Genomic DNA, 144,179 nt, shown 5'->3' with positions numbered 1-144,179 from the left:
TGCCTCAACTGCTTGAAAAAAAAATTGACGGAATTCCAAGAAATTTACACTGATTCTTCTTTAGGTGGTACATGAAGTTGTGCATCTGCTACTTCAACTTTTAGTATGATTTTTTGTGTGTGTATTGTATGGGAAGGGGGGTCACATACCACAAAGAATATCACTCAGTGTGTCTGTAAATCGTTTCATATCAATAGAATTATTTTAAGGACTCAAACGCATATTCATTTATGAACTGTTTCGATATGACATATAATTTCTTCATTTAACACACTTAAAAAGTAAAATAATTCATACGAGAAAACTAACTTTCTGATGTCATCGAGGAGTTGTCTTTTATTATTGCTTTTGTTTCCTTACTTATATTTTGATAAAAATGTAGAGCATTAATTACTATAAATAGAAATTCATTATCTTATCTCGGACTGTATCTTATCTTCCCTCAGTCTCTATAAAAGACATTCGTTATTTCATCTCTGATCCTGTATAAGTATTTCACCACTGCTATTGCATATGCATAATATCCGACATCGCAGACCTCACGTTCAAACATTTAATTATACTTACAGAATCGTCATCATACCGCAGAAAATATTTTTATAGCTTAAAAAATAAAATGTTTTGTTGTATCATTCTGCATTTTAAACATTTCAATGATTCTAAGGTTCAGTTTGTTTTTCTTTAATTCATTTTCTATCTAATTTAATTTGTTTTTTTATAACGATAAAGGAAAGTTTGTTCCGACATTTTACCAATTAAAGTAATGGACTTCTAATAATAATTCCATTTTTTGCTATTTTAATTAATATAGCTAGAAAATGTTTTAGAAACTCCTTGTTTGTTCGCATCTTTCCTGGATGTAGAATTTTAATTGCTGCTGACTTATTTTTTAGCACTTTTTTTATAACGCTAAAATGGCTCAGTTTTAAAACGCCTTATCCATTGACGGTCACTTAATCACCAATGTGAACCCAGCTTGTAATTTAGAAACCTCAACATATGCGACTCGAATTTAATTAACTACTGATGTAAGATATTAATCAGCCTCGATTAATACTTATCTCGATAGCAACTGTAAAACTCTAATACATATTCATTAGATCAATAAATTACCTATTACGCAGGCGGCCATAGAAAAGAACAGATGTATTCCGAAAAGACAGTTGGCATTTCCGGTATTTCGAAAGACTACAAAATCAACCAAACAACACGTACAGGGACCATCTCAAAACATATGTAATTGCGTTATCATTATACTTGATATTTAATAAACATTAACATCATAACGCATATCTTCTGTCAAAAGGCAAATAAGTTGAAATATATGAAAGATTTTTTTACTGCAATCTAGTCTATTCTTTTTCTGACACAGTCAGTAGTAAATTTGGTTTTTGACCTAAGGACGCTTAACTATGGTAACACCATGCATGACGTCACCAATCTTTACTCTGATTGGACGAAATTCTGGAAATGAATAAAAAAAAAACTGCCAAAAAAGATATATGCTACAATAAAAAGAAAACATTACGGACGTAAATTCAAACTAAAAAAATGAAATTATCCAGATAAATAAAATAAATGCAGGTAAAGAAGGTGTCATTATCAACACTGTCAAACTATTTGGATTGTGTAGGCTTAGCCTTTAATATACCAGCAGGTGAATATCACTGACAGGTTTATTAGATCTACCATCGAAGGTAATGCAGATCAATTAGGCTATTAATAGCTCGAGTGCTATAATTATGTTCTAATTCACTTATTCAAACGAACATAAAGTATTTATGTGCACATTGCTACTTAATTTCTGAAACCTACTTCAAACCCAAACTGCATACTATATCATTCTTGGTATAAAATAAGAAACATTTCTGATTTTGTCCAGCACGGTGACCATGTCATTTTATTAAACATTATACAAGCTAAATCATCATTTCACTGTCCACAAAAACATTGGATTCACTGAATGCAAATACGTAACGTCCACTAAATAAAATTTTTTATGGTACACTGGCCTTACAGAATATCTAAAATTAAACAAATATCATAATTAGTACACATCCAATTGATCTCTGAATTACATTACAATTCTACACTACTGTAAATATGTCTACACTGTAGTAGTAATCAACGTGGTCACCGCCTAACCTCGATAACTGAAAAAACGTGATCCTTTTCTTATATACAACCCGCGAAATCCAAACCGGTTCTTATCCTAGGTACTACGCGACTAAAAATAACTACGCGTAGAGCACATAAATATATTTATGTTCTAATTCACTTGTTCAAACGAACATAAAGTATTTATGTGCACATCGCTACTTAATTTCTGAAACCTTCTTCAAACCCAAACTGTATATCATATCATTCTTGGTATAAAATAAGAAACACATTTCTGATTTTGTCCAGCACGGTGACCATGTCGATGCACAAAGAAAGCAGTGGTTATAAACCAAGATTTTTTGTAACAGATAAACGCTTTGTCATATCTTCAGACACATTACCATCTTTTGCCAAGTCTGATTTCCAGCGGCCGTGTATCTTAAAAAGTCTATCTGATATACCATTTCTAGCTGCCATGGTAGCCCCGACTGAACGAAAGCTATGTAAGCCGAACTCTTTTTCGGAACATCCGATACTATGAAGAGCCTCTTTTATCACTTCTCTTGCTCGTGTATATGATAATTTCTCATTCTTAGAGCGTAAGATAAATATATTGGATTTTCTAAAAAATGTTAATGACCTAAAAATGTACATATCAGAATTCATCTCTATTTTAGCTTCCGCCAAATAGGACTTTAAAAGTTTTACAGGACACAGAGGACTATCTAATTTAGCAATATAAACATTCTTTCCTTTTCTATAACAATCAGTTTTACTCTTTTCTATAAAAAATGTCTGCATATTCGACAGTAAAAGAAATATTTGGCCTTAATATTACATAGTTCATTATATCTGAAAAACCCAGTGTAAGCTAAATCACACATGCACAGTAAACGCAAATCTTTAAGTGATCTCGACTTCTTGTTATAAAAATTAAAAAGTTTTTTCATAATATCTGGATCTACTGGTGTCTTTTTCTGAATCGGTCTAGATAACATACGTTTAGATGCATCGAGTATACTTCTTACAAAATCTGAATCACAAAGTTTCTTTACGCCTGCAATACGATGCGCCCACTTAATACCGTAAAATGCGGCCTCAACGACACTGCAATGGCTACTGGTATCTATTAGATGTTGCAAATATAAACTGACATGTAATTCATTACACGGAAGTATCGAAGTTATCTCTTGAATATTTTCGTGTCCATAGTACAAATCTTTTGAAATACCCAATGTACTTTGATACTGTATTTTAAGCCCTTGAATCTAGTACTGTTGATGAAAGTTTTTGAAAAAGTATTTTCAACTGTGGGTGAGAAATAATGTGACTCTGTTTCCAAAAACCAGTTGTAAAAATTTTCTGTAATGAAATAGTAATTAAACAGTAATAATACAATAAATCTATATTTACCTTGTAAATTCCTAATCCATTTAAACGGTCCAGTGACCTTAACTGCGTAGTCCAGTGACTACAATACTCTTCGTCCAGTGACCATAACAAATCATATGTCCAGTGACAAACATAAAACAACAAACAAGTGCGAGTCCAGTGACGTTCCTATGCCGAATCAGTAACAGTCCAGTGACCATCATTACCAAGTAAAAAACGGTTGTCTAGTGACCAACATGGATAATCTGTAAAATATATATATATATAATATTACATATCTGAAGCATTTAATCTCACTGCTAAAACAGCTCCTTTAAAATTACCTTGAGCAAAAATAGAATTTACATTATGTCCGGCAACAAATATTCTATTTGCCTAAAAAAACTCAATATCTTCTTCAACATATGGTTTGTAATGTAAACCTTCCTCTAACAGTAACGACCAAAACGGCGATGAGGACCACTTTGGAACTATCAGAGTTCCAACAGCTCTACATTTGACTAAATGATAAATGACTTTAGCTGCCAGTGTTTCTGGTGGTACTAACCAGTTATTTTCTTCATGCCAGTTACATGTAAATGAATCTATACTTTCTGAACCCGGATTCCAATATAAAGAATTAAATCTAGACAGTTTTCTATTTTCCATATTGGCAAACCTGTCAATGGAGTGAGGACCCCATAAATTATCTACAAACTCAAAAAATTCATCTGATGTCCCCCAATCGTCGATATCAACGATTCGACTTAAATAATCTGCTTGCTCGTTTTCTTCTCGTGGAATCCATTTTACATTTTATAGAAATACAATTCACAATACAAGTATTAAAAATTGAAAGAGTCAAGTTTTGAAGTTCTAATATCTTGCTACCTTTTTCAATAACGCTCACTGCGTTCTGATTGTCTGTTTAAAAAATACCGAACTGTTGCATACTAAATGTGCAGATGATACTAAGTACAGCTCGATTGCTTTTACCTCTCTCTATGTGGAGCTTTTGACTTTTTCTGAATTCGTCCAGGATTTGTACATTACATACGTTGAGTTTTGTATAAAACCTCCTGCACCTATATCGCTAGCATCACTATAAATACTAAACTCATTTGCCTTTGGTAATAAAGAGACAGGCATTAGCAGTTGGACGTTATTTTTCCAAAACATGAATTCAAAAATTAAATCACTATTGAAATTAATGTCCATGCACTGATCCCAATCATCTCGTTCGTTAATCACAGCAAATGTAGCTCTTGTCATTATCTGAGTAACATTGCCGATTGCTGGAGTAAGAGATATAACCTTGCCACAGATTTTTGCAAGCGTTCTAATTTTAACTTTAACAAGGATTACTTAAAGCAATGCCTATGCATTCTTGCAAGTCCAATATTTTGGACTCGGGAATTTGCAAAACACATTTTTGTAAATCCCATATAAACCCCAACCATTTCAATGAATAAGAAGGGGACCAGATACTCTTCTCCTTGTTTGGAACAAAACCCGACATAATTAAATCTGATTTAACGATGTCTGCATGTTATTTACATACTTCACTATCATCAGCTAACCCCAATCCGTCGTCTAAATATACGACAATTTTAATACCTTTTCTCCTCCAGTGCGCGACTAATGGTCGTAATACCTTTGTAAATACATAACTACTCGATTTCAATCCAAAAGGTAAAACTGTAAATACGTAATATTTTTCAATCCCCTCAAACTTCCACGAAAAACCTAAATACTTCTGATGTGGAGCAAATATATCAATATGATGATACCCTGCTTTTAAATCAAAAAGGAATCCAACGGAATTGTTTGTAATGTATTGTTTAGCAACTTTCACATCTTCGAATTTAACTTTGTATACTAACACCATTTTGTTTACATGTCTTAAATCTAGTACAAGTCTATGTTTACCTTTTGCGCTGATTGCTACGGTCAGCGGGTTCACAACGTGCGGTCTGTTTGATACCTCTTTAACTAAACCGCCTTTGAGCAAATATAAAATAGCTTCATGTACAAAAATTCTATTTTTTAAAGCAGACATATTATTTTTCAAAAATACAGAAGTAGGTTCTTATAAAAAAGGAATTTTATAACCTTCTTTGATTATATTATAAACAAAATCTGTTGTACAAATCTTAACCCAAAAATTTAGAGAAGCACTTAATCTGCCCTTTACAGTTATATCAGAAACATCTGTTTCATATTCAAAGTAAGTGTCAATACTAAATTGTTCATGTACCTTAAAAATTTCTTGGTTGTTTTCTTTAAGAAGGATGTGCTCTGGGTACTCTGTTCTTGCTTTGTCTGCGACATTCTCTCGCCCAATGCCCGTAGAATCCACACTTATAACACACGTCGGAAGGTTTTGCTGGGCTCTGCTGGCCCTGAGCTCCGCCGTCAGATGCCCCTGCACGAAAGGGCTGCAAACCATTACCGCCAGAATTTCCACCACTGTGTGCCTGTTGATACGACGAACCAGCCGCTTCTGCGGGTCTTTTTCTACCATGCTGTTGTTTATCCGTCTTAGCTGCCTTGATTTTCATGACTGCCCTGCTATCCGCGGCCCTAATGCGTTTCTCATCTTCCGAATCACTCGCTAGCTCATCAGATAAGTATTCACTGACCGTCTGCCAACCCCCTTCGGACTTATCCGCGATCCTTATATGCTTATTCCGTTTGTTCAGTAGCTCTTTGGAATCTTCTAAGTACGAAATGGCTTTATTAGGACGTTTCTTCTCAATACAAGATATAGCGGAATCTAAATTGTCCAGCACATCTACGTTAAGGTCAAACTGGACCTTGTTACCTTTGAATTTAAAGTTGTTTTCTGACTTCTTTACCTTTTTCGCTAAACTATGGGTCGAATCGTTTAGATTATTCTCGAACCCGGCGATTTTGTTGTTCATGTAGGTCTTCATTAGTGACAAAAGATCAGCATTAGACACATCTTCTCTCACCGTATCTTCAACCGTATCTTCCTCCATATCTTCATTAGGATTCTTTTCGTTGTCGGACATGTCTACACTGTAGTAGTAATCAACGTGGTCACCGCCTAACCTCGATAACTGAAAAAACGTGATCCTTTTCTTATATACTACCCGCGAAATCCAAACCGGTTCTTACCCTAGGTACTACGCGACTAAAAATAACTACGCATAGAGCACATAAATATATATATATATATTATCGACTTTTTGTACTTTCAAGTACAGTATTAAACTTCCAAGGCGTAATAATAATCTTAAAGAGTACAGGATATTATACTTTTTTTAAATATAGCAAATAAAAGTGTATTATATAGATCATTTCCTTTTGGCGTTCGTCCGTCCCCGATATACACACCGAAATAGGTTTCATCTCTAATTGTTAAAGTTATGCTTAATATATAGTTATAATTATCATTTGAGCTGCGTCAGATAGAAATCGACCTTATGCAAATGAATATCAATACATCTGTTAACCATTTATCGGGTTGAAAAAAATCTCTATGCAAAGTCTGTAACTGTTATAAAAATTAGTTGATATAATAACCCTACAAAACAGACCAAACTAATCTTTTATTTCGTATTTGAATGTTCCAAAATCAATCAAATTCTTACACATGTACATGTATACGTGCTCTTGCATTAAGTCGATTTCTATCCGACGCAGCTCAAATTTTCTTCGTGGGTCTAAACTGTTCCAAGTTTGTTATTAATTACAGATTGTAACCTAATAATATCTTATGTTTATGTCTATTTCACAACTAGGTACTTCTTTATCTCTGAAAAAATACCTATAATCTAATTTCGGACTCGGACTTTTTTTTAAACTGAATTTTACTGTGCGTATTGCTGTGTGTTTGTTTATTGCACATTGGCTAAAGGTATAGGGGAGGGATGAGATCACAAAACATGTTTGATTGTTGGATTATACAATATAATGTGATAGCCTATCCATAGAGGGGCCGTATCAAAGACATAGATAACTACCTGTATAAGTGATCGAAAATTTTCGAGACGTTCCGCGAATCTTGTTTCATAGGATATCTGAATGGCCTGTAGAAGGTACAAAAACTCACCGAAAAGAATTATGTCTGTCAAAATGGTTCAACATCCTGTATAAATCTGTGCCTGAGGTAAATAAAAATGCAGGACTCGTATCATTCATTGTTTCCACCGCCGCTATTAAGTCTTTTCTTTTCATGCATTTTAACGATTATTCCAAAAATGACTGCCAACGGACAATTTTTGGCACCCGAAATCACTTCTGAATTGCAAATAATACCTGTGTTTCAAATTTCGTTAAAGGGGCATTAGTTGACCGATTTGACTCATATTTGATTTATAACATTCTAAAACGTATTTCGAAATTTCAAAAAATCTGAAATAAACAGATTCGATAAAATTTATCAACATTTCGTGTGTATTTTACGTCTAGAAAAAAAGTAAAATAACAAAAATACCGAACTTCAAGGGAAATTCAAAACAGAAGGTCCTTTATGAAATGGCAAAATCAAAAGCTCAAACACATCTAACGAATGGAAAACAACTGTCATATTCCTGACTTTGTACAACATCCTGAATAATTCTAGGCGACATATAATTAACAATCGCGATTACGTCCGAAAACTGCCGACGGTTATATAACCCGATATAAACATAGATATACATATAAATAGATGGCGAGCACGTGCAATTGGATTTTTCTAGGTCAGTTTGATTTCATATTATAGGTTAATATGTTTATCATCGTTTTTACCTGTATTAGAATGATTTTTATGGATCGAATCAGACAACCAAATGGTTCACCCTTGTTTCACTTTCAATGTTGATATTCTTTTCCTTTTCATAACAGAACACGCCTAGTACATGCGTAACCCATCTCTAGCTAAGGGGTTAAATTGAAGGTCACATGAATACGAATTCATGAGATTAAATTATTGACCATCAAGTCAATAATACATCAGCGATGTTTTTTTTTTAGCTTATTTTGACAAATTTAGGCCAAATTGACTGCTTATAACGAAATATCATTTCAAAATTACGTTTTTATTAATTCTTGAAACAAAACAAAATGTTTTTTTTAAATTTCTGTCTAGATCGTAGCTAATGAATGCCCTTTAAAAATCATGACACAAAAAGTTGATGCTCAATTTTTGTTTTTTTTTTTTTTTTTTATAAAAGCTCATTTTTTACCGCAAATTGGACACTGCTTATCAATTGAACTAGCATAATACATTTACCTAATTTATTGTCGAGCCTTCGACTTTAGTCGAAAAAGCGAGACATAGCGATCCTACATTCCGTCGGCGTCGTCGTCGTCGTCGTCGTCGTCGGCGGCGTCCACAAATATTCACTCTGTGGTTAAAGTTTTTGAAATTTTAATAACTTTCTTAAACTATACTTGATTTCTACCAAACTTGGACAGAAGCTTGTTTATGATCATAAGATAGTATCCAGAGGTAAATTTTGTAAAAATAAAATTCCATTTTTTCCGTATTTTACTTATAAATGGACTTAGTTTTTCTGCCGGGAAATATTACATTCACTCTGTGGTTAAAGTTTTTAAAATTTTAATAACTTTCTTAAACTATCCTGGGTTTGTACCAAACTTGGACAGAAGCTTGTTTATGATCATAAGATAGTATCCAGAAGTAAATTTTGTAAAAAAATAAATCCATTTTTTCCTTATTTTACTTTTAAATGGACTTAGATTTTCTGCCAGGAAACAACACATTCACTCTGTGGTTAAAGTTTTTAAAATTTTAATAACTTTCTTATACTATTTTGGATTTGTACCAAACTTGGACAGAAGCTTGTTTATGATCAAAAGCTAGTATCTAGAAGGAAATTTTGTAAAAAAAATAAATCCATTTTTTCCATTTTTGTCGAGCCTGCGACTTTTGTCGCAGAAAGCTCGACATAGGGATAGCGATCCGGCGGCGGCGGCGGCGGCGGCTACGGCGGCGGCGGCGGCGGCGGCGGCGTTAGCTAACTTCTTAAAAGCTTTATATTTTAGAAGATGGAAGACCTGGATGCTTCATACTTTGTATATGGATGCCTCATGTTACGAAGTTTCCGTCAGTCACATGTCCAATGTCCTTGACCTCATTTTCATGGTTCAGTGACTACTTGAAAAAAAAGTTAAGATTTTTTGTAATGTTAAATTCTCTCTTATTATAAGTAATAGGATAACTATATTTGGTATGTGCGTACCTTGCAAGGTCCTCATGCCCGTCAGACAGTTTTCACTTGACCTCGACCTCATTTCATGGATCAGTGAACAAGGTTAAGTTTTCGTGGTCAAGTCCATATCTCAGATACTATAAGCAATAGGTCTAGTATATTCGGTGTATGGAAGGACTGTAAGGTGTACATGTCCAACTGGCAGGTGTCATCTGACCTTGACCTCATTTTCATGGTTCAGTGGTTATAGTTAAGTTTTTGTGTTTTGGTCTGATTTTCTTATACTGTATGCAATAGGTCTACTATATTTGGTGTATGGAATGATTGTAAGGTGTACATGTCTAGCTGGCAGGTGTCATCTGACCTTGACCTCATTTTCATGGTTCAGTGGTCAAAGTTAAGTTTTTGAGTTTTGGTCTTTCTTTCTAATACTGCATGCAATAGGTCAGCTATATTTGGTGTATGGAATGATTGTAAGGTGTACATGTCTAGCTGGCAGGTGTCATCTTACCTTGACCTCATTTTCATGGTTCAGTGGTCAAAGTTAAGTTTTTGAGTTTTGGTCTTTTTTTCTAATACTATATGCAATAGTTCAACTATATTTGGTGTATGGAAATATTTTATGATCTATATGTCAGTCACGCAGGTTTTATTTGACCTTGACCTCATTTTCAAGGTTCATTGCTCAGTGTTAAGTTTTTGTGTTTTCGTCTGTTTTTCTTAAACTATAAGCAATAGGTCAACTATATTTGTTGTATGGAAGAATTGTTAGCTGTACATGCCTGCCTAGCATGGTTCATCTGACCTTGTCCTCATTTTCATGGTTCATTGGTCAATGTTTAGTTTACTTGGTTAATGTTAAGTTTATGTGACAGTTGTAATAAAGCTTTATATTTAGGACTATCAACATAATATCAATGATTAGTAAAGAAGGCGAGACATTTCAGCGTGTGCACTCTTGTTTACTTTTAAATGGACTTAGATTTTCTGCCAGGAAACAACACATTCACTCTGTGGTTAAAGTTTTTAAAATTTTAATAACTTTCTTATACTATTTTGGATTTGTACCAAACTTGGACAGAAGCTTGTTTATGATCAAATGCTAGTATCTAGAAGGAAATTTTGTTTTCTTCCAGTTAACATTACATTCAGTCTGCAGTTAAAGTTTTTAAACATTTATTAGATTCATAAACTATCCTGGATTTTTACCAAACTTGGACAGAAACTTCTTACAATCAAAAGATAGTATCAAGAGGAATATTTTTATTGATTAACTACCTCATTTTTGTTGAGCCTGCGATTAACAGAAAAAGTAGGCGAGACACTGGGTTCCGCGGAACCCTTACGAATTTTTTTATCTCGTTTAAGTCCTTGCCTTGAAACAGAAGGAATTTTCGTAAAAAATGTTTTTCTTTTTTTGGAACCCCCCATTTTTTGGACGATCAATGCATTTGAATGGGGTCATATGGTTGGAACCCCCCCCCCCCCCCTTTTTAATCCTGGGTTGGGAACCCCCCTTTTAAAAACAGCTGGATCAGCCCCTGCCTTACACATAGATGAAAATCATAATTTGTTAATTTATAAATTAAAACTAATTTTTTGTACAAAATTTTGCATCAATTTTCACATCCCGCAAATTTAAAATTCCCGGGAATCAGTTATAATTTACCTTTGAAATACTAGTTAAAATACAATTTCCTCCAAATTTGTGAGTTTTTCATAAACAAGATTGAGTTTTCACCAAAATTGTCCCTTCTTTTCTTAACAAAAAAAAAAAAAAAAAAGACAAGGAGCTTCCTCGATAGATATAAATACTGTTTATAAAAATGAATGATATCAAATAAGGCAGTCTTGATCGACTTGTGATACGACATAAATAAGTTGACGGACGGACAGACATACTATAATTGCTAGAGGGCACATTGACTAGTCTGCTTTGTTTCAAAAACCAGACCAAAATGGCAGTGAACCATCATAGCCTAACATTTTAATTCCCCAACAAAGGTGAATCGGAAAAAGTGATGCCGGAAGTCTTTTGCTGTACCAATTACAATGATAAAATCGTATTTAATAACAAAAAAATTTAAACGCTTTCAATTATTTTCGCAATTACAAATAAGTGACACCGGATCTTTCACGACCCTTTTCACGATCACAAAAAAGTGGTACCCGATCTTTGGCGATCATAAATATCAAATTTATATAAATATTCCAATTTTGCCCTTCCTTCTGATTAAAGTCATATGAAACGAGTTTCTATAAATTTTAATGCAATCGAAATTATTGAACTCATGCATGCATAATATACTTAACTAAGTCTTGCAAGCACGTTTTTGTCGAGCCTGCGACTTTTGTCGCAGAAAGCTCGACATAGGGATAGTTATCCGGCGGCGGCGGCGTTAGCTAACTTCTTAAAAGCTTTATATTTTTCAAGGTGGAAGACCTGGCTGCTTCATACTTTGTATATAGATGCCTTATGTAGTTTCCGTCTGTCATATGTCCATTGTCCTTGACCTCATTTTCATGGTTCAGTGACTACTTGAAAAAAAAAGTTAAGATTTTTTGTAATGTTAATTTCTCTCTTATTATGAGTAATAGGGTAACTATATGTAATATGTGCGTACCTTACAAGGTCCTCATGCCTGTCAGACAGTTTTCATCTGACCTAGACCCCATTTCATGGATCAGTGAACAAGGTTAAGTTTTCGTGGTCAAGTCCATATATCAGATACTATAAGCAATAGGTGTTCTTTATTTGGTGTATGCAATGATTGTAAGGTGTACATGTCCAACTGGCAGGTTTCATCTGACCTTGACCTCATTTTCATGGTTCAGTGGTTAAAGTTAAGTTTTTGTGTTTTGGTCTTTTTTTCTAATACTATATATAATAGGTCAACTATATTTGGTGTATGGAAATATTTTATAGAGTACATGTCAGTCTGACAGGTTTTATTTGACCTTGACCTCATTTTCATGGTTGATTGCTCAGTGTTAAGTTTTTGTGTTTTGGTCTTTTTTTCTAATACTATATGCAATAGGTCAGCTATATTTGGTGTATGGAAATATTTTACAAAATACATATCAGTCTGGAAGAGCCTGGCAGATAAGTGAATTGAAAGAAGTATGACATTTGTTTTTTTTTATATTTTTCATGTGTTCCCAGTTGTTAATTAAACTATTCTTTAACAGTTGATAAATGATTTGTTGTATTAAATCTGTTCTTTAAGAATCTGTTATTTCTATTTACCGCCAAGAGCACGTGTGTTTACATTCTTTCATCACGGTTTTCCCCTCGCACTTGAGGTCTCGTAGTTAAGGTCACTGCATACGGGAAAATATCGGCGAATTAGTGTCTGGGAAGTCAAAAATTCAATATCGGTACATTTATGAAGATTTTGATAATATAAAGAATTTTCTTTTAAAAAAAAGTTCACGTTCACTTCTGTTAGAGTAAAACTTAGCCATTCAAATATATATAAAACATGTTCAACTTTTTTGCGTGAACCCCCTGAGGGGTTCACGCTTATATATTGGCGAGTTTTGGAAGTGTCTATGGGCCACTCGATATCCTCGGAATCACGATTCTCGGAACGTCTCGAAAATTTTCCATCATTTATACAGGTAGTTATTTATGTCTTTGATACGGTTCCTCTATGGATAGGCTACAACGTGACAATGTATAGCTATATTTCAACAATCCGGCAAACGGTTCATTTGTAGATTTGAAAGTAAAACAATAAAGACTAGGTTGCATTCTAAAAATCATTTATATGTTAGAACCTATTTACCTTTTAACAAAATAATGTGAATGTTTATTAAATATCAAGTATAGTGATAACGCAATTATATAATTCATGCTTTGAGACGGTCCCTCCACGCGTTGTGTTTGTTGTATTTAATAAACATGGGAATAGTTTATTGATATACAATGACCCAGGATAAACTGATTATTTCTGAACGTTTATCATTTCAATCATAGCATGAGAAAATGTCGGAAAGAATGAAGAAAATTAAGAAAACGATATTTCTGTTAAATTTTTTTATCTAAGGTCGGAAACACAGTGGTCGGAAAGCAGAAAGATAATCAAACAAAAGGATTTTTCTGTAAAAAATATATAATTTCATTAATAGATACTACCAGACTAAGAGAATATTCATTGTTAAGGTAAAACTGAGACTGATTTTATTCCTAATAATTATAGAATATAATTGAAATTGAAATGTATACGTCCATTATGTCTCACAGGTTTGATCAGTCATTACATTTATGAAAATTATATGTAACGTATGAGCACCAATGAGCAGGGATGCGTACTCAAAGTTAGCTAAATATCTAAATTTTAAACGGTCGTGAATGAAAAAATACTTGCGTGGTTTCAATTCACAAGGATTTTAAATCCTTGCATCTCACAAAAAACGTAATTAATATTTTACAATATTCATAACAAAATTTATTTAAATTATCATAATGTTAATTTTTTTTTCTTTTATTAGTTCAACCATCTTATAGCATCTAAATATTTGTACTATGGTACGGTTTTGAAAATTGTATATTCATTGTGTTTGTCAACTATCTTACACGTCTTGATTCATTCACATTATACATCACCCTGTTCACACGCACACTGTCGGTTTGCGTTCACAAAAATTCCGGATAAAATATCAATGAATCCGGAGTCAAAACACTTGAGGTAGGTAGTTTGACATCCGAATTCAACTATTAGATTAATATATGCGATGACTCAAATGCGTATTCTTATCCAGAGTATCAGTGCGTATGCTTTCAATTTACTATTTCTTGCGCAAAAATACCACGTTCATGCATAAATATTAATTTCACTCGCGAATGCGAATTTTCGCTTTTCTTATTTAAATTCAGGACACGGCAATAAGAGCTTGTCATGTGACTGTCAAGCACGGTCATCATTGCTTACGGTGTTCTGACCTCTAGCTGTTTCTCTTTTGTTTTCTTTTTTGAGTCACTGTCCTTTTATAAACTTTGACATTTTCGAAATGCCAAGGATTTTCTACCCAAGGAATAGATTACTTAACTTCGTACTTTATTTGGCCTTTTTAACTATTTTTATCCGAGCGTCACTGATGATTCTTTGTAGACTAAACTTGCGTCTGACGTACAACATGTTAATCCTGGTATCTTTTTATATCTACATGTCTTTTTATATAAATTGGTTCTTTTGAGAGTATGTTCAGGTATTTATAAAACTTCTGAATATAAGATATTCTTCAAAACCAAGTTTCCCTGTAGAATATTTGGATTGATTTAAGTAAAATCAGGAAATCCTTGAAATTTGAGATATTTTATGAGACCAAAATAAGTCTCTATATAAGAGGTCCAAATGCAGCTGGTGTGTTACTCTCAAGAAAAATATACGAAACCTTCTTATAAGTTGCATGCCACAGGGTTTCACTTAACATGGAAAATGGACTTTAAATTTATGTGTACAACATCTACCATGAGTACAGACAACTTCAATAACGAGTTGAGAATATGAAGGCATCCATGCAGGAAACAAAATATAAAGATGTGATAGATAAGATGAATGCATCCAGATTATAAAGCAAACTGAATGCTTAAATTTATATTGCGATTGGTTTGTGCAATTTGCATTATACATCCGGTTTGTAGAAACTGGGATTTGCAATAGGATTATTAAAAAATTATGTACAATCCCAAATTATAAATGAAATAGTCGAGCTTTAAAATGTATATTCAAATAGTAGCTGTATATACACTTTTCTATTCACACCTATCCAACATTGATTTCAACTGAATTGTGCAAGAACGTACTCTATTACATATTTTTAATAAAGGTAGTTTAACTTCATCATTATCTTCTTCTATTCACAGTCAATTATTTCAATTCAAAAGCAAACAAAAATTCAGCAACAATCTTTTGGTGACCAGTCAGCGGTCTTAGGTTCACGTTTTGCTTTTCTTTTTTTAAAGAAAGCAACTTGTTTTTAAATTTGAAGTTTCATATGACTTTAAGCTACTACAAAATAATTTTAAGAGCCATTTGGAACATTAATGGAGAACGAATTTAATCAGAGATTAGTAATTTAGTCATTCATATTATAGAAAAATCATGTTTGTTTACATTTTTTATGTCATTGAAATGTTGAAGAGCAATCTGCCTTTTGTAGTTTTGTAAAAACGGTGATCTTTTAAACGCTGAATTTCTTAGATACTGATCATAATGATGAACAATTTTGACAGACAATTTGTTTTTCTTAAAAACTTGTCCTTATAACTTAATAAATTTGATTATCTATTGACCTTGCATGTGTTTTCTCGATAAGATTTTCTTCACGATCATATACACCAGACCTTTCACGATCATATCACTATGCTTGACAAATGCTACTTATTTATTAACGATCATCTTACCGATATACCGAATAACAGTCGTGAGCGGCGCTCGAATCGAATACAGAAGGCCAAATCAATAACAAAGTTGAAGAGCACTGAAAAAAATCTGAAAAGTTGTGCCAAATCTGTCTTAGCCATCTATACTCGGGGGTAGAAAAAAACGTAGTGTTTCGAGTGAATTTAAAGTTTAGAAGTCTGTGGAGAGAGAATGTAATTCATTATTCCTATGAGTTAAAAAAAAATAAGCCTTGCGGTATATTAAAGTGTAGACTATTAAAATTTGGCAAATCAGTTAAGGGAACTGCTTCTATCGGCAATTTTACTCGTCAATGGAACTTAATGAAAAATGTGGAAACTAACTTCCGGCAACCACATCCCCCTGAAGTGAAAACAATAAAGAGAGATGCATAAAAGTCATCCATTCATTATTTCATATAAGTTGGATCAATTTGACTTGGTAGTTTTATAGGATACGATGGAAAAGAAAAGTAGGGAATAGATGGCAAGTAGAGACAACAGTTTACACTAGCCCTCTATATTACGATACCGAAATAAGTCCTTCTTTATTTTGTGTACGGTAATCTTGCAACTCAAATATAATTCATTCGAAAAAGATGTATCCGTTTCAAATTTATGCGAAAATAAGCAAGGAAAGTATTTGACTTGTAATTATAATTAATAGCCGAGGCACATAATAATTTCCTTCGAAATCACCGAAGGAGACTAATCACCGGGTTTGTACTTACAGTGAGCAACACGGCGGGTGCCGTATGTGCAGGAGGGACTGCTTTCCCTTCCAGAGCACTTGAGTTCAACCCCGGTTTTTAGTTGGTTCGTGTTGCTCAATCTTTATTTTTCTATGTAGAATTTTGTGTTCTGTTCGTTTTCTTTGTTTTCTTTGTGTTTTGTCTGTCTTTTCGTCGTTAGTTGTATTTTTGTCGTTTTTCGCCGTGGCGTTGTCATTTTCTTCCAATTCGTGAGTTTGGAATGTCTCCTAGTATCTTCCTCTTCTTTTTGTCAACTGTGCGTGATATGGTAATGGCCTTTGTCCGTCCGTCTGAAACACACCAACACTCAGAGCCCATTTAAAATAAAGCTTTCATACCCTGTAGTATTATTTGTCGTCGTATTTTCTTGACCGTGTTAAACCGTCAGTTTGATTTGACAAGTTTAACGGGAGTAATTGGAATTTGACAATTTAAAAAAAAATCAGTATTGTAATAATGACACCTTCTGAACGAAACTCTGAGTCCGTTTCAACAGAAAACTTTCGTACTTAGTTGTTTTATAAACCATTATGTGTAGTTGACCATAATTCCCATTTTGAATCGATTATTTATGAGGGCCTCATTTATGCAGGAGTTATGGGACTTTGACCATTTTTAAGATTTTTTACACGAACGACTTGTGAACGTTATTCGCCGAAGACCGTTTTACAGTGGTAGAATTATTTGCCATCACGTGCAGTTGACCTTTTATACCGTCATTTTGATTTCACATTTTATTCAGGAGATGCGAGTGTTATGTGACTTTGGTTATTTTTCGGAGTATTGTGACAATAACAGCTTTTGAAAGCAACTTTTCTGATACCATTAAACAGAAAGCTCTCATAATTGATAGGAATGGTTGCCATCATGTATAATTGACCAAATTATACATTTCATCCATTATTTTAACGGGAGTTGGCAATATATTTTTAGTAATGCGACAACAACAACTCCTTAAAGACCATTCGACAGAAATTAAGCTCTTATGATTGGTACTGTTGTTTGTCATTATGTGTAGTTGATCATAAGACACCGCCATTTTGATTTGGCCATTTCTACAGGTGTTTATGGTACTTCGACCATTTGTTGGAAATTTTTTTGCAACAACTTGTTGTACCACTCTTATGGGACCATTTAACAGATAGCTTTCATAATTAATTGTATGCCGCCAATGTGTGGCTGACCATAGTATAATTCATTTTGTTTTGACCGATTTAACGGGAGTAAGGGACTTTTACCATATTTTGACTATCGTACCACAATGAGGAATTGTGACACACATTTTATTTCATCATCTGTACAGCGCGGGAACATTTAGCTACGGCGTAGCAATTTTTTTTAATCACTATCATCACGCGTACATCTGTATTTACTTTGTTTACTGGTAGTGTCTGCATTTTAGTTAGAACATTCATACTTGGCCCCTGAGAGGTCTTTAAATTGAAAAAAAATCAGCTAATTGACATAAAATTGAGAATGGAAATGGGGAATGTGTCAAAGAGACAACAACCCGACCATAGAACAGACAACAGCAGAAGGTCACCAACAGGTCTTCAATGCAGTGAGAAATTCCCGCACCCGGAGGCGTCCTTCAGCTGGCCCCTAAACAAATATATATACTAGTTCAGTGATAATGAACGCCATACTAAACTCCAAATTGTACACAAGAAACTAAAATTAAAAATAATACCAGACTAACAAAGGCTAGAGGCTCCTGACTTGGGACAGGCGCAAAAATGCGGCGGGGTTAAACATGTTTATGAGATCTCAACCCTCCCCCTATACCTCTAGCCAATGTAGAAAAGTAAACGCATAACAATACGCACATTAAAATTCAGTTCAAGAGAAGTCCGAGTCTGATGTCAGAAAATTGACAACATATATAAGTGTAATAACAAGGAATTTTCTTTTTACTAGTGACGTGGGAAACAGTTACTAAACCTATTGAGTTTGGAAAAATGGTAACTTTGATGTGTTTTATTCCACAAGAACATTGTAGAACTGGAGTAAGAACGTGGAAAGGTGGACACAATAATGAATTGTTGACGTATAACGAGGGATTATTTGATGTACACCAAAATAAATATAGTTCTAAATGCGTGAACGATGGCTTTACGTTGACTATCAACAAATTCGGACCAGGAGATTTTAACCAAAACTATACGTGCAGATATGGGTTTGAAGAACATACAGATAACTTAACTACAGACAACTATGAATGTAAATATATAGTTTATTATATAATGCAATAAAGTTTGTCTTCTTGGTAATTGATAACAAAAGTAATTTGATAATGGAAACCGCGTGTGTACAGTTTCAAGTATAGTTTTTAAAATATTTACTTGGAAGTCTATTTAATTAGCTAAATTCTAAGTAATAAATACAAAAAATATCCAAATGTAATTTATTTTACCAGCTATGCAGTGTTTAATCACTAGTTTAAAAAATATGACCGATGATGACCCCGCCTGCCAACCAACATGGCCGACATGGCAAAAAATTGAACATTAGGCTAAAATGCAAGTTGTCAATTATCTTGAAAACCGCTATAAATAGAGAAAATTTGACAAGGACACTCAGACATTTTCTGAATGTTGAGATCTACATACTGTTGAATACTTCAATTGGCGTAAATGGCGAACCACCGGAATATCTACGGGAATTAGTTCCTCCATGTATACAAAACTCGTCAATTTATCAATTTAATTCCTTTTTGAAGACCATCTTTTTTCATTTCAACAATCAGAGAATGGAATAAATTGAACCATTCGATTCCTTCTATAGAATCGCTATCTAAATTAAAGAATGATCTACGTGCAAAAGCCATTCTGATAAAATATTTTCTTATGGCTTAGGAATTAAAATATCAGTCTATGGAATGTGCGAATCGAGAAAACCATTTCTTAGGTGAAGTCACAATGTTTTCTAATATGAAATGGTAAATATGCAGACATTCCATGAAGAAAAAGAAGTTTTCTGCAATAAAAAAAAATAATATTAAAATATATGAATACGTTCAGTCCGAAATCAATTCACGCGACAAACAGAAGAGTTTAATGTATTACCATTAATCAGTAGAGTGTGAAATCGATTATTATCAGCCTTTCAATGTCGTTTTAAAGAAAAAAAAAGTCAGATAGACCAGTAAAACGAGCAACAAAGTAAGATTTCTTCATGGACATGTCAACTGTCAACCTATCACTAAAATATAAACGAAAATTAAGTCTTTAAAAATGCCCAATATCAAAGTAATAGCAAAAGTAAATGTCCTTGCAAAAATTGTACTGCTACGTTTTTCTTTTGTAGATAAATAACTAAATGCTATTTATTTTATTGTAGATGCGATATTTTTTAATGTAGTTGCGGTATGTTTTCATTGTTACTATACGTTTGGTGTTATTTGAGGTAGCAGTTTTAGCCCACTGCTTACAGTCAAAACGAACTTTTGAGACATCTTTCGAAATTTTTAATTGTTCTCCAAACATAATTTTATTAGGATAAAAAAAATCCGTTGATTTAAAGCGTTTGATTTTGTCAGTTTTTATGGATTTCCCTTTTTGAATTTGCCTTGGAGTTCGGTATTTTTGTTATACTTTTTTATATGTGAAGAAGAAAATCAAATCATGTAGCATAGACCGACCCGTTCAAATTGGTGACATCGACATTACATCTATTAAATTTCTATATGAACACGTCCTAAAATGCATTTTCGATTACCTCACTACACGTTAACTGTATAAATGGTGATTAAATCCTAAACACAATTCTTAATACATTTTTGTACATTGTTTGCGCACTTTTTTTTCAACATGGTAAATTTCTTACCATGTTTAGATTGAAGAAAGTGTTTAGGATTGTGTTTAGGATCATGATTAACCGTTCATGATTAGCTTAGAAATTAGTTTTTAAGTCCTTAAAACTTTGAATTCTAAAACACATTTAAAAGTAATTATATTCAAGACATGTGTACATTAAATATGTTTACTTGTAAATGTTTGTTTAGATAATATCATAATTCTAAACACGAGTTTTCAGGCATGTCAAATAGATGATCGCTGGAAAAGAAAACTTACTTGAAGTAAGGAGAAGAAATAACGATTTCGAGTTAACAACTACACAATTATCTTCTGACTTTCCAAATTTTAGCCTATCGAATGCAGTTCTTTGCCTTTTAATCTTCATGCATAATTAGGTAAAATTGCAAAAACATTACACCAAATATAGGTTTTCCAGATATAAGAGGGCGAAAAAATGTTAGTGTAGATATTTTTTGTCTCGCCTCTACGAAGTAATGGAGGCGTGAGGTTTCTGGTGGTGTCGGCGGCGTCAACATTTTATGTTTTGAATTTGTGATAAGTTCAGTTAATAGCATTATCATATCTCATTTCCAGGGAGATTATTTGGCCCTTTGACTTCAGTCATGTTTCACTGACTTTGAATGTTTTGCATAATAAATGCATGATAACGTATTTTCATTTTAATTTCAAAAATTGCATTTATCTATCAAAATTACATATAGACATGACAGATGATACATTGTACATTTATCTGTGTCAACTCTTTATTATTATAGACTGACACTAGCAAGATATTTTTTTCAGCGGAAGTTGGAAGGTGGTAAATACCGTGCAATAATGGATTGAAAACCCAAAATTGTTCGACGCGCAGGGGATATTTAACATCGTGTCTACTTTTTTATAAGCGTATAATTGGTTTATTACATACGTAAATCATCTTTACGAAATTACAGTGTTATTTTGGCTGTATCATTGAACCTGTCATGAATAATTGTCGATGTTTCTACTTTGTTTGAATGTATTGTGCCATATTATCGTATTTTTTTCATATGAAAAAAGTATCGTATTTCTATTAGAAAAATATCGCATTGGAAAAGTTTTTCATAATAAAAGCATTTCGCTATTCTATTAGAAAAATGTCGCACTCATATAAGAAAAAATAGCATTATTATCCTATGTAATAGTTATCCCATGAGGACGCGGTGTGTCAGTGTAAGATCACCCCGACGGCCGGAGGCCGGAGGGTGATCTTACACTGACACACCAAGTACGAGTGGGATAACTATTTTACATCCCAGCTCTTCTACACTATATGAAAAAACATTTAAGCTTCATAACATCTAGTTCAGAATGCCATACAATAAATATAATATACTTTATATATTACTATATAGTATATACCCTTTATGAGCCCCGGATACAACGTTTATATATGTTAAATTAACATTAAGTTTGAATCCAGTCGTCCTGGTGTAGGGGTATGAGTCGTGGCTTCATCTGCTAAAGGTCTTGTGTTCGATTCCCGCTTAGACACTGGAAATTTAGTGATTTTTTTCTTCATAATTTTGAATGTTAGTCTTTATTCCGCTTAAATATAGTTTTATTGTGTGTTCGACATTCCCGCCAAAACGTTACAGATCAAAAGAAAGCATGCAGAACAAAGAAACTCATGGTAGGGTGATCCGACTCAGATTAAAACTGTTAGAACAAAGGAGTTAGGATGTAATGCAAGTGATTATGGGGAAGAATGCAATCGAATAAATAAAACCTCAAAATTAAAGATCGTGCAAATAGGTTTTAATTAATGCAAATGCATTTTTACTAGTATAAATACAACATACTTTGGGTAAAATGTTCAAAATACATGGTAAGTTGTATAACAAGTTCTTTCCGGCGAATTTTCTTTTATTCATACAAATGTCAACATTCGTCTGAAATTTTACCACAATGCATCTCATTTACAAAAGAAAATATCGCTACTCCACATAAGAAACGGATTTCTCGATTCGCACTTTCCATAGACTGAATATCATCTTGACGCAATTAAGATGCGGTGCTTCATTTCTTAATAACGATTTGTTCAAGAAAATGTATAGTATCTCCGGTGTGTGTTTGGGGAGCTGGACAAGAAGATGCTCGCCATTTCTTTTTTTGTTGTTATTGTACCAAATGCAACAACATACGAACAGATTTGAAAGCTTGTTTGGAAATTTAGTCACATGATGTCAATATTTCACCAATCACCTCAGGATGTGGTTACATGAGTTATGTAGAAAAGTGTCTCATTTGTTTTTTCTAGTCACAGTTAAATTAAAGGTTTAAGCAATTTCTAATAATGACAGGGTCACATGCCGATCGACAGTTTTCGTAGGTTATGTAAATAATTAATTAGATGGCGTCCAGTCAAGAATACACACGAAATGTAGTTATTATATGTTTATACACAGATTTCGACATTCTGTACTGGTTTCTTCAGAACTTTTGTAATTCTTAATCGTGCTTGAGTATATATTAAATCAAATTGTCGCAGTAAGACCGGCAGATGATGCCTCTTTAACTTGACACAAGTTAGAAGTGAATCATTTGTTACCGTTTAATAATAATTTAACCTTAAAATCAAGTACAGTTGTATATGCAACGACTTCAAGTAAAATAATTAAGTGATATAAATACAAAATTATTCAAAAATTGTCAGTGAAATGTACTTCAAAAATGTAATTTAAATCATATCTTTTGCAGTACATCCAATGAATGATAGTATTGACATATCATCTCATAATGTATCTGCCAACCGTATTTCCATTGATGTAATTTTTTGGAAGATATTTCCACTGCCTCATTGTATCATGAAACTTGAGGTGAGTATGCCTTAGATTTTGTTTTGAAAGTTGATTATTATTTTTGTGATAACTGCTATTTAATTGTGTAAAATTGGGGACGGTCGGAAGGTTTAATAATAGGATCCTGCAACAGAAGAATAACACCATTTTATACCTTGTTATTTCACTTGAATGCTTTCAACAAGTAATAGCTTTTCTAAAAAGCTAGCCGTCTCATAGCGTATAAAATTTGAAAAATGTTTTTCCATGCAGAATAGCATTGTATAGTGAACGAACAATTTGTTAATTTTCTGAATACATATGATATAGTATTTTTAAGTGAATGTTGGGTCAAAAAACAATTCAATTTTACTATGAACCACTTCTGTTGTCCAGTCACCAGGCTGAAGCTAGCGAACAATAACTAGCGAAAAATAAGCCAGCGAACAATAAGGCGATATATCTACCAACCGAAAAAATGAATAAGACAGCAACGGCCGTTAAATGAAAAATATTTAAAAAAGCAGACATTCCGTCCAAATATTGCAATTTCAACTCTATCTTGAAATGGTATTTATCCCATCCATTGATAAAACAAGTCACATCTCTTTTTAGGCTAATATTCAGTACCACAGTAAATCTGCATCTGTCAAGGGATTATTTGTAGGTGTAAGACCACTAATGCACCCACTTCAATTTAGAACGTATGTAAAAGTAGTCCTTCCCTGTAAAATACAGCACCTTTGATGTCATTGTTAAATTGAACTAAGATACACATTTGCAGAAATGGGGGTTGGCCTATTCCATGGCTTCTAGAGAAAAATAATGAGGGGTGTCACGGAGTATGACTATAAAGGTCTTGTAGAGGAGAAACAGGCGCATCTTTTGCGCAAGGTATCGACGGGCGCTATGTTCAAAAATCTGAAACTAGAGCTCATAATATAAAAAAAATATTGTTAAAAACAGGGGGGTTGGTCTATTCCATGGCTTCTAGAGAAAAATAATGAGGGGTGTCACGGGGTATGACTATATAGATCTTGTAGAGGAGAAACAGACGCATCTTTTGCGCAAGGCATCGAAGGGCGCTATGTTAAAAAATCTGAAACTAGAGCTCAAAATTAAAAAAAAAAAATGTTAAAAACAGGGGGTTGGTCTATTCCATGGCTTCTAGAGAAAAATAATGAGGGGTGTCACGGGGTATGACTATATAGGTCTTGAAGAGGAGAAACAGGCGCATCTTTTGCGCAAGGTATCGAATGGCGCTATGTTCAAAAATCTGAAACTAGAGCTCAAAATTAAAAAAAAAAATGTTAAAAACAGGGGGGTTGGTCTATTCCATGGCTTCTAGAGAAAAATAATGAGGGGTGTCACGGGGTATGACTATATAATTCTTGTAGAAGAGAAACAGGCGCATCTTTTGCGCAAGGTATCGAATGGCGCTATGTTCAAAAATCTGAAACTAGAGCTCAAAATTAAAAAAAAAAATTGTTAAAAACAGGGGGATTACCTTATTCCATGGCTTCTACAGAAAAATAAGGAGGGGTGTCACGGGGTATGACTATATAGGTCTTGTAGAGGAGAAACAGGCGCATCTTTTGCGCAAGGTATCGAAGGGCGCTATGTTAAAAAATCTGAAACTAGAGCTCAAAATTTTGAAAAAAAAAATGTTAAAAACAGGGGGGTTGGCCTATTCCATGGCTTCTAGAGAAAAACAATGAGGGGTGTCACGGGGTATGACTATATAGGTCTTGTAGAGGAGAAACAGGCGCATCTTTTGCGCAAGGTATCGAAGGTCGCTATGTTCAAAAATCTGAAACTGGAGCTAAAAATTTTGAAAAACAAATGTTAAAAACAGGGGGGTTGGCCTATTCCATGGCTTCTAGAGAAAAATAATGAGGGGTGTCACGGGGTATGCCTATATAGGTCTTGTAGAAGAGAAACAGGCGCATCTTTTGCGCAAGGTATCGAAGGGCGCTATGTTAAAAAATCTGAAACTGGAGCTAAAAATTTTGAAAAACAAATGTTAAAAACAGGGGGGTTGGCCTATTCCATGGCTTCTAGAGAAAAATAATGAGGGGTGTCAAGGGGTATGACTATATAGGTCTTGTAGAGGAGAAACAGGCGCATCTTTTGCGCAAGGTATCGAAGGTCGCTATGTTCAAAAATCTGAAACTGGAGCTAAAAATTTTGAAAAACAAATGTTAAAAACAGGGGGATTTCCTTATTCCATGGCTTCTACAGAAAAATAATGAGGGGTGTCATGGGGTATGACTATATAGTTCTTTTAGAGGAGAAACAGGCGCATCTTTTAAGCAAGGTATCGAAGGTCGCTATGTTCAAAAATCTGAAACTGGAGCTAAAAATTTTGAAAAACAAATGTTAAAAAACAGGGGGGTTGGCCTATTCCATGGCTTCTAAAGGAAAATAATGAGGGGTGTCAAGGGGTATGACTATATAGGTCTTGTAGAGGAGAAACAGGCGCATCTTTTGCGCAAGGTATCGATGGGCGCTATGTTCAAAAATCTGAAACTAGAGCTCAAAATTAAAAAAAAAATTGTTAAAAAAAACAGGGGGGTTGGTCTATTCCATGGCTTCTAGAGAAAAATAATGAGGGGTGTCACGGGGTATGACTATATAGGTCTTGTAGAGGAGAAACAGGCGCATCTTTTGCGCAAGGTATCGAAGGGCGCTATGTTCAAAAATCTGAAACTAGAGCTCAAAATTAAAAATAAAAATGTTAAAAACAAGGGGGTTGGTCTATTCCATGGCTTCTAGAAAAAAATAATGGGGGGTGTCACGGGGTATGACTATATAGGTCTTGTAGAGGAGAAACAGGCGCATCTTTTGCGCAACGTATCGAAGGGCGCTATGTTCAAAAATCTAAAACTATAGCTCAAAATAAAAAAAAAAAATGTGAAGAACAGGGGGGTTGGTCTATTCCATGGCTTCTAGAGAAAAATAATGGGGGGTGTCACGGGGTATGACTATATAGGTCTTGAAGAGGAGAAACAGGCGCATCTTTTGCGCAAGATAACGAAGGGCGCTATGTTCAAAAATCTGAAACTAGAGCTCAAAATGTAAAAAAAAATTGTTAAAAACAGGGGGGTTGGTCTATTCCATGGCTTCTAGAGAAAAATAATGAGGGGTGTCACGTGGTATGCATTATAGGTCTATGGAGGAGAAACAGGCGCATCTTTTGCGCAAGGTATCGAAGGGCGCTATGTTCAAAAATCTGAAACTAGAGCTCAAAATTTAAAAAACAAATGTTAATAAAATGCTTCGCTGGGGCGCAGCTTGATACGACCGCAGAGGTCGAACCCTGAACAGTTGGGGCAAGTATGGACACAACATTCAAGCTTGATACAGCTCTGAATTTGGATTGTTATTAAATATTTGACACAGCATAGGTTTCTGACACAGAAAGAATGTGGTCTAAGAACTTGAATTTTTTTAATTTACCTATTATGGTCCAATGTCCAAAATCAAAATACATGGTTAGATTCAGCATATCAAAGAACCCCATATATTCAATTTTTGTTAAAATCAAACAAAGTTTAATTTTGGACCCCAACTTGGACAAACTTGAAAACTGGGCCCATAATCAAAAATCTAAACACATGTTTAGATTCAGCATATCAAAGAACCCCAAGAATTCAATTTTTGCTAAAATCAAACTAAGTTTAATTTTGGACCCTTTGGACCTTAATGTAGACCAATTTAAAAAACGGGACTTAAAATCAAAAATCTAAATACACGGTTAGATTTGGAATATCAAAGAACCCCAATAATTCAATTTTGATGAAATCAAACAAAGTTTAATTTTGGACCCTTTTGACCTCAATATGAACCAATTTGATAGCGGGGCCCACAAATAAAAAATCTAAATTCATGGTTAGATTCAGCATATCAAAGAACCCCATATATTCAATTTTTGTTGAAATCAAAAAAAGTTTGATTTTGGACCCCAACTTGGACCAACTTGAAAACTGGGCCCATAATCATAAATCTAAACACATGTTTAGATTCAGCATATCAAAGAACCCCAAGAATTCAATTTTTGTTAAAATCAAACTAAGTTTAATTTTGGACCCTTTGGACCTCAATGAAGACCAATTTAAAAAACGGGACCCAAATTAAACATCTAAAAACACGGTTAGATTTGGCATATCAAAGAACCCCAATAATTCAATTTTGGATGAAATCAAACAAAGTTTAATTTTGGACCCTTTTGACTTCAATATGAACCAATTTGATAGCGGGGCCTACAAATAAAAAATCTAAATACATGGTTAGATTCAGCATATCAAAGAACCTCATGTATTCAATTTTTGTTGAAATCAAACAAAGTTTAATTTTGGACCCCAATTTGGACCAACTTGAAAACTGGGCCCATAATCAAAAATCTAAATAAATGTTTACATTCAGCATATCAAAGAACCCCATATATTCAATTTTTGTTGAAATCAAACAAAGTTTAAATACTGGACCCTATCTTGGACCAACTTGAAAACTGGGCCCATAATCAAAAATCTAAACACATGTTTAGATTCAGCATATCAAAGAACCCCAAGAATTCAATTTTTGTTAAAATCAAACTAAGTTTAATTTTGGACCCTTTGGACCTTAATGTAGAACAATTTAAAAAACAGGACCCAAAATTAAAAATCTAAATACACGGTTAGATTATGAATATCAAAGAGCCCCAATAATTCAATTTTAGATGAAATCAAACAAAGTTTAATTTTGGACCCTTTTGACCTCAATATGAACCAATTTGATAACGGGGTCCACAAATAAAAAATCCAAATACATGGTTAGATTCAGCATATCAAAGAACCCCATATATTCAATTTTTGTTGAAATCAAACAAAGTTTAATTTTGGACCCCAATTTGGACCAACTTGAAAACTGGGCCAAAAATCAAAAATCTAAATACATGTTTAGATTCAGCATATCAAAGAACCTCATATATTCAATTTTTGCTAAAATCAAACAAAGTTTGATTTTGGACCCTTTGGACCTTAATGTAGACAATTTTGAAAACTGGACCCAAAATTAAAAATCTAAATACACTGTTAGATTCAGCATAACAAATAAATAAATGTGATCAAAGATTTTACAAATCTAATGCGCCATACTGTGCAATTAAAGATTACTTCTTGAAATTTTTCAATATTTGAAATTTGAAAAAAAAATAATATTTGAAGAATAATTCTTTTTAATTTCTGAAATCTGAAATGAGAAAAAATTGACCCCCCACAATTTTTTTTTATCCCCCCCCCCTTTTTCCCCCCCAAAAGTTCTTTCCTTCAAGATATGGTCATAATCTCAATTCAAATTTCCAATGGAGTTGGCAACCATAATTACCCATTTAAATTTACCATAGTGCTAACTTAATCTACTTTATAATAGAATTAAAAATATAGTGTCAAATTTTCATATGGATTTTTTTGTAAAAAAAAATGATGCAACATTTGCAGATATTTTTACTGGTCTTCCTTTATAAATATGCATTTCTTTAAACATAATTTAAAAGCAGTGTAAGGGAAGTAGCCAAAACGTTGTATTTGGATTACCTCCCTTACACTGTTTTAAATTATCTTTATTGTTCATTAACCATTACTTTATACATAATTTAAAAGCAGTGTAAGGGAGATAATTTCAATGATGTATTTGATTTATCTCCCTTACACTGCTTTAAATTATGTTTTGTACTAAAGTATTTGTCCATTAACCAGGACAACCTTGTTTTTCCCCCTTTTTTGCCCCTAATTCCTAAACGGTTTGAGCCATAACCCCCCAAAGCAAATCCTAACCATCCCTTTGTGGTATGGAAACTTGTAGTATAATTTCAGAGAGATCCATACACCGTTCCACAGTTATTGTCTGGAAACTAGAAAATGCTTATTTTTGGCCCCTTTTTGGCCCCTAATTCCTTAACTGTTGGTACCATAACCCCCAAAATCAATCCCAACCTTCCTTTTGTGGTATTTAACCTTATGGTAAAATTTCAAAAAGATCCATTCACTTAAACTAAAGTTAGAGTGCGAAAACCAATGTGTATTCGGACGACGACGCCGGACGACGACGACGACGACGCCAACGTCATACCAATATACGACCACAAAATTTTTTTGCGGTCGTATAAAAACAGGGCGGTTGGCCTATTCCATGGCTTCTAGAGAAAAATAATGATGGGTGTCAAGGGGTATGACTATATAGGTCTTATAGAGGAGAAACAGGCGCATCTTTTGCGCAAGGTATCGAAGGGCGCTATGTTCAAAAATCTGAAACTAGAGCTCAAAATTAAAAAAAAAAATTGTTAAAAATAGGGGGATTGGCCTATTCCATGGCTTCTACAGAAAAATAATGGGGGGTGTCACGGGGTATGACTATATAGGTCTTGTAGAGGAGAAACAGGCGCATCTTTTAAGCAAGGTATCGAAGGGCGCTATGTTCAAAAATCTGAAACTAGAGCTCAAAATTTTGAAAAAAAATATTAAAAACAGGGGGGTTGGCCTATTCCATGGCTTCTAGAGAAAAATAATGAGGGGTGTCACGGGGTATGACTATATAGGTCTTGTAGAGAAGAAAGAGGCGCATCTTTTGCGCAAGGTATCGAAGGTCGCTATGTTCAAAAATCTGAAACTAGAGCTCAAAATTTTGAAAAACAAATGTTAAAAACAGGGGGGTTGGTCTATTCCATGGCTTCTAGAGAAAAATAATGAGGGGTGTCCCCGGGGTATGACTATATAGGTCTTGTAGAGGAGAAACAGGCGCATCTTTTAAGCAAGGTATCGAATGGCGCTATGTTCAAAAATCTGAAACTACAGCTCAAAATTAAAAAATAAAATTGTTAAAAACAGGGGGGTTGGTCTATTCCATGGCTTCTAGAGAAAAATGATGGGTGGTGTCACTGGTATGACTATATAGGTCTTGTAGAAGAGAAACAGGCGCATCTTTTGCGCAAGGTATCGAAGGCCGCTATGTTCAAAAATCTGAAACTAGAGCTCAAAGTTTTGAAAAAGAAATGTTAAAAACAGGGGGATTGGCCTATTCCATGGCTTCTAGAGAAAAATAATGCAGGGTGTCACGGGATATGACTATATAGGTCTTGTAGAGGAGAAACATGCGCATCTTTTGCGCAAGGCATCGAATAGCGCCATGTTCAAAAATCTGAAACTAGAGCTCAAAATTTGAAAAAAAAATTGTTAATAAAATGCTTCGCTGGGGCGCAGCTTGATACGACCGCAGAGGTCGAATCCTGAACAGTTGGGGCAAGTATGGACACAACATTCAAGCTTGATACAGCTCTGAATTTGGATTGTTATTAAATATTTGACACAGCATAGGTTTCTGACACAGAAAGAATGTGGTCTAAGAACTTGAATGTTTTTTAATTTGCCTATTATGGTCCAATGTCCAAAATCAAAATACATGGTTAGATTCAGCATATCAAAGAACCCCATATATTCAATTTTTGTTAAAATCAAACAAAGTTTAATTTTGGACCCCAACTTGGACAAACTTGAAAACTGGGCCCATAATCAAAAATCTAAACACATGTTTAGATTCAGCATATCAAAGAACCCTAAGAATTCAATTTTTGCTAAAATCAAACTAAGTTTAATTTTGGACTCTTTGGACCTCAATGAAGACCAATTTAAAAAACAGGACCCAAATTAAAAATCTAAAAACATGGTTAGATTTGGCATAGTAAAGAACCCCAATAATTCAATTTCTGATGAAATCAAACAAAGTTTAATTTTGGACCCTTTTGACCTCAATATGAACCAATTTTATAGCGGGGCCTACAAATAAAAAATCTAAATACATGGTTAGATTCAGCATATCAATGAACCTCATTTATTCAATTTTTGTTGAAATCAAACAAAGTTTAATTTTGGACCCCAATTTGGACCAACTTGAAAACTGGGCCCATAATAAAAAATCTAAATACATGTTTAGATTCAGCATATCAAAGAACCCCATATATTCAATTTTTGTTGAAATCAAACAAAGTTTAAATACTGGACCCTATCTTGGACCAACTTGAAAACTGGGCCCATAATCAAAAATCTAAACACATGTTTAGATTCAGCATATCAAAGAACCCTAAAAATTCAATTTTTGCTAAAATCAAACTAAGTTTAATTTTGGACCCTTTGGACCTTAATGTAGACCAATTTAAAAAACAGGACCCAAAATTAAAAATCTAAATACACGGTTAGATTTGGAATATCAAAGAACCCCAATAATTCAATTTCAGATGAAATCAAACAAAGTTTAATTTTGGACCCTTTTGACCTCAATATGAACCAATTTGATAAAGGGGTCCACAAATAAAAAATCTAAATACATGGTTAGATTCAGCATATCAAAGAACCCCATATATTCAATTTTTGTAGAAATCAAACAAAGTTTAATTTTGGACCCCAATTTGGACCAACTTGAAAACTGGGCCAAAAATCAAAAATCTAAATACATGTTTAGATTCAGCATATCAAAGAACCTCATATATTCAATTTTTGCTAAAATCAAACAAAGTTTAATTTTGGACCCTTTGGACCTTCATATGGATTTTTTTGTTAAAAAAAAAAGATGCAACATTTGCAGATATTTTTACTGGTCTTCCTTTATAAATATGCATTTCTTTAAACATAATTTAAAAGCAGTGTAAGGGAAGTAACCAAAACGTTGTATTTGGATTACCTCCCTTACACTGTTTTAAATTATCTTTATTGTTCATTAACCATTACTTTATACATAATTTAAAAGCAGTGTAAGGGAGATAATTTCAATGATGTATTTGATTTATCTCCCTTACACTGCTTTAAATTATGTTTTGTATTAAAGTATTTGTCCATTAACCAGGACAACCTTGTTTTTCCCCCTTTTTTGCCCCTAATTCCTAAACGGTTTGAGCCATAACCCCCCAAAGCAAATCCTAACCATCCCTTTGTGGTATGGAAACTTGTAGTATAATTTCAGAGAGATCCATACACCGTTCCACAGTTATTGTCTGGAAACTAGAAAATGCTTATTTTTGGCCCCTTTTTGGCCCCTAATTCCTTAACTGTTGGTACCATAACCCCCAAAATCAATCCCAACCTTCCTTTTGTGGTATTTAACCTTATGGTAAAATTTCAAAAAGATCCATTCACTTAAACTAAAGTTAGAGTGCGAAAACCAATGTGTCTTCGGACGACGACGCCGGACGACGACGACGACGACGCCAACGTCATACCAATATACGACCACAAAATTTTTTTGCGGTCGTATAAAAACAGGGGGTTGGTCTATTCCATGGCTTCTAGAGAAAAATAATGAGGGGTGTCACGGGGTATGACTATATAGGTCTTGTAGAGGTGAAACAGGCGCATCTTTTGCGCAAGGTATCGAAGGGCGCTATGTTCAAAAATCTGAAACTAGAGCTCAAATTGTGAAAAAAAATTGTTAAAAACAGGGGGGGTTGGCCTATTCCATGGCTTCTAGAGAAAAATAATGAGGGGTGTCACGGGGTATGACTATATAGGTCTTGTAGAGGAGAAACATGCGCATCTTTTTCGCAAGGTATCGAAGGGCGCTATGTTGAAAAATCTGAAACTAGAGCTCAAATTGTGAAAAAAAATTGTTAAAAACAGGGGGGTTGGCCTATTCCATGGCTTCTAGAGAAAAATAATGAGGGGTGTCACGGGATATGACTATATAGGTCTTGTAGAGGAGAAACATACGCATCTTTTGCGCAAGGTATGGAATAGCGCTATGTTCAAAAATCTGAAACTGGAGCTCAAAATTTGAAAAAATAAATTGTTAAAAACAGGGGGTTGGCCTATTCCATGGCTTCTACAGAAAAATAATGAGGGGTGTCAAGGGGTATGACTATATAGGTCTTGTAGAGGAGAAACAGGCGCATCTTTTGCGCAAGGTATCGAAGGGCGCTATGTTGAAAAATCTGAAACTAGAGCTCTAAATTAAAAAAAAAAATTGTTAAAAACAGGGGGGTTGGTCTATTCCATGGCTTCTAGAGAAAAATAATGGGGTGTGTCACGGGGTATGACTATATAGGTCTTATAGAGGAGAAACAGGCGCATCTTTTGCGCAAGGTATCGAAGGGCGCTATGTTCAAAAATCTGAAACTAGAGCTCTAAATTTTGAAAAAAAATATTAAAAACAGGGGGATTGGCATATTCCATGGCTTCTAGAGAAAAATAATGAGGGGTGTCACGGGGTATGACTATATAGGTCTTGTAGAGGAGAATCAGGCGCATCTTTTGCGCTAGGTATCGAAGGTCGCTACGTTCAAAAATCTGAAACTGGAGCTAAAAATTTTGAAAAACAAATGTTAGCAACAGGGGGGTTGACCTATTCCATGGCTTCTAGAGAAAAATAATGAGGGGTGTCACGGGGTATGACTATATAGGTCTTGTAGAGGTGAAACAGGCGCATCTTTTGCGCAAGGTATCGAAGGGCGCTATGTTCAAAAATCTGAAACTAGAGCTCAAATTGTGAAAAAAAATTTGTTAAAAACAGGGGGGGTTGGCCTATTCCATGGCTTCTAGAGAAAAATAATGAGGGGTGTCACGGGGTATGACTATATAGGTCTTGTAGAGGAGAAACATGCGCATCTTTTTCGCAAGGTATCGAAGGGCGCTATGTTGAAAAATCTGAAACAAGAGCTCAAATTGTGAAAAGAAATTGTTAAAAACAGGGGGGTTGGCCTATTCCATGGCTTCTAGAGAAAAATAATGAGGGGTGTCACGGGATATGACTATATAGGTCTTGTAGAGAGAAACATACGCATCTTTTGCGCAAGGTATCGAATAGCGCTATGTTCAAAAATCTGAAACTAGAGCTCAAAATTTGAAAAAATAAATTGTTAAAAACAGGGGGTTGGCCTATTCCATGGCTTCTAGAGAAAAATAATGAGGGGTGTCACGGGGTATGACTATATAGGTCTTGTAGAGGAGAAACAGGCGCATCTTTTGCGCAAGGTATCGAAGGGCGCTAAGTTGAAAAATCTGAAACTAGAGCTCAAAATTTAAACAAAAAATTGTTAAAAACAGGGGGGTTGGTCTATTCCATGGCTTCTACAGAAAAATAATGAGGGGTGTCAAGGGGTATGACTATATAGGTCTTGTAGAGTAGAAACATACGCATCTTTTGCGCAAGGTATCGAATAGCGCTATGTTCAAAAATCTGAAACTAGAGCTCAAAATTTGAAAAAATAAATTGTTAAAAACAGGGGGTTGGCCTATTCCATGGCTTCTAGAGAAAAATAATGAGGGGTGTCAAGGGGTATGACTATATAGGTCTTGTAGAGGAGAAACAGGCGCATCTTTTGCGCAAGGTATCGAAGGGCGCTATGTTCAAAAATCTGAAACTAGAGCTCTAAATTTTGAAAAAAAATGTTAAAAACAGGGGGGTTGGCCTATTCCATGGCTTCTAGAGAAAAATAATGAGGGGTGTCACGGGGTATGACTATATAGGTCTTGTAGAGGAGAAACAGGCGCATCTTTTGCGCAAGGTATCGAAGGGCGCTATGTTCAAAAATCTGAAACTAGAGCTCAAAATTAAAAAAAAAATTGCTAAAAACAGGGGGGTTGGTCTATTCCATGGCTTCTAGAGAAAAATAATGAGGGGTGTCAAGGGGTATGACTATATAGGTCTTGTAGAGGAGAAACAGGCACATCTTTTGCGCAAGGTATCGAAGGGCTCTATGTTCAAAAAACTGAAACTAGAGCTCAAAATTTAAAAAAAAAATTGTTAAAAACAAGGGGGATTGGTTTATTCCATGGCGTCTAGAGAAAAATAATGGGGTGTGTCACGGGGTATGACTATATAGGTCTTATAGAGGAGAAACAGGCGCATCTTTTGCGCAAGGTATCGAAGGGCGCTATGTTCAAAAATCTGAAACTAGAGCTCAAAATTAAAAAAAAAATTGTTAAAAACAGGGGGTTGGCCTATTCCATGGCTTCTAGAGAAAAATAATGAGGGGTGTCACGGGGTATGACTATATAGGTCTTGTAGAGGAGAAACAGGCGCATCTTTTGCGCAAGGTATTGAAGGGGGATATGTTCAAAAATCTGAAACGAGAGCTCAAAATTTGAAAAATATTGTTAAAAACAGGGGGGTTGGCCTATTCCATGGCTTCTAGAGAAAAATAATAAGGGTCGTCACGGGGTATGACTATATAGGTCTTGTAGAGGAGAAACAGGCGCATCTTTTACGCAAGGTATCGAAGGGCGCTATGTTCAAAAATCTGAAACTAGAGCTCAAAATTTGAAAAAAAATGTTAAAACAGGGGGGTTGGCCTATTCCATGGCTTCTAGAGAAAAATAATGAGGGGTGTCACGGGTTATGACTATATAGGTCTTGTAGAGGAGAAACAGGCGCATCTTTTGCGCAAGGTATCGAAGGTCGCTATGTTAAAAAATCTGAAACTAGGGCTCAAATTTTAAAAAAAAAAAGGAAAAAACAGAGGGGGTTGGCCTATTGGTGTAATACCTCCATTGATTTTCTTTTTTTTTTTTTTTAAATTTGCAGTTTTCAAAAAAATGTGGAGAATTTATCTTTGTTTCAAATTAAAAAAATTAACATGACATTTCATTGCATATAAGAAAATAACTATCACTGTCAGTTAACCAATCAAATTTGCCCCTTATTTAACCTGTGTACAAGCTTTAGTAACCAATCAACCTCAAGTTTCCAAAATATTCTATACAAACCCCAAATAAAACAATAATGATTCTTTGAAATACCCAAGATACATGTATATGTTTATGACCTTACTGCAATAAAATGATGGATTAATTACCTACAACTGTCAAATTCAAGGGAATATTTTTTTCGACCTATTTTTGTATGCAACCGGATGTGACGTGCCATGATTTGGTGGTATTACACCTGAAGAAGACATTTTTATTTAATAAACTGAAAGGGATTTTTTCCTTTGTAATACTGTTTTTTTTCAAGCATTCCTGTCATGCTTTGTCATAATCAGTTCAATAGTTTGAGAAAAATCTAGTATAATAATACGACGACATCTTCAGCGATTCGTGCAAAATTTCTTCGAAAAATCCAAACCAAGCCGCATCATGATAGAATATAGTGTGGACCAATAATGATTAAATATTTATCTCATCTGTTTACAAACAGTTGAATTTGATACAAAAGATGACTTTAGGATGATAAATACCACTAATGGATCCTTTGTCTTCTTTATAAGGTCTCTTTTGGTCCATTTATACATGTCATTTCCTTAAAATTTCAACTTTCAGGCCAATAAATAAAAATAATGAAGTAACTTTCACTCATTTATGATAGAAATGTTATAATAAATTACATTGAGTAATTGAAGTATTCAAGCAGAATGAACAATCCATATAAAAGTTTACTGGAGGTTTTAATAAGTCCTTACGTAAAACTTAAATTTACGCTGCGTTCCAGAGAGGGACATAAAAAGCTTCTCTTTTAGTGAATAATTTGTTGGTACTGCTTTAAAAAATAATCACATTTACTTATAACTATATATTTATTAAAATATTTCTGAGAGAAAACTTTCTAATATAACAGAATATAAGAAAAAAGGAGAAAAAGCTCCCCAAAACACCGTGAAGTATGGCTTGTTCTGTTAACTGATAATCATGGTAGAGTCCAATTTCAAGGAAATATTCTCATAAAATATGTTTTGGAGACTTAATCCACTCAGAACATTTCATTATTTGTAATATTTCACTTGAATAGCAAGAAATATTAACACATGAGAGCACTCACAAGGTCAAAGGTGCATATACAGCACCCCATATTAGGTGTAATACCACCATTGATTTTCCCCTATTAGTCTTTTTAAAATTTGCACTTTTCAAAAAATTGTGCAGAATTTATCTTTGTTTCAAATTAAAAAAATACTTGGCATGAGTAAAGTTTTATCCTGTCCAGTACTGTAGAAAAAAATTCACATAAAATTTCATTGCATATAAGAAAATAACCATAACTGTCAGTTAACCAATCAAATTTCCCCCCTTATATAACCTGTGTACAAGCTTTAGTAACCATGCAACCTCAAGTTTCCAAAATATTCTACAGAAACCCAAAATAAAAAAAAAATGATGCTTTGAAATACCCAAGATACATGTATATGTTTATGACCCAGAAATGTTTTACTGCGATAAAATGATGGATTAATTACCTACAACTGTCAAATTCAAGGGAATATTTTTTCGACCTATTTTCGTATGCAACCGGATGTGACGTACCATGCATTAATTGGTGGTATTACACCTATTCAATGGCTTCTAGAGAAAAAAATCATGTGAAGTTTCACGGGGTATAGCTATATAGGTGTTGTAGAGGAGAAACAGGCGCATGGTTTGCGGAAGGTTTCGAGTTGCGCTTTGTCCAAAAACTGAAATTAGGGCTCGGAATTTCAAAAAAAATTGGGAAAAACAACTGGAATTTGCCTATTCCATAGCCTCTGGAAAAAATAATGAGGGATGTCGCGGGATAAGACTATAAAGGTCTTGTAGAGGGCACACAGGCGCATAGTTTGCGCAAAGCTTCAAGAGGTGCTAAGTTTAATTATGTCGAAATGAACTAAAATTTAGTGAGGAACAAAGCCAACTCAAATGTCAGACAAGAACGTGAAAATCGTGAAAAAGACATATCAGAGTCAGCAAAGAAGAATTTCTTGTCATATGAAGTCGAAATGAAAATCCAAATTCCCCCATCCGAATTATATGATGAAAGAGATTGTAAAATGTGTTATGTAAGTACTGATAAAGAGAAGGCTGAACACTGGCTGATTTTTTTTCAAGGGTATTTCGAAAAAGAAAACGATGAAGATGAAAGAACTTTAGTGCGAAGGGCAGCTGGTATACAACCTAAAAATCTATATACTATTACAGACTTAATAGACAGTCTACTTTGTATTATTTTCAAAAGTCTGTTTATATCAGAGGTTTTGTACCAGAATAAAACAAAATCGGCAAAGAGTTCTGAGTTGTTAAAAAGATATGATAGTAAAACTACATACAGACCAGTTAACTTTATCATGGACAATCCAAGCGCCACATTCTTAAGGACGGTATAAGTACCCCCGTCCACGTGCGTGCATTGTCTGATATAAATAAATGTTTACTAGGCAAAAATAGAAACGTTACCCTGGTTTTTAATTAAAAGAAATTACATATATTAATTTATAATATTTTCAAGATTAAAACTAGTGACCTGAATGATTTATCTATCATTTACTAATTTGTTAAAAATTCGAAGACGACGTTACGTCATTTTCTGATTTTAAACAAATAAGCATTTTTTCAAACATTTACCTGTATCAAGATGGAATTGAGTTGTCCTTTTGGTCATTAAATGTGTCGAGCACTATTGTTAACAAAAGGTCGCATTAAAAAATTGAAAAAGTTACACGTAAGTCAATGCCACGTCTACGTCATAATGAGAGAGAACGAGCTATTGTGTTGTTGGCAGCAAAAATGACTCTAATACAGGTTGCAAATCATCCCAATGTCTCTAGAATGAATATTGAAAGGCTTAAGACTCGTCTTAGAGATACTGGCACGACAAATAATCGTCCCCGAGGTTGCAGGCAACGTGAAACGAAGTTACGTCAAGACAGTCACATCCGCATTATTCATCTCCGGAATCGATTTGTAAACTTGTCACAAACAGCACGACAAACTCATGGAAGAAACAAAAACAGGCTTTATTCCCAAACAGTTTGTAACCGACTGCATCAAGTTTGCCTAAGAGCTCATCGTCCGTTGAAGGGACCTATCCTTACGCAGCGTCACAGGATGTTGCGACTTGAATGGACTCGGGTACGGATTCGATGGAATAGGCTAACATGGAGACAAGTCCTTTTTACCGATGAATAGAAATTCAACTTGACATTTAGCGACGGCAAAGCCAGAGTCTACCGGAGGTGCAATGCATGATTTTCTGATGCGTGCGTACAGGAAACGGATCTGTTTGAGGGTGGCGGAATTATTGTATGGGACGGAATAACCTACCAGGAACGCACCGATCTGACAATTATTGAAGGTAACCTAAATGAAAAAAGGTATAGGAACGAAATTCTGGCTCCACTCGTTCTCCCGTTTCTCCGAAGGCATCGTTTTGACCACGTTTTTCAGCAGGACAACGCCCGTTGTCACGTGGCACACATTTCAATGATTTTATGGAGAATAATCACATTCGTGTGTTGCCGTGGCCAGCAATGTCTCCAGATTATCGCCAATGGAACATTTTTGGGACGAACTTGGACGACCCATCAGAAAGAGCCAAAATCCATTGGAAACGCTCGCCAATCTACGAATAGCATTTTTCAGGGAATGGAACAACACAAAGGGCCATTGATAAAGAGGGATGATCATGGGTAGTTCCTTCAAATACTGGAACATGAACGACAACCATATCACCATTCTGAAAGCTCCGAGGGCCAGTTCGGATGCTGTAATGAAATGGTGGGTTATTAAAAAAGTACAAGACAGCACGTATGAAACCTAATGCGACAAGATTTAAACGGATATAAAATGAATGAAGATAGAATATGATGCAGCAATCAAAGAACGTGAGAAAAAATAATGGACAAGCTGGACAAGTGTGACCACAAACTCAAACATGCAGAACCATTTGATTAGTTAACTTCACGAAAATAAAATGGCAGAGGACAAGGTGATGAATGTATGGTATGCAAAGAAATAGTAAGAACTAGAAAGAGGGTAATACGTTGCATCATAATCATACCTCTCGTAAATACCACACACATGACGTTTACTATGTGCCGCACTTAATGTAATGTCACGTCACTTTGACATGTTACTATGACTAGTACATCTATCACATAGTCAAGAAGTCTTTTATTTCTATCTTAAGAAGGGAAAATGGATACAAAGCTGAAAGCCATTCGTTTCGGACATAAACGAGCACTTACAAGACTTTGGAAGAATTTTGGAGACATAACTGCAGAGATAGTTTCGATATAGAAATTGAGGAAGTCACAGCTATTTTAGATTCCGTGTCACAGAAAAGTGATATTCAGAAAGGTCTTAATGATAGAAGCTTGCTCGGATGAAGACGTGGTGGAAGAAATTCAGCAAACAGATCAGTACATGTTCGTTTACATTAAAAAAACCGTCAAATTAAAAACTCATTCAATCCTCACAATCAACTAGTCATAATTTAGTACATATCATGATTTCATCTACAGGCAATAGTGTACCCGCAAGCGACTCCTCTCAATAGAACCCGCACGCCAATTGGTTCAGGTCGACACCTCTTGTACAATAAAATGCAGCATAGTTTTATACTAGTAACCCTGCTATATCAGAGAAAACCGTTAAACCCATTGGTTACTAGTAACCTTTACATTCTCATAACCTTTACAGTCTTGGAGAATCATCAAGAATATAGACCTTCTAGAGAGGCTAGTTTAAACATAGTTATTTTTAGTGGATTTGGAAACAAGTTATTGTAACTTATATTAATCATATCCCTCTCTACTTTGCTGGTGCGAATGCTGCCTTGTAGCCGCATTAGCCTGGTCTCTTTCGAAATCTACGAGGTTGTCTTTTACGTGCAGTGATATGGATCTCTCTTAATGCGGGTCAGCCGTTTATCGTACCCTTCCGACAGACTATCATCGTTCCTGAAGACAATACTCGCAAATGGTGTCAAGGCAGAGCCGAAAATTTGGTCCCTGAAATTTTCTCCCAGGAACAGAGATCGAACCACGAACCTTTGTGTTTGAAAAGAGAGGTTGTGACTTCATGTCTAATTGTTTGATCCAAGAAATAAATGACTGAGATTACCTATCCATTTCTCAAAGAGATCATTGACATCACCCCGATTTCGCCTTCGCAATACCTTATCGATGCGGTACGAGGTATTCAGAAGTTCGGGAACCCTGTATTTCCTCATCGTTGGAATCATGGGAATTGGTAAACACGCGGATCCGACCCTGCTGTATAGTAGGCATGTCTGCGTACAAGTTACAGTACACCTTATTTTCTTTCATATTTCTTATGACTTGCTGCCAAAGGTCTTAAGTCGATCTCTGTTTGGTGGTGTTTTGTTGGTGAACGAGATCATCTAAAGTACCAATCGCGCATGTGCGCGTAGATTTGGCTTTAAAGTATTTGATCATCTTCCCATCATGGTGTGGTCCCAGTGGTCGAGAAAACCCAGCTTTCCTCCATTCTGGCGGGATCAACGTCGTGTTTCGGCATAGCACTTTGACCTCTTTGTTGTGGAATTCAGTAACCTTTTCCGTCCATAGTTTTATGAAAATGCTTGACTTAAATACGGTATAAAAAAGCAACCTTGATCGTTATACCTTCTTGGTCTTTGGCGGCACTAAACAGTCGTATTTGGCAAGGAAAACATTGATGATGCTAAGAATAAACGTGAATTCTTTGTTCTGTTGAGATAGAACTGTAATCCAAGTTTCACCTAAACGAACAGCGTTCAGGCATCGTTTCTCACATTTACGTCGAAATGTTTTATCCGTCCAACGAACTTTTCTATTGAGACGCCCAGACCAATTGAACTTTTTTGCCATTTTTAAGCACAAATCCTGCATAGGGACCCCAACCTCAAACATAAAATGCAAATTCATTGTGTTTCAACTAGTCTAAGGATATAAACAAGAATATGGCTTTTTGTAAACAATGGTAGAGACACCTTAAAGGGATGTAATCCTAGGGTAGATACAAGTATGTCTTTCACACAAAACGTCAGAGATACCCCAGCCCCAAACACCTTAGAAGGAAGCACCCCTTCAATTGATACAAATAAAGGGATGGCATCCAATAGTGTTGATATGAATATGGATCAGTTCAAAGATTTCTTTCTTGAGAATGAAGAACCAAAAACTTGCGGCGCTTCACTGAAGAGGAAGAAGGAACAGTTCTGCAAGAGTAAACCGGGAAAAGATGGGCTCTGCTGGAGACACAGCAAAGAACCACGCCAGCAGGAGGAGGAAGAGGATACCCCAGTTGGAGGGAAAATCGTGGTGAAAGCCACCATGAAAGAACTCCGAGAAATCGCGAAGAAGGAGGGACTTAAGGGATACAGTAGGAAACCCAAGGGGGAATTGGTAAAGTTAATCGAGGACAAAACCGCCCACAAATTTACTCGCGAAGAGGTTTTCACCAAAAAGGAACTGAAGACCATTGCCGAAAGACGGGGAATCACCAACTATTCCCGACTAGCGAGAGCTGCTCTGACTGAGCTGGTGAAACATGATATCGAAAATGCACCCATCGAAGAGGAAATCAAAATTGTCGACCGACGCAATGCATTGAAAGGTGTATTTGGTACAGTCACAATTGAACCACGCAAGCAGCATAATTTGGAAACGTTTTTCCAGATCAGCCGAGGAACCATTTCCAATGAAATCAAAAGTACCCTCACCCAAGAGAAAGCATTGAAGGTGCAAATAGCATTAACAGAAGAGTTAGTGAAATCAAACCCTGCAACCGGAGAGAATATCTACGTATATCCCACCTTCAGATCATGTCAGGTTACGATCACCCAATCATCAGACCTCGATTTCGAGATTTCCCTTGTGGCAGAGAAGGTTCAGGAAAATATGGCCAAGTATATGCGCGATGGTAGTGGATGGAAATTTAAAAAGATCGATAAGCTAGAAACCCACTTGAACAAATTCAAACCACTCGCCGGGAAGTCTTTCATCCCACTCCCACAGAAGCTCACCCAAAAGAAAGCTATCATCAATGTGAGAAATGAAGATGATCATTGCTTCAAGTGGGCAGTGTTATCAGCACTTTACAATCCGGAAGTAGACAGGAAATCAGCAAACCGAGTCACACAGTACAAACAGTGGGCAGGCGAGCTTAACTTTGATGGGATCGAATTCCCAGTTTCCCTCAAGGCAATTTACAATTCGGCCGGCAAAATCCAAACCTCAACATTAACTTTTTTGGCTACGATGGTGTTAAGAAAGGTGAAGATGAAGAGGAGGATCTCTAAGTATATCCCCTGAGAATATCGGAGAACACCGGAGAGAAACACATAGACCTCATATTTTTTACCCATAATGACAAGCAGCACTACTGCTGGATTAAGAGCCTTTCACGCCTTCTGACCTCTCAAGTGACAGGACACAAAGAATCAGTATACTTCTGCCGTAGGTGTTTGTGTCACTTTTCCAGACAGGACATCCTAGACGAGCACATGGAATATTGCAGTCAGAAGAAGCCGGTCAGAATCGAGATGCCGGAAGAAGGAACCTTCATCAGTTTCCAAAACTACCAACGCCAGATGAGGTACCATTCATAATCTATGCGGATTTTGAGTGCTTTACGGAAAAAATGGACCCCTGCCAGCCAGATCCATCACGAGCCTACACCAAGGCATATCAACTGCATCAGCCATCTGGATTATGTTACCGCATAAAATATGTCCACGGTGACTACAAAGATTCAGTCGTTTACTGTGGAGAAGATGCAGCCAAGACATTTGTGGAGTGTATGAAAAAGGAAATCGGAGAAATTGCCAAAACCTATGAAACCAAAATTGCGATGGTAATGACGGATGAAGATAATGAGAATTTCGCGCCGAGCACACTCTGTCACATTTGTGGTAACACTTTGGGTGGGGATAAGGTTCGGGATCACAATCATCTTACTGGCAAATATCGAGGTGCAGCACACAATGAGTGTAATTTAGCGTTTCAGCTACCCAAATTTGTCCCCATCGTATTTCATAATTTGACTGGGCATGATGCCCATTTATTTGTGAGGGAATTCGGATTCGGAGAAGGAAAGATTAACTGTATCCCCAATACCGATGAAAAATTTATTAGCTTCTCCAAGAAGGTTGGAGATATCGAGATCAGGTTTATTGACTCCATGCGATTCCTACTCTCCTCCATTGAAAACTTGGCAAAGAATCTGACCAAGGATAAATTCAAGGCAACGCAGAAGTGTTTCGGTGATCACACCGAACTGATGATTAGGAAGGGAGTTTATCCATACGATTATGTAGATAGTCCCACCAAGCTGGAGGAAACACAGCTACCACCTAAGGAGGCGTTTTTCAACAAAGTTCGCGGTGAACATATTTCCAATGAAGATTACGGCCACGCCCAGCTGGTGTTCAAGGAATTTAGTTGCCGGACGATGCAAGAGTATCACAATCTTTACTTGGAAAGTGATGTGGCCTTACTAGAAGATGTTTTCGAGAATTTCAGGGATAATTGTATGAAAACTAGCAAGCTCGATCCCGCACACTATTTCACATCCCCAGGGCTATCTTACGAAGCGATGCTAAAATACAGCAGGATCCAACTGGAACTTCTGGCCGATCCGGATATGCTGTTGATGTTCGAAAATGCATCTAGGGGAGGTGTGGCCATGATATCTCACCGACTCGGAAAGGCCAATAATCGATATATGAGCAATTACGATCCATCGCAGCCAACCAAGTTTATGACCTACCTAGATGCAAACAATTATGGTGGGGCTATGGCACAACCCCTTCCCACAGGAGAGTTTGAATGGGTAGATTCAGAGGAGATCGACGAGATGTTAAAATATTCAGAAGATCATAAATATGGGGCGTTAGTAGAAAGTGATCTAGAATATACTCAACACCTTCACGATAGTCATAACGACTACCCTCTCGCGCCGGAAGCCATGGAAATCGACGAAGTTCGTAAATTGGTACCTCATCTAGGCAAACGCGAACAATATACCCTTCATCTTCAGAACCTCCAATACTATATCTCCCAGGGAATGATCTTGAACAATCCCCATGGCTTAAACCGTATATCGACCTGAATACCGAACTCAGAGCTCAGGCTTCAAGCGATGCTGAGAAGGGTTTTTACAAACTCATGAATAACTCAGTGTTTGGAAAAACGATGGAGAAAATTCGAAAGAGGGTCGATGTTCGACTGGTGAACAGTGAAAAACAAGCCCTAAAACTGGTGTCTATTCCCAATTTTGATCGCCGGGTCGTATTCAATGAAAATCTGGCAGCCGTTCACATGAAAAGAACTAAGCTGAAATTCGACTAGCCAGTATACTTAGGAGCATGTATCCTGGACATCTCAAAGCTCCTGATGTATAAATTCCATTACGGTTTCATACAGGAGACGTATGGTGATAACGCTCGGCTACTGTTTACCGATACAGATAGCTTGGCCTATGAAATTCAGACCGAGGATTTTTACAAAAATGTTATCCCCCATGTTCAGGAAAAATTCGATACCTCGAACTATCCAGCTGACCACCCTTCAGGAATTCCATCCGGCGTCAACAAGAAGATAATTTGATTGTTTAAGGACGAATGTGGTGGTAAAAGTATGACTGGCTTCGTGGGACTTCGACCAAAATTATATGCGTACAAAATGGATGACGGAGACACTACCAAGAAAGCAAAGGGAGTTACAAAGGCTGTCATCAAGCAGCATATTACCTTTGACAACTATAAGAGATGTTTTGACACCCAGCAGGAAATATACCGACCGATGAATATTTTCCGAAGTTACCGCCATCAGATCTACACTCAGGAGATCAACAAGGTTGCACTTTCGGCTAAAGATACCAAGCGACACATTCTCCCCGACGGAATTAGCACCCTTCCTCACGGACATTATAAAATTGAGGAGCAACACCGCCTGCAATAAATAAAGTATGGGTAAAACTCAGAAAAGAATGAAATACCTCGAGGTGCACAATGTAGTTCTTCCCCACAAGCCTCTGTCGAATAAGGAATTGGAGAACGCCGTCACAGCCCTAGGAATCCCAAGTTTTAGAGGGGTTTTTATGCAAGATACCCTACCACCCAGTCCGCGCCGCATCGAATGTGGAATCTTGAATCATGATAGCTGGGAGGGTCCTGTAACGCATTGGACTTGCTGGTATAAACGTGGACCGGTAAAGTATTACTTTGACTCTTATGGATTGCCACCGCCTGCAGAGATGGTGAACTACTTACAGCCTGAAATTCGATATAGCACCGATAAATTACAGCAACGAGGCTCGGTGGTGTGTGGTCACTTTTGCCTATTCGTGTTGAAAGTGTTGGCGACTGGAAAATCGCTGGAAGATACAATCTTCTCACTCTATAAATAAATGGATAAATTTGGATCTCATGCAAGAAAGCGCGCATCACTTTGGCGAATGCTGCAGGATTTGGATATGAACGACAATCGCATTACTAGCCTAGGATATCCCAAGGACAGCTCGGATGCCGTGACAAAACGGTGGGTGACCCAACAGTTGAAAGATGGTATAAAAGACATCAATGATCTAGAGGCTGCGCTCGAAGCAATCTCGAAAGAGCTTGAGGTGGAGAACAAACGTTTAAACGGCATCGAGAAAGATGTGGCGATGTGCTTGCCTTCGACCGGGGGAAGGGTAAATGGTGAAATAGATATGCTGGGACACCCAATCACCAATCTCCCAACTCCAAAATCGGCCAATGAACCTGAAGGATAACCCTTCCACTTCACAAACACCTCATTAATCCTGTTCTTGGTTCGCCTGCGGAGGATCTTTTCTATGCGGTAGACGTCCTGATCAGTCTTCTGAAGTTTGGGCTCATAGAAGGATCCCTGAATTTCCTCCCCATTTAAATCTTTGAGATGATGAGTGGGTGGCTGGGTGGAAAGAACTTGAGACACCTCGAAAACTTCCTTGGTCCAGCGCGGTGTGTAACCCTTCTCAAATGTGCCTTTCTTCTGGGTAATTCGAACCTTATCACCTATACGAAACCGTGCCTGCTGCATGGGAGGGAGGTCTCCATACAAATTCCAATACACCTTGTTTTCATGTTTCTTGAGGCTTGCAATCACAGGAGTCATTTTAATGGATCTATGTTTGGCGGTATTGTACTGGTGAACAAGATCATCCAACACATTGATGTAGGTGCGTGTAGAGTTGGCTGAGAAATATTTGAACATTTTCTCTTTCATGGTGCGATTCCAGCGCTCGACAACACTCAACTTCTCCTCATTCTCAGTGGAGTAGAGCCCAATATCATGCTTTTGGAGCAGCTGCTTTGCATCCTTGTTGTAAAACTCAGTACCTGTGTCTGTCCACAATTTCTCAGGAACGCGCTCCTTGAACACCGCTTGAAAGGCATCCCGCACCGTCACCCCCTTCTTGTTTTTGAGTGGTATCAACCAGCCATATTTGGAGAAGACATCGATGATGCTCAGGATGAACTTATTACCTTTGCTGTCCCTGGAAAAGGCATTCATATCAACAAGGTCGGCCGCCCAGGTCTCATCCACACCACCCAATACCACACGGCGTTTCTGAAACTTGCGTCGAACAGGTTTGTGCAACTCCTCAGCTAAATCATCGGTCCAGCGAACTTTTTTTTTTTAATACCCAGACCAAATCGAGCTTTGGTACCGATGAAGGGTCCGACGATGGTGCGGTCCATGCGTTCGCGTGTGGTAGGGTGGGGAATGGTGTTAAGCGAGGCTAGCATAGCTTTGTCACAGATGGAGTTGTGTGCGGCTGTATCCTTGTGCTGGGCATAACAGAGATCGTGGTGATATGCAGCATGGTCAACTCGATTAATGGGTTTTGACTAAGCCTTCGGGGTGCCATCGGGGAGTAGCCGCTTGCTAAGTTTAGTCCCTGGTCCGGTGAAGTTGTGTCCCAAGTGCTTGCCTTCGACCGGGGGAAGGGTAAATGGTGAAATAGATATGCTGGGACATCCAATCACCAATCTCCCAACTCCAAAATCGGCCAATGAACCTGTGACTAAAGGCTGGTATGCAAAGAACTGGCAGGAACTTGTCATGAGCCTCACCGGTAAGATAAACGATCTCGAAAAGAAGATTAAGAGAGGAAGGTCACGGCGCGAGCTTGATGTTGCGTCTGAAGAGGAGAAACACATTAATAGGATTAAGGAACTCTTGGGGTAACCTCAACAACCTTTCCCGTCCTGATTGAAAGGATGGGAAAGCTTGAAAGCTTGACATTATTGTACATCTGACTTTTTGATCCAAGAGTTAAACTCTGCAGGATAACCCTTCCACTTCACAAACACCTCATTAATCCTGTTCTTGGTTCGCCTGCGGAGGATCTTTTCTATGCGGTAGACGTCCTGATCAGTCTTCTGAAGTTTGGGCTCATAGAAGGATCCCTGAATTTCCTCCCCATTTAAATCCTTGAGATGATGAGTGGGTGGCTGGGTGGAAAGAACTTGAGACACCTCGAAAACTTCCTTGGTCCAGCGCGGTGTGTAACCCTTCTCAAATGTGCCTTTCTTCTGGGTAATTCGAACCTTATCACCTATACGAAACCGTGCCTGCTGCATGGGAAGGAGGTCTCCATACAAATTCCAATACACCTGTCCGGGCAGATGCATTTCCATGGGTAATCGGTTGATTAGTTTGTTCATGTACCCTACACCGGTTGTAGCAACAAACTGAGACTTCTTGGCACCGCACACCTTGCAGTTGCCAAACTTCCTCCATCGCCCGTTGCTGGTAATTGTCTAGCCAGGGTTAACTGTGTCCGTCTTCCTACGAAATTTCATGCAGAAGATCATCGCTATTTTATTTAAATAAATAAAATAAATAAAAGACATTTCCTACAGTGCCAACGCCCCAAAAAGGACCAATCACTACCTCCTACCGCAGCAGTCGATCAGAGGGTTGATCATTGGGAAGTCGGACTGCGGTAAGACAACGCTGTTGAACAACCTACTCCTGTGCGATGGATGGCTCGACTACGATCGATTGTACGTTTTCGGAAAATCGCTTCACCAACCCATCTACCAGCTGTTGCAGCAAGCGCTGGGAAAAGGTTTCCCTAAGGAAGATATCCGAGACCTCCCACAGTGCAAGGGCAAGTCACCCTACTCGTTGATCGATGTGGTCAACGCCTTACCACAACCACGACACCCAAATGGTATCGACACTTTTTTCTCTTCGAGCAAGGGAGCGATGTACCAGACCCCCGGGAACTTGACCCCAGCCGCAAGAATCTCATGGTGTTCGACGACTTGATGCTAGGCAAACAGAACACGTGTGAAGATTACTACGTGCGCGGTCGCCACAACAACGTCGATTGTTCCTACCTGTGCCAGAACTACTTCAAACTGCCCCGACAATCGATCCGAGAAAATGCAAACTTTAATCTGTCTCTTTCAGTAAGATGCTAAGAATCTCGATCATATCCGGCGTGACCACTGCAACGATCTTACCAAGTAACAAATTGACGCTCTATGTAAGCATTGCTGGTCCCAACCCTATGGATTTGTAACCATCGATCTCACGAGCCCCAAGTCAGCAGGGAAATACCGATACAAATTAGATGAGTTCTATGAGGTATAAGATAAAGAATGGATCAGTTTGAAGATTTCTTCCTGGAAATGGAGTATGAAGACACAGAGGAACCCCAGCCCTACAAGTTTTAGTGGCCCTGCAAATGTAAGTTCGAGTGGGACTCAGTCGATATGAGGAGTATGTGTTGGAAGTGTGGTCGCGCGATCCGTCGCCCGATCGATAGCGGTGTAGGTGATTTCGACGCATGAAACTCTGGCCGCCAGTATGGTAAGGTGAGCGCTTTCCTCTACCCCAAATGCCCTACCATGACGATTCGAGGCCACCAGTGTACACACCCATGCCAACCGCGTAAAGACCTATGCCTAAGACACTTGAAGCTTTCGAAGAGAATACAACCATACTCGTTACCCCCATTGTTTCAACAACTTTTTAAACGCTAAATGAGAGATATTTTTTCAAACGCTATAAGGTGTTTGGAAAAACGTCTATAAACGCTATGGGGCGTTCACACCAACGCTTAGCGGCGTTCACACCAACGCTATGGGGCGTTTAACAGCGTTCGCTCCTATAAATAAATGACGTTTATCAAGATTACCGACCCTAAGCAGCGTGAGGCGCTTGCCAGGGAGTTGCAAGACACCAAGCGGAAAATTCAAGCCAGTAATATGCAGCATCGCCTCGACAAGATTGGACTTAGCCGAGACCTTTCCAAGGTGTTTAAGCCTGTGGTTGAGGCTCAGCAAGAGGTAGCTTCACAGATCACCAAAACGATCGCAGACCTTCCTGCAGCAGTGCCAGCCCTTCCTCCTCCACCGCCCGAGTTTGCCGACCCACTACCCATCGCACCACCTACATACACCGTCTTTGGACCCCGCGCACGGCAGTATTTGCAGCTCAGTATGACTCCTTCCGCCGACCACACCTTTGAATTGCGATCTGAAAACGATAGTATCTTTATCGGAAGCTCACCAGTTACTTTTGACGGTGATGATATTTTCGTGGATGGTGTGACGTACAAAGGAACCCTTAGTCTCTGGGAACTCATGGTGAAAAAGAATCCAGAATCGTTCGAGCCCGAAGACCTAGAGGACTATGCACAGATTCTAAAAAGTTCCGGTGCCATGTATCAAGGCAATTCCACCCTCTCGAGAACCCCGAAGTCGAATAAGGGTTACAAGTGGAAGGAAATCGTGTCCCACATCTACCAAAAGAATAAGTTTGGCAGTGGGCTGCAAACCGTGTTTTTACCTTCAAACTTCAAGCAGCTTCTCGATCGCTTGGAACTGTGTGCCGAAGCATACCGAGCAGGAAATAATGGTGTGCGCAACGAAATTGTGTCGATTATCGATGCCATGAGAAAGGGTAGACATATCAGCATCGAGGAATATAAGGCGCTTCATCGTAGCATCCTATAAATAAATGTTTCAAATCAAAAAAGGTTACGCTCGAAAGTACGCCTACGGTGGTAGAGGACTGTTTGACACAATCGCCAGTTTGGCTGGACGCATGTTTACTTCCTCTGCCGCCAAAACCCTAGGAAGTAAGGCCGTGAGTGCTGCCACCAATGCAGCCTTGAAAGGTGTTGAAAATGGGGCCTCCAAAGCCGTCGACCATGTGGTTGATAAAGTGACCCGCCCCAGGAAACGCAATAAAACCCCCCAACAGTCAAGTGTTCAACGCAAGAAGCCAGAGCAAGTTCGGTTGAACAATCTTATCTCCGGCTCTGGTATCAAAACCATCCACGACTTCGTCCAACGCTATAAATAAATACATTATGTCTGAATCCTTACAATCACCGAAGGGTTGACCTTCCACGAAAGTCTCCAGGAATATCAGGTTCGAGAATACAAACCACAAGCCGGTGCCCAGCTGAACAGTGCCGGTTTTGAAATCCGAATCAACATCGAAACCCAGGATTTGTTCCTACACCCCGCCGAGAGTTATCTCTTGGTAGAAGGACGGCTCCTAAAGAATGACGGCACTGCATATGCCGACGCTGATCTCGTGTCCCTCGTCCATAATGGTATCATGTATCTCTTCAGAAACATCAGCTATCGAGCACATCAACGACCCCGGCGTCGCCACCACCATGATGGGAATGTTGACCTACCCCGACGACTTTTCCAAATCACAAGGTCTCAACCAACTGTGGTTCAAGGATTCCTCCATCGACGCCCATGCAAACAACACCGGCTTTGTAGCGCGCCGTGGCTTCATCATTGCCAAGCCGGCAAACAAAGGGTCGTTTTCATTCGGCATCCCCCTGAAGCACATTTTTGGGTTCGCTGATGACTACGACAAGATCGTGTACGGGTTCAGGCATGAAATCACACTCGTGCGCGATTCAGATACAAATGCCATCCTGAGGGACCGCGCCGTCGACGTGGGAAAAGTTGTCCTACGTAAGATCTCATGGTTCGTCCCCCACGTCACTCCTTTAGACGAAAACAAGATGCAGCTATACAAAACCATTCAGAGTAAAGCGAAGATCAACTGTGGATTTCGAATGAGGCAGTGCGATTCCATAGCCGTCCCCCAAGCCTCACAGTTCAGCTGGCGCTTATCTGCCAAGAGCGGTCGCGAGAAGCCCAGGAACATCATCGTTGCCTTCCAAACCGAGGGAAGTGGGAACCAGGAGCGCAAAGTTGCCGTGTTCGATTTCTGTCGATTGCTTAACATTCATGTCACTCTCAACGCTGAACGCTACCCGGCCGTCGACTACAATGCCGTTTTCACCGAAAACAGGGTAGCCAGAGTGTTCAAAGAGGTTGCTGACTTCAGGAAGAAATTACACAACATGGACACCCTCCTCAGCAACGGTGGCATCAACCCCTCTGACTTCATCGATCTGTACCCCTTGTTTGTCATTGACGTGAGTCACCAGTCCGAGCGGCTGAAAGAATCCACGGTGGACATTCAGATCCGGGCCCAGTTCGAGCGTAACGTGGAGGCCAACACCAGAGCATTTGCACTTATCATTTCCGACAGAATCCTACAGTTTGAATCCGATGATCAGAAGATGAACGTTGTGTTTTCTAAAGGTAAAAAATGGATAAAATTTACACCTCTTTGCAGCCGCCCTGCCGAAGTCTATGCGATTGTGGTGAAGGCTGGTAGACAACTCAAGGAGCAGTATGACGGTATCGAAGAGTGGAAGCAAAAATATGTGACAATGGTGTACCATGAATAAATGGATAACACATTTTTGCGACGAATTGCAAACAACACTGACCCCCAGAACACAAGATGTGGCTCACCTCTTGGCAGGTTCAAAAGATTATAAAGCTTCTCCAGAAAGGTACTGGTGGTATGAATCTGTAGCTGAGTGCCGCCCAAATGAAGGAACACATGCAAAAAGTAGGTGGATTCCTACCCATGTTGGCAGGGCTGGTAATGAGGGCACTTCCCATGGTAGCTAAGACAATTCTACCTGCCTTGGGTGTGGGAGCCTTGGGCGGTCTGGGTGGTGTAGCCATCAACAAGGCCTTAGGGTCTGGATTGTACCTGAAACGTGGTGGGTGTGTTTATACCGTGAAACCTAGTGGCAACGGTCTCTACCTCAAACCCTCAAACGCATGGATCACCTATGATGATGGACTCTACTTAAAGCGTGGTCAGCAATTCCACGACGGAGCCGGTCTGGTCTTAGGTGCTAACAGCCCTTCAAAAACATTCCCCATCCTCGGTATGCTCCTATAAATAAATGGATGATTTAGATTCTGGATACCGGCAGACCAGAGTCGAATGTATGGAAAACCAACTCAACGCGGATATTCTTAAGTATCAACGTACCTTGAAGATCTACAATCAGCCAGTTTGATGTTGACCAGCTGCACCATGGGTTCAGCTTTGACCGGTATAGGTATTATAGCCTCCCTTCCCCTAGGATCCCTTGCTTGCTTGAGTGCCACTGGCGTGATGGTACTCACACTGATCTCAGGGCGTATCATGAAAAAGAAGAAAAAACACCGCGACACCTTGCGATTGGCACAGTCCACAAAATCCTTGGATGAACAATGTATTAGTACTGCTTTGGCTGATGATGAACAAATTGATGATGCTGAGTTTGGTAAGATCGCAAGATGCCTCAAGAATTACTATGATGAGAAAGATCAGCTGTCATACCCCGTGACACCCCTCATTATTTTTCTGTAGAAGCCATTGATTAGGCCAACCCCCCTGTTTTTAACAATTTTTTTTCAAATTTTGAGCTCTAGTTTCAGATTTTTGAACATAGCGCCCTTGGAAACCTTGCGCAAAAGATGCTCCTGTTTCTCTTCTACAAGACGTATATAGTCATACCCTGTGACACCCCTCATTATTTTTCTCTAGAAGCCATGGTTTAGGCCAATCTCCTGTTTTTAACAATTCTTTTTTTCAAATTTTGAGCTCTAGTTTCAGATTTTTGAACATAGCGCCCTTCGATACCTTGCGCAAAAGATGCGCCTGTTTCTCCTCTACAAGACCTATATAGTCATACCCCGTGACACCCCTCATTATTTTTCTGTAGAAGCCATGGAATAGGCCAACCCCCCTGTTTTTAACATTTTTTTTTTCAAATTTTGAGCTCTAGTTTCAGATTTTTGAACATAGCGCCCTTCGATACCTTGCGCAAAAGATGCGCCTGTTTCTCCTCTACAAGACCTATATAGTCATACCCCGTGACACCCCTCATTATTTTTCTGTAGAAGCCATGGAATAGGCCAACCCCTCTGTTTTTAACATTTTTTTTTCAAATTTTGAGCTCTAGTTTCAGATTTTTGAACATAGCGCCCTTTGATACCTTGCGCAAAAGATGCGCCTGTTTCTCCTCTACAAGACCTATATAGTCATACCCCGTGACACCCCTCATTATTTTTCTGTAGAAGCCATGGAATAGGCCAACCCCCCTGTTTTTAACATTTTTTTTTCAAATTTTGAGCTCTAGTTTCAGATTTTTGAACATAGCGCCCTTCGATACCTTGCGCAAAAGATGCGCCTGTTTCTCTTCTACAAGACCTATATAGTCATACCCCGTGACACCCCTCATTATTTTTCTGTAGAAGCCATGGAATAGGCCAACCCCTCTGTTTTTAACATTTTTTTTTCAAATTTTGAGCTCTAGTTTCAGATTTTTGAACATAGCGCCCTTCGATACCTTGCGCAAAAGATGCGCCTGTTTCTCCTCTACAAGACCTATATAGTCATACCCCGTGACACCCCTCATTATTTTTCTCTAGAAGCCATGGAATAGGCCAATCCCCCTGTTTTTAACAATTTTTTTTCAAATTTTGAGCTCTAGTTTCAGATTTTTGAACATAGCGCCCTTCGATACCTTACTCAAAAGATGCGCCTGTTTCTCTTCTAGAAGACCTATATAGTCATACCCCGTGACACCCTCATTATTTTTCTGTAGAAGCCATGGAATAGGCCAACCCCCCTGTTTTTAACAATTTTTTTCAAATTTTCAACTCTAGTTTCAGATTTTTGAACATAGCACCCTTCGATACCTTGCGCAAGAGATGCGCCTGTTTCTCTTCTACAAGACCTATACTGTCATACCCCGTGACACCCCTCATTATTTTTCTCTAGAAGCCATGGTTTAGGTCAATCCCCTGTTTTTAACAATTTTTTTTTCAAATTTTGAGCTCTAGTGTCAGATTTTTGAACATAGCACCCTACGATACCTTGCGCAAAAGATGCGCCTGTTTCTCCTCTACAAGACCTATATAGTCATACCCCGTGACACCCCTCATTATTTTTCTCTAGAAGCCATAGAATAGACCAAACCCCCTGTTTTTAACATTTTTTTTTTCAAATTTTGAGCTCTAGTTTCAGATTTTTGAACATAGCGCCCTTCGATACCTTGCGCAAAAGATGCGCCTGTTTCTCCTCTACAAGACCTATATAGTCATACCCGTGACACTTCTCATTATTTTTCTCTAGAAGCCATGGAATAGGCCAATCCCCCTGTTTTTCACAAATTTTTTTCAAATTTTGAGCTCTAGTTTCAGATTTTTTAACATAGCGCCCTTCGATACCTTGCGCAAGAGATGCGCCTGTTTCTCTTCTACAAGACCTATATTGTCATACCCCGTGACACCCCTCATTATTTTTCTGTAGAAGCCATGGAATAGGCCAACCCCCCTGTTTTTAACATTTTGTTTTCAAATTTTGAGCTCTAGTTTCAGATTTTTGAACATAGCGCCCTTCGATACCTTGCGCAAAAGATGCGCCTGTTTCTCCTCTACAAGACCTATATAGTCATACCCCGTGACACCCCTCATTATTTTTCTGTAGAAGCCATGGAATAGGCCAACCCCCCTGTTTTTAACAATTTTTTTCAAATTTTGAGCTCTAGTTTCAGATTTTTGAACATAGCGCCCTTCGATACCTTGCGCAAAAGATGCGCCTGTTTCTCCTCTACAAGACCTATATAGTCATACCCCGTGACACCCCTCATTATTTTTCTGTAGAAGCCATGGAATAGGCCAACCCCTCTGTTTTTAACATTTTTTTTTCAAATTTTGTGCTCTAGTTTCAGATTTTTGAACATAGCGCCCTTTGATACCTTGCGCAAAAGATGCGCCTGTTTCTCCTCTACAAGACCTATATAGTCATACCCCGTGACACCCCTCATTATTTTTCTGTAGAAGCCATGGAATAGGCCAACCCCCCTGTTTTTAACATTTTTTTTTCAAATTTTGAGCTCTAGTTTCAGATTTTTGAACATAGCGCCCTTCGATACCTTGCGCAAAAGATGCGCCTGTTTCTCTTCTACAAGACCTATATAGTCATACCCCGTGACACCCCTCATTATTTTTCTGTAGAAGCCATGGAATAGGCCAACCCCTCTGTTTTTAACATTTTTTTTTCAAATTTTGAGCTCTAGTTTCAGATTTTTGAACATAGCGCCCTTCGATACCTTGCGCAAAAGATGCGCCTGTTTCTCCTCTACAAGACCTATATAGTCATACCCCGTGACACCCCTCATTATTTTTCTCTAGAAGCCATGGAATAGGCCAATCCCCCTGTTTTTAACAATTTTTTTTCAAATTTTGAGCTCTAGTTTCAGATTTTTGAACATAGCGCCCTTCGATACCTTACTCAAAAGATGCGCCTGTTTCTCTTCTAGAAGACCTATATAGTCATACCCCGTGACACCCTCATTATTTTTCTGTAGAAGCCATGGAATAGGCCAACCCCCCTGTTTTTAACAATTTTTTTCAAATTTTCAACTCTAGTTTCAGATTTTTGAACATAGCACCCTTCGATACCTTGCGCAAGAGATGCGCCTGTTTCTCTTCTACAAGACCTATACTGTCATACCCCGTGACACCCCTCATTATTTTTCTCTAGAAGCCATGGTTTAGGTCAATCCCCTGTTTTTAACAATTTTTTTTTCAAATTTTGAGCTCTAGTGTCAGATTTTTGAACATAGCACCCTACGATACCTTGCGCAAAAGATGCGCCTGTTTCTCCTCTACAAGACCTATATAGTCATACCCCGTGACACCCCTCATTATTTTTCTCTAGAAGCCATAGAATAGACCAAACCCCCTGTTTTTAACATTTTTTTTTTCAAATTTTGAGCTCTAGTTTCAGATTTTTGAACATAGCGCCCTTCGATACCTTGCGCAAAAGATGCGCCTGTTTCTCCTCTACAAGACCTATATAGTCATACCCGTGACACTTCTCATTATTTTTCTCTAGAAGCCATGGAATAGGCCAATCCCCCTGTTTTTAACAAATTTTTTTCAAATTTTGAGCTCTAGTTTCAGATTTTTTAACATAGCGCCCTTCGATACCTTGCACAAAAAATGCGCCTGTTTCTCCTCTACAAGACCTATATAGTCATACCCCGTGACACCCCTCATTATTTTTCTCTAGAAACCATGAATAGGCCAACCCCCCTGTTGTTAACAATTTTTTTTCAAATTTTGATCTCTAGTTTCAGATTTTTGAACATAGCGCCCTTCGATACCTTGCGCAAGAGATGCGCCTGTTTCTCTTCTACAAGACCTATATTGTCATACCCCGTGACACCCCTCATTATTTTTCTGTAGAAGCCATGGAATAGGCCAACCCCCCTGTTTTTAACATTTTGTTTTCAAATTTTGAGCTCTAGTTTCAGATTTTTGAACATAGCGCCCTTCGATACCTTGCGCAAAAGATGCGCCTGTTTCTCCTCTACAAGACCTATATAGTCATACCCCGTGACACCCCTCATTATTTTTCTGTAGAAGCCATGGAATAGGCCAACCCCCCTGTTTTTAACAATTTTTTTCAAATTTTGAGCTCTAGTTTCAGATTTTTGAACATAGCGCCCTTCGATACCTTGCGCAAGAGATGCGCCTGTTTCTCTTCTACAAGACCTATATTGTCATACCCCTTGACACCCCTCATTATTTTTCTGTAGAAGCCATGGATTAGGCCAACCCCCCTGTTTTTAACAATTTTTTTTCAAATTTTGAGCTCTAGTTTCAGAATTTTGAACATAGCGCCCTTGGAAACCTTGCGCAAAAGATGCTCCTGTTTCTCTTCTACAAGACGTATATAGTCATACCCTGTGACACCCCTCATTATTTTTCTCTAGAAGCCATGGTTTAGGCCAATCTCCTGTTTTTAACAATTCTTTTTTTCAAATTTTGAGCTCTAGTTTCAGATTTTTGAACATAGCGCCCTTCGATACCTTGCGCAAAAGATGCGCCTGTTTCTCCTCTACAAGACCTATATAGTCATACCCCGTGACACCCCTCATTATTTTTCTGTAGAAGCCATGGAATAGGCCAACCCCCCTGTTTTTAACATTTTTTTTTTCAAATTTTGAGCTCTAGTTTCAGATTTTTGAACATAGCGCCCTTCGATACCTTGCGCAAAAGATGCGCCTGTTTCTCCTCTACAAGACCTATATAGTTATACCCCGTGACACCCCTCATTATTTTTCTGTAGAAGCCATGGAATAGGCCAACCCCTCTGTTTTTAACATTTTTTTTTCAAATTATGAGCTCTAGTTTCAGATTTTTGAACATAGCGCCCTTCGATACCTTGCGCAAAAGATGCGCCTGTTTCTCCTCTACAAGACCTATATAGTCATACCCCGTGACACTCCTCATTTTTTTTCTCTAGAAGCCATGGAATAGGCCAATCCCCCTGTTTTTAACAATTTTTTTTCAAATTTTGAGCTCTAGTTTCAGATTTTTGAACATAGCGCCCTTCGATACCTTACTCAAAAGATGCGCCTGTTTCTCTTCTAGAAGACCTATATAGTCATACCCCGTGACACCCTCATTATTTTTCTGTAGAAGCCATGGAATAGGCCAACCCCCCTGTTTTTAACAATTTTTTTCAAATTTTCAGCTCTAGTTTCAGATTTTTGAACATAGCACCCTTCGATACCTTGCGCAAGAGATGCGCCTGTTTCTCTTCTACAAGACCTATACTGTCATACCCCGTGACACCCCTCATTATTTTTCTCTAGAAGCCATGGTTTAGGCCAATCCCCTGTTTTTAACAATTTTTTTTTCAAATTTTGAGCTCTAGTTTCAGATTTTTGAACATAGCACCCTACGATACCTTGCGCAAAAGATGCGCCTGTTTTTCCTCTACAAGACCTATATAGTCATACCCCGTGACACCCCTCATTATTTTTCTCTAGAAGCCATAGAATAGGCCAACCCCCCTGTTTTTAACATTTTTTTTTCAAATTTTGAGCTCTAGTTTCAGATTTTTGAACATAGCGCCCTTCGATACCTTGCGCAAAAGATGCGCCTGTTTCTCCTCTACAAGACCTATATAGTCATACCCGTGACACTCCTCATTATTTTTCTCTAGAAGCCATGGAATAGGCCAATCCCCCTGTTTTTAACAATTTTTTTTCAAATTTTGAGCTCTAGTTTCAGATTTTTTAACATAGCGCCCTTCGATACCTTGCACAAAAAATGCGCCTGTTTCTCCTCTACAAGACCTATATAGTCATACCCCGTGACACCCCTCATTATTTTTCTCTATAAACCATGGAATAGGCCAACCCCCCTATTGTTAAGAATTTTTTTTCAAATTTTGATCTCTAGTTTCAGATTTTTGAACATAGCGCCCTTCGATACCTTGCGCAAGAGATGCGCTTGTTTCTCTTCTACAAGACCTATATTTTCATACCGCGTGACACCCCTCATTATTTTTCTGTAGAAGCCATGGAATAGGCCAACCCCCCTGTTTTTAACATTTTGTTTTCAAATTTTGAGCTCTAGTTTCAGATTTTTGAACATAGCACCCTTCGATACCTTGCGCAAAAGATGCGCCTGTTTCTCCTCTACAAGACCTATATAGTCATATCCCGTGACACCCCTCATTATTTTTCTGTAGAAGCCATGGAATAGGCCAACCCCCCTGTTTTTAACATTTTTTTTTCAAATTTTGAGCTCTAGTTTCAGATTTTTGAACATAGCGCCCTTCGATACCTTGCGCAAAAAATGCGCCTGTTTCTCCTCTACAAGACCTATATAGTCATACCCCGTGACACCCCTCATTATTTTTCTCTAGAAACCATGGAATAGGCCAACCCCCCTGTTTTTAACAATTTTTTTCAAATTTTGAGCTCTAGTTTCAGATTTTTGAACGTAGCGCCCTTCGATACCTTGCGCAAAAGATGTGCCTGTTTCTCCTCTACAAGAACTATATAGTCATACCCCGTGACACCCCTCATTATTTTTCTCTAGAAGCCATGGAATAGGCCAACCCCCCTGTTTTTAACAATTTTTTTCAAATTTTGAGCTCTAGTTTCAGATTTTTGAACATAGCGCCCTTCGATACCTTGCGCAAGAGATGCGCCTGTTTCTCTTCTACAAGACCTATATTGTCATACCCCGTGACACCCCTCATTATTTTTCTGTAGAAGCCAAGGAAAAGGCCAACCCCCCCTGTTTTTAACAAATTTTTTTCAAATTTTGAGCTCTAGTTTCAGATTTTTGAACATAGCGCCCTTCGATACCTTGCGCAAAAGATGCGCCTGTTTCTCCTCTACAAGACCTATATAGTCATACACCGTGACACCCCTCATTATTTTTCTGTAGAAGCCATGGAATAGGCCAACCCCCCTGTTTTTAACATTTTTTTTTCAAATTTTGAGCTCTAGTTTCAGATTTTTGAACATAGCGCCCTTCGATACCTTGCGCAAAAGATGCGCCTGTTTCTCCTCTACAAGACCTATATAGTCATACCCCCTGACACTCCTCATTATTTTTCTCTAGAAGCCATGGAATAGGCCAATCCCCCTGTTTTTAACAATTTTTTTTCAAATTTTGAGCTCTAGTTTCAGATTTTTGAACATAGCGCCCTTCGATACCTTGCGCAAGAGATGCGCCTGTTTCTCTTCTACAAGACCTATATTGTCATACCCCGTGACACCCCTCATTATTTTTCTGTAGAAGCCAAGGAAAAGGCCAACCCCCCCTGTTTTTAACAAATTTTTTTCAAATTTTGAGCTCTAGTTTCAGATTTTTGAACATAGCGCCCTTCGATACCTTGCGCAAAAGATGCGCCTGTTTCTCTTCTACAAGAACTTTATAGTCATACCCCGTTACACCCCTCATTATTTTTCTCTAGAAGCCATGGTTTAGGCCAACCCCCTGTTTTTAACAAATTTTTTTTTCAAATTTTGAGCTCTAGTTTCAGATTTTTGAACATAGCGCCCTTCGATACCTAACGCAAAAGATGCGCCTGTTTCTCCTCTACAAGACCTATATAGTCATACCCCGTGACACCCCTCATTATTTTTCTCTAGAAGCCATGGAATAGGCCAACCCCCCGGTTTTTAACAATTTTTTTTTCAAATTTTGAGCTCTAGTTTTAGATTTTTGAACATAGCGCCCTTCGGTATCTTGCGCAAAAGATGCGTCTGTTTCTCCTCTACAAGACCTATATAGTCATACCCCGTGACACTCCTGATTTTTTTTCTGTAGAAGCCATGGAATAGGCCAACCCCCCTGTTTTTAACAATTTTTTTTTTAAATTTTGAGCTTTAGTTTCAGATTTTTGAACATAGCGCCCTTCGATACCTTGCGCAAAAGATGCGCCTGTTTGTCCTCTACAAGACTTATATAGTCATACCCCGTGATACCCGTCATTATTTTTCTCAAGAAGCCATGGAATAGGCCAATCCCCATTTCTGCAAACAATGACATCAAAGGTGCTGTATTTTACAGGGAAGGACTACTTTTACATGCGTTCTAAATGGAAGTGGGTGCATTGGTAGTTTTACACCTACAAATAACCCGTTGACAGATGCAGATTTACTGTGGTACTGAATATTAGCCTTAAAAGAGATGTGATTTGTTTTATCAATGGATGGGATAAATACCATTTCATGATAGAGTTGAAATTGCAATATTTGGACGGAATTTCTGCCTGTTTAAATATTTTTCATTTAAAGGCCGTTGCTGTCTTATTCATTTTTTCGGTGTTTAGATATATCGCCTTATTGTTCGCTGGCTTATTGTTCGCTAGTTATTGTTCGCTAGCTTCAGCCTGGTTGTCCAGTCATTGTACCGCGCATGCGTTCGAAAAGTACTCAAGGTGGGGAATGGTTTTCCCGTATTAGAAACATTTAGAACTGAAAATCTCTGTATGTGAAATTATAAAGGCCTCTATGATAGTGATAACAATCGACAAATCGTTTTTTTTTTTTGAAAACGATTAAGATAGATACTTAGTATTTGTATATATTCCGCCGTATAAATCGGTTTTCTACAAACAGTATGATGTAAATGATTTGTTTGAAGATCTTGAATCCGTCTTAGAAAATTACTCAACAAAAGAAATAAATTTTATTTGTGGGGACACTAATAGTCGGACAAGCACATATGACGATCACATAAAAGAAGACAATTTGCCGGATTCTCTTACTGACCTTACTTCGTATTCAGCGGATTCACAACTTCCTCTAAGAGTAAATCCGGACTTGAAAATTAACACATGGGGTTTTAAATAACTCTCCTTGTGCAAATCATCCGGATTTCGAATTGTTAATGGACACCATAGCGAAGGCTACTCAAACAGTTATACATACTGTGGTGCGAACGGAACTAGTGTCAATGACTATCTTACAAAAATGTATAACACAGGAACAAAATTTTGAATTGATTCGAAGGTTTATTGTATGCAGTTTTACGACATTTTCGGACCATGCTCCATTACACTTCGAATTTGACTCAGTACAAGAAACAATTGTAAATAAAATATCTAATAATATATCAGAAAATGACTTTTTATCAGTGTTTGAAAGCCGTAGTGGCTATTGCTACTACAATATATAAATCTGAACACAGAAACGCAAAGCTGAATTTTGATAAACGTGGTTTTCAGATGAGTTTAAAACTTTACATCGAAATTACATAAGGGCATTGAATACGTTTAACAGCAACAGTTCTACAAATAATCATAAAACATTAAATGATCGCAAGAAAACATACAAATTAAAGGAACGTTATCTGAAACGTCATACATGAAACAAGAAGGTGACATGCTTAGTGTAATTCGCAAAACAAACCCAAAATTATTTTATGCAAAGTTTAAGCCAAAAAAGCAAACGCTTAAAAGTAATTTGAAATTAAACGATTTTTATGAGCACTTTAAAGATCTTGGACTGGAAATCAATTTTGATTTGGAAAATGAATCAACTGCAGAAAGCAATTGTGTTTTCGATGAGCTTGATGCTAATAACAAATAATGAAGTTGAGCAGGTTATTAAACTATTGAAGCGTAGTAAAAGTCACGGACTTGACATTTTGTTAAACGAATATTTCATTGAACTTTGCGACTTTTTGCTTCCATTTATAGTAGAGTTATTTACAAGACTCAAGCTGGCAGCCACTTTTAGCAGCCAATCAAGATAGCAGCCACTTTTTTCCAGCAGCCAATTTTGATGATATGTCTAAAAACCCAAAAACTATAACAGACTCGAACGTTCCAAAAATCTCAAAATCTAAGTTAAATGTAATTTAAGAGCGGAATTCGACAATTTCACGGCTTGTAGTGATTCTCAAAGGATTTTTTCGTTTTAAATACCAATAATGATAGCAGCCACTTTTTTTTCGAAATTCTAGCTACCAATACGATATATGTATTATTTTTTAACGCCTAAATGACCACAGATGTTCAGCCTTAGAAGTGAACGTTGAACAAACCAACACAAATGACGTCAGTAACTGAAAGCACTCACTAGCTTGATTTCTAAATCCGGCATATTGGTGTCAATGTGTATAGAAATATCTAGTTTCTACATAACTAATATATGTGCAGTTAGCCGCCGGTTCGATATTCTATATCCAACTAGATGTGAGCAGTCGGTTCAATATTAAAACTTATTTGAAAATCATAAAAAATTGAGAGTTAAGAGGAGTGAAAAAATACGTAGGAAATCATTTAATGACCCCTTCAAGCTATCGTAAATTCTCGTTGTCCTCGAATATAATGCCTTATGTAAGTTGCATAATTGTTTTTATGTAAAATATAGTTTTTATCAATAAAACAACATTAAAGATGTATTTTATTTACAATATTTCTTAAAACAATAGAAATATAACCTTAACGCTAGAAACATTTAAAACATATCAATAGAAATACTTATGGAAAGCCCCCACCTGTCCCAAAAATGTATAGTAAAAACCTACCAACTTTAAACCCCAACCCCGAATGGGCCTAACTCCCAATAATTCATTTCAGTGTGGCCTTCCCCAAGTTATTACCTTTCATTTGAGCCATGTCTTGTGGCGAACTTTACCGTACAGCACTGGCGAGGCTTACCGAAAGAATATAGAGTGTATACATATTTTTTTCCTTAACAGCAATTTTGAACCCCAACAATTTCCAAATGGGCCTAACTCCCAAAAATTCATTTCAGTGTGGCCTTCCCCAATTTATAACCTTTCATTTGAGCCATGTCCGGTGGCGAACTTTACCGTACAGCGCTGGCGAGGCTTACCGAAAGAATATAAGGTGTATACATATTTTTTTCCTTAACAGCAACTTTGAACCCCAACAATTTCCCAATGGGCCTAACTCCCAAAAATTCATTTCAGTGTGGCCTTCCCCAAGTTTTTACCTTTCATTTGAGCCATGTCCAGTGGCGAACTTTACCGTACAGCGCTAGCGAAGCTTACCGAAAGAATATAGAGTGTATACATATTTTTTTCCTTAACAGCAACTTTGAACCCCAACAATTTCCGAATGGGCCTAACTCCCAAAAATTCATTTCAGTGTGGCCTTCCCCAAGTTATTACCTTTCATTTGAGCCATGTCCGGTGGCGAACTTTACCGTACAGCGCTGGCGAGGCTTACCGAAAGAATATAGGGTGTATACATATTTTTGTCCTTGACAGCAACTTTGAACCCCAACAATTTCCGAATGGGCCTAATTCCCAAAAATGCATTTCAGTGTGGCCTTTCCCAATTTATTACCTTTCATTTAAGCTATTTCCGGTGGCGATCTTTACCGTACAGCGCTGGCGAGGCTTACCAAAAAAATCATTTCAGTGTGGACTTACAATAGTATACGCGAAAGTACGGGAACAATTATATGACATATTGTTCATAAGTCTTTTTGCCAGTATTGCCGACATTCTGGGGGCTTCAAAATTCAAAACACATTAGCTTATTTTAAAGTGATACATTATTAAAACTATTAAAGTTCTATAAAAAAAGATAAGAATGGATTTTTTTTTTTGTAAAATTTTATAGTACGTTAACTTTCTTCACAAAATTCATTTAACAGTTAGTTTAAACAAATTTTATTGTCTAAATATACAATAGGATCGGATACAAATTATAAAAAACTTAAAATAATATAATAATATACAAAATTTCAAGATGATAGCAATTGTATAATTCAGTACAATATGAAAAATATAATACAATAAGCATATTATGTTCAAACAGTAACAGTTGGGTACGAGTACACTTTAAGATACAGCAATATTAATCAAAGAATCTTTTTTGTATGGCATACTAGTATATAACTATGTACATTTCTGAAAAGGATTGTGTTTTGGTCAACCCTAACAGTTACTAGTACTATAGCTCTATTGAATATCACTCCACAATTGTGTGCATGTGGTAACTAGTGATCTAGAAGTCCCCACTTTTGCTGCACGAATAAGTCCATCTCCTCCTTTAATGAAATCTTCAATTGTTCCATTAAAGTCGTGGTGGTTCATTTTCTAATTGAACTACATCACCGATGTTAACTTAACCATTAAGTTTTCCGGAGGCTCGAAGGTATTCACGTAATTCGGAAGGATATTCGTTAGACCAACGTTTTCCAAAATTGTCCAATACTCAGTAAAAGTCTTTTTCTTTCAAATACATTGTAGTTTGTTTTCTGTGATCGTGTCAAGTTCTTGAATATTCGCGTTGTGAATGTCGATGTGCATCTCTGTTTTCGAAATTATACTTTCATGTAAAAGATGAGATGGCGTCAATGGGGATATCTTTTGTCTGAAGATATATATGCTATTATATACTATTAGTCAAATGCGTTTTGTTAAAATATACTTTTTCACTTTTTTGGTCTTTTGGAAAATGTTGTCTGTGCTGTATTTAGACCCTTCTACAACGAAATTTGTTTTACATGCACACGTATAAAAATTGCGGTTTTTATCCAACGCAATCATAGATTTGAACGTAGTTTTTAATTAAGACTTGCATATATATATATATATATATATATATATATATGAGCGCTGGACATGAGGCTAAGCGATTGGTGCTGTAGTGTATCAAAGGTGTGAGTTCGAATCCCGCTGAGGGACGGACAAAAAATTGTCAGTAGAAAATCTAACTCTAACACTGTTTGGTGTAATTTTCAGACTTATATAAATATTTGTATTAACCATGTATCTCTATCACTCTGAGATCCAGTGGGCATATATGTTGTATGGTTTGTCACTTGTTTAGACTTATTTGTATGATATACTTATTTCAAGTGACTGTATAATGAATGAATCATGATCCCATATGATATACAAAAATTGTTGAGTTAGATTGCTGACAAATGAAAAATACATTGTGTATAAAAATAACAATATACAAAATGTAACATCTACACACGCTTAAAAAACACGTGTCTCATGTCTATCTCTAGTTTAGCCTTCCGTGACAAGGTTACACTACGACTATTGAAGTTATATTTAGATATAGCGGATGTGGTCGAGTGGTCTAGAGCGATGGACATGAGGCTAAGCGATTGGTGCTGTAGTGTATCAAAGGTGTGAGTTCGAATCCCGCTGAGGGACGGACAAAAAATTGTCAGTAGGACATCTTACTCTAACACTGTTTGGTGTAATTTTCAGACTTATATATATCCCGACGAGTGAAGAACAAAAAATTTGCGAAAGCAAATTTACAGATCTAACATTGTTGGGTTGATGTTAAGACGAGTTGTATATACAGAATGTACACAGCCATGTATCACCATCACTGCTGGTGATCCGATGAAAATCTGTTGTAGAGTTGTCACTTGTTCAGACGTACTTATAAATATAATTATTTCTATGACTGTATCTTGCATTAATTTGTAGGATCCTTTACTATAGATAATTTAGCTGATCTGTAACAATAACATCTTCATGCCTTATATATCATGTACTGTATTACGACGCTATATTAAAACTGACAAGGAAAGGTAACACCCGGCCACCGAAAACCATATTATTGTGAAGCCAATGTGGTCGTGTGGTCTAGCGCGCCGGATACAGTGCAGTCGATTTGGTGTCACGATATCTCAGAAGCATGGGTTCGAATCCCAGCGAGGGAAGAACAAAAAATTTGCGAAAGCAGATTTATAGATCTAACATTGTTGGGTTGATGTTTAGACGAATTGTATATACAAAATGTACACAGCCATGTATCACCATCACTGCTGGTGATCCGATGGATAAATCTGTTGTAGAGTTGTCACTTGTTCAGACGTACTTATAAATATAATTATTTCTGTGACTGTATCTTACATTAATTTGTAGGATCCTGTTCTATAGATAATTCAGCTGATCTGAAACAATAACATCTTCATGCCTTATATATCAGGATTCTCAGGAAGATTAGTTTTAACTAATGGGATTATCCTCTTGAAATAAAGATTATTTATTTATTTATTTATTTATTTATTTATCATGTACTGTATTACGACGCTAGATTAAAACTGACGAGGAAAGGTAACACCCGGCCACCGAAAGCTGTATTATTGTGAAGCCAAGGTGGTCGTGTGGTCTAGCGCGCCGGATACAGTGCAGGCGATTTTGGTGTCACTATATCTCAGTAGCATGGGTTTGAATCCCAGCGAGGGAAGAACAAAAAATTTGCGGATCTAACATTGTTGGGTTGATGTTTAGACGAATTGTATACATAAGTAAGTTGAATATTGTGAATTATAGTTTCAATCTCCGTGAGTATTATTGTCAAAGAATGTTTGCTGACGAGTGCCTTACCAAAAGCTTTCTTTAATGTCATTTTCGTTAAACCAATTAGGGTTTTTCACCTTCTGCAATACCACGGGGCCCCTTCCGAAATGAATTTCCAGTTGATGAACAAATTCAGCCGACTTTGCACTATATTCTTTCGGTAAGCCTCGCCAGCGCTGTACGGTAAAGTTCGCCACCGGACACGGCTCAAATGAAAGGTAATAACTTGGGAAAGGCCACACTGAAATGAATTTTTGGGAGTTAGGCCCATTCGGAAATTGTTGGGGTTCAAAGTTGCTGTTAAGGAAAAAAGTATGTATATACCCTCTATTCTTTCGGTAAGCCTCGCCAGTGCTGTACGGTAAAATTCGCCACCGGACATGGCTCAAATGAAAGGTAATAACTTAAGGAAGGCCACATTGAAATGAATTTTTGGGAATTAGGCCCATTCGGAAATTGTTGGGGTTCAAAGTTGCTGTTAAGGAAAAAAATATGTATACACCCTATATTCTTTCGGTAAGCCTCGCCAGCGCTGTACGGTAAAGTTCGCCACCGGACATGGCTCAAATGAAAGGTAATAACTTGGGGAAGGCCATACTGAAATGAATTTTTGGGAGTTAGGCCCATTCGGAAATTGTTGGGGTTCAAAGTTGCTGTTAAGGAAAAAAATATGTATACACCCTTTATTCTTTCGGTAAGCCTCGCCAGCGCTGTACGGTAAAATTCGCCACCGGACATGGCTCAAATGAAAGGTAATAAATTGGGGAAGGCCACACTGAAATGAATTTTTGGGAGTTAGGCCCATTCGGAAATTGTTGGGGTTCAAAGTTGCTGTTAAGGAAAAAAATATGTATACACCCTATATTCTTTCGGTAAGCCTCGCCAGCGCTGTACGGTAAAGTTCGCCACCGGACTTGGCTCAAATGAAAGGTAATGACTTGGAAAAGGCCACACTGAAATGAATTTTTGGGAGTTAGGCCCATTCGGAAATTGTTGGGGTTCAAAGTTGCTGTTAAGGAAAAAAATATGTATACACCCTATATTCTTTCGGTAAGCCTCGCCAGCGCTGTACGGTAAAGTTCGCCACCGGACTTGGCTCAAATGAAAGGTAATAACTTGGGGAAGGCCACACTGAAATGAATTTTTGGGAGTTATGCCCATTCGGAAATTGTTGGAGTTCAAAGTTGCTGTTAAGGAAAAAAATATGTATACACCCTATATTCTTTCGGTAAGCCTCGCCAGCGCTGTACGGTAAAGTTCGCCACCGGACATGGCTCAAATGAAAGGTAATAACTTGGGGAAGGCCACACTGAAATGAATTTTTAGGAGTTAGGCCCATTCGGAAATTGTTGGGGTTCAAAGTTGCTGTTAAGGAAAAAAATATGTATACACCCTATATTCTTTCGGTAAGCCTCGCCAGCGCTGTACGGTAAAGTTCGCCACCGGACATGGCTCAAATGAAAGGTAATAAATTGGGGAAGGCCACACTGAAATGAATTTTTGGGAGTTAGGCCCATTCGGAAATTGTTGGGGTTCAAAGTTGCTGTTAAGGAAAAAAATATGTATACACCCTATATTCTTTCGGTAAGCCTCGCCAGCGCTGTACGGTAAAGTTCGCCACCGGACTTGGCTCAAATGAAAGGTAATAACTTGGGGAAGGACACACTGAAATGAATTTTTGGGAGTTAGGCCCATTCGGAAATTGTTTGGGTTCAAAGTTGCTGTTAAGGAAAAAAATATGTATACACCCTATATTCTTTCGGTAAGCCTCGCCAGCGCTGTACGGTAAAGTTCGCCACCGGACATGGCTCAAATGAAAGGTAATAACTTGGGGAAGGCCACACTGAAATGAATTTTTGGGAGTTAGGCCCATTCGGAAATTGTTGGGGTTCAAATTTGCTATTAAGGAAAAAAATATGTATACACCCTATATTCTTTCGGTAAGCCTCGCCAGCGCTGTACGGTAAAGTTCGCCACCGGACTTGGCTCAAATGAAAGGTAATAACTTGGGGAAGGCCACACTGAAATGAATTTTTGGGAGTTAGGCCCATTCGGAAATTGTTGGGGTTCAAAGTTGCTGTTAAGGAAAAAAATATGTATACACCCTATATTCTTTCGGTAAGCCTCGCCAGCGCTGTACGGTAAAGTTCGCCACCGGGCTTGGCTCAAATGAAAGGTAATAACTTGGGGAAGGCCACACTGAAATTAATTTTTGGGAGTTAGGCCCATTCGGAAATTGTTGGGGTTCAAAGTTGCTGTTAAGGAAAAAAATATGTATACACCCTATATTCTTTCGGTAAGCCTCGCCAGCGCTGTACGGTAAAGTTCGCCACCGGACATGGCTCAAATGAAAGGTAATAACTTGGGGAAGGCCACACTGAAATGAATTTTTGGGAGTTAGGCCCATTCGGAAATTGTTGGGGTTCAAAGTTGCTGTTAAGGAAAAAAATATGTATACACCCTATATTCTTTCGGTAAGCCTCGCCAGCGCTGTACGGTAAAGTTCGCCACCGGACTTGGCTCAAATGAAAGGTAATAACTTGGGGAAGGCCACACTGAAATGAATTTTTGGGAGTTAGGCCCATTCGGAAATTGTTGGGGTTCAAAGTTGCTGTTAAGGAAAAAAATATGTATACACCCTATATTCTTTCGGTAAGCCTCGCCAGCGCTGTACGGTAAAGTTCGCCACCGGACATGGCTCAAATGAAAGGTAATAACTTGGGGAAGGCCACACTGAAATGAATTTTTGGGAGTTAGGCCCATTTGGAAATTGTTGGGGTTCAAAGTTGCTGTTAAGGAAAAAAATATGTATACACCCTATATTCTTTCGGTAAGCCTCGCCAGCGCTGTACGGTAAAGTTCGCCACCGGACATGGCTCAAATGAAAGGTAATAACTTGGGGAAGGCCACACTGAAATGAATTTTTAGGAGTTAGGCCCATTCGGAAATTGTTGGGGTTCAAAGTTGCTGTTAAGGAAAAAAATATGTATACACCCTATATTCTTTCGGTAAGCCTCGCCAGCGCTGTACGGTAAAGTTCGCCACCGGACATGGCTCAAATGAAAGGTAATAAATTGGGGAAGGCCACACTGAAATGAATTTTTGGGAGTTAGGCCCATTCGGAAATTGTTGGGGTTCAAAGTTGCTGTTAAGGAAAAAAATATGTATACACCCTATATTCTTTCGGTAAGCCTCGCCAGCGCTGTACGGTAAAGTTCGCCACCGGACTTGGCTCAAATGAAAGGTAATAACTTGGGGAAGGCCACACTGAAATGAATTTTTGGGAGTTAGGCCCATTCGGAAATTGTTGGGGTTCAAAGTTGCTGTTAAGGAAAAAAATATGTATACACCCTATATTCTTTCGGTAAGCCTCGCCAGCGCTGTACGGTAAAGTTCGCCACCGGACATGGCTCAAATGAAAGGTAATAACTTGGGGAAGGCCACACTGAAATGAATTTTTGGGAGTTAGGCCCATTCGGAAATTGTTGGGGTTCAAAGTTGCTGTTAAGGAAAAAAATATGTATACACCCTATATTCTTTCGGTAAGCCTCGCCAGCGCTGTACGGTAAAGTTCGCCACCGGACATGGCTCAAATGAAAGGTAATAACTTGGGGAAGGCCACACTGAAATGAATTTTTGGGAGTTAGGCCCATTTGGAAATTGTTGGGGTTCAAAGTTGCTGTTAAGGAAAAAAATATGTATACACCCTATATTCTTTCGGTAAGCCTCGCCAGCGCTGTACGGTAAAGTTCGCCACCGGACATGGCTCAAATGAAAGGTAATAACTTGGGGAAGGCCACACTGAAATGAATTTTTAGGAGTTAGGCCCATTCGGAAATTGTTGGGGTTCAAAGTTGCTGTTAAGGAAAAAAATATGTATACACCCTATATTCTTTCGGTAAGCCTCGCCAGCGCTGTACGGTAAAGTTCGCCACCGGACATGGCTCAAATGAAAGGTAATAAATTGGGGAAGGCCACACTGAAATGAATTTTTGGGAGTTAGGCCCATTCGGAAATTGTTGGGGTTCAAAGTTGCTGTTAAGGAAAAAAATATGTATACACCCTATATTCTTTCGGTAAGCCTCGCCAGCGCTGTACGGTAAAGTTCGCCACCGGACTTGGCTCAAATGAAAGGTAATAACTTGGGGAAGGCCACACTGAAATGAATTTTTGGGAGTTAGGCCCATTCGGAAATTGTTGGGGTTCAAAGTTGCTGTTAAGGAAAAAAATATGTATACACCCTATATTCTTTCGGTAAGCCTCGCCAGCGCTGTACGGTAAAGTTCGCCACCGGACATGGCTCAAATGAAAGGTAATAACTTGGGGAAGGCCACACTGAAATGAATTTTTGGGAGTTAGGCCCATTCGGAAATTGTTGGGGTTCAAAGTTGCTGTTAAGGAAAAAAATATGTATACACCCTATATTCTTTCGGTAAGCCTCGCCAGCGCTGTACGGTAAAGTTCGCCACCGGACATGGCTCAAATGAAAGGTAATAACTTGGGGAAGGCCACACTGAAATGAATTTTTGGGAGTTAGGCCCATTTGGAAATTGTTGGGGTTCAAAGTTGCTGTTAAGGAAAAAAATATGTATACACCCTATATTCTTTCGGTAAGCCTCGCCAGCGCTGTACGGTAAAGTTCGCCACCGGACATGGCTCAAATGAAAGGTAATAACTTGGGGAAGGCCACACTGAAATGAATTTTTAGGAGTTAGGCCCATTCGGAAATTGTTGGGGTTCAAAGTTGCTGTTAAGGAAAAAAATATGTATACACCCTATATTCTTTCGGTAAGCCTCGCCAGCGCTGTACGGTAAAGTTCGCCACCGGACATGGCTCAAATGAAAGGTAATAACTTGGGGAAGGCCACACTGAAATGAATTTTTGGGAGTTAGGCCCATTCGGAAATTGTTGGGGTTCAAAGTTGCTGTTAAGGAAAAAAATATGTATACACCCTATATTCTTTCGGTAAGCCTCGCCAGCGCTGTACGGTAAAGTTCGCCACCGGACATGGCTCAAATGAAAGGTAATAACTTGGGGAAGGCCACACTGAAATGAATTTTTGGGAGTTAGGCCCATTCGGAAATTGTTGGGGTTCAAAGTTGCTGTTAAGGAAAAAAATATGTATACACCCTATATTCTTTCGGTAAGCCTCGCCAGCGCTGTACGGTAAAGTTCGCCACCGGACATGGCTCAAATGAAAGGTAATAACTTGGGGAAGGCCACACTGAAATGAATTTTTGGGAGTTAGGCCCATTCGGAAATTGTTGGGGTTCAAAGTTGCTGTTAAGGAAAAAAATATGTATACACCCTATATTCTTTCGGTAAGCCTCGCCAGCGCTGTACGGTAAAGTTCGCCACCGGACATGGCTCAAATGAAAGGTAATAACTTGGGGAAGGCTACACTGAATGAATTTTTAGGAGTTAGGCCCATTCGGAAATTGTTGGGGTTCAAAGTTGGTAGGTTTTTACTATAAATTTTTTTGGACAGGTGGGGGCTTTCCATAGATATTTCTATTGATATTTTTTAAATGTTTCTAGCGTTAAGGTTATATTTCTATTGTTTTAAGAAATATTGTATATAAAATACATCTTTAATGTTGTTTTATTGATAAAACCTATATTTTACATAAAGACAATTATGCAACTTACATAAGGGATTATATTCGAGGACAACGAGAATTTACGACAGCTTGAAGGGGTCATAAAAGGATTTCCTACGTATTTTTTCACTCCCCTTAACTCTCAATTTTTTATGATTTTCAAATAAGTTTGAATATTGAACCGACTGCTCACATCTAGTTGAATATAGAATATCGAACCGGCGGCTAACTGCACATATATTAGTTATGTAGAAACTAGATATTTCTATACACATTGACACCAATATCAAGCTAGTGAGTGCTTTCAGTTACTGACGTCATTTGTGTTGGTTTGTTCAACGTTCACTTCTAAGGCTGAACATCTGTGGTCATTTGGACGTTAAAAAATAATACATATATCGTATTGGTAGCTAGAATTTCGAAACAAAAAAGTGGCTGCTATCATTATTGGTATTTAAAACGAAAAAATCCTTTGAGAATCACTACAAGCCGTGAAATTGTCGAATTCCGCTCTTAAATTACATTTAACTTAGATTTTGAGATTTTTGGAACGTTCGAGTCTGTTATAGTTTTGGGGTTTTTAGACACATCATCAAAATTGGCTGCTGGAAAAAAGTGGCTGCTATCTTGATTGGCTGCTAAAAGTGGCTGCCAGCTTGAGTCTAGTTTATTTACACATCCAAAGTCTTGGTGCGAAGCAATAGTCATACCGGTTTATAAAAATAAAGGGAACGTAAACTTTACTAATAATTATAGAGGGATAAGCCTCTTAAGCAATTTAGCCAAGTTATTTACAGTTGTTTTAAACCAAAGACTGCTAAAGTGGGCATGTGCAAACGACATTATAAGCGACGCACAATTTGGATTTAGACAAAGTCATGGCACGGCAGATGCAATATTCGTACTGCACTATCTTATAAATAGGACATTATCAGACAAGAAACGACTGCTGTTTTGTAGACTACAAGAGAGCGTTTGATAGTATAAATCGTACAAAACTTTGGATGAAGCTTTCACATGTAGGAATCCGTGGAAAGTTATTGACAGTTGTGCGTTCTATGTACGAAGTGACAAAGTCTTGTGTTCGTTTCAACGGTTCGTACTCTTGAATTTTTTGAAAGTCAAATCGGTTTACCACAAGATGAGGTTTTATCGCCTATATTCTTCTCTTTATATGTCAATGACTGTGAAATGTCCTTCTTAATCGATGGATGCATCCCGCTTGAGCTGCGAGATTTAAGTCTTCTAATGTATGCGGATGGTATGGTGTTATTTTCGGAAACCGTTCAAGGTCTGCAGTCAATGCTGAATTCATTAAAACTATATACTGTAAAAAACGATTTAACAGTTAACATTGACAAAACTAAGGTAGTTGTGTTTCGAAACGGAGGTCTAGTCAAGGATTATGAGAGATGGTTCTACAATAAAGAGAGCTTAGAGACGGTCGATGACTTCTGTTACTTGGGATTTAATTTAAAATTCAATGGAACATTTCTATTTTCACAGAAGGAGCTGGCAGAACAAGGTCGAAAATCAATGTTTGCCATGTTATCTACGCCAAAGAATTACTATTTAAATACTCAAACTCTCCTGTCTCTATTTGATGTGTACGTAGGTAGTGTAATTTCTTACGCATGTGAAGACAGGGGATTCTATAAAGGTGATGATGTCGAAAAAGTCCACTTGCATTTTTGCAAAAGACAACTTGGTGTTAAACAGTCTACAAATTCTGCTATGATATACCTGGAACAACGAAGACTTCCAATAATTGTTAAAAGGAAAATTCAAATTTTTAAATATTGGTTCAAAATCCTGTCAACAAATAACTGTATTTTAAGCTCCGTATATAAAGAAATGTGTATCGATATTGATCGAAAACGTGCAAAATCTGTAAACTGGGCAAAGTTAATTAGAGATGAACTAAACAACATTGGACTTAGAGATATGTGATTTAAACAGTCAGAGCTCGTATTTGAGATTGATTTTCGTCTTATTAAACAACGACTTTTAGATATTAAAAAACAGGAGATGTATTCGTTAATTCATAGCAGTAGTAAGTGTCGTATCTATAAATACATTATAAACAGCTTTGATATACAATTTTATTTGACAAAGTATATCCCTACTGTGTACCGGAGAGCACTTTCAAAAATAAGACTTTCTTCCCATTTGTTAGCATTAGTTGTCACGTCGTATATGTCAATTTGCCGTCAGTGTATTGAAGACGAATTCCATTTTATCTTAGTGGGTCAGAAATAAAAGAAACTTAGAGTAAAGTTTATTTAGAAATATTCCTTGCAAGTGTGTTTAAATTTATTGAACTTTTGAGTATTAAGAACATCAAACAGTTAACCAATTTAGGAAAATACATTTTTACTGCATTTAAAGCCAGAGACAGTATTATAACATGAACATTCTCTGTCTGTTTACTTGTTTACTTTGAAATTTTATATTGACACCGATGAACTGTAAAGTTTAAGGTAATAAAGAATTGTGAATTTGAATTACAAAAAATAAACGACAAATTCTAATTTTGAGATTTTCCTATTTCATTTTTGTGGGGAATCAAAGGCACTTGTCTCTGATTTTTTCCATAATCACCTTAATATAACACAAAGGTATATATGAAAAACAATTCAGAAACAAATGACTGTGGGGGAATGTATGAACACCGAAAAAAGGCGGATACTTACTCAATCATCTGCGTTTGTATCTGTTTATCAATTTGTTTTAAGATATGTTATTCATTTACTTCTTCCTAGATCAGTTGTTTATTACTTTATGTTAGAAAATTATGGCCACTTCCGCCTGTATCTGTTGCATTCATAGCAGGTCTCTAAAGGTGTATAGAGTGTGAAACGTAGTAAAATTCAAACATTAAAAAACACCAAAATATTTCTAAAGATTTATCACATCTTTTCAAAATGATCATTAAAACTTATATTGAACAATCTTTTATCTGCCATTTGTCATTCAAAACTAAATAAAACGAGAAGTGTTGAGATCTAGAAAAACTTAGCTTAATCATTGACCTAATAAAGTTAATGTACTGGGTCCTGGTCACGATAGTCCCGATAAATCAACTCATCAACGTTTTAATGCTATAGGAAAAGGAGTAAGTTGGACAAGGCCAAAATATTAGTATATCGAGCTTAAAATTTAAATTTTGATTGATGGCTGTTATAACAATGGCATATTTTAAAAACAATAACTAGATTAGATATCATTCTTTGACGACACAGATAACATCAATTTCAATGCAAACACAAAGAAAGCAGGCCGCGAATTCCATTAGTTTTCAGAACCGGAAACAGCGCTAGCGCACTCGTCGACAAAAAGATCTTGCAACATTATGCTTATAATACATGTTATAAGAAATAAAATATCTGACTAAAATAGTTAGTTTGTCGAATACAGCTCTTTATACCATTCAAGCCTAAATTTCGTTGAAATCCAAGATTTGGAAAATTTCATCAAAGTCTGTTTTGATGCCTTTTTCGGGTATACATTCCAACGTAACTTTGAAGCGTTCGACAAAAGTCGTTCAATTTCACTTTGTCGCATGATGGACTTGATCGCAATGAATTTTGTTCTGATATATATATTTACAATTACATGTACATGTAAATTGTTATGCATATAAAAATAAGGAGATGTGCCCACAGTGGTATGATATTCAGTGAGTTTATCAAACCAAATTGCATAAGAAATGGGTTTATGTAAATATGTCCTTTGATTGAGTTAAGCTATTTCAGTTGGTATTTTATAGTGTGTCTTTCTATGTTGTCATGTTACACTATTGTTTCAGAAAAAGGGTGAAGGTTTGGTACCATTAAAACGTTTAAACCCGCTGCATTTGTTTGCACCTGTCCTAAGTCAGGAATCTGATGTTCAGTAGTTGTCGTTTGTTGATGTGGTTCATAAGTGTTTCTCGTTTCTCGTTTTTTATATAGATTAGACCGTTGGTTTTTCCCGTTTGAATGGTTTTACACTAGTAATTTTTGGGGCCCTTTATAGCTTACTGTTCGGTGTGAGCCAAGACTCCGTGTTGAAGACCGTACTGTGACCTATAATGGTTTACTTTTATAAATTTTGACTTGGATGGAGAGTTGTCTCATTGGCACTCATACCACATCTTCTTATATCTAATTAACCAGTTACAGGTGTTACTGTAACCGTACAATCTCCAACAATGAGAAAAACTCATACCGTGTAGAGAATTTCAGAGATCTTACAACTTTTGTTTTTGGGTTGAATTATTTTCTTCTATTGTCTTACAAATATGGAGAGGTGGTTAAAATGCTATATATATATATTGAGACAACTATTATGACAGTGACCAAACAACGAGTCTTTAAGATGTCATTTTTTTCTTAATTAAGAACTCCTTTTTTCATTCATAAATTACTTTATACTTGGAAATAATTTTGCTTGGAGTTACATATAGTTTATAGAAAAAGTATTGTCATCAAAAGAGTTGACATGTTGCAATGTACATTTAACATTATGTTACTTGATGTTCTTGCAATACACACAATACAGTGACTAAGCAATCATTATGAACTACTTTTCATAGGATTGAAGTCATTGAATATGCTAATATAATCAATAATAAAGAAAAGTCCATTTATATTAATAAGGAAAAGTTCTTTTATGTCTTAAAAGTGCGTACCATGGTGAGGTACAGAAAATCATATATACATGGTTCAAATTTATTTTCTGATGTATAGGAAGAAAATGTATACCCCATTGCTAAATTTGCATTGCTTTTAAGATTAAAATAGATATCTTGAGATTGACTGTATGTTACCATAGTTTACAAATGAAATTAATATAACATATCCATATAAAGTGTATTTTATAATTTTGCCACGATATCTATTATCATCAACCATGCCAAAATATATGCTTGGTATATCAAATATGTAACTCCACAGATACACACATATACTATGTGCAAGTTAATAATATCAAAGTAACAGTCATACAAATTGCCCTAATTTAAACATCAAAGTGTACTGAGATTTAATACCAGCATTCTTGTTGGCATACTTTACCATGAGCTGTGTTGCATATTCATGGCATATAAACAAGTGTTCACCATATTCTTAAAGCTGTTGAATCGAAGGATAGCAGGTAAATACCATCATACATATATAAAATGATAGATAGACACCGTCATCTATGCACAATAAGTTCAACAGGAGTCGTCTACATAGTTCTATGCTACCAAATCCAAAGTTTATATAAAAGAAAGAAGTCAGAGGTTTCCCATCATAGTTTAGTTACATACATTTTTATTTGGTACCTGGGGTCGTTGAATATAGATCATAATACAAATAAGGAGATGTGGTATGATTGCCAATTAAACAACTATCATCCATGCTTACTAGTAACAAACCACATTTGCAAAGTTGAATAAAATACGGTTGATAACTGGTATTTATTCCTAAAAAGAAAATGCCCAACCATATTAAACAGTATTTGACTAGAAACATAGATAAGCAAGGTACAAACTGGACATAATGCACTAGTTCATAAACAAGTTGGAACAATCACCTTCATATAATGCTCAAAATATGCATATGACATTCATGTAACTTGTTCAATATCATTAGAGAACTCTAAATCTTAAATACTGGAAGCCACCTCTGATAAGTACACTGTACTATGCAAGATAATGATATAACTGGACTAAAAATACACACAACCGGTAATTAACTGCCTTTACAGCGCTTTCGCGCTTTGATTTCTTATGTTGTGCTGTAACACTATTGTCCCAGGTTAGGGTTAGGGCTGAGCGCTTACAGACATGTTTAAACCGCCACATTCTTTATGTGCCTGTCCTAAGTCAGGAGACTGTAGTTTAATGGTAGTCGTTGGTTCATGTTTGTCATATTTGTTTTTCGTAAATTGTTTTGTTATAAATTAGGCCGTTACTTTTCTCTTTTGATATGTTTCACATTTTCACGTGGTGGCCTTTTATAGCCGACTATACGGTGTATTGAAGGCCGTACGGTTGCATATACTTACTAACATATACTGCATTTAAACTCTGATGAATAGTTGTCTCATTGACAATCATACCACATCTTCTAACTTTATTTAGATTTCTATGTTGTGTTTTGTCTACTGTAACATTGTTTATCTTTTGTGCGCATATCCCTAAGCCCTCTTTTCGGAAGCCCGAGTAAAAGCCCTCGATCATCGATAGAAAATTTAAATACGAACTAATACTTAGTTCGTATTTCATCTCGAAATCTTAATTAATCTAAATAAGACTCAAATTCGAAGTCTAACTCGAACTCTACCTCAAAAGGTGACTCAAATTCAAAGTTGAAGTCGAATTGTAACTCGAACTCTGCCTTCAAATGTGACGTAAACTCGAAGCTCAACACGAAACTCAATGCTAACTCGAACTTTAATTCTAATTATGCCTTGAATTCTAACTTGAAATCGAAGACTAACTCGATGTTTAACTCGAATGGTATCCCTAACTTTAATTTAAATTCTAACTGGATGGATGGCCACACTCATCCGAGGCACATTAAACATATGGAAATTGGTTCTAACAATAGAACTAGTTTTTCCCAAATGGTCACGTGGTTTTACCTCATCAAGTAATGTGATAACCACATCAAAGAATGACAGAACCACATCAATTACTGGAACGAACACATCATGTAGTGTGAAATCGTCAAATTTTGAAACATCATTATGTAATGTTAAAGCCATATAAAGAATTGGCAAATCATCATTACGAAATAACAAAACCACATCATGTAATGAAACAATTAACCACATTACATTAAGCCACATACACATCAAGTAATGTTAAAACCACATTGCCTCATGACACAACCACATTAAATAATTGTGAAACCACATCGAGTAATGACAAAACCATATTATGTAATGACAAAATTATATCAAGTCAATACGAAACCATAACATGTAATATCGAAATATCATTCAGTAATGACTATTCCATATTGAGTTATATCATAACATCATTACGTAATGTCAAAACCATATTATGTAAAGACAAAATATCATCAAGTAATAATAAAACAACATAACGTAATATCAGAGTACCACATAAGACAGCTATGGCGTTCCATAATGCAAGAGTCTGTAATATTTTGCAATCAGGTAGTAAGAAAGCATTCAGTCCGAAGACTGTCCATCGTTCAACTTATAAGACCGTCTCCGAGGAGACGGTAAAAAGCTGAATATTTTAAAATGAAAAATGTGTTGGAAAAAGGCTTAATCAAGATTTCATAATAATGCCTGGTAAGCGCTTGCATCCTTTTGTTTATTAGTACATAGTGATGAGAGTGGGTTTTTTTTTTACTTTTAATAAGCGTTTCCAGAAGACAAATTATTTCTCAATGTTTTCAAATATGATTTGTAGTGTCATGTAGAAGTTAACGGACATAGGAAGTCAACAGCTCACACTGTTTGGACCAAATGGACAAAAAGAAACATGAAAATAATAAATACCGATCACCTTAGTCAACCAACAGAAATTTACCAATAAGTAATATTCGCCTTATCTCCTTTCTTTTGCAGGAAAATATTTTAAGGAAACCACAAAAAGTAGATCAGAATTTTACAAGTTACTTCTTTCGAGTAAAGTTGTCATTTGAAGTAGAAGGTTGTAGAGAGAACATAACCATCGTGTGTCAAGATGCGTCCAACAATAGCATAAATCTGCCAAACATTACCCCGATAAAACAGTGTTTAGGTTTGTATTATACATTTTTTTTACTGTATGTATACCTTTTTGATAAGCTTAATTTATATCTATGCAATATTTACTAATCAATGTTATATAACTATGTTTTGTCGGTTGAGGCATTAAATTTACTAGCATCTTTTTCATACACTTGGGTCGAGTAAGACTGTGACAAGTCCTGCCTACCTGAGGTATAGAGTCAAGATCTCAAAAACTATCATAACACTATCATATGTGCATGTGCTTGATCAAAGGCGGGCAACTATTCAGTTGTTTTCTTTCATATATCATAATGATTTCTTTCTTTTGAGAAATCTTTTTTTTTTTATGGCAGATCTTTGATATTCTCTGTATTTATTCACTGTTTCTTATCGTCTTGGGCGATTAAGAGCTAAGCATACAAAATAACATAAATGTAGTACTATATAGATATCTTTCTTATTTAACACCGTATGTTGTGGTAAGGTCATTTTAAGGGGAACCACATGTGGTAGATCAATGATATTTGGAATGCAGCTGTGTAAGCATTGGCACATCTCATTTCAATGAATGAAGATGATTTTGCCCCGGTTCTTTAGTCATTGTCTATTGACTTTTAAACTTTTGAATAGATTACATATTAACGTTTGTGATTAGGTTAGTTTAAGGGGAACCACTTATGACGAATCAATGATATTTCAAGTTAGTATACAGATGTATTAGCATTGACACATCTCATTTCCATTGAGATTATTAGGCACTGCCCCTCAGTCATGGTCTATAGATTTTGAAACTTTTGCATAGTTTACATGTTAATGGTTTTGATTTGATAAATTTGAGAGGAACCACTAATGATATGTAAATGATATTGGTATGCAGTTGTATATACATTGGAACATCTCATTTCTGTGATCACTTTTTGTTTGTGTTGCCTCAGTCATGGTCTATTGACTAAATGACAATTTCATAGCTCAAATGTTAAAGTTGTGATTTAGTAAGTTTGAGGGAAACCAGCAATGGTAAGTTTGATGTTTGGTATAGAGTTGGGATAAGCTTTAGCACATCTCATTGTTATGGAGATTATTTATTGCCCCTTCAGTCATTGTCCATTGACTTTGAAACTTTTGCATAGTTTACATGTTAAAGTATGCGATTAGGCCAAAGGGGAACCACTTATGATAGATCAATGATATTTAGTATTGTAACGTGTAACGGGCGATCATTTGGTCCGTATCCGAATAAATCGAGATTTCAAGTGCTAAACCCAAAATAATACCACAACCAGTTGTCTTATGTAAATCTATTAACGTATCCTAAAATGAACACACAATGCAAATATATCAAAGAGCAAGGTGAAGTACCTGATTCACAATGCATAAACACAATGTATCCTAACAGAATATATATACACAATGTCACAATGCAATCACTATGCAACATGTATCAGGCCTAATTATTCAAATTGTCATGAGCAGATACCTATGCAACATGCATCTGGTAAGTATCACACAAAACGTATGAACACAATTACACATATATACAATATCTATTTACAAGTTCACCAATTTATAACCACAATAACACAACGACACAATATTGAAGACTTGCACAAATCCTTCGATGTATATATATATATATATCATATTTATATGATCCATCGCCTCGTAAGATTTATCGTTGGCTATTATTTAGACATTTTATATATATATGTTAGACTCAGATCGACGTGCAGTCTCTAATCGACGTCCAAATCTGACGTCAAATTCTCAAATCGACGTCCAATATTTTGATCCTCTAATCGACTTCCAATGTGAAGTCATGTATTTTCAAAACGACGTCCGATTGATTGTAGTCTTCTCTAATCGATGTCCAATATCAATAAATAATAAATTACTGCACGTATACATGTACATGTATAAGACGTTGATTGATTTTGAAACATTCAAATACGAAATAAAAGATGAATTTGGGTACGATTTGTAGGGTTCTTATAACAACTCAATTTTCAAACAGTTATAGATATTTACCATAGAGAATTTTCAACCCTGATAGAAGTTAATCTAATCGATCTACGTTGCCGTATGTCATTAATATTCATATTAAAATATAAATAAAAATAAAAGGACTAACATCGATAAATGACAACACGACAAACACCAACATCTTATAACATATACATGTATATTAATATTTATATTGATAGAAACTAATCCAATCGATCTACGTTGTCGAATGTCATTCATATCCATATTGATAAATGACATGTGAGTATACGTCAATAAGAAAACAACCCAACGACAAAGAAAACCAAACGACATATAGAGGGCAACATTCAGTTTTCAACAATGGACAAAATAAAGAAGAACAGCCAACGGTTTTGAGAGTATTAGAATTCAGACGTCGATTAGAGAAGCCAAAAAATTGGACGTCGATTAGAGCCTAGAGGGGCATAAAATTGGCCATCGATTTGTAATCTTATTTTATTGTGACGTCAGATTTGGACGTCTATTTGAGGAACGGACGTCGATTAGAGACCGGACGTCGATCTGAGTCTTACATATATATATATATACAAAAGCTTACATATATATATATATATATATATATATATATATATATATATATATATATATAATATACTTTTTCTTCACTTTTTTGGTCTTTTGGAAAATGTTGTTTGTGCTGTATTTAGACCCCTCTAACAAGAAATTTGTTTTGCATGCACATGTATAAAATTTGCGGTTTTTATCCAACGCAATCATAGGTTTGAACGTTGTTTTCAATTTAGGCTTGTTTATTTTTTTTCGTTTGGGTTTGTATTATATTTTTCTTCGGGTTTATATGATCCGTTCACCCTATTTCTAATATTTCGACTCTTCAAAATTCAAGAGTCTATCCTAAATTGAGGTAAATTATATGGCCTTCCAAATACCGTTTCAATCCCTAATATCACTGAAGAGACATTAATTGTCGAAATCCGATATATATATATAAAAAGACAGCTCAACTCACGCACTAATTATCACAGTGAGTTCGAACGAAATGAATATTTTCCAAACTGGTAAGGTTAAACACAGTGCACTTTCACTAATACACTCCTAGGAAGAATTCACCTTTCCATAATATGACAACTTACAACACTAGCAAGTATACACCTGGTACTTTCACTGTAAAATAACTTATTATATAAGTTTCACTATGTATCACAATCACTATTTTAGATATATACTTATAAATCCGAACACTATTTTTATCCTTTGGAATTACTGAAGTCACTCTACCTACCAGTTGGAATATTATCCGTGAAAAATGAAAACCACACGTTATAAATTTCATGCGTCTGAAGCGCTTTTCTGGATTTACCTTCATTAGGAACGCTTAAAGCCGAATATTTTTTCACTCATCTCTCATCAACAGGTAACACAAAATTGACAGAGTTTGATGAGGGTGGTTTTTAACGACCTTGAATACCCATGAGGGATAATAAGTTTGACTGTCTTAAGCTGGTTTATATACTACAGACTGGATCAGTCCATTATACTTAAATGGGGTCACCGTGGTAAAGTAAAATCGAGCAAATACCAACTTTAGGGATGTTTTCATGTAACCGATGGTAACCATGGAAAAACTTATATACATATAGCTACACAAACAATGTAAATGACAACTGGTATTTCTCAGCATGATATTTGAACTAAGACTGATTTCCGTTACAGTATGCAGTTGTATTAGCATTGGCATATCTTATATCTCAGAAACTGTTCGGTCCTGTTTCTTCAGTCGTAGTTCATTGACTTTGAGTGTTTTGCATAATTGACATTAAAGTATTGCGCGCATTGCATTTGTGCCAATTATAGAAAAAATGCAGTATTTCATTTGGGTAACAGGGATGTATTTCAATCGCGATTAAAATGAATACTGCTTCTGTGCTAATTTACGATTACAATATAACGGAAACGTGTTAGTATAAGTTGTATCCTGAATACGAGAAATGTTGTACAGTCTCCCCCAATTGTGTAAGTAAGTGAGTTCATACTGATTTCTTATACAAACTTGAGAGTTCACATGTTCGGGGTGATAAAATGGACGTAAATCACGAGGAGACAAATATAGGAGGAAATACGTCTGTGTTTTTTTAAGAACTCATCTGTAGGATATCTAATGTATAGAAAAACGTATAGATGTACCCAAAAATTAGCAAAGCCAGAATCACAACAGATGTGGACAGCAAAATCATTATAAAACATTGAATGATACTGCAAACCCTAGTTTAGATCTGCAAAAGTACAATCTCAGCATTTGAAAAAAACTAATCATTGTTTAAAGTTTTCATTTTGGTTTCTTAATAAATATGATATATGATGAATATGTTATATTAATATGATATCAAAACTGTAATGTAATTATTATTAAAAGTCTCTTTTCGATATAGATCTATTATTTATCTATTTACCTGTATTATTGGCGTAAGTGAAATGTATTTTGCTATTTTAATTCTAACGTTTGCATTTTACTATCACAATAAAATAAAAGCGAGAACATATCTCTGTGTCAAAATTTTATTTTGGTTTGTAATGTCGTTGGTAATCAGTCTCATTTGAATATATTATTAGCAACACATATTCTATTATTGACAACATTGATCATCACATTGCAATTGCTGAAGATGTTCGCCTAATTTATTGCTATATAAACATCCTGATATTGAAATAAAACCGATTCAAGATATTCCTCACCAATTGCAACTTAATTCATCAATCTCAGTGGTTGACATGGTATATTTATGGAAAACTTGCTAAAGTGACTCAGATAATACACCATCCTAAGCCGAAATTATTTAAATAGTTGTCGTTTACTACATGTTTTACAAAAAGTGTAAAAAAAGACCAAAGAATATAAACTGACAACGTTAGCTAAACTCACATTGCGTAAGCTAAGTTTAAAATATAATACAGTTATTTCCGCTCAGTTATATAAATCCGATCGAAACTCGACAAAGCATCGCATTGACATGTTTTTTTGTCTTGTACAAATACATTTTATACTTTGAGACAATATATGGTTATTCTATATTTATATTGATATACATGTACATGGATATACATGTGACATGGATCAATATTCCTTATTAAAAATGGAAGAAAATTATACTGTTCTGTCGTGTTTACAGGGTTAACCAATAGATAAAACTGTATAAAATGTTGATATTTATAAATATACCTATCTCAGAAATTATTTGGTTGTGTTCCTTCAGTCATGTTTCATTGAATTTGATCATTTGCATAATTTACACGTTAAAGTTTTGCTGATTTAATTTCAAAATTTGCATTTTACTATCAAAATTATATGCTGGCGAGACATTTTATTTTCGTTTATAATGTCGTTGGTTATCAGTCTCATTTGAACATATTTGCAACACATATTCTTTTATTAACAACATTGCTCATCACATTTCAACTACTGAAGAAGTTTCCAAATTGATTGTTAAAAACATCCGAATACTTTATTGAAATAAAACTGATAACAGACATTCCTCACCAAACAGAAACTAAATTCATCAATTTCAGAGGTTTAAATGTGTTTTTTTATGCTTATCCAATTTTGTCAATATAACGGAACTATTAACAACTGTCATACAAGTGGGAGGTTTAGCTAGCAATAAACCCAGATTTTTAGCTCACCTGGCCCATAGGACCAAGTGATCTTTTCTCATCACTTAGCGTCCGTCGTCCGTCGTTGTCTGTTCATTTTTACAAAAAATCTTCTCCTCTAAAACTACTGGACCAAATCTAACCAAACTTGAACACAAGTGTCATAAAGGTATATAGTTTTAAAAATGTGTCCGATGACCCCGCCTGTCAACCAACATGGCCGACATTGCTAAAAATAGAACATAGGGGTAAAATGCAAGTTTTGTCTATTATCTTGAAAATCGCTAAGAAGGGAGAAAATTTGACGGGGCAAATATGTTAGGAATGATGAGATCTATATATTGTCTGTTTACATCAAAACTGTCAGACGACTTCTTAAAGGAGTCAATAAATCGAAAAATAATACATTTATCTCTTTTATTATATGAAATATTATTGATTTAATTACTTAAAAAAAGGTGAACATTTGTATAGAAAGAACATAAAACCGGCGAAAATTTTTCTTAAATTTTTCTTAAAATCATCAAATCTCTAATTTCTAATACATGGATTTTTCTTAAAAAACTATATGTTGGTGATACAGAAATTTCCGTTTTAATGATGTATTCACCCATATTGAAAGAGTTTAATCAGTAAAATTTCAGATAATAAAAGAGATAAATGCATTATTTTTTTCGATTTTCAGATTTAGTTTAACGTTTCAAAGTTTATGAAAAATCTGTAACATAGCCATTTACTGTAACTTGACCTTAAATGACAAATTTTACTAATTTTTGGCGTGTTTGTCTCATAACTTAAAAACCATTATAGAGAAGGATGGAAACTTAAATAAGTAAAATTGATCACAATTCAAGATCTACAAATAGTTTGTGTGGATGAAATGTCTTTGTTGGAGTTATTGCCCTTTAATGACGATTTTTACCATTGTTTTGCTTTTGTATCTAATTTTTTAAAAACAATAATAGATAGATGGAAACTTATCAAGCAAAAATTATCAGCAAGACAAGATCTACAAGTAAGTATAATGGTCGAAATTGTTCGACGACTCCTTATTGGAGTTATAGTCCTTTAATTTTTACCGTTTTGTTTTCGTTTTTGCTGAATATCTTAAAAAATGTAATAACATAGATAGATATAAACTATAATAAGCAAACACGATCAGCAAGACAAGATCTACAAAGAAGCCTTATGGCAGCAATCGTCAGTCGACTACTTATTGCAACAATGGACCTTTAATGACGATTTTTACACAATTGTTTGCTATTTAGCCGAATATCTTAAACACTATATATAAAACCCAGCAAACACAAAAATGTTTTTAAAATAAAATGTTATTTCAAATGTCATGAAAATATCACTCGCAAAATATTTTCAAATATATTTCCTAAAATATTGGCATGATATCATTAAAATATTGTCAAGAAATATCATGATAAAGTGAAAATCAATGGTGTATAAAACATTTTGATAATCTTTTCACAAATATTTTTTTTCAAAATAATTTCAAAACATTTGAAAAACATTATGAACATCAAATAATGTCATAAAAATGTTTTCGGGATATTTTCTTTCAAGTGCCTGCAAAATGTCTTCAAAATGTTTTTAGAAGATGTTTTTGATGGATATCTATTACATATTAAAAAAAAAGGTTTCTGTACTTTAAATTGAGATTCCAGATTTTTAATATTACAAATAAGTGATTCATTCTGTATACAAACAAGAATAAGTCAGTTGTTTTGCCAAGCATGTGACAATTCACAATTTAAAGTATCGGAAAACAGGAAATATATACAGATGTTGACACACCCAAAATTGCACACAACTCATCATGGTTTAGCCGCTAACCAAATATGAAGTCATTCTGTTCAGCAGCATTACCAATAGAAGTCATGAAAAATTTGTGTTCTTTCACATATTGAAATATCAGCAAACAGGAAACAGGTATATGACATGAAGTGCTCACACATTAAAGTTCATCACTATCAAGCAGCTCTCCAAATATGAACTCATCCTGTTGAGTAGTTTTTAGGCAGTTAAGCTGCCTTATGCTAGCACCCTAGATTTGTGTTCTTCCTAACGAATGCTGAAAAAAGTGCCATTGTTGTAATCTAGCAGGCTAATATGTTATTTATAACTAATTGGACATTTTTTTCATTCTTTTAATTCTGGAATACAAAAAATATGACCAGAATAACCTAAAATGATCGTCGAACGACGCATAATATTTGAAGTTGCACATAGGAAATAGTGCTCAATAGAAATCCGTACGTAGTTTATTATCCCCTGTGCTTTTGGCTAAGATGGCAAAGAACAATTGTATGAAATATTTCATCGCCGAAAATCTGTAATTACAAGTCGTTTATATTTCCCAAATGGCAAAATGCGCAGGAATATTGTTCATGTACACCAAATCTCTATGATAGAGGGAATAAAGTTATATATAGTACACATGTAGTCTAAGTTGGCGGTAATTTTAACTTACACGAAACGTAAGTTCGTTTGATTCTGATGATATAAAGTCCGATTAAACGAAAGTACTCTTAATCATGATATTCTTTTAGTTTAAGAAGATTGTGATTATTTAATTGATTTCAATTAAATGTATGCACATTTAAATTCCTTTCTTTTATTAAATTATTCCGTTTATCACTAAACTTGTCGTTATTGTATGAATGAAAAACCGGAAATCGACGTAATCAATGTCGACCAATCAGGTCGATGTTTTAAGAAATGCGGAATAACTCGTCCCAGAGACAAGTCGGACCGAGTCCACTCGGACCGTCTAAGAAAACAACTCGGACCCCTTGTCAGATTAACTAAGGGTTTCATAAAATGTAAGACTAACATGTCTAGCGGAGCCATCAATCTTTCGTTTGTGCATTGGGAACTATTTAGGGGTATTTTGAGGGGCCTAAAGAAGGGAGGGGTTTACTGTAGAACCCTATGGGATTTTATTTTCAAATGACTATTTATACTCGAAAACAGTAAGTGATAGACACGCGTGGTCTTCAGTAATGAGAACAGGACAATGAAACAAATCAAATAAAATATAGGGTAAGTCCCTGGGGGTCATCCCACCCCCCTTCAATTTGAAAATGTTCTTTTATCTTGTAAACGGTCGCGATCCCCACCCCTAAACCATATATATTAATGTATGGGACAATATAACAAATCAAATGAAATACAGGGGAGTCCCTGGGGTCACCCCATCCCCTATTGTTTGAGAACTTGTAAACGGTTGAAATCCCCACTCCTAAACCATATATATTCATGTATGGGACAATATAACAAATCAAATGAAATATTGGGGGAGTCCCTGGGGTCACCCCACCCCCTCCTGTTTGAGAACTTGGAAACGGTCGAGATCCCCACCCCTAAACCATATATATTAATATATGGGACAATATAACAAATCAAATGAAATAAAGGGGGAGTCCCTGGGGTCACCCCACCCCTCTTGTTTGAGAACTTGGAAACGGTCGAGATCCCCACCCCTAAACCATATATATTAATGTATGGGACAATATAACAAATCAAATGAAATATAGGGGGAGTCCTTGGGGTCACCCCACCCCCTATTGTTTGAGAACTTGGAAACGGTCGAGATCCCCACCCCTAAACCATATATATTAATGTATGGGACAATATAACAAATCAAATGAAATATAGGGGGAGTCCCTGGGGTCAACCAACCCCCTCCTGTTTGAGAACTTGTAAACGGTCCCCACTCCTAAACCATATTTATTCCTGTTTGTCATTTCAAAATAATTTGAATGATATACAGGGTCAATCTCCTAGGCGTCACATTATGTGACATATGCATATCACTTTACTAGACCAAACCAATGTGTACTGGACTTTGCCCAATGTCAGGCGACCATGGGAATGACGAATTATGGGAGCTTTGTTGGGGAGACTTCGTAACAGCATCCTGTTACAATTATTTCTTGTTTATTATAAAATTTTATTGATGCAAAAAAATGAGTCTAGGTAAATTGAATTTACTTTAATTATTTTTTGCATTATTTCTGGGCCTATAAAAATTTTCATTTATGGCTCATTTTAAAGAAAACATATAAATCTTTCAAGCAGTGTAAAGCCCAAGAATGTTTGACCAATTGTTTTATTTGACCGGAGAACCTGAGATCACCCCCAGTTTTTGGTGGGGTTCGTGTTGCTTAGTCTTCAGTTTTCTATGTTGTGTCATCTGTACTATTATTTGTCTGTTTGTCTTTTTATTTTTGGTCATGGCGTTGTCAGTTTGTTTTCGATCTATGAGTTTGACTGTCCCTCTGGTATCTTTCGTCCCTCTTTTGTAATCACCTGTCATTTTATTCCAAACTTGGTATGGAGTGATATCACGGACTTGGGGTGAAGGTGGGGGTCATTTACATTTACTATGGTCAGGGCAGTCAGACCTCACCTTTGATCCCTGTAGTAGTAAACATTTGTCTGATTTGTGTCTCATAACTTTTGTACTGTAGAACCCAAACTCAGTGTTCCTTCCAGGGAAGCAAGTCCATTCATACAATTACGTCAACTTGTACCACTAAAAGTCAACTGGTACCAACGTTGACTACCAACTAGAACACCTGCAATCATTGCGATCTTGTACCACTGCAGACTCACCATTAAAAATATACATTGATATATGCGTTGCTTTAGAAAACCTTGATAAAATATTAATTAATTTGCCTTAATAATCAATTCATTAAATAAACATAAATGTACAATATACGAATATTTAATGTTTGTTCTTTCAAATCTGAAAAAAAATTTGAAGCAACACTGCCACAGTTTTCATAATTACGTTTGCCTTGGTTTTTGGTTAACTGCCTGCAGCGCTTACAGTGCTTTGATTTGGAACAGGGTAATGAAAATATTTGTTTGACAAAGACAGATAGACAGACAGACATTGCAATAAAACCTACATTCCTACAGGGAGGGTATAAAGGTTAGTTTTCACTCAACCTTTATCACTTATCCAATACACTTGTCGTCATTCGTCCTAAACATGCATGGAATATTTGCCACTGGACGTTAGGCAATCATCAATCAATCAACAATAAACATTTCATAGTTGAGGTTACATTGACTAAAGCTTGTGTCTCAAATTGAGATTTTTCAAAATAACTCCTCTATCTAAACAAAAAATATCACACTTTCTTATCCGATTACATCAGAAGTCAATAATTGGCTCAAGAGATAAAGAGCAAAAGAATGTTTTTCATTCATTATTTGATTTATTTAAGAATACAGTTGAAAGTCAATCAGTTGTCTTATTCAGAATCACTTGGAATGTCTGGTAGTGTATTAGATCTTTTTCTTTTTGTGCCATGCTTCTGCCAAAAAAAAAAATTAATACAATATATTAATTTTACATGTATATAAACTTCTTGAACATTCCTTTTTTAGGGAACGAATCAAGACGTGTGACGGACATAGACACCCCCCTCCTTAAAAGTTTTTAAACAATAAACCAGTAGTCTCAAAATGAGGATATTGACAAATTCTAATTAGATATCAATTTTATCATTTAAACAATATATGAAGCATTTAACAGGATCAAATATAAAATAGAGGAAAAGAACCTTTTTCATTCAATCAATATTAATGGGCTTAATTGCCTTACATAAAAGCTGAACTGTGTCTTGTTACATTGTATAAGGAAAAATACATTTAAAAAAATTAGTACTACAGACGTCTACGGTCATGAGCCTGTTATATATTCATTTATTGTTGCTGTTTGTTTCTGTAATATTTTTTCGTTTATTCTTTTATATAAATCAGGCTGTTGGTTTCCTTGTTTTTCATTTTATCATGTAGGGATTTTTTAAAGCCTGCTACATATATACATGTTATTGTCTTTTCTTATCGTTAAATGCCGTAGGGTGACATATTTAACTTGTTATTTGTAACATAGGACATAAGATACAGTAAGAGGGGCAAATAATAACTTATCCAAGTTTTACGCATTGTTTTTGTGATGTTGCTAATAATATAATTAAAATTTCCAGAAAAACAGACAGACATCATCAAATCAGTTGTATTTGTATTCTCAAAGGAAAACAAAGATGTTGTTTATGAAAGCACATACAATCTACTGTAGGACTAAAAGCTCAATTTAAATAAACAACTTGTTTCTATTTTGTCACCAAAAATAATTTATTTAAAAATCCAGAGATCTTTTCTGTATCGTATGCCCTTAATCATTAAGTTAATGTATTGTTTATGCTAAAATTTGAATTAAATATAAAATGTCAGTAATACTGAATGAAAATCTTACTTCAATTAAAATTTTCCCTCCTGGTTGGTTTGGGGCATTCCTAAGTACAAATGTACCTGTGCCACTTCCAAATTGTAAACCTGCATACTGAACTAGTCTTTTGTGTCTTTACTAATAGCTCCTGTTAAAAATAAAAAGATAATTACATTTTTTGTATGGATATAATTTTAAGCAAACAGTTTATATTAACTTTCTTGAACCTCAAGTTATTTTGTCATCAAAAATTTTTTTTTTTTTATTATTGAAAACAAATCTTTTTGTGTCAAACATTGAGAACAATTTAATCTAAATTTACTGCATTGCTAATAAATCCTTAAATATGTAGATCGATTTTACTAAATTATTTTTTTCAAATAATGCACATGGAGCTGGCATGTCAGTAACTGCTAGCAGTCCTTTGTTAATTTATGTGTCATTGTCATTTTTCTTAGTTTCTTCTGATACCTATTCTGACTTCGACTTCTTTTAAACTGAGTTTTACTGTGCGTATTGCTGTGTGTTTGTTTATTCTTCATTGGTTAGAGGTATAGGGGGAGGGTTGAGACTTCACAAAACATGTTTAACCCCGCCACATTTTTGCGCCTGTCCCAAGTCAGGAGCCTCTGTCTGGCCTTTGTTAGTCTTGTATGTTTTTTTAATTTTAGTTCATTCATATGTTTCGGAGTTTAGTGTGACGTCCATTTTCACTGAACTAGTACACATTTTTATTTAGGTGCCACCTGAAGCCCGCCTCCGGGTGCTATTTTTTTCTCGCTGTGTTGAAGACCCATTGGTGGCCTTGTGCTGTTTTCTGCTCTTTGGTCGGGTTGTTGTCTCTTTGACACATTCCCCATTTCCATTCTCAATTTTACAGTAAAACAATTTTCGTTTAATCTATTTTGTTCTTATTTTTTTAAATTTAAATATTACATTAGTTGCAATGAATTACCATGATTTCTCAGTGAAATGAAAACCGATTATTTCACATGTGAAATAAATCTGATTATTTCACACCTCTGACCTCATACAACTATGGGTGTTGTCATCCAAGACAATTGAGAATTTATTTTCTACTTTATTCCAATAAAAGGTCCATGGTCAATGCAATGAAAAGAATAAATAGTCCAAGAATTAAAATATCAAAACATATTCAACTCGTATCCAAATAACACTCATATTAAATTAACTCATGCGTTACCTGAATTCGTGAATTGATGTGTTGTACGGTCACTTAGCTTGTTGACTATTTTTCTATATTTTCATTCTTTGATTAGTTACTCTACAATTATTTTTTTTAATTTCTGCCTGGGCAGCAACAAAAAATGGGTGGTGCCATGATCATGATGATAAAAAATAGCTTTAATTTCCAACTTAACCAAAAGGCTGTTTTATGTCTATAGGAAAACTACAATATGAAATTGGACTGAAATAACTCACACTTAACAGAATATTGCTCAAACGGAATGGCTCAATTTGTATAAGGCCAAAGCATCTCGAAAACAACTTCACACTGAATTTTATGCTATCAACAAATTAAAATGTAGTATGGACACGTTGGATCCTCTCATACTTGTAATAGACTTTTTCTTATAATTGACTTTTGACTCGAGAGTTTGTAATTTTTCGACAGATTACCCACTATGTGGTAGGACATTCTGTTACTGTAAATGTAAGAGCAACTAAAAAAAGCAAAATCAAGGTTACAATCCGTACAATATGGGGAAAAATAACTGTTTTCTGATGATTTTGTTGTGTAAAGAAAACACAAAACAGTTAAATTCATCTGATGCTTTGTGTTAATGTTACTTGTTTTTGTGCCATAGACCGATCTATTGAGTCAGGCCTTTTTCAACTTATTTTTACCGTTTCTTATGTTGTGCTGTTAGTGTTCAACCACTGTCCTGGAGAGGGTAAAGAACTCAAAAAAATGTTTAAAACTGCCACATTCTTTATGTGCCTGTCCAAAGCCAGGAGCCAGTAGTTAAGTGGTTGTCGTTGGTTCATGTCTGTCATATATGTTTTTTCATAATAAATGTGAATTGTTATAAAAAATTTAGGCCGTTAGCTTTCTTGTTTCACAATTTGTATGTTGAGGCCTGTATAGCGGACTATTTGGTATGGGTTTTCTCATTGTTGAAGGCCGTACAGTGACATATAATTGCTTATATCCACTTCATTTGAACTTTGGTGGATAACCCGAATAATCCAGTCGTTATATTTCACTCACTTCGATCACTACAATGACCGTAAGGGGGCGCTGTAATTATTCGAGTTATCTGGTGGATAGCTGTCTCATTCGCAATCATACACAATCCACAGGCACTTGTTTCTATCCATGTGAAGATCCACTTTCAACGTATATTTGGAGCTCCTAAAAATACGTTGATAGTGAATCTTCACATGGATAGAAACAAGTGCCTGTGCACAATCCACATCTCCTTATTTTTACAACAATCCGAATCGTCTCGACACATTGATGTATGTAGATATTAGAACAGAGGCAGATTTAGTGTACCCAAAAGATGTAATGTCGATATCGGGAACCAGTTTGCGGAAATACAACTTGAAATTTAAAATTTGAAACAAAAGACAAAGAAAATCAACAAAGAGTACGAAAAAATTTGTTTGTTGCTTACATGGTAAGAATGAATAAACTCCTTAGATGAGACTTGTATATTTTTTTTTTGGTTTTTCAATCAAAATCGGAACCACCACCTTCTTCAGGTGAGCGATCAAGTTGTATTCCGCAAACTGGTTCCCGATATCCACATTACATCTTTTGGTCAAAACCAAAAACAGTCGACTTCGAATTCCGCACTAATTCCGGAAAGGAAAAGGTAACTTTTCCGAATGCATAACGATACAAATGGAAAGAAAGAGGACAGTTTCTTATATTTCATTGACAGTTTTCAATTCTAATTTTCTAGAATACACACGAACAATTGTTTATTAAAACATTCTCGCTTAAATGAAAGTTGACTCTTTTTGATTTTAATATTTGATAAAATGAAATCTGACTGAATGAATAAACTTAAATATTGATAACATTTACAATGTTTTAATATATAAACGAAAACAGCAACAAGCTAATCCCTTAAAACATTGTCTGTGGGATTTTGAACAAAGTTTAATCAAAATGTTATTTTTATATCTGAAAAATGTTAAAATTAAATATCAGTAAGAATATTTATTTAAGTGTATGTAAAAATATTTTATAGGAAACATTTAGCCCATATTTTTATGTTAAATGTAAAACGTTTTAAATTTACTTTATAAAACATTTTATGCAAATATCAAAACTATGTTTTCAGCAAAATAGTTTTAGCAGAATGTTTTTGGAATATCTGGAAATTGTTTACTTTATATGTTTCAACAATATAAAATACGTGATGAAGAAAATATTATTTTTTTTGATATCATAGAAATATTTGTGGTATATTTTAAAACAATATTTGAGAACATGAATAAAAAGTAAAATCACAAAAATACTGAACTCCGAGCAAAATTCAAAAAGGAAAGTCCCTAATCAAATGGCAAAATCAAAAACTCAAACATGTCAAACACATCAAACGAATGGATAACAACTGTCATATTCCTGACTTGGTACAGGCATTTTCTTATGTAGAAAATGGTGGATTGAACCTGGTTTTATAGCTAGCTAAACCTCTCACTTGTATGACAGTCGCATCAAATTCCATTATATTGACAACGATGCGTGAACAAAACATACAGACACAATAGGTAAAAATGTCAAATATAGGGGTACAGCAGTCAACATTGTGTTATCATCTTAATCACTATAAAAACAAACAAATGTAACAAAGAAGCACAAAAAGGCATACATCAAATTTAACATCCTCATTTTGCTTTTTTATTATACGATTTTATTTATCTATGTAAAATCCGGCCATAAAGGATGGAAGGTTTTAAGTACTGGCGTAGAATCGCGCGTTTGACGTCACACAGGTAGATATAAAATAATTTTGTCAAAAAAAACTAATACAGATATTAATAAACAATATAACTTGGATGTTGTAAAAACATTTTACTTAAATCTTAGAATTGAAACATTTCAATAACAACAAAATCAACATTTTTGTGATATTCAAATGGTATTTTATTGCAATGTTTTCTGAAAGACGTCCATATGACATTTAAAAAATGTTTTTAAAATGTTATGTGTTCATGGTGTTTGCTGGGAAGATAGATCAAAACTCAAATAAGCAAAACTGATTAGCAAGACAAGATCTACAAATAAGTCCACATGGTCAAAATCAATATACGACTTTTTATTGGAGTTTCTCTTTAATAATGTTTTTTTTTTTCATTTTTTGTGTTTTTGCCTTTTATCTTGAAAACTGTTATAGATAGGTAGGCACTTTAAATAGCAAAATTAATCAGATAAATAAGACCTTCAAATAAAATAACATAGCCGAAATCGTCAGTTGAAACCTAATTGGAGTTCTTGCTCTTAAGGATGTACACCTCTGAGGAGCCAAAAATTTCTAGAATTAAACTATTTTTCTTAACCTGATTTTTGGGTTTATATGACTGTAAAAAAATAATTGGTGAAGAAAAAATCATATGGTGGTGCACTTCTTTTTTTGCTACAGTCATTTGAAAGTACCCAATTTTGATGATTTTCCCATTTTTCATCAATATTTACCCATTTTTGAGCTATTATCATGAAAAAAATGACAGTTTCACAATTAAACTTTTTTTCATACTTTCCCTAAAGATGAAGTGGACCAATTTGAATAAATTTAACTTAAAAAAACTATGGGTAGGTGTTAATATAAGAAAGTTTTATAAAATTTTGTTGCTTTTTCGTGTCAAATTTACCATGTTGTCAATTTTGTAAATTTGGGATTTTTCTCTTTTTTAGAACAAATTGCATATTATTTCAACTTCTTTGTTATAAATGATTGAAAAAATACATATCTAAGAAATTTGAAAAGAAAAAAATGATATGGGATGTACATGTATCTGGTAAAATCATTTCTTGTACCCCTCACCCATTTTCTCAACTTTTTAGCTAATAAGACTGACTTGATTGATTATAAAATTTGAAAATTTTATTACTCAAAAACTACTTATTGTAAATACACAATTTTTTCACAGAGTTAAGTTTGATTATAATATTTTTTAAATTCATTGATATTTTCCACTTGTATCACATGTTTTGGAAATAATTCCAGAACGAGATTTTAACGAGACTGAAACGTCAGAAGAATACATCCTTAAGTGATAATCTATTCCTATTTTTTTCGTTTTTGCCCGTTATCCTAAAAACTATAAAAAAAAAACAAAAAAAAACAACAAAAAAATAGAAAAGACACTTTGAATAGTAATAAACTAAATTTAGTGGAAATCGTTGGTAGGAGTGATTGTCCATTATGACGATAAAGATAGGGAGAAACTGTAAACAGAAAAAAAAATGGTAAGCAATACGTACAAGATCAACAAGAATGAGATTGTTGTCATGAATTCTGTTCTAGTCTACAATGTTGGAGAGGGTCCATTGTTAGTGTAAATAATGTTTTATTGTGAAAAATATTAACATAAACATTATACTATGACAGTTATGTTAGAATTGGAAAACAGGGTTATTGTTGAAGATGTACTCCTTCTTCTATGGGTGAACAAGGCTTCAAAACTGAAGAATGCATGTTATAAATATACTTAGATCTAGGTGAACGACACAGGCTCTTAAGAGCCTCTATTTTTTTGGAAAATGTCTGGACCAAGTCAGGAATATGACAGGTGTTTTCTATGCTTTCCTTTGGTTGATTTAGTCGAGCGTTTGATTTTGTCATTTTTATGGACTTTCCTATTTTTGAAGTTTACCTTGGAGTTTGGTATTTGTATTATTAATAATACTATTTTGCCCTGTTTAAGCATCACCCGTTCTTTCAGTAATAAAACTTTAGTTCGTTCTCGGGTACGAAATGTGTGCTCGAAACACCAAATCCGATATTTTGATTGGTTGATTTATGAACTGGATCATAATACTCGAAAGTATTTTTGTACTTAACTAGCCCCAGTCTCGCTCCCTTTTTTTTTCTTTTAGTTCATGCGATTCCTTCAGTTTTTGTTTGTTACCTTGAATTGTATCTTATTAATAGATTTATTAAATTTAAACATCGGTAAACTACTATCGCCTTAATTTATTTAGATGTTAATAATTCTTAAAATTTTTAATCTTTTCTGCGAGTTGGTCCTAAAAAGAAGAATTTGTTGAAAACAGATTTTTAACAGAAAGATACAAAATGGTTTTGCAAGGATAATAATAATTATTTATTATTTATATCATTTGCTTTTCTTTATTTCAGTGTCACAAACAGAAAAAATGAGGGAAGTCAATTATGTAACAGTAGTGGTCATATCAGTTTCTTCGGTGCTAACATTCGCAATAATAGTGTGTATTATACTTGTTGTACGCTGTAAGAGATTAGCAAAGCCACAGATGTGTAAGTCTGAATATGCATAGTTTAGGCGTGTCGCACTAACGATTCACATTGAAGTTAAAATTAGAACATTGCAGTGTTCCTTGAAGATGTTGTCATCTCCTGTGTTATTTTGAAACTCCATATTTAAATACTGTCAGATTTCAAATATTTAGTTTTAAGCCTCACTGACAAGTAATAACTTTTCAAAATATGCATATGATGCATCAAATTTATTATAGTTTCAAATTGGCATCTGGTAAAATTTGTTCAATTACAACTCAGTCGATGCAACTACCGGTTGAATGCAAATCCGATGTCTAGCCAAGTAGCCGCATGTCAATTATACCACCTTCAGTATTGTTTGTTGAAAATATTTATTCAGACTACGTGAATATTTTGTTTAAATCTTCCTTATTTACATGTGTTTCTTAGTTGTTTGTAATGTCTTCTGTTGTGTTAATTGATCTTCAGTATTTGATATCAACCAGGTTTCGAATATTTGGTTTGGAGCACTGCTGACAAAATACATGTAACGTTCAGAATATACAAACGGTATATTGTATTCAACTTTATCAACTGGATATATTGTTAAAATATCATGATGTTGCATGTGATGTTCGGATTTGATAGCTTAATTAAAACCTTGGTTGCAATCTACAATGCAAATTTTGAAACCAAAAGGGGCCAATAATTATATTGAATTCATAGAAACAAAAGTTGTCTGAATCAGGGTGCTGCCAAAGTAAATTATGCCAAAAACTGTTATCATTATGAAAAGTTGAATTAAAATTGATGTTACAACACAAATGATGCTTAATTAAAAGGTTATTACTACGTTATTTGTATCATGTATATGAGCCACTCCATGCGAAAAGGTACAAAAAGTGTTTTTGATAAACTTTACAGGACACGTTGTTAAAATTCGTTAAAACATTTTTGAAAAACGATTTTATAATTAAAGATTGGTATTAATTTAATCATTCATAAAATGGTAAATTCTGTCCCGAATTTTTCAGTTAAAACAGAAAAAGACGTAGAAATATCGGAATTTCTGTACTTAGGCAAGTGTAAAATCATTTTTTACCCAGGAACAATGCTACAATGAGCTGAAATAAAATCATTTGCGACACCATAGAGACAAAGGTCAACGATTCTCATCATCTCTACCTATGCCTAAAGAAAGGAACAAAACAGTTAAACGTAAGGGAAAATACAAAAATGATACCATCTTGTGTTTTGGAAATTGAAATTTAAGTTAAGTTAATTAATATTATATAAATCAACTATCCCTGGACGGATTTGATCCGTTGCACTGATTTCTGCTTCGTAAGCGAGATTCTTATTCTCACTGCTACCCGAGTGAACATAATCAAGTGACAAGTTAAGACACTTAAACTATACACGAAAAACTGAATAAAAATGTGAAATTATTGAGCAAAATCTTTTAAAAAACAATGGGGAGGGGGTTAAAGCACTAAACGGTTTGTATAGCTAACAGCTTAATCGTATGAGGAAAAATAACGGTGTTTTATAGATCACAAGTCTGCTCCCAATAATTAAGGACACTTTCTAGAAATTGGCAAATTTTTCGTTTTTGTACCTTTTTGCATGGACTGGCTAATAATAATGGGATGTGTAAAAAAATTTATTAATAGTATTATTACAACGATTTCTTTGTGAAATCGTAGTAATTTGCCATGTGTGAAAAAAACACGTTAAAATATGTGTGCCAAATTAAGTCATGCGTGAACCTATACTCTTTTCTGTGTCATGCAACTTTGATCAATATATTTATGAAATACAGAAATATTATATGGAATAAACGCTACCAAGACAGGTGTTTAACAACTCTGTACAACAGTTGAAGATATGAAGATCTCAACATTAGTACTTCGTTAGTTCTTGAACAAAAGACTTATGTCGAAAACTCTTAATCATGCGGAAGTAGAAATTCTTGACTTTGAGTAAAAATAAAAAGCGCCTAAAAAACTAAAATCTACATACATCATCCAGTTCATTAAAGATAAAAAAAATAAAAAAAAAAAAAAAATTAGGCAAGCAAAAAAAAAAAACCGGACAAGATTCGTCATTTTTAGTTTTTAAACATTCCCCTTTTAATCGATCATCGTGATGACAGAAAGTACAAAGAAGTAAAATATTTTCAGAAAAAAAATCTTTTAACTTTATAATGTTGTTTTAAAAGATACAAGATATCAACGGGGTAGTAGAAAATCCACAATTGTATGCAATACCATAAGAATATGATAGAACGCTTAATGTTATAAGGGTATTAAGTTTGCTAAATATATCAATATTTTGCATGCAAATGTAACTACCATTTTATTATACATAGCAAAAAACATTTTTGGGAGTATATAGGAATTACCGTATCTGTCTTGTTTCTGTCTGTCTGTGATAATGATACACGGCAAAGGTCTAGAATATCCCGTTCATACATGTTAAAGAGGGGATATTATTGCAATACGTGGTGGTAGTCTTTCGTAAACATAACTCCTCCTAAATGGCTTATTAGATATTGATGAAACTGATGAACATTAGATGAGAATGTGTATGAAGGACTATAAGCCTGGTCAAATATGCTGAAAGGGAGATACTCACATTTGGGGGTGAAGGTATCATTGAGCGAGTTAACTCGCAGTTCTAGTTAGATTTTAATCCAACAAGTAAAATATACGAACTGCACAGAGTAACACTGTATGTGCAAGAAAAAACATTGTTAAACACATGATACTGATACTTAAGGTAAATTTCGCTTTTATAATCATTTGATTTTATTTTCAGTTGGTCGTGAAGGTCCTGATCTTCCAATGCTACAGAAATAATCAACGACATTCGTTTGTTTTTCTTTTTTAGAGAGAGAACGCTTATGTTATAAAACAATGTGTTCACTTTTTTGTAAAGTGGTTTATTCATAAATTATGGTAATCACACATGTTCCTATGAACGGCTTGTTTTTGCATAGGTGATATGGCATGAACATAATATCTTTTATCAGACAAATGTGCTTTTTCGGAGGCTGATATAGGCTTCCTTTGCTATTTCAATTTGATGGCCATTGTAGCACCAACGTAATAAATGCGTATACATCCTCTTCCAGTTATACAGCCATGTTCAAATTGTGAAACTTTGTACTTGAATTGAAATTAACACTGCTGTTGTTATAAAACAGTGCAGTTTAAAATTAAATTACTTAATCTTTTATTTTTAAACCGACCCTTGATGTTGTGTCAAAGATTCCGTTCGTTGTTTATCGTATTGTTTGTGTCATGGCGTTGTCAGTTTCTCTTATACTTACGAGGATTGAATGCCACCTTGGAATTATTTGCCTCTTTTCAACTGGATAGAAAATAAAACATGACGGAACCCAAATTGCACCGAGTATCCAAATTGCACCAATTTGTGCAAAAAAAGTAGCGGAAATCTTATCGGATCTCTAAACAATTCGCTTTTTATAATTTATAACGTCTTTCTACATAGCTAAACATACTTAAATATATGCAAAACGGTCACAATATATATCAACAGATGTAGTATCCAGTGAAAAAGTAAAATGTACGGAACCGTCGCACAAAAAGACAACTTTTAAAAATGAGCAATTTAAATTTTAAATTCACAGGCAACTATTTCTTACAAAACAGGTAATTAGGCACACCACGAATTCACATGTTCAACGAAGTACAAATTATCTAAAGACGTGAATGCAGATTTGGGCTAAAACACGAAATCAAATATCAACGAAAATAAATTTTCAATCTACGAAAATAAGTACCATCGAAAATAATATATGCGATTTAGGTACTCCTCATTGGAGAATCTTAGATTGTTTCGAGGTCGGTTCAAAGCCTTTTTCTATGATTCAGTATGAATTGAAATATTAAATTTGTGGAACTTCATAGTTAATTAGGATATATCTATGAAATAAACACATAATGGAAACTTGCGCCAACTTTTTGAATAAACATGACAAACGTAGGTGATAACATGTCAAAATAGGTGCAATTTGGTTACCGTCATGTTACAGGTTTCCGTATTTATTATTTTCCCCATTTTACTCTATTAAAAGTCGGTAAATATGATTCTTGAGCAAATTTTCAATAAAGAGACTTTACTTCATATTGACTTTTTTTCAAATAATTAATGGCACTGACTGAAATGATCTCCGTTTGCCTAGTAATCTTTTACAATATATTGTCATGAGTCGGTTATTACATTCAAATTCTAATAAAATTCCTTTGTATATATATATATATACATAGTTATATAAGTCTATCATCGATCATTTGTTTCTCAATTGTATTTTTTGTGAAAATAATTTTCATTAAACCATGGGTTAGGCATTTATATTCGATTATTTTATTCCGAGTGATATCGAAGGATAAAATACGAATATAAATGCCCCATTACTGTTGATTAGCCTCTGTTAGCAGTCACCATCCTATAGCTGTACGACTTTTGGATGATGAGTTTATCTGTGTTGATAATTTAGAAACTTATTAGCAGCTGGAATTTGAACGAGTGTTGATTCATGTTGCATTCTTGTTATTGACAGCTCCGTAGACTTACATACAAAACTGCTAATCTTTAAAATAATTTCCTCAAAAATGCTACAAAGGAATGTTTTTATGTATATAATACATTCAGTAATGACATGCTATGATTTCATGCAAAAGAGTGTATCAAGCCACGAAGAATAAAAATATGCAATCTCGAAGTCAAAACTTCATTTATTTCTAATTTCTTTTTGCAACGTTTCTAGTAAACATGATAACGTTCTTCCTTCCTGGTTTAATGACTCCAATATTTTACATTCAAATAGAAGTTTCATTTCAACATTAATTTAAAAAAAAAAAAGTTAACATGCAGTGCGGAAAAAAATTCTGTAAAATTTGGAATACATGTACTTTTATTTTATTTCATTTATGTTTGACATGCACGAGACACTGTAGTTGAATACGGGACTTGTACCTACAACCAATTCAACATTGTCAAGAAAATCACGAGAAAAATATTTTAAAAGGAAGAACCATATTCTACCTTGTATGCCAAATTATTGTTGTTTAACTGTAACATCTGTAAAAAGGCGACTTCAATTATATTTTTTATACACGTACCCTTTTTGGAATATTTAATTAAGTTTTTTTTTTGTATTTTGGCAAAAACTTAAGTTTTAGCGTGAACAATTTTTTAATTAGAGATGTTTTGCAATATTTGTGTAAAATATTTGTACATTATACATGAGGTTGTCAATTATTATAGAAAATACTGTCTATTTTGATATTATGTAATTTTTATAATTTTTATGTAAAATCAGAACTTTCATTAGATAAAAGTTACATTGTTTTCTTAGTCTTTGTTTTAATTCTTGGTGATTAGGTGTCACTGTGTAGCAAAATGTGTGTAAATACTTTTGACTTCTTAATGATTTTATGGTACTTTACAACTAGATTTGAATTGGGTCTTTATTGACCAGTGGTGGAGTGATATTGAATTGTCATTATCATTAATAAGGTTCTAAGAGGCTGTCAAAACTGGAATTTGAATGCTGTCGATTGCATTCTTAGGATGTTTTAACATTTTACAAAGTTGATTAATGATGTTGGAAAAGTATGAATTCAGTAGTATTTTCAAAATAGGCGTCAGAGTTCCAAAAACTCCTTAAAAAAGTAAGTAAAAAAGTGTTAAGTTTGTGAAAGGAGACAAATTCCTGTTGTTGAGTTGGATAACAAAAACAGAAATAAGGAGGAAACATGTCAGACCAAAGGCTGCCAAGACCAAAGAAATGAGTTTGATTAAGAACGCCTTAAAAATGTTGAAGGAAAATGTAGCCAAGGTAGATAACTCAAAAGTTATATCTATTCTGAGACCACAGCCTGGTGAACCCAGTTTATTTGGCAGTGGCGGATCCAGAGGGGGGCGTAGAGGGCGTACGCCCCCCTTTACTTGCCTTTTTTTTTATTAAGACTGTAAAATGATTATCATTACTGCGTTAGCCATAACCTCAATCTAGTACTATGCAAATTTTGCAATGTTCCTGAAATACAATTGATGTTAGATAGCTGGGGATATTTTTCAAGTATTCTAAACGGAGTCGATGTCTCGAAAAGGCCGTAGACGAGATAAATTCAAAAAGGAATGCGCAAAACAAAATAACAAAACAGAAATTTAAGGTCTTCTGTGAAACAAGATGGAGTGAAAAAATTACGACCCTCAGCAGCTTTTCTACCATGTACGAGCCAATCTTATCTTGTTTAGAGGAAATCAGCTCTAACGTCGGACGCACCTGAGACAAGAAAGCTGTTATTGACGCTAAAGGGCTACTCACAAAAATTACTGATTCTACTTTTATAGTTAGTTTTTAAACCGTCCACAACTTTTTTGGAAATGTAACTGGATTGAGTAGAAAACTCCAACGGTCTACACTCGATATTGTAGAAGGGTATAAAATGATTGATACAGTCAAATCTTTGGTCAAATCAACACGAGACGACGAAAAGGAATTTGACACCGTGTTTGAAAAAGCTACGTACGACAATGACTGAAGTTGCGGACATTGGTGGTATCAAGGCACCAAGACGATGTGGGCGCCGGACCCAGCGAAGTAATGCCGACAATGAAAAAGTGTATTTTCGACGTGCAATTTTTCTACCATTCTTAGACTCAATGATTCAGCAGTTCAATATTCGGTTTGGTGAACATGCTATTTCCGTTATAAGGGCATTGGCTTTGATTCCAAGCAACATTCATCAAACATCAAATGATACTATCGAAGACATTGTCGTTTACTACGAAGTTGACATGCCATATCCTGACTCTTTTAGACAGGAGTTTCGACTCTGGAACGAGTTATGGCGAGACCAGACCGACAAACCGTCTACAATAACGTCTACCGTAACAGACCCAAGAGTGTGAAGCACGATTTTTCCAAACATCGATAAAGTTCTGAGCTTAAATTCATTGACCAGCGTAACATCCAGTTCCACAGTAAGGGCAAACTCGTCCTTAAAGTATATTAAAACCTTCTCGCGCAGTACAATGGGAGAAGAACGCTTAAATGCCCTGTTACTTTTGTATGTCCATGAAGGGATATATATGAGACATGAGCAAATAGCTTTTTACATGCAGATAGGACCTGTAAATTTCCACCAGAACCTTTCATGAACATTTCGAGCAGTCACCAGGCTGTAAGGGGAATTTTGAATTTGACTATGATGCCAAGTATAAGAAAACCATGAGACGGAGGGAAAAAGTGATTTGTACCATGTGTACTTATAAGTCTATGACGTACCCCTTGTATGAGGAGATAGAGGAGGAATAGAAAAAGGCAAAACAAGCAGATGCACAAAACAGAAGGAGGCTACAAATTGGACCTGTAGATACAGGCATTTCAAACACTGCATGGTGCCAACTGAGGAGGACCGTAAGCCATCCAGCTCCATCGATGACCGACATGCAGAGACAGTCAAGTGAATGCGGTGAATTGTTAGTCAATATGAACAGAGAAGATATGAAACAGCAGCGACAAATTATAAAACAAGCACTGCAGCGCTCTTTGTTCCCAACCGATTCACCAATACCCACCAAGTCAGCTGAGTGTGACACGCGATGCAACAATCCGTTCATGGATCACGAAGACGGACTCCCATTATAACCTGGGACACATCCAATAACCACTATTGTTGAGAATGTGACAAAGAAAGAAGATCATTGCGCTATATGATGCAAATAAGCTCTACAAAACTGAAAATTGTTTAAGGTCCACTGGAGAGAACTCTGCAAGAAACGTAGTGCAATAGTTTACCCGACAACAGAAAATGTGCGCTATCAAACACAATTGGCGTCAACGCAGTTTCACAGTTTTGATAAAGCTGATTTAAGTGAATTTATTTTTCCCGGGAGTACAAAAGCAGACCGTGATAAGGTCCACAGGAGATTTTCCTTTGATTTTACTGAAGGTGCACTGTGGAATATAACGTGTCTATTAAGGAGGCTGTTGGGGACTTGAACAGTCTTGCAAATAGACAGATAGACTAAGCACAGCAATAAAAGCGCTGTTCCTTTGCTTTTTTTTTCTTTGCATGTATTGATTTTCTTTTAGGATGGATACCCAATATCATTTCTTTTCTATTAAGTTATGTAGCACAATGGATTATTGACTGTTATGCAGGACATTGTGGGGATACACACCGTCCCTATTCCTATATTTGTAAAGGCACAAAACTGATTCCTGGGGAAAATAATTGTTGCCTAAACATACTGTGTGCCTATACATGACAGAAGATGGTGATAACTCAGTACGTAACGTGACCGTTCAAATTGAAAGAAAGAACATGCAGAAAACTCGGTTTGGTACAAGTGTGAAGATACAAACAGAGGATTTCATAACCTAATCCTGAAGATATTACCTCCAGAGACATTTTTTATCTAGAATTCAATCAACTGCACCTACGGTAATTCACAGACTTGGATAATCAGCTGTTCTACAATGTGAAATTCTTGGTGTACCATTTTTTCCAAATTTGCTTTCGGTTCATGAATAGAAGTGGGAAAGACGAAATTAATGAATACCTGCACTTGCGTTAAAAAAATCCTGCTGTTAAATATGGAACGAACTGTGTCGAAACTTGGAAAATGTGAACTTTACGATGAAATATTTACAGAAAAGGAGACTTATCGAAAGGTCTTGGATTCAGTTAAAAAAACCTTTGAAGAAGTAAACGGAGAACTCGTGCCGATCATTCTTATGCTAAGTGACATTTGTGTATTTTACTTACATTCCTTTAATAAAATGTGGATTCTGGACACATTCCATGAGTCTGACGGGTTTGTTGAACAAATTTTTTTACATATTTGACTTCTATAATTAACATTTGAATGTTGTATAGGCAAATGTTCAGGACAAATACACAAAATATTGTAACATAGGTGACGAAACTTGTAAATCTGCATAAAATCTATGGGCCAGATAATAAAAAGTCTTCCCGTTGGCCACTTTACTTTCAATCGACCATATTTTGCACCACGAGTTAAACCTTCTCTTTGATTGACTGTATATTTTGTCGACCAAATTTGGAAACCCCACATGTAAGAACTTTGGACATTTTGGTCAACTTTTGATATTTAGCCTACTTATTGCCCTTCTTTCCACTGAGAATCCATTTTGAAATAATATAGTACCCAAATATGTTTATCAGTTACGGTATTCTTGGAATTGCTTTTTTGACAGCTCCATAAGCTTGCATGCAAAACAGCCGATCTTTATTATTGTTTTTCATTTATATATCAGGCATTTAGTAATGTCATACTGTGATTTAATGCCAAAAAAAGTGCACCAAGCCATAAAGAATAAAAAGTTATTCAACCTCGAAGTCAAAACTTCATTTTTTCTAATAAACTTGATATCCTTCCACCTTCCTTCCTGGTTTGAAAAAGAAGCAGAGACATTTGTTTTCGTTTAAATAGAAGTTTCAATTCAGCATAGAATTTTAATCAAACAGTTAACATGCAGTGCAGAAAAAAAGTCAGAAAAAATTTGGACTATATTATTTCATTCCTTGTTTTGACATGTACCATGTACGTGAAACTGGAATTGTAATACAAGACTGGTACCTTCACTCTTCTGGTTTGTCATTTAATTTTTTTAAGATGGTATATATCACAGTGTCAGAATTCAAATGTGGAAGAAGTCTTGATTCATCAGGTAAACTTGATTCTCTAAAGACATGTACATGTATGCTTTTAACACACAGGCACTTGTCTCTGAATTTTTTCCCCTATATACCTTTATATAACACAAGGTACTTAACTCGCATTTTTGAAAAATTACAATCGTTCTCGACCTTTCGTTATATTCAGATTCAGCGGTTTCTACCTCGCAAAAACTTGTTATGTCGTAAATCTACATTGATTTATCTACACAATGGTTTATGACACACCTACCTTTGTTGTCGGAATCATTCGTTGCAGGCCTCCCAAGCAGGTCAACGTGAATTTATTTTGTATACCCACAGCCGATGGGAAAAATAAGATTCGCAGTGAATATTCAAATTAGATATCCAGGTTTCTGATTGGTCAATCGTCTGGCTAAAAATAAGTGTAGGAAATTTTGGTCAACTTTTAACTCTTCATTTGTGTCTACATGTCTAACGTTGTGTACACGTGTGTTTCATAACACAATAAATATTAAACAAATTATAGCATTGGATGAGGTTAAAAATCACCATAGATGCATGATTTTTTTATTAGTTGTTATTGGCTTTGAACTAGCTGTCAGTAACTGCTAGTACTCTTAGATCTGTACTTAGTGTCATTTTGTTTTGGGATGTATAAGTACCCGTCCACGTCCACTCTGTGTTTTTGTTAGCTGTATTTTTATTTGTACCCATCTGATGAGTTAAGTCTTTTTCAACTGATTTTTATAGTTCTTATGTTGTACTGTAACACCACTGTCCCAGGTTAGGGGGAGGTTTGGCGCCTTCAAACGAGTTTAACCCCGCCATATTCTGTATATGCCTGTCCCAAGTGAGGAGCCTGTAATTCAGTGGTTGTCGTTTGTTGTTGTGTGACATATTTGTTTTTTGTTCATTATTTTGTACATAAATTAGGCCGTTAGTTTTCTCGTTTGAATTTTTTACATTAATTTTGTCATTTCGGGGCCTTTTATAAATGACTATGCGGTATGGGCTTTGCTCATTGTTGGAAGCCGTACGGTGACCTATAGTTGTTAATTGCTGTGTCTCTTATGGGGAGTTGTCTCATTGGCAACCATACCACATCTTCTTATGTTTATATAACCTATTGATTCTAGACCAGAATGGAACAGGGAAGAGCCATTTGTTTTGTGAAATTGAACAAGAACTAAAAAGGGGGAAACGGTTTTCTACACTTTAAACAAGTATTCCCCATTCTAAACTAAAAGACAAATTGAAAGAGTTGGTATTGCTGTGTTTCATAAAAAAGGATGGTGAACGTAGATACAAGTATCTTGTCTTGGGGAGGGATAAATCCTACTTTGTAAAGAATCACTCTGATTCAAACAAAAAATTCTCTGAAACTGACATTATCAAGATGCTTGATTTCTTGATTGACAACATATTTGTTACGTTTGGAGGACGTGTTTTTCAACAGACTGTCGGAATTCCAATGGGAACCAATTGTGCCCCTCTTCTTGCCGACTTGTTTCTTTATTATTATGAGGCTGACTACATACAGGAACTTCTTAGGAAGAAAGATAAGAAGTTAGCAATATTCTTTAACTTTACGTTCCGCTATATAGATGATGTTCTCTCACTAAATAATACAAAATTTGGTGACTATTTTGAACGAATCTATCCTATCGAACTAGAGATAAAGGATACTACAGATACAGTTAAGTCTGCCTCATATCTTGACTTACATCTAGAAATTGACAATGAGGGTCGGTTGAAAACAAAACTTTACGACAAAAGAGATGATTTCAGCTTCCCAATTGTGAACTATCCATTTCTATGTAGCAACATTCCAGCAGCGCCTGCATACGGAGTATATATCTCCCAATTGATACGATATTCCCGGGCTTGTATTTCCTATCATGATTTCCTTGATAGATGGTTCTGCTCACAAGGAAGCTATTAAACCAAGAGTTTCAAATGGTGAAGTTGAAATCATCCCTTCGTAAATTTTACGGACGCCATCACGAGTTGGTTGATCGTTATTGAATAACCGTTTCACAGATGATATCGGATATGTTCCTTATGTCGTAACCACAATACCCTTCCCTTTTCACGAATGTGATTTACCGAATTAGACTATTTACCGGATTTGTAATAACATAAGCAACACGACGGGTGCCACATGTGGAGCAGGATCTGCTTACCCTTCCGGAGCACCTGAGATCACCCCCAGTTTTTGGTGGGGTTCGTGTTGCTTAGTCTTTAGTTTTCTATGTTGTGTTTTGTGTACTATTATTTGTCTGTTTGTCTTTTTATATTTTAACCATGGCGTTGTCAGTTGTTTATTTTCAATCTATGAGTTTGACTGTCCCTCTGGTATCTTTCGCCCCTCTTTTGCAGTCACAGGAACAACGGGAGTGGCTTCCTGAAATATAGTTCGGATTACTGTACATTCCTAGTCAGGGATAGCAGATGGCAATTTTTCCAATGATAAACTCTTGTAAAAGTTGTCTATTGATGAACATTCAAAAATTCAAATTGAACATACAGCAAAACGATGATCTGATTTCAGATGAAATTTCAATGCTTTCAGCTAAACTCTTTTACCAGATTGAATATGTTTGTAGGAAATCAGAGATAGTGATCTATGTATTGGAGGTATTCAGGTAATTGGATCAAGAAATTTTTTTCAGCTTCCCCCAGTTCCAGATTTACTCAACAACGACCCTGGAGACTTTTGTTTCAAGTCTGATGTTTTTAAAAATCATATATTTAGACACAAAATAATCCTTGATGAAGTTATGCGTCAGGATAAACCTGATTTTGTAAAGGCCATACATGACATTTCACAAGGAGATACACGTAATTTATTAACTCGTCTTCAAAGGCCACTCCCTCCTGGCAATGACCCCATACGAACTCTGGAAGCGACTAAAGAATAACCTCGGTAGCCAGGTCATTCATTTTCTATTTTTAGATCGGAATTCCTTCTATTTAATTAAGACTCTGGTGAATATCAGTTAGGGACATTTTTTCCGGAACGTTATAATAAAAAGGAAAATGATAGCAATTATCGTTATTAAGTGATGAAAACATCGGATTAATCAATGAAATGTGACTTATAAATGTTTTTATGCACCCTCCGTAGTGGAGGGGGCATTTAAAAAGTTTTACCCTTGTCCGTGTGTACGTCCGTACGTCCCGAAATTGGTTTCCGTTATCTATAAACTTAAGTTTGCCTCAACCAAATGTTATGAAACTTATACACAATCCTTGTTACCACAAAATACAGATCACATTTGAATTGTGGTGGCGTCACTTATACCATTCTAGAGTTATGCTCCTTAACAAATGGAAAAAATGCTGAATTTTTCGTTTCCGTTCTCTAACTTAAGTTTGCCTCAACCAAATGTTATGCATTCATTCATTATATCTGTTCAGTTTAATATAAAAATGAGAACCCACTAATGTGATTTAATACTATTAATGTAAAAGTATGTGCGTTAACTATTCAATCACAAGGTAAGAAGAATTTTCAATGATATTAAATCTTCCAACTACCTGTATCCTGTGTCTGTTGGAGTAAGGTTTGTTCCATATTTGCGCTGTCCTACATGTTTAACTATTTAGCTGTTCTCTTCCCTTCTATTCTACTTTCATTTTCAAAAAGAGCGCCGGAAATAAATACGGGGAAGCCCTTCTATTTTTAACCAATGGATGCGTACGCATTTTCTGGTTTCAAAGGTTGTTATCTAGTTGGTTCCTACGACTCTTTGCTAGGAATTTTGACAGAGAAGTGTACAATGCATCTCGTCTTCTCGACCTCCAGTTGAACGGCAAACGATTTAATGGCGTCTAAGTTCAAGACATTGGTCACGTGATAAAAGGTCAGAGTTTACCGTTTTCTTGTGAACGTGTACACCTCTTGGTTTTTTACCTCGTATCGTCTAACTGTAACTCGTACATAAATAAAACTTGTAGGGTCCAAATCTTGAGTGAATAAGCTTCATTATTATGTATACTTATTTATGAAAGGTGTTATAAAAGTATTCTAAAACAACGATGGAAGTTGAAATTTTTTTTGGAAAATTTGCGTAGGTCTACGGAAAATCCCAAATCATTTCTTAAATGGGTTTGGTAACGTATGGAGGGGTATAAAATATGAAGTAAAACCATTTTCTGGATCTTATATATTAATTATAGATCATAAATTCCCCGGATACGCAATTGTGTCAGCTTATTCGTGACGAAGCGGAGATCAACGGGAGATAACTCCGTACACGCGTCGTAGGAAACTGCAAGTTCACAACAGTAAATTCGAGTAAAATTAATGATTGTAGTTATATTTCGACACTTTCTTGAATAACCATTCAATATTTAATGTTCCTCTACTCTTGTATCATTAAAATAGTCATGGAATATTTGAATATGGCATTTTTTCAAGTACCCTAAAACAGGTTTTTGAAAACTTCCAAAGAAGAAAATTATAGAATACTGACTTTTCTCTGAAACTTGGACTTATTTGTATATTCTCAAACACCCTTTTGGTAGATGGAATGATACAAGTCTTTGTTTTACTTTCTTTGTATCAATATTCTTAGAAATGATATGAAAATAAACTCAGTGTTTGTACATGTTGGTTGTTTAGAACAGTTTGTTTAAATATATTAAAATTTCACTCTAAAATTAGACTTGAATTTGTATATTTAAATAAGTATCTAACATAGAAAGTTGTTAATCTGGTGCACTGAAAATGTTCCATCAGAAATGAGATTTAACAAAGTTATTTAGACTGAAGAACTTGTCACTTTTTATGCTGATCATATGGGGAAAAAGGAGTGATATTATAAATTCTAACACAGCATCAATTGTGAAACAATAGTTCTTTCCTACAGACATTTTATTTTTCAAGATGCGAGGCTTGCCGATCAATTTACATATTTAAGATTTCACTGTTAAGAGTGGAAAAATAACTTATTGACAGAGATTCTGTATGGGAATGTTTCTCTTGATATTTTTAAATACATTTATGTTACCAACTACATTGTATCTTTGTTTTTCTACTATGATCTGCAAAGAGATGGGTTCTTTATGTGTAACCTCAATGATCGTCAAGCATGATTATTGGTAGCCTTTATTCCTGATGTAACAATGGAAAATTCTGAGAAAAGCAAGAACTTTTAAGCAGATCCAGGTCTTTTATAAAGAGAGGGTGGATTATTCCTAATTTCCATATACAGAAAAAACATATTTCATTTCATGCCAAATAATTACATACAAGAGGGGTTTATCAGACATTTGTCAGCAGAACTTGTGTTACAATAGAATTTAACTTTGCATTACATTAAAATACAATATGGAAAAAAAGAAAATGTAGACAATACATGACCTCCTCCTCTTTGAAAATTGGCTTGATCCACCCCCGAGATAAGAAACTATATAAGATGTACAAGTTCCGTTGCTCGCTCTTAATCAAGAGAAAAAATCTGAACATCCAAAAAGCCAGAAAGGGATTTAAAACATTATAATCAACACAAAGAAAACTGAACAAAAAGCTGTATTGCAATCTGATATCATGCAGTTCTCATAATTCCTATTACATGTATTCCTACAAACAACTGTTGAGTCCTTTAATTAAATTATTAATTGAATAATGAATGATTAGCTAAGCTGGTCTGTAAATAAAGTCTGAAAATGCTTTGTTTAAATAAAAGAGTGTTATTATGTCATAAAATATACTGAATCAACTTAAAATTTAATCCAAATTCATATTTAACTGCTCTAAAATGCATAGTCAATTGAACTACAAAACAAAAACCTGAGACTACTATAACAATTCACATAGAGATTGGTCACTTCCCATGTTATAGTAGTCTCAGACAAAAACAAAGCTGACTTAAATACATGAACAGTATGTTCAGAAATTTTTTGAAGAATGGACAACAATGAGATATTTATTTTTCTGATATCAGAAAAAATCTCATAGTATCAAATCAGAATGAGAGTTCTTTTTATTGAGATAATCAATTTAATCACATTATTTACTTTAATAAAAACCTCATGATAATATCTGAATTTACAGTCATGACTTAGCTTGTCAACCTCTACACTTAAAAATTTACGGTTCCTAGGCCTAAATGTGGTTGAAATACAGACAATTTTGGTAACTTTTACAAAAAATCTCTTTTTTATGACATACCTTACAATTTCAGAATAAGCTGCATTAAGTTATATATGTATCACATATAAGAATGCTAGTTTGTATTTTAATATCATGATTATCATGATTATTGCAATAAGTTGTTATTATTCAATTAATTAAAAAAAACATCAATTATTTCTGAATTAATAGATCTGAAACTAGTACATACATTTGTTTTTTTAAACATCTATATACTATTCATTAGGGAACTTATTCAAATATATTTTGTACAAGACAGTCATGGCAGTTCACAATTACAGTGGTCATTATAAACATATTAAATGACACAATTTATACAGCCAAATTTTATTGTTGATATATTTAAACTGAAATCATTGCAGAATTTTTCTTTCAAATGATTTAATGTTTGTTAGTCACTTACTTTAAATACTTAACCTGTACTAAAATAAAGAGATGTGGTATGATTGCCAATGAGATAACAGTATAGAAACTATCCACCAGAGTCCAAATATCTGTTAGCAGTTAAATAATAAGTCACTTTACAGACATCAAAAATGAATACATTTCATTGTTATCAGGCAGATGAGGAAAAAGAGTAATGACAGCTTTTTAGCTTACTACATGTACAAGAGAATATAAGAAATATAATAATATAAATAAGGAAATAATAGAGACAAAAAAGTCAGGACTTAGCCACTGGACTATATGTAAAGTGTTCCCTTACTAATCCTTAAAGGAGCTGCTGTATACTTAGAAAAAAGGATGTTGAGGACTTGGCCACATCAATCAGCATTTTTAGACACTACTTTATGGTCAATTGCAATCTGCCCTATTTGCTCCATCCTCTAATGAGTATTAAAATTAATACCTAGGGTGGGAATTAAACCCATGTATGTTCATTTACTCTATTGTTCTCTATGTACATACATGTACATGTACATGAAATATATCAAATGCAAAAAAATGCTGGAATGTAAATATGGTAATTTACATCATGTACATTATTACAGTCTCTTTTTTAAGGACCTAGTAAAGGAGGTCCCTGGACCTAGCTAGACCTATTTCTTAGGCAAGGTGTATTATATAACTCTTGAAAGTAGTTAAATGCAATTGTAAAATTAATTTTATCTGCTGTTAAACAATAATAACACGATAATGGTTATTTCTAAGTATTTAGTAACAACAGCGTGCAATTTAGGTAAACAAACATCAATAATCTACCACGTGTTTGTCTGCTGTGCTTGAATATTCAAAACACGAATTTTTGCTAAAGCAGACAGTTAAACATGTCTGTTTACCTAACAAGTTCTATAAAAAATGCATTTGCTGTTATGACTTGTGTATGCATGGAAATATAATGAACATAACATTGATTATTTACCGTAAATATTGAATACACATCATTCCTGAACTATACACACAAAACACATGTCACTTTTGTAATGATGGATGGTAACGTATAGCCACTTTATAACAGTAAATCCCATTGGATAAGCTACCCTACACAGTACATAATATGCAAATTAATGATTGGATACGAATTTGTGTCAGCTCTCAAATCGATGGAAAAATGTAAACATTGGAATCCGCCATTTTGACATAGGAAACAAACTAATTTTGAATCTTGGATTAAAGGACATTGCGCACATTGCCAGCGTATCATGCATAACCAGTCATGTGCAAATATATCTTTTAATTAGTTTTATACACTTACTTTTCTATGTTTTAGTTAATTTAATGTTTTAATTTACTACAGAACAGAACATCGTTCTCAAAGACGCCGTAGAAAAAATTATAGGTGGCGCTGTTTGTGGGCGGAAACATTTTACATACGGGTACTTTTTTTGTCGACAAATTGACCTCTATCTGTCAGATTCAGGCGTTTGCCGTTCAACTGCTCGAAGGTGACTAAAAAACATTTCTTTCTCTTGATGAAGGAGATCCAACAAAATTAAGGCGTATGTCTTAATGGTGTTGGTCAGTCTTTGCATTTAAAGATAAATTGTCCAGTAATGTTAGTAAAACAATTAAGTAAATATCTTGTCAATGGTTTACGAGGTACTGTTCAAGAAATTAGTACTAAAAATAATATTGTCACTGTTAAATTTAATAGTTTGATAACAGACATCAAAAGAGAAATGTTTACAGTTTACAGTTAAATTGAAAACAAAGTTGTAGCTAGTCGACTACAAATACCATTAGTCTTGTCATATGGTGTCACTATCCATAAGGCGCAAGGGCTAACTTTGGATAGAGTTGAGGTCGATTATTCCAATATTTTTAAAGCAGGACAACTTTGATGTGGCAGTTGGTAGGGTAAGAAAAAAGAAAGGACTGAGATTGATTTACTTTCATCCCAGAAATGTAATAAAACCTGAAAATTCCCTGTTTGAATTTTATGAACTAACTTCTTTTCAATTTCTGTGTGATTTGGAATGTTGCAAGATTTCATATTCCTTAGCAACAGAATTTAATTTTGAGTTTGAAGAAAATGTTTTATCTGAATTTGAATTGTCATAATTCACTAATGAAGAAATTGATGAAATTGAGAAAATGGTACAAACGAGGCGATTTTAATTTTGAAATTATCAATTTCCCCCACCTTAGTAGCAATATACCAACTTCACTTGCATATGGGATATACATTTCCAAACTTATCCGGTATTCAAGAGCTTGCAGCTCCTACTCAGATTTTGTAAAACGTCACCAGTGTCTGAGCAGAAAGTGGATGAACCAGGGGTATGTCAAAGAACGTCTCTTCCTTTTTCTAAAAAAGTTCATCGGAAGGTACCAAGACCTTGTTGATTAATATTCCGTATCAACTTCACAAATAATACACGATGGTCTTGAAGTATAGATTCTGCGTACTGACGTTGTTTATCATCTTAATAACGTGTTATTGTATTCTTTTATTTGTCTTTATTAATATTACTTTTACTGCTAAGTCTGTTTTTTGTGATATCCATTTGACGTGACTCTGTATCCCGTCATACTTTGAACGACAAAATTGTTTTATTTTATTAATATTACTTTTACTGTTAAGGATGTTTGCTCCTCTTGTTTTTGCCAGATATTCGGAATCCTCTGCTTTTATCCATGTAGTGCCATTAAATTTTTTGCTCACTTACCCATACTTTTCTTTCCATAATTTGATTACATATACTTTAAAATGTCATCTTTGAAAATCTTTGTTATTTTTTCATCGTTTTTGAAAGAAAAAAGGTGCTAATGTTAAATGTATGAAAAATCTAGAGAGAATTATGTCCCGCCAAATTTGCAATGGCTTATATCTCGAAAACAAGCACAGGGACCCTTCATTTTCTTCTGCTATTTTAGTTTCTTTATTCATATACTATCAATTTATAACAGTCTTTTAAAAAGCTTGTTATTTTGAAACAGAGTAGCGAACATCCTTAAGTCTGTTTTTTGTGATATCCATTTGACGTGACTCTGTACTTATGTATCCCGTCATACTTTGAACGACAAAATTATTTTATATCTTCTTGTGTGACGTCAAACGCGCGATTCTACGCCAGTACTTAAAACCTTCCATCCTTTATGGGTGGATTTTACATAGATAAATAAAATCGTATAATAAAAAAGCTAAATGAGGATGTTAAATTTGATGTATGCCTTTTTGTGCTACTTTGTTACATTTGTTTGTTTTTTATAGTGATTAAGATGATAACACAATGTTGACTGCTGTACCCCTATTTTTGACATTTTTACCTATTGTGTCTGTTTGTTTTGTTCACGCATCGTTGTCAATATAATGGAATTTGATGCGACTGTCATACAAGTGAGAGGTTTAGCTAGCTATAAAACCAGGTTCAATCCACCATTTTCTACATAAGAAAATGCCTATACCAAGTCAGGAATATGACAGTTGTTATCCATTCGTTTGATGTGTTTGAGCTTTTGATTTTGCCATTTGATTAGGGACTTTCCTTTTTGAACTTTCCTCGGAGTTTAGTATTTTTGTGATTTACTTTTTTGTAGATGTTAATGAAAATGTGAGTGATCCAGTAAATTTTGTTGCAGCTGATGATGAGATACATGTAAATTTAAATGATTGTCCAATAAGTTTGGTTGACATAAGGTCATGTATACCTGATATGCTGGTAACTGATGATCAGATGCTTATAAGAGAGCGATTAAATTTACTGCTTGAAAAGCATTAATTACAACTAAATTTATTTCTGACAACAATTTTTGAAAATATTTCCAATATATATGGACAGGTTTTTGGAAGTAATTCTATTAAAAAAAAGACATATTCAAAATCCTGGACAAACTATTTCAGCAAATTCTATGAATTTTCACATTCGAATGAATATATTTCTCTAATTGAAAATTGTTGCAATAGGAAAGAAGAATCTAATGACTTCACAGTTTTTTTTTTTTTGACTTTTTGTAGAATTTTTGACTTTGTTTCACATTTTATAATAGAAAATAAAACTAGTAACATTAAGGATTCACCTGAACTGCCACAAATACAAAATGCATACTCAAATGATGATGCAGGCTTGAGTAAACTTAGGTATATTGCTGGAAGATATGTTGCAAAATCCATATATCATTACATGAAAATGGGGAAAAATAACATGCATAAGAAAAATAAACAGTCTTTTGTGACTGCTTGCTTCCTTAAAGTAAAAATATTGGATTATTTTACAACATATGCTGAATTATTGGAGAGTAGTGCATACAAAGACAGCCTTGAAGAAACCAAAAGAAAACAAAATTTAACACAAGGTTTAACTGATATAAAAGATGATGTGTTAGACTTCTTTGTTGAAATTGATAGAAACCGAATAAAATATCAGAATGAAAAATGTTTCATAAACATGGCTCTAATGTATTTAATTTTGTACATGAGAAATTATTAAGCAGCAAGTCACTTTTTACTAATTTTGAGAAATTATTTCAAAATTTTGATCTTAATCATGTTAATGCTACCTTTGTAAGAGTTGATGAGCCTTAGCAATGTCTTGTTCAAAAGAGCAATTTAGAAAAGACTTGATTATAACTTTTGGAATGCAAAAGTCTGAAACTCTTAGAAAAAGGGTTGTTGAAACAACAAATCGAAACAACACTAGTAAACAAATTTCTATGTTATACATTTTGAATGACAAATCTGAAAATGAGATTAGTCCACACCTTAAATTGCTATCATGCATTTGTGATTCTGGTACATTAGTTTTAAAATTTTTTAACCAAAAACCAATTAATGTGTCTAGGAAAAGCATATCACATAAATATGTCTACAAAAGATAACAAACAAGCTATGTGTGACAATATACTAGCCTCTTTGCCTAATTTTATTATTATTCCAAATGTGGGCGCAATTACAGTATCTGAAGACCTCGAACAAGCACAAGGTGTTGAAGACCGTAAACAATCTGAGACAAAAAAAAAGGAAGTAAGAGAAAAAGAAAATCATACACTTCTTAAAGAAAGATAACAAGGAAATAAAACTTCAGAAAAACAAGAGAAAAATGAAATTATTTGCTTAATTTGTAGTTGCAAGTATAACAGAGTTGATGAATGGGTATAATGTGACTTATGTGACAACTGGTATCACACAGAATGGCAGAATATTACAGACAATCAATTGGCAAATATAACAGAAGATGATTGGTATTGCATGAAGTGCTGTGAATAGATCACCAAAACATTTTTGTAAGTTTTAGTGTTCAGTTCAATCAATTTGATTAGTCAAAATAGACTGCTCCTTTTTTGTAGGCATATTTTCTTAACCTTAATATTTAAATTGCGAAATGCATACATGTAAAATTTATTCAACATTTTTCTACAATAAGATTTATGAGCTTGACATATTACCTGGTCAAATAAGAAATCTTAAATATATAAATAAGATGATGTGGTATGCTTGCCAATGAGACAACTCTCCAACAAAGACCAAAGACAAAATGTCAAGACTGTTCTGTTTGTAAACCATTAGTTGTGTTTTTGGTTTTTTTGTTGTTATTTGTATGTTGTGTGGCACTTGACAGCTGTGTGACACACACACAGACAAACATATATATATACACACACATACATCAAGACAAATAAAGATTTAGATTTTCATATAGTTATTCATCTTTGTACTGTGCTCTCTCTCTTCCCTTATATATTTGGACTCAGTCAATTGCAATCTTAAATAATTAGTATGTATGTTAGATTAAATGTGATGTATGTTTGGATATTGTATGGTGTGTGACTGGTATTAATTGATATGCTCTAAATGGGCCTTTTATTTAGATATAAAGAAATATGAGTCTTTGCTATACCCTACATTTCCTTTACTGGTTGATATCTAGCATTAATATAGATTGTTTTCTAATTGACATGTATCCCTTTTTATATTTTTTTGTCGTTGTTGGTTAGCTGTCAGTCTATCCACTAGATTACATGCACCATGTATATGTATACATACAATGTTTAAATCTTAATTTCTTTGTTGGAATTTCAGCAGAAATTGGCTTAGCACCATTTCCACCTGCATTACTCTTTCTGGATACTAAAGACTGTCCTAAAACAACACTGTTTATACCAGTTCTGTATAAGTTATATATTGGATGGGTTGCAGGTCCATGGTAGAGTGATCTTTGTTGACCAAATATAATTTCAATTATATCACTTTTCAGTCTTACTGGCACAACATCAGTCTTTAGTACTTCAATGCAAAAGGTGATGAGTGACATTATCCCATGGTACATAAAATCAAGGTCTTTTCTTGTTTCCATGGTTAGAAGACTCTTGTATATATATCGCCTACTTATAGTATCATTTTGACAAACTTGTTTTTCCAAAGATTTATACCAATTTATGAATTCGTAATTTCATTAATCTTTCATTACTCATATCTTTTACAGGCCGCTGATCAGTGAAAATCTCCACCAAAGTACTAGAGTGTTCAAAAAATTGAATAACCGCACATAATGCCTGCTGACCAGCTTCACCACCAAGAGACTTTCTGTACATTTTCATTAAATTTAACATGTCAACGTTAAGTGTTTCAAATGCAAGCTTATTTCTCATTTGTTTAGCATTGTTTGGAAAAATGTGCTCCTAAGTTAATTTATGATGTATTGGATATCTATAAGTATTACGATCCCAGTTGTAGGCATCAATCCACATTTGCCATTGAATTGTACAGCTTTCATATGATAATAGTCTCTGTTCATGCCCTTTTATTCCACTGGATAACACACTGTTACGGATTTTTTTATAAGATGGCAGGGGTCCATGATGAAGAACATTTTTTAAAGGGTTTTTGGAGTGTGAAGCCACCGTTCTTGTCAAAAGGGGGTCATTCTCAGGTAAAATGCATTTTCAAGAAAGCACGGTTATTACTGGAACCGTCCATACATAAGTAAGTGGGTTTAAAATCCCATTCATATAATGCATCAATGCATTTCCAGGTTGTGATAAATAAGTCAGCAGGTGCAGCTTGTACATTGGGGTAATTAGCAAAAGGCCAACGGAAGCCATTTATCCCGTGGAATATGTACTGTATTACAAGATTTGGAAATTTACTTTCACATTTACCTTCATTGGAATAGTGCATTAACATAACCTCAGTTTCACAATCTACCAATCCAAACAATGAGGTACCATTCCCATGTTAATTATTTGAAGGTCCTCTTGTATGGACATTTCATCCAGTAATACACCCACAGGCACTTGTCTCAGATTTTTTTATATATACCTTAATATAACACGGGCACTTGTCTCAGATTTTTTTTTATATATACCTTAATATAACACAAGGTACTCAACTCGCATTTTTGAAAAATGTCACCCGGTCGCGAAATTCCGTTATATTTTGATTTCTCGGTTGTCAATCCCACTAAAACTTGTTATGCCGTAAATCTTAATTGATTTATCTACACGATGGTGTATAACACGCCTACCTTTGTTGTCAGAATCATTCGTAACAGGCCTACTCAAGTATGTCAATCGTTCTATTATTATTTCGTCTACCAAATTTGACTTGCAATAGGTAAAGCTTGATTTTCATTTAAATTGGGATTAGGAATTAAAAATGTGTATATTCTAGACTTTATAGTAGTAAAAACTGATTTTCATTTATTTTTTTTTATTTTTATTTTTTTTATTTTTCCCTCAATCATTAATCTATTAGCTAGTTAATGAGGGATAACTCCAGCTGTTTATTTAAATATAAAAAATTGTCAATGAGACAACTCTCCACAATAGACCAAAATGACACAGAAGTTAACAACTATAGGTCACCGTACGGCCTTCAACAATGAGTAAAGCCCATACCGCATAGTCAGCTATAAAAGGCCCCGAAATGACTAATGTAAAACAATTCAAACGAAAAAACTAACGGCCTAATTGTACAAAATAATGAACGAAAAACAAATATGTAACACAGCAACAAACGACAACCACTGAAATACAGGTTCCTGACTTGGGACAGGCACGTACAGAATATGGCGGGGTTAAACATATTTGAAGGCGCCAGCCCTCCCCCTAACCTGGGACAGTGGTGTAACAGTACAACATAAGAACAAACTATTAAAAAATCAGTTGAAAAAGCCTTATTAACTCATCAGATGGATACAAATAGAAATACATCTAACAAAAACACAAAGTGGACGTGGATGGGTACTTGTACATCCCAACAACAAAAAGACAATAAGTATATATCTGAGAGTAAAAGCTTTTTATTTGAATTTTGCAATGTATACATATATATACAGTTTTAACTATTAATACAATACATATTTTATTGGTTCATTCCTCCTATTCCCACTTTTTATAAATCTGGTAAGAAAAGTTAAAATTTCATGTGGGAATAGGGGGAAACTTGTGCAAAGAAAGGATTATACTGTATAAACATTGTTTAATCAACTGTTAATTGACAAGTGTTTTTTTTTTTTTGGATAAGTAATAGTTTATTTTTGTATGTGTATGAATTCTGTGTTTTTAATTAAAATAAATATGAAAGAAATGGAAAAAATATAAGTAAATTATTTTATTTCTTTTATAACACAAATTCAACAGTAGATTCAAGCAAACATTATAATATGAAACAAAAATACAAGTTAACAGCACTAAAACAAATCACACATTGTAGCACACACATTAGAAATTCACTTATGTATAATCAAGATATTTGAAATAATTACTTTAGAGGAGAGATGTTGTCAAAAAGAGTATTGTAATAAATATTAACCTTTTTTTCAATGCTACATGTTAGTATTATTTTCTGTCTATCGTTTTGTTATTTATGTTTTTCTTCAGTAACAATCCTATTGTTTGGATTTTAAACTAATAAAATTCTTATTCTTATTCTTATTCTGTATATAAGTCTATTAAAGTTTATTAATTTATTCAACATGAAGAAGGTGGGAGGCTGCATCACCAAACTGTACTGTTGTGACTTCCTGGTTGCGGCGTTTAACCTTAAGCTCTTCTAATTTGTTGTTGATTTCTACATACTTTCGTTTATGGGCCACTCTCTTCCCACCGGCTGCATACTGAATCATGGTCAGGGCGTTGAAAGCTTCCTCATGTTTCAGTAGTTTTATGAGTTTAAAGATGTTTGGATATGGGTGCTGGACATGTTTCTTCAGCTTGCTGTGCCATCTCTCTAGATGATGTGTAGTCTTCGGTCCCTTTGTTGTGTAATGGTCCCAAAGGTGACTGTTCTGTTCGACCCAGTATGTTGTTACATAGTCTGTAAAGGGCGTATAGTTGATGTTAGTATCAATCTGCTCTATGTCGGTTAGGGCATTAACCACACATCTTCGACTTCAGTAGTAGGTACAAGTGGAAGGACAGCGGCGTACTAGTTGATGAATGTAGTTGACACCATTTTATTGTAGTACAGAAATGAAAAAGAGTTGATAAAATTTTAAAGAAACATACATTTGCTAATTGCATTAGCTGATTAGGTTAAAATGAACCCTGTCATTGTTCATGATGTTTTTAACACAAAACAATGTGTATTAAAGTGTCAAGAAATTTATCTTGATGGAATGTTAATGGTTTATTTAGAAAATTAAATGGAGACAGGTTATGTAAACTAGATGATGACAACTTAAGTAAAATAATGACATCTGATATTGTATGCTTATCAGAGACACATGCCTCCTCAAAGGATATTTTATTTAATAATGGATATAAATGTTTTACTAACTGCAGACAGTCTGAAACTAATAGAGAATGGGGTGGTTTATCCACTTTTATCAAAAAAGAAATTTTGCAAGGTGTTAAATTAATCGATAAAACAATGAGTGACATGATGTGGTTTAAACTTGACAAAAATTATTTTGGCTTTGAGAAAAGTCTATTCATCTGCTCCATGTATATACCCCCTGCAACTCATCATACACTTTGCGAAATAATTGTGATAAACAAATGTTTGAAAAACTAGAGCAGGATATTACCAAATATTCTTTAGAGGGTAATATTGCTTTAATTGGAGATTTGAATGCCCATATCAACGTTAGTGATTCTGACCAAGGATGGGGTCTTCGTAATCTGTAATCGTAATCGATTGTAACTGATTACATGTCTTCAAGTAATCGACAGTAATCTGTAATCGACAACATTTTCGATTAGATGTAATCGTAATTTAATCGATTACAGCAAAAATTATGATGTAATCATCGATTACTTTTCGATTACATTTCAATTACTTCAGTAAAATAGGTTGATGAAATATGACCTAGTTTAAATGAAAATAAACAACTGCATGTATTTATCCGTTTATAGTACAGATAAAATAGAATGTATTAATAATACTTGAAAGTTTATCAAATACCTTATTCAGATCTGTTGTCTCAAGCTGCATTATGATTAACCAGATCTAACAAATTTTACTGTGTTTCAAGCTTTTGAAACAAAAGACTTTCAATGCATATCAATATTTTAAGACCTTGTATATTAAAAATAAGAAAATAAGTTCTGTACTACATTGAAGTAGTAAGCTTACTTGTAATGAAATTCCTTAAAGCATAATTTTCAATAAGAGTTAGAATTTTAGCTTAGAAATGACAAACTGTTGATTCTTCATAATGTTATGATATAAAAATTAAGAAAGTATTTAAAATTATTTTGACAGTGAACCAATGCATTGAAATTCTTGTTCGGTAATAGATACATGTATCCCATATTGACACTAAAAATATATATTGTTTATAATTTTGAATAGAGACTAAAAAATTCTCAACAACCTTTTTGTTTTACTAATCAGATGATCATAGACTTCTAATTAATGAGGTACAGACTTTGTTTTGATTTCAATTATGTCTAATTAAGTGAGAGATTTACATTATACTGCCCAAGGTTATGAATATTCTCCATTGGCAGTTTTATAACCTGTAATTAAGAAGGTTATCCAAACAAAATGTAATTAGAAATTATAAATTTCCATCTTAAAAATTAACTGAACTAATTATTCTTCTTTTTATGGTTTATTCTGGCTATTCCTACATGTTGAATTTTATAGGTAAAATAGTAAAATTTTATGTTGGAGTTCCCAGAATTTTTATGTAAACAATGGGATTATGTAGGATTATGTTGTAACAACACTAAATTAGAACCAAGGTAAATCCAGGTAAATCTTGTGGAAAATAAAGAAAAAGAATAGTTTCTATTTCAATATGTTATTTAATATTTTCATAGCACATTTTGAGTAAATAATATTCAAAAGCACAATATGAATTTATAGGCACAAGGTTATTCACAAGCAATTGAAATTATTTAGGTGAAAATATTAATAAATACAAGTAAATAATATCAATTGAAATATAAATATATTAAAAATGTAGTAATTATTCTTTGAAACAAAGCACTAAATTTTGAGTTACACTACATATTCATTGAAACAAAACACCGAAAAGTACACTAAATTGACATTAAAACAGAGCACTAACACAGTAATACATTGGACGTGGACGGGTACTTATACATCCCCACAACAAAATGACACTAAGTACAGATCTGAGAGTACTCGCAGTTACTGACAGCTACTTCAAAGCCAATAACAACTTTTAAAAAAAATCATGCATCTAAGACTAAAATATAAATCAGTACACATCCAACATCCAATGGATTTAGAGTAAAGACGCCATAAAGTCTGTCATCTATTTCTTTGTATTTTCTCTTTCTTGGTACACGTTTCCCACCGACTCTGTATTGGATAAGTGTGAGAGCATAGGAGGCTTCTTCTTGTCTCAACAACTTGATCATGCTGAAGATGTTTGGGTGAGGTGCATTGACTAACTTCTTCAGTTTACTATGCCAACCTTCTAAATGATTTGTTGTTCTATGACCTTCTGTTTTTGTTTAAAAAATCATAATTTATTCAAATAATGAAATTAATTAAATCTTTGAAGCTAAAGTTGAAAGTGTAGGTTACTATTAAATGCTTTAACTACCTTTTCTTTTAAACATTTTTTTTCCAGAATTTTAAAAGCTTTTACTACTTTTTCTTTTAAAAAATTATATTTTCCAGACTACTAAATACTTTTACTACTTTTTCTTTTAAATAATTTTATTTTCAAGAAATTCCATATTAGACACACTTAAATATAACACTTGATACATGTTTTCAAACCAAAAAAAGACAACCATTTTTTCACATAAATTTCATATAAATAATTATTTTTATTTAATTTCCACAGGTAAAGTTACCTGTGACCTAATTAGACACTAATGACTAAAACATCATATTTTGCAATAACAACATCTATTGTTCTTCCCATAATCTCCCATGTAAAAATAGCCAGAATAGTAAAATACAAAATGTAGGAATAGCCAGAAGACACCCTCTTTATATATATCATTCAGGGGAAACCTCCAAAATTGCAATGAATTATATTCTAATATACCTGTTAAATAATGAGTAAAAAACAAAAAACAAAAGTTAAGTCAGTATGACAGCAAATTGACGCAATGGTCGCTGTCATTTCAAGAATGTTCTCATGTTTATAATCACTCACTCAAGAATGTTTAAATAGGTCGAATCCTTGGTAAGAGCTTAAGCTTTCATCTAGAAAGCAACTGTCAACATAACATTTGGAAACAATGCTTTAAAAGCTGTTTTTGTAAAGTTCTAAATTTCCACTATAAATACGTTGAACAACAGAATTGTGTTTAACTTTCTTTGTTATTTTTTTTTAATTATTGTGTAGCTTGTAATTGACAGTAATCGAAAAGTAATGTAATTACTTATAATAAAGTAATCGATTGCAATCGATTACATACAAAAATCTGAGTAATCGATTATTAATCGATTGCACGAAAATCCTTCAAATAATCGATTATTAATCGATTACATTTGTCACTAATCGTGCCCATCCCTGATTCTGACTATATTACAAATGAAATTGATGATAGCCTAGATAATTTTTTTACCTATTAATTACATAGCAGATGTTGTGCTTAAATCAAGAAGTACTGAAATTTCACAAAACACCAACAGTTAAGGTAAACAATTAATAGAGTTATGCATTTCTGCTCAACTAAGAATTTTAAATGGAAGAACTTTAGGAGATTCTAAAGGAAAAATTACATTTTTTAATCATAATGGAAATTCTATTGATGACTACTGTGTTCTTGCCAAGTATCCTAAATTTTTCAGTTAAAAAATTTGAACCAACAGTATCAGATCATTGTCCAATAACAGTAAATATCATGTCTCAAATAAATAAACAACCACCGGAAAACTTAAAAACTCCTTTGAAGTGCATAAAGTGGAATAATGAATATGAAAATACATTGAAATGAAATTTATTAAAGACTGACTTCCAACCAATTATTTTTGAAATAGAAAGCTTAGCAGAAATCCCAGTTCAAAAAAACTTGGTATCCAGTATATATGGAAGAAACAGTTCATGAAAATGTCTCTTATATGTCATCTTTATTGTATAATGCTGCTTTTCTTGGACCAAAAAGAACCACTGGCAGGGATATAAAAAATAAATTCCGGAAAGTTAATAAAAACCCGACTATGATATTGAATGTGAAGCCCAATTTAGAGCTTTAAAACATCATACTAGAAAATTGTGTAAAGAACCATGGAACAAGCAACTAATGTTAGAAGTTATGTCCAAAAAAAGGCACTAAATAAATTCATAAGGAAAAAATAGACAATTTAGAAATAAAATGCTAACTAAACTCTTGGAATCAAATAGTTCTTCAGATGAGTTTTGGAAAACTGTTAAAACTTTAAAGAAAAAAGAACTGAATGATCCTAATTCAAACATGCAAGCTAAAGAATGGTTTGAATATTTCAAAAATTTTATGAATACCACCCATAACAAAATTTTTTATACCAAATCATGTATTGATGGTAATATTTTAGATAATTGTAACAAAAATTTAAATGTTACGATAACTGCAGAGAAAGTGCTGCTAGCTATGAAATCCTTGAAAAATAAGAAATCATGTGGTTCTAATGGGATAACAAATGAAATGTTAAAAATATCTTGTACTATGAATGTTGAAATGTATGTAAAATTATTTAACTTAATTCTTAATACTAGTTTATATCCTTTTAAATTGAAGGAAAATTACATTAAACCAGTATTTAAAGGAGGGTGTTTTAATAACCCCTCAAACTACAGAGGTATAGCCCTTTCTAGCTGCTTAGGAAAATTTTTCAAAGAGTTTTATATAATCGTTTAGAAAAGTATTCAGAATCTAAAAATAATGTTATTTGTCGTGAACAGATTGGATTCAAAAAATGATGTAGAACTAGAGATCACATTCTAACTTTAAAAACTATTATTGATAAAGTTTTCAAATCAACCAAAAGAATATATGCATGTTTTATTGACTTAAAAAAAAACCTTTGACTCTATAAGTAGAGAGGCCCTGCTACACAAACTTGCTGAATATAACATAAAGGGACATTTTTTCAATATTTTAAAAGATATGTACAAAGAAGTTCTATTTGTAGTTAAAGTCCCTGAAGGCATTACTGAGATGTTCCCTTCTACAGTTAGAGTAAAAGAAGACTGTATTTTAAGCCCTACCTTATTTTCTTTTTATGTAAATGATTTAACCTCCATTTTTGATAACTCATGTGATCCTGTAACATTACATGATATAAAATTGTCTAGTCTTTTATATGTTGATGACTAAGTATTAATATCAGAATCTTCAGATGGTTTACAAAATTGTCTAAACAAGTTAAACGCTTACTGTGAGAAATGGCAATGTTTAATTTTGACTTCCACTGATAAAACACAGATCAAGTTGAATTTGGGTAGCTATATATAGTGTCACTTTAACCATTATTGAGTTGTGCCCCTTTATAAATCGAAAGATTGCAAAATGTTTAGTTTCCATTCTGTAACTTAAGTTTGCCCCAAACAAACATTATGAAATCTATAAACAATATTCATTACTACAAAACTAAGATCAAGTACAAATTTTTTGTTTCGGTTTTCTAACTTTAGTTTGCCTCAACCAAATGTTATGAAACTTATACACAATGCTTATAACTACATTATACAGATTAAGTACGAAATTTGGTGGCGACACTTTTACCAATCTTAGCTATGTCCCTTTATAAACATAAAAATTGCTGAATTTTTCGTTTCCGTTCTCTTACTTTAGTTTGTCTCAACCAAATGTTATAAACCTTAATTGTATAAAGCATTGATTGTAGTTGATTCAACAATAATCATGGAGAAAGGAAGATAAATCCAATTTTAAAAATTACTTGATATTTAGAAGAAATTAATTTTTTGCAATTTTTCCATTTATAAAGGGGCATAAATCTAGAACGGTTAAAGTGACGCCACCAAAATTAAACTTGATCTGTGTTGTGTGGTAATAAGCATTGTGTATAAGTTTCATAACATTTGGTTGAGGCAAACTCAAGTTAGAGAACGGAAACCAATTTTGGGACGTACGTACAGACGGACATGCACTGTGTATTACATTACGAACATGAATGTACATTTGACGTTGTTTTCGGCGAACAATACACTGACATTGATATATAATATTGGTATTGTTAATTTCAATTTTGAATACTTTTTGTTTATGAGTTAATGTAGTTCAACACAGTTAAATAGAATATCACTGGGAAAACTGTTAAAGTAATAGCACTTTCTAGGCTAATTAAAACAAACTAACTCCTGAGGTAAATTCGCTTTTATTTCTGGTCAAAATCAGGATGATAAACAATAAATAAATTAGGTTTCTATCCATGTAATATGATAATCGAATGCTTTACTATTAAAATATTAGTAAACCTGTTCTGCGTGTGCTTTCAACAATATGCTTATATTGGTGAGCGTATCTGACCAAGTTTTAGTCCATATGTGCACTTAATGACTTATATTATACAAACAAGTCTAATATACGAATAATGGCAATAATATATATCAAACATTAGCATAAGCTGCATGCTGTATAAATGCCGTAAGCATAAAAATAGCAACAAAGAAAAATAACACTTAGCTTACCTCGCATATATAGAAATATACACATTTACAATTACTATAAAACCTACAGTCTACCACATGCACTTTAGATTGTTTAATACTGTTCACTTAAACATTAAAAGGATATGAAAAACATATAATTCATTTGTCTATCTTTGAATGGTAAAGTTGGAGGCATTCATTCGAAAGATTTGCGGAGCCCTCGTCGTGTTTTAAAAAGGTTCATGTTCCTAACAAACGTTATATAACATTGCTTTCGGTAGAGTATCAAAGTGATTAATTCTGGATTCTGAATCTTGAATTCATAGTTTTTGAATTCTGAATTCATAATTTTGAATATTAATTTCTGAATTCATAATTTTGAATATTAATTTCTGGATTCATAATTTTGAATTTAATTAAAATTGATGCTAAGTATGAAAATATCATCAATTCTGAATCGGCCTTTGAACATTTCCTTCCTTGTATTGCAGGAAATCACAAGGTACAAAATTGTGTTTCAATATGTTTTTACATAGGGAAACAATTAATTTATAATAAAACACATTATTATAAACAATTTGAAGTTGAAATCATGGTGCAGTTTTATTTTTTTATTTCATTTTATACTTGTGAGTATTATTTCTAATAATTGCTATTGTTTAAAAGATCATACATAATTGTAACTTATATTTCAATATCATGCCAGAAATGGTCGAGGAAAGGCGGTTCTAGATAAATATTGTTCTTTATCATTCATACCATAATATTACTTTTTTAATTGTAGTAGTACTTACAATACCAACTTCAAGTACCTTAATCGTACAATGTGAACGTGCTGGAGACACTATTACACTAATTTGTCCAATTAAAAGAGAAACATCTCCAATCCAGTGGGAGAAACACATTGTAGTATACAGCCAAGATAACCATATTAACCCCAGACTTGGTAAAAAGATCAGAACTAGATTGAACATAGTGGGCAACCATTTAGATGGAGATTACAACCTACAGATAATGAATGCAAGCCTCAAAGATGGAGGCAATTATACTTGTGCTACAAATTTAAATGGTACTGGTGTGTTAAAAAATATTTATCTGATGGTTATTGGTAGGTGTAATTTTTTTATTGGTACATTAGACAACCGTACAACCAATAGTAATTATACTTTTGAAAAATCGTATCGGTCTGTTCAACGTGGTTCAGTAATTCTGCTAGGCACCGTTCACAGGACATTTGCCTACCTTTCTCTTAGACTACAAATGTCCCGAAGGAAATGCAAATTTCAGTTAACTTCTTAAAGGAGGTCATGAAGACAATTTTATAAAAATAGAAGCAGCTGAAGTCTAGCAGAACAGTATGACAGACTTCCCCTAAATTTGTTTCAAATCAGTAGATCCTTATCTAGGAGCACCTGGAACCCAGTGGTACTGGAAAATTAGAGAGTTTGAATAATACTAGTGTACCTATTTTACATACACCCATAAAGACAAGGTTACTCAGTGATACAATTTTTGTAGTGAATACTTGAATTTTGAATTTTTCGAAATGATATTATGTTCAGAAATATGACATGTTACTGTTTTGGTTTCAGAATACACTATTTAATAGCATGTTTTAAAAAATATTTTCATTTCAGTAAAGATTAATTTTGTTGTTAAAACATTCTCATCAAATGGGGAGAGGGATATTCTATCACCATGAAAAATAGTTAAGCCTGCATGAAATTTGCAGACAACCAATTATATGTTTTAGGCTGCGTTAAATTTTTCTTTTATTTCAGATAATTATTCAACAGATGAAATTAATTGTACTTCAGACATTAATATAACGGATTCCGTAACAACTACTGTCCAGATGGAAAATGGGACCTATCAGGAAAATTCCTCTAGTAAATATACTACTAGCACTATAAAGATAATGATAATACAACTTCTTCATATGCGTGTACCTTTTTTATAGATTCTACACGAAAAAAGAAGGACAAACTTTTGCTGTATTTGTTTCGATCTCCAAGGGTCAAAATCGGTCGTTTTTGAATTTGGTTATTAGATAAACAAAGAGTATGTGTTCTTGGTACCCTGTAGGTTATGTACTTTGATGAAAGGTTAATGTGTTGTAAAGTCAATATTAGTTAGCTGTGTTTGAAAATACATGTACTAGTATACCACCTTAAAATACATATGTTTAATGGAATTGTAAAGATCGAGCTTCCGAACTGTGATCCTTGATTTTTGAACGAACCTGGTTTTTGTGACCCAACATCTGGCACACTTACTATACACCAAAATCTCCCATTATAGGTCTTGAAAATCTGGGTTGAATTGATTGTGTATATTTTATTTAGGAAATTTTTTTTGTTCATGGCAAATTATTTTGCTTAAACCGAAGCAAGCGTACAACATGTCTTAGATGTCACGTTCTTAGCGTTTTCAGAAAATATAGGCACACATTTATACGCAAAAGATACTCATACTGTGTTGGTACTGATTAATATCGTTGTTATAATCGTTCTTCATGTAGTTGTGAAAATGTGATGATGAGATTAACAGTGATAGTCTAAGTAAATATATCCCACCCTTTGCAGCCAATACACACTGGGATTATTCGAAAAAAAATTCCAATCGTCTAGTCGCTCCGGTTGAAATTAAGTTATTCGCTTTTATGAACGAGGGAAAGTGTTTATACGTACGAGTCAATGAGACATCAACCCAACGACGCAAACAAACATTATAAAGAATGCATTTATGTTGCTAGACAGGCACATCATAGACACATTTCTTTTGTTTTCTTTGGAATTATGCTATTGATAAAACCGGACTAATTAAATGTATTTTTTACCATTTATTGTTATTTAAACATCAAATCCCATCGTATAAAAATTATTTCCTCCTTCAGAACCACGTGTTATGAACATAAAAATCATATCATTCATTTTTAAAACATATTTCAAAATTATATATATACACACTGGGATTATTCGAAAAAGGCATAACTTTAGTTCGGATACAAATTACACACGTCCTAAAACATTCTGCTTAAAGCTGTGCAATTTCTAGTGTCTATAAAAAAATCCAAAGTCAGTTGCATTTCATATCTTACAATCAATTTACGAAACATACCTGCAATAGAATTTCTGTAGTATGGTTGTAAACCGATTCTATCAAATATTCCAATCTCATTGATGTCAAGTAACCTTAAAAACGTACGAATATAAAAAGAAAAAAAGGGGGGGGGGGGGCTATCAAAAAGCACGAGTCGAAGAAAGACTGACAACACCATGGTCAGACAAAAAATGACAAATAGCAGTCTACTAAACACTCAATTGTGAAACTAGAAAAAAAAACTGAATTCAAGTGATTAGAAAGGGTTAGCATTTCCTACTCCATCAGCGACATCTGCAGTTTTCCTAATGTAAATGATGATAAGTGGAACATATCCAATGTAATTTATGACACTGATATGCCATTACCATCAACCAAATCATAATGGCTTCCGTCAAACGTGCGAACAGATGACTTCAACTGTACCGTTAAGAACGGCTTGTTTCAGTAGACCCGGTGCATATGGCATTTTGAACCCCATGGAAAATTGACCACGGGGTCAAAATACCGCTATGAATTAAAAACATCTTTCCCATTATGTTAAATACATACCAACTACTTATTGGAGTATTATTACTATGTAAAGGAGTTAGAATAGCTAGAAATTTTTGAAATTGGAGGTGTATAGTAGGGGGTTCAATATACCATGGCAGGGGGTCAAAATACCATGGCTAAGTAAAATTTTCAAAACATCTTTTCCAGCATGTTCAATACATACCAACATCTTATTGGAGCATTATTACTATGTAAAGGAGTTAGAAAAGCTATACATTTTGAAATTGGAGGTGTATAGCAGGGGGTTCAATATACCATGGCAGGGGGTCAATATACCATGACTAAGGAAAATTTTCCAAACATCTTTCCCATTATGTCAAATACATACCAACTACTCATTGGAGTATTATAACTATGTAAAGGAGTTAGAAAAGCTAGAATTTTTGAAATTGGAGGTGTATAGTAGGGGGTTCAATATACCATGGCAGGGGGGGTCAAAATACCATGGCTAAGTAAAATTTTCCAAAGATCTTTACTAGCAGGTTTGATACATACCAACTACTTATTGGAGTATTATTAATATGTAAAAGAGTGAGAAAAGCTAGAATTTTTGAAATTGGAGGTGTATAGGAAGGAGGTGGTTCAAAATACCATGGCTAAGTAAAATTTTCCAAACATTTTTTCCAGAATGTTTGATACATACCAACTACTTATTGGAGTTTCATTACTATGTGAAGGAGTTAGGAAAGCTTAATTTTTTTTTAAATTGGAGGTGTATAAGGGGGGGGGGGTCAAAATACCACGGCTAAGTTAAATTTTGCAAAAATCTTTTTCAGCAAGTTTAATACATATCAACTACTTATTGGAGTATTATAACTATGTAAAGGAGTTAGAATTGCAAAAAAATTTGAAATTAGAGATCTATAGTAGGGGGTGCAATATACCATGGCAGGGGGTCAAAATACCATGGCTAAGTAAAATTCTCAAAACATCTTTTCCAGTATGTTCAATAAATACAAACTACTTATTGGAGTATTATTACTATGTGAAGGACTAAGAATAGCTACAATTTTTGAAATTAGAGGTCTATAGTAGGGGGTTCATGGGAAAAGGGGGGGGGGGTCAAAATACCATGGATAAGTAAAATAGTCCAAATATCTTTTCGAGCATGTTAGATACATACCAAATAACTATTGGAGTATTGTTACTATGCAAAGGAGTTAGAATATTTAGGATTTTTGAAATTGGATGTGTAAAAGGGGGTCAATATACCATGGTAAGGGTGTCAAAATATCATGGATAAGCTATAATACTCCAATAGGTAGTTTGTATTTATTTAACATGCTTGAAAAGATGTTTGAAAAGTTCTACCTAGCAATCGTATTTTGACCCCCTGCCATGGTATATTGGACCCCCTTACACATACAATTTCAACAAGAGTGCACACTGAAATGTCTCGCCTTCTTTACAAACCATTGATATGATGTTGATAGTCCTAAATATAAAGCTTTACTACAACCATTACATAAACTTAACATGATACAAGAAAATGAGGTCAAGGTCATATAAACCAAACGAGAAATACATGTACACCTTACAATCATTCAATACACTAAATATAGTTGACCTATTGCTTATAGTTTCTAAGAAACAGACTTAACTAAGAAAACTAAACATTGACCAATGAACCATGAAAATGAGGTCAAGGTCAGATGAACCATGCCAGGCAGACATGTACAGCTTACAATCCTTCCATACAACAAATATAGTTGACCTACTGCTTATAGTTTAAGAAAAACAGATCAAAACACAAAAACTTAACACTGAGCAATGAACCGTGAAAACGAGGTTAAGGTCAATTAAAACCTGCGAGACTGACATGTACATCATAAAATATTTCAATACACCAAATATAGTTGACCTATTGCATATAGTATAAGAAAAAAAGACCAAAACTCAAAAACTTAACTATAACCACTGAACCATGAAAATGAGGTCATGATCAGACGACACCTGGCAGTTGGACATGTACACCTTACAATCCTTCCATAAACCAAATATGCTAGACCTATTGCTTATACATGTAGTATTTGAGATATGGACTTGACCACCAAAATTTAACCTTGTTCACTGATCCATGAAATGAGGTCGAGGTCAAGTGAAAACTGTCTGATAGGCATGAGGACCTCTGACGGGCATGAGGACCTTGCAAGGTACGCACATACCAAATATAATTATCCTATTACTCATAATAAGAGAGAAATTAACGTCACAAAAAATCTTAACTTTTTTTCAAGTATTTACTGAACCATCAAAATGAGGTCAATGACAATGGACATGTGACAGACAAAAACTTCGTAACATAAGGCATCTATATACAAAGTATGAAGCATCCAGGTCTTCCTCCTTCTTAAATATAAAGCTTTAAGAAGTTAGTTCGCCGCCGCCGCCGGATCACTATCCCTATGTCGAGCTTTCCGCCGGCTCGACAAAAATTACAGCTATTGAAACTCCTTTACATAGTAATAATACTCCAATAAGTAGTTTGTATGTATTTAACATGCTGGAAAAGATGTTTGGAAAATTTTACATAGCCATGGTATTTTGACCCCCCTGACATGGGATATTGAACCCTCTACTATAGACCTCCAATATCAAAAATTCTAGCTATTTTAACTCTTTTACATAGTTATAATACTCCATTAAGTAGTTGTAATGTCTTTAACATGCTAGAGAAGATGTTAAATCATGGTTTTTTGACCCCCCCCCCCCCCTTTTGCCATGGTATATTGAATCCCCTCTTATACATCTCCAATTTCAGAAAATTAAGCTATTATAACTCCTTAACATAGTTATAATACTCCAATAAGTAGTTGGTATGCATTAAATATGATTATAAAGATGTTTGGAAAATTTAACTTAACCATGGTATTTTGACCCCCTGCCATGGTATATTCTAACTTCTTTACGTAGTAATGATACTCCAATAAGTAGTTGGTGTGTATTTAACATACTGGAAAACAAGTTATGAAAATTTTACTTAGCCATGGTATTTTGACCCCCCTGCCATGGTATATTGAACCCCTACTATAGACCTCTAATTTCCAAAATTCTAGCTTTTCTAACTCTCTTACATGGTAATAATACTCCAATAAGTAGTTGGTATGCATTTAATATAATGGAAAAGATGTTTTAAAAATTTTACTTAGCCACGGTATTTTGACCCCCCCCCCCCTGCCATGTTATATTGAACCCCCCTCTTTTTACACCTCCAATTTCAAAATTATAGCTATTCTAGCTCCTTTACATAGAGAATAATACATGGCAAAATCCGTATCATATGTCCTATCATCCTGAGATACCAATATCCGCCCGAGTGCCTTTAGGCCCGAGGGATGATATTGGTCGAGGGTGATACGGCATGTGATACGGATTTTGCCATGTTTTATACGCTTTATCATATATTTAAACAGGAGAGTATTTATGAACCGTTTTCTGATCCCTAGCACCTAGGTTACCCTCAGATTTACTTTTGTCTTGATTTAAAAGCTTTTAAGGAACTGCTTAATTATTCATCCGTAGCACCTGGTCTACCGTACAATTTGCGTCCTGTTCATAGAAATATTTTGTTTATTGTATTTTTTTTGTGTTTTGTATGGTATTTCATTGAGTTCTTTTTTATAAATGAATTTCGTGTGCCAGAAAATATGAAAGCTCGACGTCTGAGACGTCACATTCCAAACAAAGTTGAGCGATACGGATTAAACAGCAGGCTATTTATCAAATATTCAAAACAACTGTATTTACTACTAAATATATGATAAATAGTAATAATACTCCAATAAGTAGTTTGTATGTATTTAACATGCTGGAAAAGATGTTTTGAAAATTTTACTTAGCCATGGTATTTTGACCCCCTGCAATTGTATATTGACACCCCCCCCCCCCCTTTTTTACACCTCCAATTTCAAAATTCTAGCTATTCTAGCTCCTTTACATAGTCATAATACTCCAATAAGTAGTTTGTATGTATTTAACATACTGGAAAAGATTTTTTGAAAATTACCTTAGTCATGGTATTTTGACCCCCCTGCCACGGTATATTGAACCCCCTACTATAGACCTCTAATTTCAAAAATTCTAGCTACTAGTATTCTAACTCCTTTACATAGTGATAATACTCCAATAAGTAATTTGTATTTATTTAATGCTTGAAAAGATGTTTTAAAATTTTTACTAAGCCATGGTAATTTGACCCCCCTGTCATGGTATATTGACCCCCCCCTTTTTACACCTCCAATTTCAAATTTCTAGCTATTCTAATTCCTTTACATAATAATAATACTCCAATAAGTAGTTTTTATGTATTTAACATGCTGGAGAAGATATTTTTAATATTTTACTTAGCCATGGTATTTTGACCCCCCTGCCATGGTATAATGAACCCCCTACTATAGACCTCTAATTTCAAAAATTCTAGCTGTTCTTACTCCTTTATATAGTTATAATTCTCCATTAAGTAGTTTGTATGTATCTTACTTGCTTGAATAGATGTTTTGAAAATTTTACTTAGCCATGGTATTTTGTGACCCCCCTGCCATGGTATATTGTAACCCCCCCCCCCCCCCCCCAACCTCCTTCCCCCCCCCCCCCTTTAACACTTCCAATATCAAAATTCTGGCTTTTATAACTCCTTTACATAGTTATAGACTCTAATAAGTAGTTTGTATGTATTTAAAATGCTGGAAAAGATGTTTGGAAAATTTATTTAGCCATGGTATTTTGACCCCCCTGCCATGGTATATTAAACCCCCTAATATAGACCTCTAATTTTAAAAATTCTAGCTATTCTTACTCCCTTACATAGTTATAACACTGCAATAAGTAGTTTGTATATATTTTACATGCTTGAAAACATGTTTTGAAAATGTTACTTAGCCATGGTATTTTGACCCCCGCCCTTTTTACACCTCCAATTTCAAGATTCTAACTATTCTAGCTCCTTTTCATAGTAATAATACCCCAATAATTAGTTGGTATGTATTGAACATGCTGGAAAAGATGCTTTAACAATTTACTTAGCCATGGTATGTTGACCCCCTACCATGGTATATTGAACCCCTTACTGTAGACCTCCAATTTAAAAATACCATATGGGAAAAATGACACCGGGGTCAAATACCATGAGGTATAATGACCCCGGGGTTCAAAATACCATATGACACCGGCTATCAATCCAACAAGGAAATTATATAAGCAAAGGCAATCTCGCATATAAATTTGATTTTTTTGGGGCTTTACAGTTCGAAATGTGTAAAACCTAACACCTCTACTATCGTTCGCATCGGCCGTGATTATTAGCTAGAAATATTGTAGTATCTGAATGGAAATATGATAGGATTGTTTACCGTCATGTGTATTGGACCATATTACATGCTGTCATTTTGATCCAACTTTTTTTACGTGAGTTATGGGACTTTGACTATTGTATTTGGTGTATTGTAAAAGTGTCATCATATGAATGCGACTCCTCTAAGATCATTTGACAGAAAGCTCTCATAATTGGTAGGATTTTTTGCCATCATGTGTAGTTGACCACATTATATCGTCATTTTTATTTTTCATTTTTTAGGGATTTATAGAACTTTAACATAATTTTCTATCGTGCAATAATGACACATTATGCAGTGGCGAACCAGAACTTTTTATAAGGGGGGGGGGGGGGGGGGGGGGGGGGGGGCACTGACTGCCATAAGAGGGGGCCCGCTAGTCATGCTTCAGTGATTACCTATATAATCAACCAAATTTTTCCCACAAAAAGGGGGGGGGGGAGGCCCGGCCCCCTGGATCCGCCTATGTTATGACACGCAATTTAATTCTTTTTTTATAGTGTTGGGTATATTTCACTACGCCGTTGCAATGGGGGCCTCGGTGGCCGAGTGGTCTAAGTAGTTACTACTATAATCACTAGCCAGTCAACACTGAGGTTGTGAGTTCGAACCCGCTCATGCGGGTGCACTCGACTCTAATCTTAATTGACTAGGATTTTGTCAGTTTTCCTATCGAAGGTCGGTGGTTTTTTCCGGGCACTCCGGCTTCCTCCACCAATAAAAACTGGCCGCCACGAAATAGCCCAAAAGCGGTGCTTAAAAGTGGCGTTAAAACACAAAAATTCAAATCAAAATCGCCGTTGCAATGTTGTTTTATACATAAAAAAACTGTTTCCGTGCTTATTTGGTTATATAAACATAGTCGTATGAAAACGATAAACAATTTTGTTTGTTTTTTTGGGGGGGGGGGGGGGGGGACAGTTGTATACTGTTGTCTATAGACGTTGGTTTGTCGCCAAGTGATGATATATATATATATATATATATCTCAAATTTGTACTTTTGGACCATGTGAGATAATAAAATTTAATCGGAATAGCGTTTTCAATAAAATAAAATATAGACAAATCGTGTGAAGGATAAGTCGCAAGACGTTTTAACTACACGTGATGCTCTCGATACTGCTGTGGCAACATAGGATAATAATCTAATTATTACATTTATTCCATTGATAAAATTGAGAATGGAAATGGGGAATATGTCAAAGAGACAACAATCCAACAAAAGAGCAGAAAACAGGCAAAGGCCACTAATGGGTCTTCAACACAGCGAGAAAATCCCGCACCCGGAGGCGGGCTTCAGCTGGCCCCTAAATACAAATGTGTACTAGTTCAGTGAAAATGGACGCCATGCTAAACTCCAAAACATATAAATGAACTAAAATTAAAAAACATACAAGACTAACAAAGGCCAGAGGCTCCTGACTTGGGACAGGCGCAAAATTGCGGCGGGGTTAAACACGTTTTGTGAGATCTCAACCCTCCACCTATACCTCTAGCCAATGTAGAATAAACAAACACACAGCAATACGCGCAGTAAAACTCAGTTCAAAAGAAGTCCGAGTCCGATGTTAGAATAGGTAACAAAACAAACTAAGCAAAATGACAATGATTCGTAAATTAACAAAGGACTACTAGCAGTTACTGACATGCAAGCTCAAGACTTCAATTAAACTGAGTGAAAGATTATGTTTTCATCATATGAAAATCAAGCACAATCCCTCCCGTTTGGTGTTTAGTATCATACCATCATAAAATATATGAGATGACATAACCCGTATCATGCCAATAACTGGTTTTAGAACAAATGTATTTATTTCCGATGCAAAGACCCTACGAGTAAATCAATATTAATACCAAAATATGCCATCTTCAATGACGTCACAACAGTATCGTAACTATATCCCTTCTGAATAAGTCTGTTTAAAGGTTTGGTTAGCTTTTGAGGTGAATGCCGACATTTTTGTGCTTTGTAAAGAATATTACCATAAAAGATTGGATGTGAAATACCTGAACGTATAAGATGTCTGCATGTTGATTTATATTTACGAATAATGACCTTGTACCGATGATAAAATTTAGTAAATGTTTTGACTAGTTTGTGATATCGAAAACCTTGGTGTAATAATTTTTCAGTAATACAGAGATTTCTTTCGTTAAAATCAAATACGTTGTTTGAACATGAGCGTATCGAACAAGTTGAGATATATAAACACCATAAGATGGTGACAAGGGAACGCCAGCATCTAAAAATGGATAATTAACAATAGGAAATGAAAAATCATCTCTTTTATCATAATTTTTTGTATAAAGCTTCCCGTTAAAGATATATATATCAAGATCCAAGAAAGGGCAGTGTTCATTGTTAGTATTAGCTTTATTTAAAGTCAGTTCAGCAGGATAAATCTCTTTAGTGTACATACTGAAGTCGTCATTATTGAGAGCCAATATATAATCCAAATATCCAAAAGTGTTATTAAATTTTTGTATCAGATGTTGTTTCGATGGGTCTTTGCTGACTTTAGTCATAAAGTGTAACTCATAACAATACAGAAACAGGTCCACAATACGTGGTGCACATGTAGTCCCCATTGGAATTCCGATAACTTGACGATATACGGAATCTCCATAGCGAACAAAAATGTTATTGAGTTCAATAATGGGTAAAAAAACTCTTTTCACATTTTTTTATAGGTCTTCTATGCAATCGTTTCACAGCAAGGAGATGAAATAAGGAAAACAAATGTCTAGCTCGATCTTACGAATGTGTACAGATTGATAATTTAGTCTGGGAGAACATAATTTATTTACTAGTTGTAATTCGCTTTGAACTAGCTTTCAGTAACTGCGAATACTCGTATACTGTGGATTCATTTATTTTCGTGGGTACCAATTTTCGTGGATTTCAGAAAACTTGCCTTTTCGTGGATATGTGATTTCGTTGTTTTGCCAAAGTCTGCATACAAACTTAATAGAACATTTCTAATTCGTTGAAAATTTAAATTCGTGGTTCACCTGTACCCACGAAAACCACGAAATTTGGTATCCAACGAATAATAATGAATCCACAGTATCGTTGTTTTGTGTCTATTGTT

At 35.1% G+C, this 144,179-nt stretch overlaps 3 long non-coding RNA genes and 1 pseudogene across 28 annotated transcripts; 3 read left to right on the top strand and 1 right to left on the bottom strand.

Annotated features, from left to right (window-relative positions):
• Positions 1–24,349: 24,349 nt before the first annotated feature.
• Positions 24,350–35,494, top strand: LOC127738511 (uncharacterized). Of its 5 annotated transcripts, XR_008000082.1 has the most exons (6): positions 24,350–25,175; positions 25,354–25,578; positions 29,878–30,007; positions 33,143–33,180; positions 33,892–34,070; positions 34,781–35,201. It is a non-coding gene; the product is annotated as an uncharacterized LOC127738511 (long non-coding RNA). The 5 variants fall into 5 exon arrangements; XR_008000083.1 differs by lacking the exon at positions 33,892–34,070; XR_008000081.1 differs by lacking the exons at positions 33,143–33,180; positions 33,892–34,070 and adding an exon at positions 35,314–35,494 and having other exon boundaries at positions 24,353–25,175; positions 34,743–35,134.
• An 18,354-nt stretch (positions 35,495–53,848) lies between these two features.
• Positions 53,849–61,832, bottom strand: LOC127738509 (uncharacterized). Of its 22 annotated transcripts, none has more exons than XR_008000068.1 (10): positions 60,342–61,832; positions 59,989–60,165; positions 58,968–59,811; positions 58,614–58,790; positions 57,160–58,080; positions 56,846–56,982; positions 56,454–56,491; positions 55,924–56,276; positions 55,079–55,215; positions 53,849–54,724 (listed from the first exon to the last, which is right to left on the bottom strand). It is a non-coding gene; the product is annotated as an uncharacterized LOC127738509 (long non-coding RNA). The 22 variants fall into 22 exon arrangements; XR_008000077.1 differs by having other exon boundaries at positions 55,924–56,491; positions 58,968–59,104; positions 59,459–59,811; XR_008000067.1 differs by having other exon boundaries at positions 55,924–56,491; positions 60,342–60,517; positions 60,696–61,832.
• A 19,525-nt stretch (positions 61,833–81,357) lies between these two features.
• Positions 81,358–104,108, top strand: LOC127738520 (uncharacterized). Its single transcript, XR_008000098.1, has 3 exons — positions 81,358–81,505; positions 99,724–99,861; positions 102,643–104,108. It is a non-coding gene; the product is annotated as an uncharacterized LOC127738520 (long non-coding RNA).
• A 6,547-nt stretch (positions 104,109–110,655) lies between these two features.
• Positions 110,656–121,298, top strand: LOC127737069 (uncharacterized; annotated as a pseudogene).
• The last annotated feature ends 22,881 nt before the right edge of the window (positions 121,299–144,179 follow it).

This window comes from Mytilus californianus, unplaced genomic scaffold, assembly GCF_021869535.1.
Source record: "Mytilus californianus isolate M0D057914Y unplaced genomic scaffold, xbMytCali1.0.p SCAF_4, whole genome shotgun sequence".
In the NCBI taxonomy this organism is placed as follows: domain Eukaryota; kingdom Metazoa; phylum Mollusca; class Bivalvia; order Mytilida; family Mytilidae; genus Mytilus; species Mytilus californianus.
This window is presented reverse-complemented; position numbering and strand designations above follow the sequence as displayed.